General features: G+C 33.2%; 1 protein-coding gene and 1 long non-coding RNA gene across 2 annotated transcripts; both read right to left on the reverse strand.

The window, feature by feature from the left end:
* Positions 1-3,927: 3,927 nt before the first annotated feature.
* On the reverse strand, positions 3,928-118,315 carry LOC128246834 (uncharacterized). The gene is given in 24 exon segments (XM_052965303.1): positions 3,928-7,039; positions 7,855-8,951; positions 9,249-9,361; positions 9,890-10,022; positions 10,236-10,355; positions 11,235-11,372; positions 12,534-12,683; positions 13,258-13,368; positions 14,426-14,575; positions 15,570-15,620; positions 16,137-16,232; positions 19,075-19,233; positions 34,483-34,647; positions 40,073-40,228; positions 42,484-42,590; positions 79,148-79,284; positions 81,671-81,768; positions 83,504-83,668; positions 88,111-88,192; positions 90,297-90,456; positions 96,706-96,841; positions 114,424-114,785; positions 114,788-115,983; positions 118,093-118,315. Coding segments are annotated over 23 exon segments (4,704 nt in total). The 5' UTR covers positions 115,596-115,983; positions 118,093-118,315; the 3' UTR covers positions 3,928-7,029.
* Positions 25,843-28,075, reverse strand: LOC128246835 (uncharacterized). The gene is made up of 2 exons (XR_008263375.1): positions 27,534-28,075; positions 25,843-26,370 (listed from the first exon to the last, which is right to left on the reverse strand). It is a non-coding gene; the product is annotated as an uncharacterized LOC128246835 (long non-coding RNA).
* Positions 118,316-144,179: the final 25,864 nt, after the last annotated feature.

Raw genomic sequence — 144,179 nt, forward strand, 5'->3', positions numbered from 1 at the left:
ATCCCAATGCGTTCGGGATAAGTCTCGCACAGTCTGTCCGTCCGTCCGACCGGAACCATATCCGAGGATAAAAGGAAATGGCAGTTTTTAATGACCACAAATACAATTATGCCGAATACAGCTTTCCATGCACGTTTCACGGTACAATATCTGGTTGCCCCAAATGGGGAGGCAATAGCCACTGCGCGTTCTGCTGTCATTGTCGCCGTCAACAGTAATCCAAGATCGTTATTTCCGCTTCCGTAGAAATTAAAGAACTTGCACATGACATGAGAGGAATCGGTTCTAATGTACACATCCGGCAGGTTTAGATATAACCAATGCGCTGTTAAAGAAATAAGCAGGGCCAGTATATCATTCATTGCTCCTGATTTGAAGTAAACGGAAGTGGAAACTTTCCGGAAGTGCTTAGTGCGCATGGTCATGATGGTCATTGCGTTGCACGTGACACCCACGGTGATCAGCACGGGTGGCACGAGGAGGTTGATAAAGGTGGATGCCGTCTCGGGACTCTCGACTTCCGGAAGCGCACTGGTGTTTCGCGCATGCTCAGATGACGTTGTGAACGCTTCCGGTGAAATTTCGTACGGAATGTTGGTCTCATTCATTTTTCAAACATTTGTTGTTCTGTAAGATCTGAAATTGTATGAAGATCGGAGTCAATTATTTATATTTATTTGTATAATCAAAAAACTAAAACTGCTCGATTATGAAAGAAATTAATAACACATGTATAATTAACATTGTTTGTTAGTCCAGAGTGTAAATAAACAAATCTCGGAAAATCCCACGGCTGTTTTAGTTTGACCATAGTAAGTCGGAAACGCATGTGGTATTTGGTGAATCTTAAAACATTTTGGCCAACAAAATGAAGGGACGATTATTTCAAACATGAATTATAAATGTCAAAAATGTTAAAAAAATGTCTAAAACATGTATAATCCATTGACTAAAAATCTTAATAAGAAAATAAATCACCGTATAATGAAAAAAAAATAGCAAAACAATAAAATATAGAAATATACCTTGTAATGCCGCGAGTTCCAATCCACCAATAACTAATATCGAATATTCCCCCAAAAGTGTCCCTTACTTATAAACAATACGCTTCAAAGTCACCAAGCACTTGAGGGACATGATTGTTTTGATGAAAATCAGATCGAACCAGGGTATGTCCCTAATTAAGTCATTACAAATCCTAATTTGGTTACAATAAATCACAGACAGATAGGTATTTAAGGGTCATTTAAATGAGCCCCCAGGTGTGCCTGTCTTAACAGCTGCCCAAGATAAACATTCCATCAAATACTAGGAAATGCATTGATATTGACTTAAAACATTTTTTTTATTAAAGAACAATCAACGTAAACGAGAGCAATGCAAGAGGACGACAACGCTCGTCTGTATTTTTTAATTTTAGCAAAGAAGGGACATAAGTCACATAACTCTTGAACATTAACAAGTATTTGTTGTTGTTCTTCTCTTACAGGATTGGACATTTAAATCGAGTTACTTATATAATTTATGTAATAGTTAGATGACATGTGAAGTGAATTCTTAATGATTAAGAATGGGCGGAGTGAGCGAAGCTGACATAGAATACGCCAAGCTCATTAGCTGAAACGCAAACTCTGACGCAGGGATTGTGTATCGGATGATTGGCAGTGGGCGGACCTTTAAACACCCGCGAAACTTGAAAATCTTAATGATTAAGTCTAGTACTTAATAATGAATGCCTATCTGCAATTTCATTGGCTTAAAATGTAGGTTGTATTCTAACTAGAGCTGTCACAGAGACAGGGCGCTCGACTATTCCGCCGCTTTTCAGTGTAAGGATTGGAAAGTTTTGGCGAAACATGGATTACTGTAAAATTAGATTAGATTTCAATGCAATACATGATGTATTTGCTGAGATTTTAACATAAATGTGTCGGATGGTTGAGTACCATTGTATAAAGTCTCAATGCAATACATCAAGTAGTTGCTGAGATATTAACCTATGTGTGCTTACATGCAAAACCTTAACCAGAATTTCTAAGTCAAATAATAAAGATCCATTATTTGCATTTTATTCAAAAAAGTGTTATCTAACTTCATTAATTTAGTAGGTTAGATAGTTTGGAATACATATCCAAAGTTTCAATGCAATAACTGATGTATTTACTGAGATAATGACTTAAAGGTGCTTACATGCAAAACCTTATCCACGGTGTGACGCCGACGCTAAAGTGAGTAGTATAGCTCTCCTTATTCTTCGAATACTCGAGTTAAAAACTGATGCAAACGATATTTATTTATATATCATTTAACTGTTATAGTTCTTAGCATGTTATCATAAAACTATCTTATTCCAGTATGAAATCTTCTGTTAAATATTTTTTTTATGAATTCTATTCTGATGTATACTACAATAAGAATAAAATTGATTGCACGCCGATGAATTAGCGCAAACGCTGTAACAAAACTTTCTTCTTCGAAAAAACAAAAGATTATGCATGATGAAGCACACATTTTAGATAGAAAATAAGACATATCTGCGACTGCAGACTCCGTCCTAAGATGTGTTTACTTAGTGCACCGGCAACACGTGCATTTACATGTATAGAGCCGTTAAAATCTGTCCTGTATATGATCAGAGAGTAAACCATACTTCCGTTGGATAAACAAAAAATGTTCTTATTGAGTTTACTTTTCTACTCATAGATCAACTATACATAGTTTGTATTTTTAAATGAAGAAAATTAAATCACTTGTGAAAACATGGCTTTGTGGTCGACGAAGCCCCGAGTGGCGAAGGAGCCTTGTGGAGCATAATCCTTTTGGTTTCCCTTTGTCCGACCCAGACATTTTATCTTTTCAGTAGGTCGGCCTCGGTCGACCGGCTTCATTATCGGACTTCGTGACCATTTTCATCAAGATTTAGCGATGCTAGCGCAATAAGTATTGTTATTATGACTTTCATGATCATACAAACTAAAAATGAATTAAACATTATCACTGCAAGAGGAGATCTCCTCAATCCAACTCGTAGGGTCATAATTCGACAACTGTTTTAGCCAGGGTTGTGGGCCTTGCTCCACGTGCGCGTATTATATCGGTTATTAATTGCACGAAATTCCATTTTTTTCGTGAACAGTTTTAATGTTATGTCCGAAGTTCAATAAGAAATCACGTCAGGTCGAAACTAGGCACTAGGTCAAGAATAATGCAATAATTAAATCGGCATATTTTAACCAAACTTCATAAATACATTGAGATGATTGACTATATAATTAAGGGTCAATACATAGTCATGTTTGGGGTTTGCAGATTAGATCAAGTGACTATGTCTGTTTTCTTCAGAAAAATAAGCGGGATAACTCAAAAAATATTTGAGCCATAGATGTACCAAGTTTTATGAATATGTTTGCAACAACGCGGCCGCAGACTTCTACAAGGCTCAGGCTTACACTTATGTTTCTTAAAAAAACCTTCGCTGGTATTTATGTCCATGGAAAAACAGTAGAGTTCATTGAAACTCAATAAATTGCTATGTTTATAAGGTAACATGACAATGCCAGCAATAAAATTACCCTCTTGATATTGTATTTTTACTATAATTTTCTCGTTTTAGGTAATTAAAACAAGAGAGCTGTAGAGTGAATGTCAATGCTCATCTATTGTTATCAGTCAAACAAAGGCATGACCCAATCCTTATTAAAAACCACAGTTATACATGTAGGCCTTGATACACATGTGTGTTGTGTCTCTGGCAACATGTATACCAAGTTTCATTCAAATATCTTGAATGGCTTTTGAGTAATGGCCAAGGTCGAAGTTCTTGCAATCAATGTTGAAAACCATAAACTGCACCTTACACTTAGTCTGGGACCAATTATCCTACTCCAAGATTCAGTATAAAAATAAACATATATTAACTACAACAAGTGAACATTTTAACGTTTTAATTCTTAAAAAATGCTAATATACACTTTAATAAATACTCATATAATACACAATAATGTTCAACATTAAGATCTAAATTATCATAACAGATAATAATCATATGCATGTGAGGGATCAAGGATCTGATGTAAGAGGTGGCACACTATAGGGGCGAATCTTGGAAGTGCCCACCTCCTTACAGGAATCCCCAAGATAGGCTCTAAACATGACAAAGGGAGTTCCCCCCAGAAACATTGGACTATTTTTAATCTTGAAGCTGCACTCTCAGGGATTGTCAGTTTAGACACTTAATTTTATTTCATTTGTCTCAAAATCGTCTGATTTAGGCATCGATGTCTCCAATTCGGTCATATTAGATCATTCATAATATAACGGATTTCAATAGTTTGGTAAACTGCCCAAAATTTCCTTTTTCTTACAGCGTTGTTAGTAAAGCTTTTAGCCATATAACATCAATTTAAACGTAAATATAATAAACTGTAATCTGATCTATTGGCAGCAGTCTTATATCACTGGTTTCAAGACGTTTAAGGAAAAAATGGCTCTTATAAAGACAAAAATAAAAAAGTTGTTAAAATGATCAATCTGTGAGAGTGCAGCTTTAAATGCTGTATTTTGGTGTAACTATGCATAATTTTTCTACCATTATATTGACTTGATTTTTTTTACATGGATTTTTTTGGGGCGGGAGCCAAAGAGGCTCCCGTCTGGATTTGATAATGCATGTACATATAGTATTTATATTTAAAATTCACCAAGACAACACAAAAAGATTACCACAGTATTTTTTAAACTTACTTGTAAAATATATTTTTAACACATTCATTGAGTACTTAACCAATTATATGAAACTTTATGTTATATTCAACAATATTATTTCAAGGCTAGTATGAAATTTAAGTCATTATATATTTGTACTAAAACACTGAATATTGGCTTCTATGCGATTGGTCACAGGGCGATATCCATTTAAATATGATTCTTTTCCAAAAGGAAAAAAACTTCAGTTTGTTGAAAGACGTTTGCCCTAAGGTCAGAGAATCACTTATTAATTTCTCTCAAGCATTCAAAAAGTTAACTATCATATTTTCTCAAACAAGACAAAATTGAACAATTCAGTTGAAACATAAAATAATAGGCTTTCCATTTGTGTGATATTAAAACACTATTCATATTTGTTAGTTCCTTCAACTTTTATGCAATATCAATTGTTAGTTAATTTATGAGATATCATGATCTTATATGTATGCAGGTATTACAGGGACTTTCTCCCCTTGTACAGTTGAAACCCATTGGCTCGATATCCCAGGGACTGGCCAAAATGCTTAGAGCCTAGTGAATTTCAAGCCAAGAGAGAATGCTTACAAAGTGTTAAACAAAATTTGTCCTTAACATCCAGTTCAAGCCAACAAGGAAATCGAGCCAAGCGATATCGATATCGAGCCAAAGGGTTTCGACTGTATGGAAGTATTAAAGGGACTCTCTCACATTTTAAAGAGTCAGACATCAAAATTTATATGTTTGTGTGAAATGAGGACCAACTGCTCATAACATCAGAAGTTTTTACAATTATTATTGTGTTCCGAAATATTTGAAAATGTAACAGAAATTTTGCTGATAAGCATAAGTTATCCTTTTGAAAATTTGATTCCCTAATTACTGTTTGATGTGAACTTGTGTTATAATTAAATAAAACAACCGAAGCTGTGAAATCTAAGAGAGGGACAATTCCTTTAACGTGATCTTGGGGCTGTTTCAATAAAGCAATTTAAGCCGTAACTTCAATAATCTTAAACCTGCATAAACATAAATGTTACAAATGGCAAGATATTGATTTCCTTTATTTCCTTAACTTCACGTACATTTTTAATACTGGCTAAATCTCTGTACACTCAAATATGAAACAAAATAATGAAACTATGATACTCAGATAATTTTGTTTTATGACTAAGATCTTTATTAACAGTCCCAAGAATACACTGCAGCTGTTATTACTTATTACTTCATTACAACACGTATGACTCTAGAAAAAATATCTATCCTTTCAAATGATTGTTTTTAACCTTTACTTAAAAAATTGCATCAAAGTATAACATAAATACTCTTAAATATTTCAAAACATTTTTTTTCAACAATTAATTGGCAGTCCCCATTTTCTTGAAAGTTCTTACGCCTAAAAACCTAATATAACTCATTTCATTGGTCCATATTCTTTACTTAATCTTTATTTTACCAAATGACAATTAGTTTATTGTGACTATCATAAAGGTCAATTCCAAAGTCCAAAAACTTTTAAGAATATAAATTTTTCACAAATAAATAACCAAAACAAAAAAAGTACGCTTAGCTTAATACTGTAATAAGGGTTAAGATGTTTCGAAAAATTGGCTCCATGGGAGAACTATTGGTAATATTGCGATTCGTTGCTTAATCATAACATATTTAAGTACCCCATATAAATCAAATTAAAGTGATTAATTTTTGGAAAAATTCTAATCTACAGTTTTGCATTAATATCAAGCACTTGTGATTTGTAGACATTAAAATTGAACACACTTAAAGGTAATGCATAAAAAAACCTTTAACTTCAGATCATGATCGTTTTTAAACCAATAAATTCTTCTAACAAATTATAAAATATAATACATATTTATTCAATTTAACTCATTCAATAGTTGATTTCAACATAGCCAATTGTTAAGTGCATATAGCGATAAATTCCACGTATAAACTTTTCTGCTGTAAAAATAGATATGATGTTTAATGTACATTAACATTCATTTTATAACAAAAATGTAACAGTTAGAAATTTTAGTATATAGTAACAATTAATAACTATATATAATATTACCTGCTCAAAAAACAGTACAATAATAAATGCATATAGATATTCAGTTAATTATTTGAGACATTTTCAATGTGTATATAAAGATTCTAGAATATAAGATGTTTATGTGGTTTCCATAGCGATGGTTGACAACGATGAGTCAGTTGTAAGTATAATGGTGAAAGTGGGTGGGGTACAGTATCACAGATGAGATGTCATGACTACCAGCGGGGGGAGGTGATTGGAACAGCCTCGCTCTAAACCTCACTGAAAACATAAAAATAATTATATATAAATAATGTAATAATACACATTAGCTTTTATATTACAAATAATGTAATAATACACATTAGCTTTAATATTACAAAGAATGTAATAATAAACATTAGCTTTTATATTACAAAGAATGTAATAATACACATTAGCTTTTATATTACAAATAATGTAATAATACACATTAGCTTTTATATTACAAATAATGTAAATTAGCTTTTATATTACAATATCGTTAAGGCTTATGCTGTTCTTTAATAATATTAATTAAAAAAACTCATTCACATTTTAAAGTGTCAGACATCATTTTTATTTTATTTTATATGAAATGTGAAAAAAATGATTGTTATACTGACTAAACATTCTCAAAAATTTAAATTAGCGCTCCTAAATAAACATTATTTTAAAATGTGACAGAAAATACTATATTTGCTGAAAAGTGTTAGTTAAACGCTACTGATTTATTTCCGGCCTGGATTTAAACAATTCTGCTAAAATGAATATGATCTGGGACGAAGAAAAAAACTTCATTCTACTCCAAGGTATGCTGCAGCTTTCCTGATTTTTGTTCATAATATGTCGGTAATAAGCTTTAAATAGCTTATGTTTTAAATGTTACACGATATCCAACAATTAACAAATATTGACTTGACTTGAATTTTTTTTAATTATTATCTTGTTTCAAAACCACTTTTGTGGAGCTTAAAGCAAAATAATAATATAGCAATTTCAAAATGTAGGAAAATACATTTTAAAAATCAAGTTTTATAATATACTACATGCATATGAACATGGTATAATTATCTTACCTGGCCTCAACATTTGAGCTCAGTAACAGCTGTTTCTTCATTCTCAACAGCTGAGCGTGCGATAGTCTGATATTCGGGTCCTCACAGTATGGCAAATCGACCGATTTAATGCCATCCTTCATCTCTCCAATTTCCCCCGTATTCAAATCCTGCATAAGACTCACGATATCCGGTGTCGATTTTGACTTTGTGTGTTGTGAGCTATTTGTGTAATAATCGATATCATCTTCGTTCATATCATGAGGTATCTGGTGATCAAAGTCGTTCATTTCGAGGTCACTGTCCACTTCACAAATGTCACCATCAGGGCTTAAGTGGAGAGAGCCCGTCGAAGATACACCACTAGAGCTTGGAATACTGCGAATAGAGTCTGAGCTCATAACCTTAGATTTAAGCACACCCTGTTTATCAGACCCAATGTCCCCGTTTGGAAAATTCCAACTGAGGCGTTTGTGTATACTGTTATCACGATCCTGATTTTTATTCAGCTCCTGCACAGCGTCAGCTGTGTGGTAGCGTTTCTCTGTCCTAGATTGCCGTCGCTGGTATAATTTTGACTTCATGTTCACGTCAACAAACTCTGGCAGACTTGACATGTCACTTTCACTCGTGCCTGCCGACACTGACAAACCGGGCACTTGGAGTTTGTCATCTCCGATATACTGGCTAAACACAGTTGGATCAGATTTCGAATATTGCACTGTTGCATGTCCACCTGTATTTGGAGTCACGTTATTAGACACGCGTTCTAAGTCACTAGCACTGGACACCATCACTACCCCATGGTTACCACTCGTCCCGGTCCCAGCGTCAACATACTGAGGCACATGAGGATTTGTCGATCTCGATTCTGAGCTACTTGATGTCATCTCATTCCACGACCTTGATCGATTAATTGGGGAACTGACACTGTCAGCACGAAGGCTGTCAGGTTCTTCGCTAGCGCAGCGTGTAAGCTGCAAGAGAGGTAGACCGTCGGAGCCTTCGACCATACCGAGTGGGGTGTAGCCGATAACTTCTTCGGTGATAATTTCGGACTGTGGGAACATTGCCTTATCGTGATGGGCTGATGCCACCTTCGCCTCTTGGAACAGGTCCTATAACAAGGGAAATAGTTGTTAATTAGAATAGAGCAATCAATTGGAGTATAGGAATCAACTAAAATATAGCAATCAATTGGAATACATTTATTGCTAAAACTTCGAAATATATGATCTACTGAATTTCAATAATTTAACTATGAGCGAGAATTTAACGAATCACTATCTCTCCTTTGGATTTTTTTCTTGTAAAACATGAACTATGACCTGTAAAATTCTAAAAAGCATCAGGGGAGACAATCAAATGTTTTTCTTTTCTATCCCAAATTATGGCACAAGAGTGATGTCCCTTACCTGAGCCTTTTTGATATGTGTGACCCAGATGTGCACAGCGTTCTGGTCGCCATGGAAGGTGAATGACGACACGGGGACGTGGTACTCATTCACGTAGATCAACAGGAAACTCCCTGCAATTGTAGAAACATGCAGTTGTACTTTGTACATGCACAAGATACCAGAATCAGTTCATACAAATTTGTACTTCATCAATTTGCATATAAATAAGAATAATATTTCAATATTAGGCCACAATCAATAAACAGTTTAGGTGTGGGTAGCTTGGTAGTTTTGTTGTTTCTGTTGTTGTTTTTACTTACTTAATTCTGTAAAGAAAAAAGGGAGAGAGAAGTTTCACCCTTGGCCCAAAGTTGCAGTCAGGTTTACTTTAGTGAGTCGGTTGGGGACCGCCATACAAACTGTTTTATTTCTTGTGGCCTAACTGTGCCTTTTTCTTAATTGTTCCAAAACACAGCTTTCCTTAGTTACAACATGCCGTTCATGATGTTACATTAAAATGTGCCAAGTCGTTCTAAAGGGGCTATACAATTTTGATCAGGATAAAGTGGCATGACACGGTCAAAGTATTTTCCCATCATATTGTTATTTTTGAATAAGGACAAACTTATATCAAAACCCCAGCTCAGACAAGCCCTTACCTTTGTCTTTCAGTTCATGCGTAATTATCCTATCGACCCTCATCGGAGGTTTAACGATCTTGTATTTGTCCATGCGCTTGTTTGCCTTGCAAATCAGAAGCAGGTCTGTAAATAGCAGACATTCAACATCCATCTGAAATATACAATATGATCATATACAATCAATTAGCCACCATGTGCCCTGAACAGCCCTTTCTATTCCGCCCTCAAGCAGCCCTTTTTATCTGGCCCTGAAGTACCATAGCCCTTTCCATCCCACCCTCAAGTACCTAACACATCTGGCAGACTTAACTTTATAGAAGTTGCTTAATTCCAATAGCTTACATAATTTTTCTACAAGTCTTACCCTATTTTGGTATTCCTTCATCTTGAGTGGCGACTGCATCACAAGCCCTCGAGTCTGACCGGCCGTACAGCCCGGCATTGGCGCCGTCAAGTTAAAGTTGCTGTTGTACGGCTGAATGAGCTAAAAATAGACAACAGTTCACTTTAAATGCATTGATAATAAAGTTGTTGCTCTGTATAAACCAGATTACAATTTTTATAATAGGAAATTTTTATCTTCATGTAAGTCATATGCTGGACTAATAAATGTTTTGTGCATACATGATTTTTTTGGTTCTTTTCGTAACGTTACAAAGCAAAGCAACAAAAATTGTTCTAAATTAAAGGAAAACTTGCTCCAAATATTTATTCTCGATACATTGTATGAATTGTTCGGTTAGAAACAGTGCCAAATCCTCTGGAATCGTGTCTAGTACAATATTGTATTGTATCTTCAGGTATGCAACAATTAAGCTTGTCATTGTATGGAGCCTTTGTCAATAATGGTAAAGTTTGATGCCTGCTGACTCAATATAATTTAGTTATCATTTAAAACGGTAACACTTGCTAACAACTAATACATAACATTAATGACTGTAAACATAATAAAGATAATGTTTTTGCATTTTTTTTTTTTTTAAGTTCTAACAACTTTCTTTTAAATGAAATTGGATGTCAAACAACCTATTTTGCAATATTCAAAGATTTCAAAAGGTACAGTCAGACCCCGTTAACTCGAACTCCCAGGGACTGGCGAAAATAACTTGAGCCTCAGAAAATATGAGCCAACTAGTAATGCTTAGCTTCAGTATAAAGTAATCGGTCCTTTACATCCAGTTCCAGCCAACAAGGAATTAGAGCTAAGACTGTTGCAGCCAACAAGGTTTGACTGTACTTCATAACATTATTTCAAGTATAATTTTGAAAAATTCTTTCTCCACATTAAATATTCTTTTACACGATACCAAAATAGTTTGGTGTCATCAAGCAACCAAAATTCCCATCTTTGTTGGTCACATACCTTAAGACATTCATCATTTGGCGCATCTACCGCATCGTACGGCTCTATCTTGTCCACGATTGCCTGTAGTTTCTCCTCCTCGTGTTGCTGATGTAGCGTTGCGTTCACGTGGTGAACAAACCGATCCACACTGGCTATCTATGATAGAGAGGAACAAATCATTAAGCCTCTTGTTGAACTAGATACTGTACAAGTTTCATCGAGATACAATCAAAACTGAAGACTGTATCGTGTTCACAAGCAATTGTTTACAGACGTACGGACGCAAGAACGCACATACTACGTACACATTACCATCGCCTTTGGCCAGTAGAGCTAAAATAGCGTACAAGTTGATGTGAATTCATTTTGTACACTCACAAACAACATTAACTTGATTTATTTTGTCTTGGATTGAACCAATCTTTGAGTAAATATCTGGAAACCTGTGATATAAGACAGGTAACAATATATCAAATCACAGTTTATAAAATTTAAGAAAAAAAGATTTTTTCGGCAAAAAATATCAATTTTTGATCGCTGGGTGAGTACCTAAATCGGAACAGTACCTAAATATGGAACACCCATTATGAAAGTGTTTTTCCGATCGAAATCATTTTATTTACGATTTTAATCAATAACGACGCTTGCTTTAGATACAAGTTTCAAAGAACATGATTCTCCAGTAAGTATTTCAAATAATGCAATCATTTAAAGTTTTTAAGGTTCAAATGTCAATACATGGCACTCGGGGAAAAGACTTCATGCTTGCAATAATCACAGCATATTGGTGCAGCCTGTATTTTTCTGAAATCATCAAATTTTACTGTCAAAAATGACAAACAAAAAAACTGGAAATAACATAAATTATTAATTTGTTTACAAAACATGGAGAAATAATTTTAAAAGAATACATAAAAAAAAATAATGAATTAAAACTGTTCCATATTTAGGTACTCCGAGGACCAAAATGGCAGTCCTTGATTGTGCGGTTAATAAAGTACTTTTCATGCAGATTGGTAGTATCTTGAATAATGCCATTTATATCAATCAATTGGTCTTGAATCCTAGTATGCTGATGGATAATTTTGTAGTTGTGGTGCAAGTCTAACTAAAAATATTTCAAAAATAGTGCAGAAAGTGTTCCGATTTAGGTACTCACCCAGTGTAGAGAAACTGTGATCTGATGCTTTGTTGGTAAGGTAGTCTTATATCACTGGATCTTAGACATTTGCACAAAAAATGTCTCATTCAAGGATATTTTTTTTAAAATGCCAAAACGGTCCATCTGTGAGAGTGCAGCTTTAAGAAAAAACGTACCATTTCAAGTAAATCTCTTCTCTGATGGTCATCTTCTGTTTTTCTCAGTATCGCCTGGAGGAGAAGCGAGTACTTGGTCAGTCTCTGCATTGGCTTGACCAGTAGATCGGTCAGCTTGAGACGGTTACACCGGCTCTGTGCCTCTGCCCACTGCAAAAAACATGGGAACACTTTAAGAAATAGTTTTTGGAATAAAAGATATGAATCATTGTTCTATTAGTCCTACTAGAGCATAGTGCACTTGCTTTTCACTGGGGAGTCTCTAGTTTAGATCTTTCTGAGCTCCAATGAGTCCAGCTTATGGTCATCAGAATGTACGAATGTCATCTGCCTTTTTATATACAGGATAATGGTACAGTTTTGCTTGACAAATAGATTGGTAAGTTGTAGACCACTTCCGATTTCTCTGCCAATTCACATAGGGGACATTAAAGGTGGAATTTTTGATGTTATATGTGAAGTACATGTGTGTATTATCAATAGTTGCACAATTTGCAATAAATGACACAAACTATTCCAATTTTGAAATGCTCAAAAATGGTCAAAGTGAAAAGCACTGCAGGTGTAAATTCTCAAATTAAAATTATTGTTAAGTCTGTATAATCATTGTCTGAAATCTGAGATCTATGAAGATATTGGTGCAGGATATAAAGTTAAAACACTTTCAAATTAACCTATAGTCATCATTCTTCATTGTATATTTGCAAGAACAAGATACACTTACAATGACAAATGTTTTGAAGAGGTCGTTTTCATTATACTGGGATTTCATGTAGTCGGTGCAGACCTTCTGTCTGGCACAGTATTGCACATAGGGTTGGAAAATATCATGGTACTGAAATAGAAAACACAAGTATGGTCAGCCAAGAAATATTGCGGTGGAAGATTCAGTGGTCAGCTTAGAAATATTGCAGTGGAAGATTCAGTGGTAAGCTTAGAAATATTGCGGTGGAAGATTCAGTGGTAAGCTTAGAAATATTGCGGTGGAAGATTCAGTGGTAAGCTTAGAAATATTGCGGTGGAAGATTCAGTGGTAAGCTAAAAATATTGTGGTGGAAGATTCAGTGAGAATGAATGTCTAGAAACCAGATGATGACTACATTAGTAAAATACAATTATTGACCAGCGAGCCATAAAATATGATCTGGTACTCTTTCATAGAAAGTCATATTGACAGAAGCGCAGTTTTTCTGCCAGTAAATATAACATCATTTTATATGGTGCCTTCCATCAACATTTGTTTTATTAAAAAATAAAGTTATTTTTTCATCCAAATTTTTAATGAACTTTGTAGGCAATAACTTTTTAAGACATAAAAATTGAGACTAATATTTGTCCTCTTTTAAGATACCTATAATAATAATAATAATAATAATAATAATAATAATAATAATAATAATAATAATAATAATAATAATAATGATATCAATAATAAAAATAAATTATTCCATTTATATTTATTTGAGTTCAATGTTCTTTAAAAATAAGCGGCATATTCATTGTCCATTATTGGTTGCCTTTACGAAATACCCCAATTGCAACCATGTAGGATAAAGACTGTCACATTTAGAACTTAACAAATATCCATATAGTAGTTACTTCTCACTCACTAGAAATGCCATTGTATGAATAAAAGACGCTTAAACTACTCTTTGATATGACTCTTATAATTCTCATTTCAGGGATTGTTAGCGAAACCCCATTTTGCTAAAGCTATTTAACTAAAAACATTTACAAGTTCCCTTTTATATTGAGACCTCGCTGTATCTGAGAGGCGTTGAGGGACATTTTCATAAAGCTGAACAAAATGGGACCTTTAGGCGATACATAATTATTTCAATGTTATATAATATAATCATTAAATAGTTCCAGACAATTACACATTTTCATACCATATGGAAGCCTTGTTTCATGAGGGAGGGGTTGAGAGGTGTGGCGTTATTCCGCGTCTCCTCCAGGACTTTCCGGAGATGGTTACGCCAGAACTCTGCGTTAGCTGCGGAAATCTCCGATATGTTGTTAAACAACTTGTGAGTCTCAATCTAGGAAAAGAAAATAATCAGTTTTTAGAATGATTATATCATATATATTATTTCATATTAACATTTAATATATCCCTTTAATCAGCTATAAGTGGATATGCATTTAGTGGCACTTCTACTGTCTGGTAATCGTGCTAGATTTTTATGGCGACGACATGGACTGTCTGTATGCAGACTTAGAAGTTGTGGGTTCAATCCCCACCAGAGGCAGACAGCAATTTGCGCAGTTATTAACTGTTAAAATTTCATACAAAATAACAAGGTGATACCTCACAACTCACTTAGTGTTCTACAGAACTTTCCTCTACTCTGGATCAGCATAATAATTTGAAAATACCAATATACGGCGCTACATTTTCATATCTCCATTGAAACATAAAGAATCACAAGTGCGGTAGAGCAATCAACATTGCTTGTCTGGTGTCTTTTCAGTCAAAAGGGCATGTATTTAAATAATATAAAGTTATGATTCTTGCTAAATATGTGCATATTGTGACTTGTAACTTGTATGCCAAGTGGAATTTTTTTTTGAGTATGACAAAGATTTTAGTTTTTACACAATGGTGCAGACAACACCGACACTTAGAGTATGACAACAGCTTTACTTTTTTCTTTGAACAACAGACATATTTAAAGTTTGTGACAATTCATGAATGACAAAGACAACATTTACAGATGGTCTATGCAAAGCATTTAAAAGAGATAGATCATCCCCCATGCTGTAAACCTTTCTTCATTATTTGTAACAAAAACAGGATACATTGTATTTGTTCTTCAATTCAATACCCATTATCGTGATTAATCCCGATTAATCAGTCTGTATCCTAAGCCAGTTAATATATTAAGTATTTTGTGAAATGAATCTTAAACATTACACAATTATAGGTCTGAGGGTCATGGAAAAATATCCGCCCTAACAGATCAAAACAGATTAAATATCCATTGTGATGTTTCATGATTAAATAGAATAATTACTTAATTACGAAGAGCTTACCTCGTTTAATATGAGCTCATTTTGTAGATTAAGGAGGACGCATAAAAATAACTGAAAAAGAAAAGAAATAACATTATAGACACATCATCAAGAAATATAACAATTTATCATTTAACAATCAGACATCTCAAAAACATATGCATGAAATGAACATCTATATCATCACAAAAATGTTTGAAGGCATTATAATGAAATGAGCAAATTTAAGTAAAAACACATCATATTTGTCACCATTAATAAAATTGCTCATATTAAGCGATGCATTTAAAGGTAAAATGCATATTATTTGTTCAACCATGAAAGTATTAACGACTCCTTGTTGACTTACACATCATACAAGACCTACGTTGCAAATGGCCTTCATATTAGACTTTTTAGGTTTTAAACGTAAGTCCAAATATTGCCCTTAATATCAATAAAAACTTTTAAAGTCAGATATTACCTATACTTACATGGGATTTGACCTGTATTGAGCGAAATTATTACACTGAAACTCTGTCCACAATTAAGTTCCCATATTGCAGTAAATATCAAGGAAAACTTGAGTCAGTTATGACGCCTACTTACATCGGATATGACTCGTGTCGAGCGTATATACTGGAGTTCTGTCTGTAAAAGTTCCCATATCGCTTCCTGCTGATCCTGTTGGCGCTTCGTCAAGTCCTGGAAAATATGACAGAACAGTTGGATTATTATGATGTGATACATTCTCCAAATCTGTACACAAACTTACTAACCACGTTTCAGAATGCGTTTTGAGCCTCTTAATCAGTTTGGGCATGTTTTTTTAGGCTAAATGCTTTGACATAATTTTGATGGCATTTTTTTAACATAATCGTCAGGGATGTGGCTAGACTATATCAGGTGTGCACCCGGCGGGCCGAGATTGTACAATTCCTATACTATAGGTGATTTCCTTTGTGGGGTAATTCTTGTCTCCATAAACGCTGACCATTCTTAAGTAAAAATTTGGTCTACTTTTTACTGACTAAAAAACAACACTAAGGAAAACAATGTTTACCAGCTTAAATTTGGATAATGTACTATAGAAAAGAAATATATTAAAGTGCTACATTATCTGAGTCCTATATGTAGTACATGAAATCTATACCCAAAGTATTATTGTTTTCAATTATTACAATCAATTAGGCAAAGTGATCGCTAGACTGATTTAAAATTAAAGAGATGACCTTAACGTTGATCATGCAGACAGATAGTATGCTGACACCCATTTAAGTCATTAAATATTATGATTCTGATGTAACCGTTAACTATTATCAGTATTTAATTATCTGAAAAACAACAAACTTACAAGTTAACAAGTCTAGCTTTCTATTGCTTATAGGAATGACCTTGGGGCATATTACTGTTGTCTGTCACAATAATAACACAGACAACAAATGACTTTTTACACATCTCCAAGCATCTGTTTGTAAACATGTCAACTGTAACCCTTGGGCTGTTTAATGCATTTATGTTGTTCCAATACACAAATACTTAAATATTAATTTCAGTCTATCTATACTTATAATTCATTCAATTTTTACAAAGAATAAATGGGGATCGATTCAATTTATTCTGTAAAGAAACCAGTAATGGTGTCCATTTCAAGTGATTCAGTCTCAGTTCAAACCTGCGACTTCTAAAAGCAATGGGCTGAAATTGGTACACAACCGAACCTATTAAGTCATTATTATCCATAGTCTGATATGAACATTCAGATATCTTCAAAAGCGTTCTTCCTAGTATGCTTCAACATTTAATGTCAACCAAAAAAGATCTTTACCAAATCCTTAGCAAATATTAATCATTCAACCAGCTAAATATCCATCCCAATTTTCTTGAAATGCCTACACCTACATGGTCTTTCAATTTGTTAAACATGGACTGGCACCTTTCTTGACATGCGTGCCGACTATGTAATTACCAACATGCCGGACAATTAGCGATTGTGATGGATATATGTTTTGAGGCATACACATGTTCTTATACAATAACGAGCATTAGAGTTGTCGTCATATGTTGACGATAGTTTATTATTTTCATGAAATGACACATTATGTCAACCATACTCTTGTAAGTGGGACAGTTACACTAATTAAAGGTTACAGAACACTAATTATGGTCTGTTTATTAAGTTATGCAATTAATGTTACGGTCATTTTGCATATTAAATATGTACCTATTTCATATTTTTGACAAGGAGGGAAATGTATACTTAAGAATGACAACAAAGTTAACTACTAATACAATGGAAACTACTGGGACAAGACCAGTTTTGAAACATTATCAAGTACCCTGTTTTTTTTTATCAAGTACTCCGTTTATTTTTACAGCAGGGTCCAAGCTTATTAGTCCGGTTAGGAATAATATGGCACACATTTTCCCATATCTTTTATCCAGAAATACACATATCAGTGCCGTAGCCAGACTTAAAAATACACCGAGGCAGAACGGTGTATGGGGGGTCCGGGGGCATTGTGTACATTGAGTCAAATGAAGTAAGTCGAAAAAAGGGCTATAGAAATTGTTATATGCCAAAAAACACCGAGGCAGGTGCCTCGGTGTGCCTCAGTGTAGCTACGGCACTGCATATAAATATATAAAGGCCAGATGCAATAAGAACACTAAAGCTAAGCTTGCATAATGGCAATAAATGATCCTGTTTCCTCAGGTAGCAGACAAGAAAAAAATGCTCATTTTAGAGGAGGAAATTTTCCGATCAGGAAGCAATGGAATTCCCCTATCTTTCCTTAAATATGTAATGGACAAAAGGTAAGGCAAATGAAAAATGGGTATCTAGTTTTCCTGACCGAGTAATAAATTGACAACAGTTTTTAGTGAAGGAAATTTTCAGATCAGGAAACAAGGGGATTCCACTGAAGTGTTACCAGAACAGTTTCCTTATGCACGGAATATTTACTAAGGTGTATTTTCACATCAGGAGAATGCTCAAGTTGAGTGAGGCGATCACTTAAGATTATGATGCAAAATGGGCACTTTGTTTCCCCGAAAGAGCAATAAATTGACAAAAATTTCCAGCTCAGGAAACACTGGAGGGGGTTCCCCTTGTTTCCGATTGGGCAATTTCCTCCACTGCATTTTATTTTCCTTTATATAATGTTTGCCTCAATATTGAAGAATGTGCTGAAAATGATGGTAAATGACAGAATTGTCCTTTTGCGAATTAGGATGTTCTAATGCACGTTAACCATGGGGGCTTACCTCTGCAGTTATTAAAATAGTTACATAGATTAATTGAATACAAATATGCTACAAATCTGCATATTTTTATTGTCATTGTTAAAATGTACAGCACGAAGAAAATATTAATACCTTTCCAAATAATTAAATTTTAAATTTTAACCAGCAGGAACGTTATTGAATGCTGACGATGTTGCTAAGCACAAGGATAGACAATAGATACCAACGTGTATGACAATACCATGACGTTTTTCCTTTAAAACAAAAGAGCTATTAATATCATCCTTTAAGTCATACTAACCTGTGAATTTCCAACAATTTCCCGCCAGTCATTTTCAATGGAGAAGGTTTCATCGTCGAACTGGATCTGCCCTATTTTCATCAACTCTGGGAAGGGAGGTAATTCATTGGTACTGTAGTTGTTCAGCATCTCGCTTAATTGCTCTTGTTTTTCTTTTTCCTGAAATTTTTTATTCGTTTTTATAAATAAATGGTGATGAAATCATGTAACTTCTATGTTTAGTGTGGTCATAATTATTTTTCTCTCTGATGTTGTTGGGAAATATAATAATAAAGCAGACATTTCATATCTTTGTTTAAAACCCTCAAATCTGTAATCAATACTTTTTCCACTTCTGACAGCCTCAAGCTAAAGCTGAATTATTCATAAAAATAACATAGGTTCACACATTTGCATTCTTAAAAGACATTCCTTTTCATAAAAGTAGACCAGACAATGTCTTTTTACACCAAAGAATAAATTGACTTGTCAAATTATTCAATGAATACAAGAACAATTAAGTTGATAATAATGCTAATTTGAGCCATACTTACTGATGTCAAATATCAGATTTCACACAATCTTTAAACCTTTTGATCATGAATTTGTAATAGTGTCTTTTACAGAAACCTAAATCACTTCTAATGGGCCTCAATTTACAAAAAGAAAGTTCACAAAATCACATCATGTTAAATATAAATGACAGAACATTCCTTTTAATAACAGCAATTTCTCAATAAATCTCCGAAAAGTGTCAAGTCACAGTCTAGTATAATAACCATAAAAATTTGAACTGTTTACATAAACTGTTTTGTTTGATTTGAATGCAAAGTGATTTTAACATCAATTAAAAAGATCAAACCTGCTATTAAAGTCAAGTAAAAAAATCAAAATGACCTACATTAAGGTCAGTAAAAAAACTTGAAATGACCAATACATTTAAGGCTGGTAAAACAAATGATCTACATTTTCCTGAAATCAGTGATTCAGAACATCTGCAGAAAAACAACACCCAACTGACCTACATAATCATAAAATCAATCAACAGTCAATCTCCATTCTTTGTCAATTCATCAAAATTTGCAATCGCCAATCATTTGTAAGCGTCAAGGGGAACGTTCTTACTGGGTGACGAATCATCAGGAATCGGCCTATTTGTCAGCCACGGTTCAAATGGCGGTTTGTTCAAAACTGTTGATACCGATGTTTACTGTTCAGAGATTGTTTTTAAGTGTGACCAGGCTGTGTAAATAAAACCTGCCGTAAGATCAAAAGCATCGTTCACATAAAGTTGACATTTCTTTAACGCCAGGTGTCGTTATTGACAGCCATTGATCAGACAACATACAACATACATTCTATTAATTCAATCTGAACAGACAAACCATGATTTCGTTAATCTGATTAATGTTATAAGCATCCATCAAGGTGTCAAGTTACTGACTTAAGTCATTAATCCAAGGGAATAAACAGTCTTACTGTGAGGTTAGATGTTTCGACTTGTGGAAACAAAAACGTTTTAAACAACATTATTAAAGACGGCGATAAATTCGTATCGCTTTCAATCTGCCAATGATAAAAGTCATGACAATTTAAGTTTTCGCAAAACTAAAGGAAGGAATGTGTTTTATTTTAGTTGAATGGGCCAGTTTGTTTGACTGAAGAAATTGACATGATGTCCCTACCAGGATGTTATAAATATATCCTAACTCTTCAACCAATGGCGAGTTTTTGATAGTCACATGACAGCCCTAATTGGTCAGTTTTTTTGTTACAAACGGATGTAAAGTTGGATTCATAATATTATTTTGTTAAACTAAGAATGTAACTATCAAAGCTGGATGTAATCAATTTAGCTTATGTCATTTGAGGAATGTCTACTAGAAGGGACTGATGCAACCACTGTATACCGTAATCTTGGCCGAAATGTTGCCTGGTACTTTTTGGCATAAACTGGCAAAATGATAGCCTCTAACTTTCTACTCATAAAAACTTCAATACCTTTGATAAAAAAAATGTCAAATAATAATCAAAAAATGTTTTGTTTTCTAAACAAATCCTTCGCAAAAAGGCTTTGGATCTGTGGATCAAAACTCGTGACAAATTTGATAATCATATTTCAAGTCTGGCACAAATTCATTAAGACATTTTTTTTTAATCTAAAAAACTCAGTGATGAAAGTATGGGTCAATGCCAGTCCATGACAAAAAAGATGATCTAGAACAAGCACTTGACAAAAACGATAATTTAGAACAAGTCATAGCGGAAAATGTTGATCTGGAACAAGTGCTTCAAAGAAAAGAGTGGATTTAAAACAATCCTTTGACAAAAAATGGCTGTGAACAACAATGTCCTTGATGACCAAGGTGTGTTGAGAAACAATTATTAACAATTCAAAATTTTCAATTGTAACATGAAACAAAATGTCACTTTTATGGAGTCTTTGAGATTATAATTAGAGTCTTTGAAAAAAAACATTGTCATTTCAACCTGTTTGTTGTTTACATAATGTTCAAACTTATCAGTTTTAAAATCTGTGGTGTATTTAAAATCTCATTTTGGGGGGCTTAGTTAAATTTCCCCTTGTCATGATATTATAATTGTCACAAAAAGGTCTTTCAACTGAGCTAATGAAAGCTCATGAATACCTTGGTTATACAAATCATGTCAATAACAATTATTTTCATATTTGTGGTGTAACAATGATTTGTAAGTATATTGACTCACAGAATACACTCTTTGCCCTAGAAATATTAACAAAGCAATAACTCATAGATTTTTATGATAGCAAAAAAAAATATAGCCTCATTTCAAGTCTTAAGTCGAGTTATTTTACTTGGTTTTATTATTGTAATAAGCATTGTGTTCAAATAACAAACAAAACTAGTTGAAAAAAACAACTAATGTGAACATTTAAAGTTCCAATTAAAGTTATCTTTTCTGATTATGATATTATTTAGAATTTACTTTTGTTCTCTATTATACAGAAAGAGTCATTTTTAGGAATTTTGCTAATTTTTAGGGTAAACAATAGAGTTTATTATTATAACTAGACTATTGAATTGAACATTTTTTAATTACCAAAATATTTATCATAATTGTTCTGAAATGAATAATTATTATAAAGAAATTGATTTATCAAAGCTATTAAATCTTAGAGTTAAATTCTATTTACTATCTATCTATATCTAATGGTACAAAAAGCTCTGTAGAGCGCGGTATTATTAAGTCATTTCCTAAATAAATCGATTTCTGAAATGTTTACAGTGAAATAAAATGATGATTACTATATGAGTGTTTTTAGTTTAACATGAAAGTATGTTTTTCTAATAAGGTCAATGAAAATTATGTTCTTAAGAAATTATGAGATAAATATATCTTAGTATATATGACCCATACTTATATATATATGTATTAGGAATGTGACTAACATGTAAATTAGAAAATGACATTAGTAAATGCTTTATGAATACCAATTTTACCCTGTTCATTATTTACTGACTTAAAATAAAGCTAATCTTACATTCTAGGTATACCTTATTCTGGCCGAAAGCAGTATGCTGATTTGCCAGTAAACTATGATTGTTATTAATGTGTAAATTAATTCTACGGCCTCCGTATATTTCCACTCCATGTCGCTTGATGAACGTTATTCCATGCGGATTATAATGCTCCAATAAACTCTGCAGATTTTCCCGTTTATACATTCCTCCTTTTAAATTAGCTCCTCTGAGAAATTTCATTTAAAAAATAATATTCAATGAAAACACACTTACATTAGGCCACATTACACTAAATTTTAATAAAACTGTGTTGAAACTTTGAATCTATATTAAGGTCCTGTTACCCACTTATAAATAACCATTATGTTGCAGATTTAATTAAATCAAAAAGATAGAAACACCACTGACATTAACAACAATTACATCTCAAATTATCCAAAGCTGTTACAAATTCCTTTACTGATTGATTCTCAAAAAACACGTGTGAAAACTAAAACAATAACTGGAAAAAACATGTGCTAAAAATAAACATAACTGAATGGTGTCATACATTACTATAACTTCTCTGTTTTTTTATTGGCCAACATTTTTTGTTGTGACAGCGTTTAATCAGGGCTTGACTTTGTCTGACGTAGACAGCTATTTTATACCTGTACTAAAACCTAGGCTAGTATGTGAAAAATATACTATATGGATCTAACATCTAAATGGATTCGCATAATTATATCGTAAATAACATTTGTGTACCCCCAGGTTATGCAAGCGTTACGAAGCAAAATATAATAAAATAAGTAATGTGATTATTACTCATGAATTGCTTTAGTGATTTTGGAATACAACGACATTAAAGCCTCCCACACTTGAGTACTCTTCAATAAAGGAGATAGGAAAAGTGCACCTCCATCTGAAGAGCACTTCCTAATATAGTCACACCCTTCTCAGTAGTTTTTGAATTATTTATTGTTACACAAAGTCAATACTTGCATCCTACATACTGTACAGCTTTATTCAGGGTCCTAAACTAAGGACAATCTTACTTTTTATTTCAAAGTTTTAAATAAAAAAAACATTGCCCATCTGTCAAAACAAGATGGATGTCTTTTCATCAAGCTTTAAAAAACATCTAAATTTGTTAATATACATGTAAATAGACTACATGAAATATGAGACGTAATAATTAAGCATTTGTAATAGAAATATGCTGATTCATGGAAAATATTGTTAGTTTTATTTGCTTTTTCTTAGATTTCAATTTCATTTGGAATTTCAAACATTTCCATTTGAACAAATACTGTCCTATTGAGATTGAAATATTTCAATAAGTGTAAACAAGAACAAAATGTGTCCACACACATAAAGGCAAAGATATAAAGCTCAGTAAGAAATATTATCTTAACAAATTTTACCATCAAAAACAGAAATAAAGTTATTCTGTACATGTGGTTGGATTGCCAGCACAATTCTGTGTCTCCACAGACAGATTGATGAGACATAAGGATTTGAAAGTCGCCTTCGACTTATAGCTCAAGTAAAAAATAATTATTATTCAAGATTGGGCAATATCCTTCTATTTTGGTAAAAGAGATAAAGATATTAAAGACTATAGATAATGGGGCTGAGGGCCCAAGATAAAGTACTGTGTCACCATGACCTTGTATGGGTTTTGCATGATTGCGGTCTTTCATAAGTAGAATGTATAACGCATTAATGTCATTTCAGGTATCTGGGGTAATGGACAACTGAATAAATGCCAATTTAAAGCTCAAACCATTGACATAAGGTTGTGACCTTGACCTTGGTTTGACACCTCAATTGTAACCCCCTCCCCCTAGAGTACCATAACCCCCTCCCATTGAGTACTGTAGCCCGCCTCCCCTTTGAATACTGTCTAATTAACCAGTGACTTCCCCTTGAGCCTTAACCAGGATAATTCCCCTTCAGTTCTAGCTGCCTACGTACCCTCCCTCCCACCTCCTAACTTAGGTACTAAATATTCCTTCAATATTTCTACCACTACTTAAATTTATCAAATAATGTGTAAATATCATACAATTTTGAGTGTCTGAGCATGCTTAATTTTGAACCGCAAACCAACACCATTGAGTCTCAAGTACTGCATAAGAACCTGATAAATACAGTGGGGTGGGGGGGGGGGGGGTCGGGATATACATTTCAAAAATGAATTCAATACTCCCACATAGTAGTCAGGTAATATGATCACTTTAAAGGCATATCTTTTCACCTTTTTTGTGATACAAGTTATACAGATCAGTTAAAATCTACTTTGCCGCTGCATATATGAAAGCTTATCAGAAAATCATTGCTGATATTTTCAAAACTGACAGTGATTCACACTTCCAACAACATGAGTTCATTTGAACCAGAAGACACAATCAATATACAAATAAATCAATCTGTTCTTGGATGCCTGCTACAAAAGGCGAAATTCCTCTGGCTATTTACAAGTCTGTATAAATCAAACCATTATATGCTGGAACCGGAACCGTTACACAACAATAGATGAATGTGAAACAAGATGGTTTTCATCTATAATTTATTGGAAAAGAGACCTTTTATTGGGGAAAGACCCTTAAATTGAGGTTTTCTATTGTAAGAATTTGTGTATTTTGCTTTAATTCAACAATTGTAACAAGACCTTTATGTTTCCTGTGTAAAATAGTGTGCATTCGTGCATGGGTGGGTGTGCATGGTTAGAATAGAGGATTGCCAATCCAGTCACCCGGGTTAAAATCCTGGCACATACGATAAAAATGCTTCACTGTGACAAAAAACAAGAATAATGAAAGTTAAGACATCAACATTGATTTCATCCTTATTATAATTGTTTTAAAGGGGTATAACTCTACAATAATTGAAGCTCGAGATGAGGGCTTTGCTACACATAAGCATATTGTCGCTGGCAACTAGAAATATAATGTGGTGACAAGTTTTGTAAGTTAATGGGCCGATTGTTCAGAGCTTTGTTAATTTGAGTTAACAACATGATTAGCAACATCGTTGTTAACTTTTACAAGTGAAATATTTTATCATGTGCTCACATATTTAACTATAAACAAGTACAGCTGAAAAAAAGTTAACAACGATGATTGTTAAGTTGTTAACTTTAACAATGTTATGTACAGTAAGTCCGATGTGATGTAACAAAGTCAACTTATATGGTATCTGATACTATTGTATGTAATAGCTGTAAATTACCAAAAATAAGTCCAAAATTTACTGTCCATTCAACCGCTCCAGTGTGAATGGGGCTTCAAAAACCAGCTGCTTACCTTTAATCTAAGTGGCGAGCTTGGTCCCATGGGCCATGACCGGCGATTAACCGGATTTATGTGTAACTGTCGATGTGGGTGTCGACGTTTAATCTCGCTACGACTGCCTTCCATATGCATCCTGGCTTCAAGTTTAGCGTTCAGCGCATGTATTTACTATATGTATTACTATTATCAATCACTTACGCATCCTTTTCACCACAAAACTGTGTGTATCATAAGTATAGTATATCACTTTTGTTGTTTGAATTATTAATGAACACATTCTATTAAAACACTCATTTTCACCATGTACTGTCGGTTATTATAATTATTCTCCATTAGTTTATAACATTCACACAAATTTGAATAATTTCTGTGTATTGTTCAGAATCGTTCATTAAACTGTCAACTTTGTCGTTTGACTTTATTTATCCGATTTAAAATCCAAAACTGAAAGTCGACATCCAATCAGCTGTCGACTTAAACACAATTGAACACTCATTACAGTCAGAATTTGTGTCTCAATTCAAACAATAATTACCCTAAAGAAAAATAACAAATAAACCATATAACAATCATTTAACTTTACCACAAATCGACCTTCTCAATCATCCATTTAATTTTACCTTAAATGAATTCACTTAATATTTCGATGGAATTTAATCATTACAAAAACATTATATTTTCATTGGCTGTCCCACCTACGACTGGAAAATGAATGACCATGATAGCGATCTATTCGCGTCTTTAACCCATATCCTGTACCCAATAAAGCTCGTAATAATTCTGATCTCGATTAAACCAAACAAACTGAAATGCGCGCCCAAAATGAGTCAGTTAATATTAATCTGGATGAAAAATCATTCCAATTTAGTATGTAAACAGTCGCAAACATTAAAACAAGGTTAAGAATGGATAAAATCACGTATCCACGATTATTAATATTTTAATCAATAATGTTAAACATTACAAATATATTATATCTAAATTGATTTTATAGTCTAATGCAGTGATTAGCTCAAAGAAAAACAGGCATTAAAGGTATTTTATAATTCAATTACTTTAAAACACTTTGAAACATAAACATTTAGTGCTGCCCAGGTATTATACGACATTTCGCATAACACTTAAAAAGAAAATTGCACAAAGAAAAGATTTGAACAAATACGTTATTTTCCACAAAGAAACGTTTAAGAGGTTTAAATGAAAAACATTCTACTATAAAGGTCATATGAACTGTCGAACCATACATAAATGTTTAAACAGACATTTTTGAAATTCAAATTTTAAACATCACTGAGACGACAATTTCTCAAAATCGCTTTTAATCGTGCTTTAGATAAGACGAATTGAAAGTACAAACAAATTTCTTTTCACACTATTAATCGCATAGTCACTATCTATTAAGCACTTTGATATTCAAACGTCGACTATCGCTGAATAAAAGCTTGAACCTTTAACCAAAATATCTGAAGAAATTTTGCAAGGTCACGATGCAGAATTTCGACCATTCTTCCCACATTTGTGCACTGAACTGACTAGAAAAGCTGCTACACGAACAAAAGACCCTTCAGACCAAATTGTAATGAAAGTGGCAGTATTTCCGCTCTCTTTCTTTTGGTTTAAAGTTTCTTTCTTTCGGGCAGAACGAGCACTCGAGTACCTGCCTATAATTGGCAGCCAGACAAAGGGAGTATAAGAGTACCTGTCTATAATTGGCAGCGAGACAAAAGCCTTGATATGCTTGTTTCCATGTTTTTTGTTCACACTTTGTCACTTCCGTTACTTAATTGAAAATATGATTGGCACGTTAAGAAACACTCCAAACGAGATAATTATACCAATTAATCCATGTAATTTCTAATGAAAGTATCCACTTAATAATGATCATTCTGTTTCAATACCCTATATATACATATCTACATAATGTGCTAGTTTAAAATCTTTACATCAAAGCATTTTGAAGACAACTCCTTCACGAATGTTCAATAATCAACAAGTCACATACAATTCAGTTAAATTTCCACTTGTTTATACCTGAAAAGTCTGTAAGTCTTAACTTTATGAAATAAAACTTTGAATATAATTACATCCATGGAGACAGGCAGACATATTTGTATTATAATATTATATGCTTCACAAAACTCCCTTAATGATTCACTCCAGTGAAATTATCATTGAAAAGAAACACCGCGACACAACTTCCATACAATTTATGAAATCTAGATAACAATCGCTATATACCATGGTGACAGTTTGTGTAATATCACATCCAAAATCCAAGAAATAAAGAATTTGCAACAAATTTAGAAAAGTCGTAAAATTTTCAATGTGCAATTTTCACATATTTGTAAAATTTAACTGTCAATTTACACTGGAGTCTCGATACTTAGACGTCACTCTCGGATGAGTGTTATGGCGTTTTAAATATTTAATGACACAATTAAGTCACCTTACGATCAATTTAAGTCCAGTAGAAACAGGAAAATCCATCTGACAACACTTTTGTGTAGAAACGCAAAATTTCAACAACAAAAATTAGAAAACTTCCAGAATATAGACACAAATGAATTTTCTATAAACAAGTCTATACAGTTTATCAATACTATTACGTTAATGAGATATTGTCCATCATCCAAATAGCAATTATTCGCCAGGAAAGGCAGGAACATCAGACTTAATGCTGTCTATATTTAGATCACGCAGCAGCTAATGAATAATTGATTTTCATAGGTCGGTACCAAAAGACCTTGACAGGTATGTAATTCAGAAATGGTTAACAATGGTATGGAAATGAAGTGAAATATTTATCCAATTTTTTTAAGAGATATTATATTTTGAATACAAAAGGTTTAAGCTGTATACCCTCCATTTTAATTTAAGGTGAAACTATTTCTTTATTTGATTGAAACTCTAAAAAATTTGCCCCAAAAAAATATTGAGTTAAATGTTTAGGACATCAATTCTACATAGAATTAAGGCTCAATAAATCAATTATTTCACAAAAAATGCCAACATGAACAACAACTTATAATAAAATAAATAATAAATTATAGCAGACTCTTTAACATGTGTTACCTTAATTCAATAATTTGTGTTTGCTATAAAAGGTATACAGTCTACATTTTTCCTCAGCTTACAGGAAAATCTTGCAGAAAACACAATCAATACGAACACCGATCTATTTTAACCATATGCTGCAAATTGCCTGCCTCAGCTTTTCTATATAATAAAGAATATCATCAGAAATAAAGACTACTTTCCATATAGAGCTTTCCCATGGATTTTATTTCACACAATACGCCAATAGTCAGAAAAATCTCCTTTCATAGTTGATCAGTCACACTATTACACTAAAATAAATATGTCAACACTTTATTTGTAACACTAAAATATATTGTCAGTCGCATCATTACACTAAAATATATTTTTCTGTCGCATCTTCACACTTAAATAATTTTATCACTGGTATCATTACACTAAAATATATATATTTGTCAGTTGCTTCATACCGTAATACATTAAATTTTGTATCATTTATATTAATTTAAATTAATATTAATTTAAGTTAAATATGAATAACTATCCATCTGTTTTCTATTAAGATTAAGAAATCAAATCCACTTCAGAGAATTTTTCTTTATCATATATTTTAAGAAGAACTCTAAAAAAAATCTCCCCCCAATCTTTCATTCAATGCAAACACACTTAAATTGTCAAACTATATGACTCAAGCAAATACAAGTTTCACACAACTTATGAATTAATTCAAAACTTAAAATCTTGAAATATTACTGAGCTGTTTAACAAAACTCCATATATAGTTAAGAATTGAGATCGAAGCTTGCATGAAATATATTTTGCGCCCTTAGCATACTTCAACCCAGTGCACTTAATAATAGATCGAGAATGAAACTTGGCAGAGAACTATTTCAACTTCAAAATTAATAAAACAATACATTTGTTGAAGCCAATTATGCACACACTTGGCCGATTGTTAAGGACTTTTTTAATGTTAACAACATGATTTACAACAGCATTGTTAACTTTTATATGTGAAATATTTGATGATGTGTTTTCCTGTTTAAATATAAACAAGTACAGCTAAAACATTATTGTCTTAAATTTTGTTATAAATACTTCAGATCACAAGTGTATGTATTAAACCTCCAGAACAGTAATGATTTAAAAGTTAACAACCAAGATGTCAACAACATTGTGAACATTTACAAAGTTCTAAATAATCGGCCCGTTGCAAACTTAGATATATATATAATCTAACCATTAATGGTTCAAATTCAATGAAACTTTGCCATATGCCAACACAAACACATGAAATTTGTTGTTATAATGTCTTTAAATGTCTACAGAATATCCAAATTTTATCATCCAAACTTAATAACAAAACCTTATATCCACACTGTGAAACACTTCAAAAATCAAAACTATTTCTCCATGCCACACTGACCACAGCCATCAGCTGTTTAAAGTATTGTCAAACATTTAATTGGCCGGACTGTCAGTAACTGCTAAACCAGCGTACCCTAGCTGTTCTTGATTGTCACAATACCTCGCTCCAACTGTCATAAATGGACAATAGGAGATTTCTTCCCCCATTTCACTCTTCCCTAGGGTAGTCTTTAAAATGAGATATCAATAAAATACTATTTTTATATGAATTGAAGTTAACAAAACCCCAAGTTATAACAAAATTTCTCATAAACTATAAATAACCATTGTTCTTTAGTTCAAGGGGCATAACTGCAGAAAGAATTCACCCAGAATAATGAAACTTACTTCAAACATGCATACTGTTATTTTGGGAAATTGATTCATTTTATGTTATACTTTCATGAAAACATTTTTGGTTGTTGTTTTTTTACATTGAAGATTATGCAAGGTCACAGATGTCAAAATACTGACTTACTCAAAATAACCTTTTTTTATTTAATAATTTAAAAGATTTCTCTTTGAAGATCAGAACAGTTAATTACAAAGAACACACAAGGCGAAAGTACATGTTTTTCTTAGTTTAACAAGGGACATAATTCAACATATTTCAGAAGCAACTTGAAATGATCTTTGTATCAGACATCAGTTAAGTCTGCCCTGGTAAAACTACAAAACATGTATAAAAAGTGTTGTCCCCCAGGGTTAGGAGCATTAACATTCTTAAAACAATAAACCTGTTAGATGTTTGATTGTTACAGTCAGAAGTTGGCCAGTCAGTCACTGGACTGTGAAAATACCAAAGATTACAATCTGTCGTATAAACCATATATGTCTATCATATAAATCATGTATAATAATTGGTACAGCTCAAAAATGAGTCCCCTGAGGTTTTGGCCTTCTTTAAAACAAGAATTTATGATACTGATATTGGTTTCAATATATATACAGGTAAGTTAGTTAGTTTTATTTCAATAAGTCTAGCTGAAATATGTGGAATCATGTCCCTTGATTAACTAAGAAAAACATGTACAAGATTTGAGACAACTGTTTCAGCTGAACTTGTTTCATGTAAATATGTGCGCACATCCTGAAATAGTTAACTTTTTAAAGTTAACAATGATTAAGTTAACAACTATGCAGTTAACAATGATTAAGTTAACAACTATGCAGTTAACAATGATTAAGTTAACAAATATGCAGTTAACAACATTGTTAACATTAACAAAATTCTGAACAACTTGACTATTGTCTCCAATATGAAATCTGTGATAGAGTTCGTTTAACAGTTCCTTTCATGAATAGATCTGGTTTTATGACAAATATACTTAAATTAGCTTCCAAGAAAATGAAAATATGTTCGTACATAATTTAACTTCAAAGTCAAACCCAGATAAACTGGCCTTTTAATGCAGTCAGGGTCATAAATGCTACTTTTTCATTCTTAATTAATGCACAAATGCACCCATTCCCATAAGTATTATGTTACATACATTTTTAAAGCTTTAATTTAATTATAATGTACTTGGGTATCTGTTTATCGAAATTGCAAAAATAGATTTTCTAGGAATGACTTTATAAGTGTATGCATTCCATAATGACAAATATGACCTTGACAATGAAACCTCAGTACTGACAATTTAACTTAATAAGGGCAAATTTCGAGGTTTATCAATTCATGCGCGTTCTTTAAATTTATTCCATTAAATTTTACTCCTTAAATTAGTCCTTTAAAGCGGTCAATAAAACATTTAATAGCGACATACTTGACCAAGGGACATTACTGAACAGTTTTTTAATACAAAATAATGTCCCCTGTAATACCTAGAAAATCAAAAACATGTGTATCAAGTTTCGTGATCATTGTTTATGTCTCAGCTGAGTTTAGGCAAACACTAAAAGCTTTTTAATAATACAGGCTACAACAACATCAAAGGTGATGACACAAACTCTTCGACAATAACAGATATTTTTGCTTTGTAATACAAATTAAGTGAGGACTTTTAAGCTAAGGCACACATTGAGGACATTTTGTGAGTTCGCAACAACATCGATGATGATGATGACACCAATACTTTGATGATGGAAAACTTTTACACTTTATATTACAAATCAAGTGAGGACTTTCAATTAAGGTAAACAATAAACATATATTCCGAGCTGGCAACAACATCGATGATGAAGACACCATGACTTTAATGATACCAAACTTCTTTGAGGACTTGCAATTTAAGGTTAATGATTAACATATTTTGTGAGTTGGCAACAACATCGATGATGAAGATACCAAACTTCTTTGAGGACTTTCAATTTATTAGGTTAACATTAAACATATTTTTCGAGATGGCAACAACGTCCATGACAAAGACACCATGACTTTAATGCTACCAAACTTCTTTACCTTAATGTAATACCAAAACATTGTTCGGGACTTTTTCCCAATCCCTTCAACCACAAGTAACCATTTGATGACAAGCCTTAAAGTTGTGTCAGGGGTACCGAGCGCAGTCGAAATCATGTGCATTCACTGCAGTATTTATTAGAGACCTCGTGAGTTAATTACAGAGAAGTTTCTGTAAGCGGTTTTAAGGACATTGAACATGTTTTACAAAGATGCGTGTATTAAAATGTAATATAAGACTGTTGCTGTTATATCCATTTTGATTGCTATTTGTAAACATGTTTGTTTGTTTGTAATGTCGACTGCACTTCAGTAAGGAATCATATTGCACATTAGATAGAAGACATGCTTTGAAACATGCATATTCATCCATTGATGTGCACATTTATTCTAAAACATCAAAAAAATAAAAAAATAACCGATTTGAAACCGATCAATTAAATTGAAGGTGGGGGCGTAATTCAGCCGACAGGTTTTTCATTTTACCAGACCAATTAATTTTACCCCAACAATTAATTAGGTACATCCATAAATCAATTAAAACTTAACACAAAAACCAAGTTATTACAAAAATAAACCATATTGTTTCATAATTCTGTGGGAGGAATGCAATAAATGTCAGTACGGTTTGAATCAACTTTCGGTTTCATTTTTTTCATTGTGTCTAATATTTCATCGATTTGTTTATATCAATTTCATGGAATGTTAAGTGTTCAAATTGAGAAATACCATTCAGTCATCGCATGAAACTCTTGTTTTTAGCCTTGAACTGTAATTATGGATAAAAATATAGTATAATATAATATATTTATAGAAAAATTATGTCGTAGATATTGCGGTCAAAATGTCGGGGAAAAAAATATAATCATTAATGATCTCCATAAATAACCCCTTTATGTCATTTAATTGTCAGATGGCTCTTGTTTGGATAATTTCAGATTGAATTTCGATCACAAACATACAAGAAAAAGAAATATGTCACTTTTTATAAAGTGATTTTTTGGCCCAAGGTGAACTTGAACAAAACAAAAGCGGTGTGATTTGACACAATTCTTTTTTATTTAATATGTCTGTTCAACTTAGTCATTTTTTTTGCTAGCTTATAGACAACATTTTAACATTGCCAATCAAAATTAAATAACAGTTACTTTATAATTTATATTCATAAAAAGAAAATACTGCTTTTAAAGAAAAGTGTTTTATTTCAAGTGTTAGCCCTATTATGTCTTTGTTTATATTATTAGCATTTATAACTTAAAATGCCAATGAAAAAGCATTCACAATACTAATATTTCCGATTGCAAATTCAAAACCGAAAATAGCCAATAAATGTCGGTCCACTAAATGGCCAACCCTTGACCGAACGCTCAAGCACCATAAAATGTGAAATATGACCAATTTAAGCAATTTCAGTTTTCTATTTAATTAGAAATTCACACATTTTCCATAAGATAAGTGATTTGCACTCTCTTTTAGTGGACCTTGACCTAAATTACAAACAATATGGCTATCATAATTGAAGGATTTATTTTAGCAGAATGATATTAAATTTATTTCTTTTCTGGTTCATTTGTAAGAAAGTGGAACAAAATAATCAGAATTGCCTCGGCAAAGCAAAAAGTCAAGAATATTTTAATGTTATTCAGTAACAGATAACTGAATTTGCAAGGCTGTCAGAAGTTATACCAAATAATCACAACTCTAAACTTGGCATAATAAGACAATTACACCACTTAACTCTTATCGTCCAATTATAAGAAAATTAAACTCCACCTTTAAAATGTTTCTGTTCTTAATTTCTTACCTTATTCATCGGACTGAAGAGTGTGGTCAGTTTACTCGGCTGCTTCTGTTTTCGCGTATCATTTTCACGAAGCGTTCCCTGCGGACTTATCGAAGCTTTGAGCTCCATCGGAAAAGATGTGTCGTCGATAGAAAGGTTTATTCCCCGCCGACTTCGTAAACTTCCCTAAAAAACAATGTAAAATGAAGATATAATTCTTCAACAATAAAAGCCTTATATAACATTAAAATGACACCGCCAGGTGCAAATCTATCAAAATCAAGTTCAAAATCAAGATCTCAAGTTTAAACATATAAATTTTCACAAGATGTTTAATAATGCTTATAACATAGTAACATACCTCTATGACAGACTCTTATCTTGAATTTTAATTTATTACTGCAAAACCATGCCTATTCCTGTCCACTTACAAGAAATACTAAAAAAGAATGTCTTTTTTACTTCCTCTTTCGTTAAAGTGTCTGTGACATGCTTATTAAGGAAAACTCTGGCAATGAAGTGTATTAAATGTGTCTACAAAAGAAAGACAACTCTTGCAAAGTCAGTACATGCACAACTATAGTTACCTCCCCTGAGAGATACTAAAAAAGCTCATGCTTGTTGCGAACTAGCCGTAATATTGCTAATAATTCAAAGCTGTACATTGTTTAATGAACGAGCAACTAATGGTAACGCTGCTTTCTAATTTAAATATAAAAGCATGTACATAAATGATCATTTTTTTTCTTCACTAAACCAATGAATCAGCATAACCTTCAGCACTATATTAGTGCTGCCGCCGACTGTCTCTATACTAAGCCAGATCACACGTGCGTTCTGCTAAATAACATATTTCATAAAACCAACTAAAGATTATATGAAACTTTTGCCAACATCTTCCTCAGAAGCTTTCTAAATGATCATTGGAAATCAGAATCCATTCGGTGATCCCACTAAAGGAAACATGAGAATAAACACCAAGCAAATACAGAATATGTCAATTTTCATCTATTAGAGTCTTAACCCATATTATTGATGCACGACATGAGATAAATCGATGACAATTGTCAAGTTATTTTCGATCTCAGAAATGCTGAGGTTAACGTAATAATCAACTTTTCTGCCCTTTTTTTACAGTTATTCATTTTCATGCTCCAATCTCAGAATGAATGTTTCTTTGTGACACATACTTTTCGTGAATGCTTTATTGAATACGTTAAAGCCCTTGACCTTGTCCCAATCTTCGGAAAAAAAATCTCAACCTAACTATAATGATGTACTTTGACTAAAATAAGCGCAAGTAGGCCAACAATTGAGCTACTTTGTCTTGTTTCTTCATTTTTTTACTTTCCTCAGCTAATTTTAAGTTTTGTGGTAACACAATTCTGCCAACGTTCGGGTAAAACAATGATGAATCACGACAATTTCCTTTCCAGGTCATCACAGGAGACAAATAACGTCTCGTTATGTCAGCAAAGTCGCAAACATTATGACCTTGCAGTCCAGGAGTTGAGCTTATTAAAATTGCTTCTCTTTTTGCTATCAAAATACGATACGGATTTGTCCCTCTTACACTGGAATTTGTTAAGACAAGGCTGCCTGGAGATTGCACAATTTCTTGGCCAATCACGGTTAAGGATTTTTAAAGAATTGATCCTGTTTTTATTACACACTTTCCTCCATCATTTTCTGCAGAATGTCAAAATGAACTATCATAATTATATAACTGACACAAAAAATCATATTGAATTATGCCAAAAATGGGTCGACAGCTTTAGGACTGTGTCATTTTTTCAAATTTTAAATGCATAAATGGCTTATTTCTTTATATAAAAATAGTTTTTTTAAATTTAAAAAATCTGAAACTAACTCCACATTTTTCATTAAAATTGTGCCTAAGAACCGAAGATTATTTTTCATGGCCTTATTTCTGTAATCTGTGAAAACAATTAAGCTGGCTTAAAATGCAAAGTCAGTAGGTTGTTTTTCTACTATTTTTTCTACTTTGAAAGTTTTTCCTGACTTTTGTTATTCTCAAACAGAAGGCTGGGTGCTAATTCGGATTCTTTTAAGTCAGCATTTTGTTACCGTTTTTTACAAGAATGTCAGAACTGTTATTGTTGCATGCTATATATTACTGTTTTTTCTAAAACAGTAATTATGTTGGTGTTACATAACACTATATATATAATTCCAGAAATACTTATTGATGTCATAAATTAATTTTATCTTTAGGCTTTCTCAGTAATTATAACAGTCTGTTACCATGACGTAATCCGCCAAATAAATTTAAATAAATCAAAAAGAACATCTACAGCATGGGGGTTAATGTCAGAAGATATCTTTACTTTCCATATTTTTATGTTGCTTGCTACCTTCTGCCATTAAAGGGACTAGACACCAGATGGTCCTAAAATTGGCCAAAACATTAGTTCCTCAAAACAAGCCTAGAATTGTCAATAGTTAGTATGAGGCCGATAATAAATCATTTTACATGATTAAAGGAATATTTTATCTCCGTCTAAGCTGAGTTTACCCGTTTAAATTTAGCGCATATTGGTTTCCAAGTTTAAAGTGTGTATATTTAGCTTGTGAAAGTCATGTGATTAGTACAGATACACATACTTTTGATATTTTAAAATTACTGGGATTTACCCGGTATATTTCGCAATGGAAAAATATGCAATAACTGCGAAAGATACATTTGTCGTTCGTGCTGTAATACATCAGTAGGTCATATTTAATGTGTTGTACACAACGTTATCAATAAGTATTTGGCAATTTTCTTTTTCTTTCTTTACTTACAAAGTTATCATCTGGTGTCGAGTCCCTTTAACCCCATGTGCAGGATGTTAAAAATTTAAAAGTACAATTGCTTTGAAAATATTCTTTTTTTTTATTTTGTATGTAATACTTATTTTTGACCTACATAATATGCTAGCTGTTAGCTTGTACTTCAGTTTTTAGCATTCATTAGTAATTGCTATAACATAATAAATACACAAATATGTGAGTTATGATACCAATCAGTACTACATTGCATACATAATTTATATAAAATGTGTGAATAATTTATTCAATAACCAAGCCATTTTGACCTGTTGGGATATATATTGGAGCCATAATGACTTTTAATGTTTCTTTAAGGAAATATTTATAGCTCAGAACAGGGCTTCTAAAATTTTGGAACCTCAATCAGTCCGGACCCAGCCACAATCGGTCTCGACCCAGCGACAACCCCCCCCCCCCCCAAAAAAAAGAAAGGCCTGTTCAAAAGTCCGTTTATTTGGAAATGTCACACATTTTCGCGATGTCTTTTCTGTCAATATTTTTTTCAACGATTTTTTCATTACTGCGAATAAAAATGACGTAAGCGCACTCAGCTCCAGACTAAGTAGTTAATCAAGGGTGTCGCTGTTGATATCCTATATATGACTAGGTTCGGATTAACAATGACATAATATGCAATTTAAAAGAACAATTTAAATTTAACAGTTTGGTAATCAACAAACGGATAAATCATGTAATGATCGACGACAACATAGCATATTCATATTGCCATGTGCAAATATGGACCGATTTTAACACTTAATCAGGATAGCTGCAAGCACACAATTAACACATAGTTTGTTTAATTGTGTCTTCTGCGAACTACCAATACACGTCATTGGACCGATTGCAAGCGTCTGCTAATTAACAGATAGGCTATACTAGAGTGCTCAGTGTAGCGGAAAAAGCAGCTGGTCGCATTAGTCACATGGTAACTAAGATACTTTTATGACCTATTGGGGGTAGTTTTGAATGTGTGAATGACCCATGAATATTTGTGTATTACAATCAGGGCTTCTAAAAACCGGCAATTTGCCGGTCTGGACCGATTTTGACCAAGCCAGACCGGTTTCAGTTTCAAAAAGTATTAAAAAAAAATCGGTTCAAAATTTTCTATTTTTTTTTTGTAATTTCGGTCCGAAACAACTAAGTAAGTTAAAGATGTAGAAATTGTAATACACAAACATTCATGGGTCATTCACACATTCAGAACTACATCCAATAGGCCATAAAAGTGTCTTGGTTACCATGAGACCAGCTGCTTTTTCCGCTACGCTGATCACTCGATAGCCTATCTGTTAATTAGCAGACGCTTGCAATTGGTCCAATCAGGTGTTTTGGTATAAGCAGAAGACACAATTAAACAAACTGTGTGTTAATTATCTGCTTGCAGCTTTCCTGATTAAGTGTTAAAATCGGTCCATATTTTCACATGGCAATATGCTATGTCGTCGTTGATCATTACATGATATCTGTTTGGTGATTACAAAACGGCTAAATTTAAATTGTTATAAAGAACCATTGCTGGTTAAAAACGGCTTTAAAGATAAATGCATGTCATTGTTAATCCGTAAAAGCATTAAAATACCGAATTAATTAACGTTATAATATATAGGATATCAACAGCGATACGCTTGATTAACTACATAGTCTGACAGCTGAGTCCGCCGCTTACGTCATATTTATTCGCAGCAATGAAAAAAATGTTGTCGATATCACACTTTAAGCTTGTTGCCCCGATTATAAATCTAGATATATAATATTATCCAAGATTATCAGTTGAATGTTGACCCACAAAAGAAGCATTAAGCAATCATAGTACTGTTTCACTTTTTGTCGTCTGACCGCCTCCTGACAGCCACAGTTAATTACATCGCAGTCTTTTTTGTCAGAAACGCCGCTGAACTCGATGAGAATCTCATTTGAATTAAACTTGTATTAATGACTATCCAAATCGGCTATGCTGGCTCTAGAGCCCTCTTACGAATTGCCACATCGCAAACAATATTGACAGAAAAGACGTCGCGAAAATGTATGACATTTCTATAAAATCGGACTTTTGAACAGATTTTTCTTTTTTGAGTGTGGGGGGGATTTTTTTTTGGGGGGGGGGGTCGTCGCCGGGTTTGGACTGATTGAGGTTCCAAAGTGTTAGAAGCCCTGATTACAATTGCTGCAACTTTTACTGGCCTTGTCGTTTTGGACCGAAATTATAAAAAAAAGAGAAAATTTCGGACCAATTTTTTTTACACTTTTTGAAACTTAAATCAGTCTGGCTTGGTCAAAATCAGTCCAGACCGGCAAATTGCCGGTTTTTAGAAGCCCTGGCATGAACATTATTATGCTCAGTTATAACAATATGAAAAATTCAAATCATTATATGATTTCATTTTTAGTAAATTACATAAGTGTATTGTAAAGTCAAATTTAAAATGTTCCCATGTTCCCAAAATCTAATCCCCCCGACAGATCAAACTTACAAGGTATTATTGTAACCAATTCATTAACATTGAATTAGTTTGCTTCTAACATATAAAGCAGTTGCAAGAATAAACAAACTACAATGGGAAATACAAGACAAAGGGGGGTAAGTCACTATGTCAGTTTTCTAACTAAGGGAGACTACTACATAATAATAACTTTCCTCAACACAAAGTGGGGATGTGAGAGAGTGCGCATACATGAATAATAAGCGAGACCAGTACAGAAAATACGGTTGGTAGGGGGAATATGTAACAATATAAATATTGTAACTGACTTCCTCCATCTTCCCAGAACTTACGGACGACTCATCATGGTTTGCTCGGGAGTTTTCGCCGAGCTTAGGCGAGGGAAAAAAGGCTTGAAACGGAAGTTGTAGGGAACTCCGACGTTGCTTAGACATCGGAGCTTCGAGCATGGACTGAGCCCTACCAATCACTGATTCTCGCCTCGACATCTGATTAAGCGACGTTTAAAAGAACAAGCAACAAGTTTCAGCTTAAAAAAATCATATTAACGTAAACAAAAGTGTCGCAAGGAGATGCCGATGCTCGTCCGTTTATTCTTTGAAACAATGGACATAATTTAACAATTTCAATTTCGGAGTCATGTGGCTTGCTACATATGGAGTCATTGTCACTGGTTTACATTGGTGTGAAGTTTCATGTAAATAGTTTGAATTTTTTTTTTAGCTATGTCCGAGGTTAAATTTGTTGCATGCCACTGACAAAGACAACAACAGCAATGCAAGCGCCGATGACAACGATGCAAGTGATGCCAAGGCTGTGACAATTAATTGTCTATCCCAAAAAAAAACCCCAAAAAACAGAAAATATTATTATATATTAAGACTTTTGGAAAGTTTGGATATATATACTGCAGGTCATGATGTTAGTCTCTACAACATGTCAACAGATTCATAGGACAAATATTTACGAGTGATATTAAAGAAAAGAGACACAGAAACCAATTTCTTTATGACAATAAAATTTCAAATAATAATGATGATGAGATGACATTGGTACATGCTTACAAATCTAAAAACCCTTTAAAATGTTCAAAAATGTAACACTTAATTTTCAGATAGTCACCCTGCAGTTATACATGACTTTTTTGTGCTCGGCCTGCACACATGAACGCTTTCATGATGTTATTATGATTCTGTGTAGTAATCATTATGCAAAAGTTACAGCGTTATCAAAATTATACACAAGCAATTCAGCATGAATGTATTATTTCAATGATGACGGAAGTCGGTGACGTACATATTTTGTACCACATTGTCAAGGACAACGTTTAATAACATCCAAAAACATTCAGTAACGTTCAATAGCGTTCAATAGCGTTCAATAACTAGCATGGGGTATAAGTGAATAGCACTGCAATTTATCCGCATGCTAGGTACTGAATGGTTAAGCTCCGCCTATCTGTTTAACCATTCCGATATAGGACAAAATGTATAGCCGATAATAAAGGAAACACACTTAACATAGTACAAGCAACAAATAAGCCCCCTATTCACCATTGATTTTTACTAGTTCATTACAATATGTGAAAGTTATCCACCAGGCTAAGTCATAGCAAACCAAGTCAGCAAAATTATCCATTCATGTAACGAATCCACCCACATTATCCTGATGGTTTAAGTTGGATTACCAACAGCAGCAATGCTAATAAGAAGCGGACACAACAAGGGCTGCTCGCAAGAATGTCTTAACTTACAGAATTGATGTAAGGGTAAACACAGTCTGGCAGGCAACTCTTAGCTATTGTCTAGTGATCTGACCTTTGAATCGGCTGATATGTAAATCAACCACCCACAACAACAGAGACAAATCCACTGCATGATATTCGTTGCGTTCAGGCGTAAGTATCTTTTAGACTGACCCTAAACAAATCTTATAATTGAATGAACCTGCATATTCCTTTTAAACATTGATATATAAAAATATATTTAAAAAAAAAATCATCGAAGAGTTATTGCACTTTGTGATAGTTCACACAAAAAACCATCAGGTCAATATGGAGGTGGATTACAATGAACAGGAGAGTATATAATGGCATTAACAAGCCTTCGAGCCAAATCGCACACACGTGACATAGTCAGCCATTCATGTTATATTGCGATCGTTATTCCACCAAGCCACACTGCACATGTATATTAAAGCCAAAACAGTATCATGTAGATGTTGCATCGTTGCACATTGGGCCAACTGTCCAGAACTTTGTTAAAGTAAACAACGTTGTTAACGTCATCGTTGTTAACTTTTAAATCGTAACAGTTCTGGAAGTTTAATCGATCCAATTGTGATATGATAAATTTATCAAATGATTTGAGACAATTGTTTCAGCTGTACTTGTTTATATTTAAATACGTGAGCAAATCATCTTAAAACTCATGATTTAAAAATTAACAACAAAGTCGTTAATCACATTGTTAACTTTAAAAAAGTTCTAAAGAATCAGCCCTATTATAGATCAAACAATTCCCTGGATGCATCACTTACAGCATATTTATAAAATTAATGCATACTTCTTCAACTTAAATCCCCTAAACAAGGGATCTCATTATAAAAATCTAGAGAATAAATTAAAATCAAACTCCAACGGATTGATGGTCATGAAAATTGGTTTCTATTTTGGCTTTCATAATAAATCTCTAACCCTCGCACCCTCTACAAAATAAAGCTTTAAGCTACAAGAGTTACTCACCCCTGATTTTGACTTGGTGCTCTGACTCTTTCCACCAGAGAGCTTGGAACCAGTTGCCTTACTCAGAGACTGGGAACCAGACGGTAGACTGGGCTCTCCATCCTTCTCTGAAAATAGACATTTTAAAACCAAATTATTGAAACAGTCAATGGAGTAAGTGTAATGGGACTTGCTAGACATTTGAAAATTTTCTTAATTGAACATGTGTACCAAGTCTCATGTTGAAGTCTTTTAACAGTTTTTAAGCCATAGCCTTTATTAAATTGTGTGCACATTGACAATGCCATCAATGTTATGATGATACATTTTGAGAAAATAACCCAGACAAGCTGAACAATGTCACAAATTTGTTTTGTCAGATAGACCAAATAAAAGAATAGGTTTGTTTTTGATAACAGCCTGAAAAAATATAGGGGTTGGTGGGTAGGTATTGTATAACAATTGTTTTTATATGCATAATTTGGCATGGAAAACAGTACCTTCCAATGATACAAATTCTTTTAATTTCAGGTCAGATTAAGATTCATATTATGTTTAGGGGCTGCGAATCCCAGAAACTTTTGGTTCATGTTTTTGTCTTCAAAAATGGACCCATAAACAAACATAATTTTATATCTTCTTAGAGCCTTATATAAAGCTGAAAGGTGGAAATCTGTGTAATTCTAGTAGGACTATTTCTGTCACAGAATGTCTGCGCTTAGAGATTTAAATTTAATCAGGCAGAAGTCAATTACATTTCCCACATTCAGGAAACTAGCTGGGCAAAGAAGTTTGAAGGTAATCTTATTTAAGAAATTGTTTTCCAAGAAAAAAGCCTCTCATACAATTATTTTTTGAAATGGCCAAAAAATTGATGCTTTCCATGATGATGATGATGATGATGATGATGATGATGTTTGTTTTCATGATGAAGATGATGACGACGACGACGATGACGATGATGATGATGACAGTGATGATGATGATGATGATGATGATATTGTTGTTGTTGTTTATGATGATGCTGACTACAACAACAACGATGATAGTGATGACAAAGAAGATGATGATGATGCTGATGATGATGATGATGATAAAGATGACGATAACGACAATGATGACGATGACAATGATGATAATGATGATGACAGCAATGATGTAGGAGGTGGTGGTGATGATGAAGCTTTAATTATCATGTTATTACTGAAAGTAAGCATGGCAAGATTGATGACATGGTAATTGTGAATTCAGCATAGAAGCAAACTAATTGCCAACAAGAGTAGCAAATTTGTCAGTTCTAATTATACATTTCATAGACAATCAAGATTTCCAAAATCTTACCCAGGGTTTTATCATCATTGTCTTTATCATAATCCTCAATTCGCAGTTCAATTCTCATCTTTTTTCTAACCTTTTGCCACTTTTTGGACATTTAGACTCGATTTTCAACAAATCGTTCTCATTGAATTAGCTTATATATTCAATTAAACCGATTATTCACCATCATGTCCACACTTCCTAGAAATTATCGATTATTTAATCGGACCATCTTATCAACAAGCATGTCTTTCAATCGATTTTTTCAAATATTTTGTTCTTGGTTGTTATAAATTATATTTTAATCAAATTGATTGGCTGAAAATTAGTTGTTTTTTTCTTTCAATTTTCAAAAATTCACTCTGCATACTTCTAAATTTCTTGAAATTTATGAAATTTTGTTCAATGCATGTCGATTAGGTGGCCACAGTGACCGTAACATTTCTGGTTTAAGTTAGTGCTGAAAACGTGATTTTATTCCATGTCTGTATCCAATATTCCACAAATTACAATGATAATTCCAGAAATTCTTATTCGCTAGACTGTAACCTTCACCATGGAATTAATATGCTTCTAAGATGCCAAATTACAATTTCGAACCATAATTCCCCAAATCATAGTATTACCCATCGATCACCACCGAAATCACTCTCCATGCATCAAGGTTACAGGCCACCATATTCCAATTTCTAAAGCAGATGTCTGCAATTCCAATCAGTTATCCTTCCAAGTAAATTAAGAAACAGAACCCGATTGTATGCAGTCACTATATAATAATAACGATCAGGTTTTTTACTTTCATGTAAAGGTTATTCCAAAGGCCGTCTTATCATCAAACAGAACTATTTTCTTTCACGGAGACCCTGTTAGACATCATCAGCAGTGTTATTTGACTTTAAGCTGCAATTTACAAAAATAATTAAACCGTATTATTCATAATAAACATTAAGCCTACACCATTTCAAACAATCATTTCTCGGCACACATAAAAGCACCAGTTCTGTCTTGTGATCATATCATATTTTTCTGTCGTAACCTGGCAACACATTGACATTTTCACTTCTGAGCAGATATTTTGAATAGAATTATGGTTGTAACTAATAGTTTCTTTATGCTATTCATGTTTTATGATCCACTAAACCTGTGAACATACCTACTGCATGGAGAGTCTCAAAATTGGATGAAGGAATATTTAATAATAATGATGTGTGGCATAATGAGAAGTTAATCACTTCATCACTTCATTATGCAAGCACCTGCTACCCCAAGACCCCCCTCCCCCCCCCCCATTTTTTTTTTGTCTTGGTGAACATTTTATGTCAATATGTGTAAATAAATAATGCATAAATTACACCAAATTACACTTTTTTAGATTAGACATTAGTCAAAAGAGGCCCCTTATAGAATTCTTTATAGTATTCTTTTTCTCTCTGTGTGTGTGGTGTGTGTTTGTGTGTGTGTTTGTGTTTAAATTGATCTTTTTAAATATATGATTAATGGGAAACAGGCCTCAGCGCATTCTACCCTAAAAAAAAAGTTTGGGAGCAATAATATTATTGCTCGCAAACTGCCCTAGTTCATTGTGCCCGCAATTATGGTGTAGCTACACCTCAGAAGTTTAGACACCTCTGACTTGCAAGTGTGTATAATAATATTTTTGCAATTACCAGGTAAATGCATTAAAATGTCATAAAATGTTCTATCGCTATATAATCCCATCAACTCTTTCATAATAAAGATATTAAGTTATCATAACGCTACACATCGGTATTACTAAACATTATTCCACGTACAAGTTTGCGACTCTTTGCAGTAGGTATGTTCACATATTCTTTATATTATGACTTCGCTGTCAGAATGCATCATGGTATTTTCCAGGCTTGTAAAACGTAATGAATTGCACCAATTTCTACAATAGGAAAAAATCTTACAGACCTGCAATAGTTATTACACAACGAGAGTTCCGATGTCTTATCACTCAGGTTTCATATAGACGACCTTGGATGCTAATTTTTTTTTTAACTTTTTTTCCGCAAAATGCATTTCTTGGTACAGACTTTGGCCGCAATTCATAAAGAGTGCAGTATGAGTACAACAAAACTTACATTGACGTCTTCGCTGCCATCTAATCAATAATCGTAGGATATAATTGGTTATTCGAACAGATAAATCTGTGTAGTAGAAAAAGATCTAATTCCAAAGTTATAGCTGTATTCGTCAGTTCAAACATATTTTAATTGTTTTTGCATGCAAAACATTCAATTTTATTAGTAATAGTGACATAATATTAATTGAAATTCCTCATTTTACGACCTTTTGTATTACTGGCACCATTAAGCTTGCCTTTTCTAGTTGTTTTTTCCCATTATCCATTTTCATGGAATTTAATGGAAAGACTTTAAAAAAAAAATCTTTATAATTAAAGTTGAACTCATCGTGTTGTTCTGATAAAGTTTTCAGATCTTGCAATCTATAATGCACTTACAGCCCCCCCCCCCCCCCATTCTTTTACCTTCCAGGTGACCCTGCAGATTCCGGTGAATGCGGTGGTTTTGTCTTCCTGCCAAAAATAGCAGGGAATGGGCCTTACCTAGGGTCCCTGTGGTGCGGGGGATTTTTCCAGCAGTCTGTCCCCGCAGGGCAGAGATATTACCCAGGATTTGCTGGACCAAAAGTCAAATGCCCCATTACAATCGACTGTTGCATAAGAAACTAAATCTTATTGGGGAGGGATAATAGTGGCTGGTCCAGTCTTCAGAGGTCAAACATATCAGGTGACCAATAATTTGATTATATTTGAACTAAACAAAAGCACCTCATTGCATTAACTGAAGACCTTGGGCAGTATTCATAAAACTTCTTACGTCATTTCTTAACTTAAGTCACTTTCCTATTTTGAGTATCTCTTTAGTCATATGAAATAAAATAAAAAAATACTTTAATGTTAAAAACACTTATACATTACTTTTCATTTGACTTTGAGATTTTCTCAGAAATTGACTTCAAGTTAGGAAATGAGTTGAGAAGTTTTATGAATACCGCCCCTGGTGATTGGTCAATTTACTAATCTTATATCCATGTCAGCTGGATTTAACTACAAAATGTATGTCGGTTTAAGTAAACTAATAGTAAAGAACTAAACAATTCAACTGAACGGAAAACCAGGTGGTGTTTGCAGATCAAGATAATTTTCCTAATGTTCCTTTCAAATTGATTTATAACTGATAGAAGCACAGTTGCTAGAATATTCTAAACTAATCAGTGATATCGGTACATTACAAAATAGGCATTCTTTGCCATGAACCAAAACAAAAACAAAAAAAAACTGTGTAAATAAACTCAGGAAAAAAAACAAAAAAACTGTGTAAATAAACTCAGGAAAAAAAACAAAAAAACTGTGTAAATAAACTCAGGTTCCAATATTGGTATCGAAGTTTGTCTTTAATTAACTTAACATTGCGTTAGATGCTTATGTAACGAAAAAAACTAGAAAATACTTGGCCCCCCTTCAAGAGCTATGATGCAATATGAATTATGATCCCTAAGGCTCACAGAATCTAAACTGCCTTTTTTACGAGGCTATAAATTAGTCTGGTAATACTAGGCCAAGAAAAAAATGGAGCCAAGAAAAACACTGTAAATATGCTTTCCCTTGAACTGCATCGAAAAGCAATTATTGGTTATAGCTTCTTGCACAAAATCAACCTGATCAAATGTCAGCCCATCACAGAAGAGGTTGATGGTTCTTTAAGCCCGGCACCAGAGAATTTTAGCATTCCCATAGTCTTCTCTCGAAAAAGACATTAATGTAATTATACCGACACAAACGATTTTTTTTTTATATGATCTGTATTTATCTGTCTGTATTTTAACTTTTCTGAAAAATATTCTCCACTTTTTTTCAGTATAAATGAAGGAGAATTGAGCCTTAGTATTTTACAAATATTACAAAGCAGTCGTGAAAAAAATATCCATCTATTAATAATGCTTCTAAATTGTTTTGAACTGAACCAGACTTTTAATTATTTATTTTTTGAACATTTTTAGCATTAAAAAATTATAGTAAGTCATTTTCCAAAGTTCATTTTGCTGTTTATTTGACCTGCTTAGGTATCCTGTATTTCATGCAGGACTTTGTATAGTTTTCTGATAAAGTTTGTTAAGTTTATATTCTCTAGTTTTCGCCCTCTTACCTTGGATCGTTGGAAGGTTGACAAGATTTTCTAATTCTTCCCAGTTGTTGTGAATTTTCATCTTGATTAATGCCTCTATTGCACTATTTTCCATCTCAGTTTAAAATCACTTACAAGTGTTTAATCATTTATTTGCAATATGAAAGTCATTGAAACCATGACATTATTGATACATGAAAATTCAAAAAAATAATTTACTACCTAATCACTTAATTTTTTTCATCACTTTTATTTTCTGTATAATTTTTGGCTAAACAATTTTTCTTTATTTCCATTCTCAAACTTCCTTAAAATCAGATTAAATCCACCCAAAAAAGCAAGTTCTAAATTGAATATTATGTAACACAAAACCAGCATTTAAAAATTTGACACCAAAATATTAATACCACGCCTTCCCAATATAATTTTTCATTCAGCCGAAAGTTTACTGATACACATTATAATAAGGCTTTGTAAATCGTAGAGTACATCCCAAATTTCTCCTCTATCATTATGAGTTGAAAAATCGTGGCTGCAAACTTTCAGTTTAATCCTAAACATCCTGTACCTGACAATTTTAGATTTTCACATCATTTATTGCCAATTAATTTACAATACTGTTGACTGTGACCTCACCATACAGCTACCAAAATACCCAAACTACCATAAATGTTACAAGGGTCCAGGATTGTGATCAAACTATCATGTACCTTGAACCATTTCATCCAAATTTCTTTATTTTGTATACAAAAGTATATCATATACGACGATGATGATGATGATAATGATGATGGCGATAATGAGAATGAGGATGATGACAATGATGATAATGATGATAATGATGATGATGATGATGATGATGATGATGATGATGATGATGATGATGATGATGATGATGATGATAATGATGGTGATGATGATGATGATACCAATGATGATAACGATGAGGATGATCACAGTAACATTAACTGCAACTTTTAAACTGTAGCAAATGGGAAAACAGTTGGGAAATCTTAACTGTGACTCTGCCACTTCTAACATACGTAGCTGGTAAAATATTTACTGCCACCATTCAATAACGGTGACTATAAATTGTCAAAAGGCCTCAGAGATAAGAACTCAAGACCCAAAGTCCTTCAAACTAGTTATCGACAGTCCTTTGACTATTTCAACAAATGTTTATTACCACATTTTAATATCAGCTTAATGTGAAACATTTCTTTGAAAGTCTGTATGATGTCGGATTTCATAGTTATTAGACAAATACCTTGGTCTATTTTTGTGGAACTTGACATTTTGTTAGTTGATAAAGTTTAAACATTAATGACTGACCTCAAAGTACAATTATGCCTAAATATACCTGAAAATGAGTAATTAATATGTATATCTCTCAACTAGTTTTTTATACTTCTTTAAAACCACAAAAAATGGCTATGATCCTTCATTGGTGACTGTAACAAAGTTTAAACATCAATGCCAAATATTTTAACAAGGGAAGTAACTGACTATTTATCTTACAGAGCGATTTAGTTCTGCAACTTATTGTTTCAGACTGCATATGTTGGGATAATAAAAGGTCTGCAGAATGATGAATGGGAGGAAAATGGACACTAATAGCAACTATATCAGGTCTGTCTAAGCACTTTCTCGGACATGACATTTTCCTATAGGTCATCTGGTTTTGTTTTTACTTCACCAACATGCAATGCTTCGATCAACCCAAATAATTGATTTTTTGTAATATATCAAGGATCATTAAACTCTTTAACCTTACACGTTCAGATTAAAAAATATCAGCCTATATTAATTTATTTGTTTTCAATAATTAATTTTGTGGCCCCAAATTCCCTATTTAAAAAAGTGTTTAAATATTGCAAATATTTTTTATCTGTGCTTAAATCATATGCATTTTTTTCATCATTTAAGCTGCACTCGCACAGATATACCATTTTTACTACTTTTTTTATTTTTTGTTTTGGTAAGAGCAATGTTTTTATGGCTTAAACCGTTACAACCTATATTGTGCGCCTTTCATGTCTAAATAGATAACAAGAGCACCATGGAGCGAACCTCAATGCTCTTCTGTTTTTAGTGATGTAATTTCATTGAAACAAAGAGCATTACTGGGCAATTATTAAAGCCAGAGTTTAAAGGCCTGGTTTCAGGAATGTTTGGCATGACAAGCCCCTGCTGTGCGTCTCCTGCTCATTGTACTGTTGTCACAGTAGGGGCCAATTTTCCGTGTATTTGTTTATTGGTTTAGGGCCATTTTAGGTCCATTTCTATAATAAAAACCTCCAAAACTGTACAGCAGGATACTCTGATCAGAGATCTAATAAGAGAAATAGGCAGTTAGTTAGTTTTTTTTTTTTTTTTTTTTTTTTTTTTTTTTTTTTTTGGGGGGGGGGGGGGGGTCAATTAAAGAAGGATTAAACTAGGTCTTTAAGACCTTGTTGTACTTGGCATTGAGTCTGGGGATATCTTAAAAAGTTTAAAGTTATGGCCAAGTTTAATGCCCACGACACTGAAAATGACCCCATAGGCTATCATGTTACCTGACTTCTTTTCTTCGACAAACAGGCAAGGGAAAAGACATATCAGAACCGCCACATGAAACTCCCATTTAATACATCAGTGAGATGCTTATTAAGTCTTTTAGTGCGGAAATTATTCAGGAAGTTCAATGACTTCAAAGATAGCAGGGAGAAAAGCTATTAAAATGCTTATAATGTCTTTGCCCTTCGTCATTGTATGAATCTACTTTCCTGACCTATCTGCACTTCTATTCCAGCCTTACGTTTTGTTTCCTTTTTAATGCTGTCAACATCTTGACCTTTCCTGTTCTTCACTTATAGGCTCTCTTTTTATTTCTACATATCGTGAACTTAGTCTTATGTTGCATTTATATGACATGAAATATCCACAGGGTAAATTTACTCCACCTCAAGTCTTTGGAAAATTTGCCCCATGGGTGAATTTAACCCCATGGGACGAACTTGAGTTTATATACACATATTTGCCTCTGGGGATTAACATTTTCAAGAAATGAAATCACCTATCGGTTGATATTCAGCCAAAGTATAAAAACACACAAACTCGGTTTAACTTAAGAGTTATTTAGTGTTTATGCTTATGACCCCCTCCCCCCAAGATATCACTAGCAGACCGATTTACATGGAATTTTTTAGGATAAGTCTTTCATGAAAACAACTGCAAATCTCAAATAAGTCATTATGTGGTTTTATTTAGAACCTAATGCGCATTAGCTCTCCAGCTAGCATTGATGCGTTCACTGACACAATATAGAAATTATTTATTTATTATTTGCAATACTTAACTATTACCATGGCAGATCATATGTTGATTCAATGATTTAGAAAAGCAAAAACATAAACCATAACTACTTAACCCTTTACTTCATAGATACGCAATTTTACTTATCTATCCATAGCTTCATAGATACGGATCTTAACGTTTTATCCATAGCTTCATAGATACGTAATCCTACGTATTCGTAATGTAGGGGCATTTATTTTCATACCTGATGCTTGTTTATGCGCTATAAATTCATATTCATGAAGTATAAACATCGATAAATACAATGCACTAAAAAAAACACTATGTTACTATTTAAAGAATTTCGGAAAATCGCAAAATAAGGTCACTGGTATCAAAGATGCGTAAAACGTTGACTGCGCAGGTTTGTGGGCATTCCTGTCTCGTTTTCCTCGTGGAAATTTACACAATACTGCAAGTTATAATTAACTACCAATAATACAACTATATTTTATTGATCACGCGCCTGACGTCACAGGTCATGGTTCGAAAACGTGTCAAAATGTCGGCCATGTTGGATAAACAAAAAATCATCTGGCTTGTATAAACAAAAGGCCATAAATCATTATATGGGACATATGTGTCACTTCTGTTTCGCTAATCCGGTCATAAAAATGCGCATCTGCTTCTACAAATTGAAAGTAAGTACAAATGTGTTATAAAATAATGACTATCCCTATTGTTAAACTTTGACATGACCCAATTTAACATCGATCAGCTGTTGAAACACGTGTTTTCGAATACACAAGAATGCAATGTAGAGCTAATTTCTGCCCTTGTTAACTTCAGTTTAAAACAACATTCCTGAATAATGTCATTTATATTTCAGTGTTTGTCTGATGAATCGGAACATTCTGGCTTCAATTAAAATGAGTTTGAGACATTGAGTACGACGTCGAGAATTCAGACCTCGCCGTCACGCACACAAGGATACGAGCAATGAGGATTTTTAAAATCAAACCCAAATGACAATACATGGACATGCAATAAACGATATAAATTTAGTAAACAATAGCATGCAGGCCTCATTTAGTAGTTGAATAATAACTTTATTTGTTCATTGTAGTGTTAAATAACCGAAAATTATATGTACTGTGACTGTTGATCAACTTTTTTTTTCTTCTGTGTCATATATATAAATATACCGTGCTTCTTTGTTGTGAACTATTTTTTAATTCTGTCCATCTTTGTTTCAATTCAGGTTGCATTAAATGAATTATAAAAATATGTTGTTTATATAATATTTCGTGTTATGTTTGATAAATAAAAGTGTAATAAAAATTAATTTTCATCAAATTTGACATATTTTTCTGTTTGTTTATGAATATCATGCGGAAATAATTTAGATAACAAAATAAAATTTATATGACTGGATTGGAAATTTAATTCTCTATAAACTTTACATTGATGACTTATTGATTAAACCAAAAGAAATACTAAGAAAATAGGTTTGTAATACATTAGGGTTAAAATTCCAATAATATCAATAATCTCCTATGAAGTAGGGGTACTGATATGAACTGATAAGCCATGAACTGGCAGCCTGAAATGGCTTAGGTTTACATGAAGTAAAGGGTTAATGGGATACTGGGTGCCATTACCCTTTTAGCACTGGCTTAGCGGTTTTCCATATTTCCAGTAATCGCCATAATTATGTCATATTCAATTTGCAGAAAGTACCAAAAAATAAATAACTACAGAAAGGGAGATATCTTTCAACTGTCAATGTCAATAAACAAGGTCATTGTAAGTTAACGATGTAGATATACCAGTCAGCTCAAATATATTCATACCTTCCCTCTTCTTAGCTTCATATGCTAACTTTACGACTCTACAGTACATCAATTTTTAATGAACTTCGGGGATAAATATTGATATTAACTATACCTAAAAGGGAATGGTAGACTTTTTATATTCAAGTGAAACTCAGCATTTTCCTTTCTAGCAATATTTAGCTGCCTTATCAAATTCAACTGGTAAGTTCATTGATAAGTCAATATAATTTTTTATATATATAAAAAAAAACTTGAACAAGAAATACATGAAAAATGGGCACTCATATAAAAAAAGCTCATTCATGGTTTTACCACTATCTTTAAAATAAATGATAGATTATTTACAAACCAGCAGCAGTATATGAAAATCCATTTAAAGCATAAAAATACTTTTAACTTTTAAAGAAACTGAGAACATGTGTCCTCAAAAACTGTAGAAATGTCTGGGTCCAAAAGGTGGCAACAAATTACAACCAAAGAGAGCAAAATTATTTTTCTTATGTCTGAGTTTTCCTCCAAATCATGTGCTCCATCATCTGGGTCAACTAATTGGCACTGATAGTTGATGCTGAGAGGTTCAATTATGATGTATTAGCCCACATGGTGAGGAATAATGGCCCTTGTGTCATGATTCTCTAGGGCAAGAGGCAAAACTGACAGTTGTTTCCTCCCTGGACAATCTTGATACATTGTTCAACAATAACCTCCCTTGTTTATCTAGAAAAAGGGTTACAAAATTATCTCCCTTGATGATATGGACAAAATGGTTGAACATTTACCTCCCTGGATGATATTGACAAATTGGTTTAACAATTACCTCCCTTGATAATATGGATAAAATGGTTGAACAATTACCTCCCTTGGTGTTCTTGACAAAATGGTTGAACAATTACCTCCCTTGATGATCTTGATGAAATGGTTGAACAATTACCTCCCTTGATGATCTTGACAAAATGGTTGAACAATTACCTCCCTTGATGTTCTTAAGAATAGTTTTGCAACCAACACTGACTGCACCTATTTACACTTCCTAGATGCAGACAGCAGGTTTTACACTTAATACATGTATGATTTTGGACTTCAAGGAAAGTTTGAAGTTTAAATTTCCAGAGTATTTTCTATTCTTCATCAGAATTGAATCTCTCTGATAATCATTGTGTCCTGAATTGTAACAATGTACCTTAACAATTTGGACTGAAAATTAAGTGCAAAATAACTTATCTGAATCACTATAATGAGGCTATAATTCTTCTGTAATCTACATAATTAAATCTTGTCAATTTAATGGAACAGACTTAATAATTTTCAGCTCCATGTATTAAAAATATTCAAGGTCTGATAACATTTGTAATTTTGCTACTTGAATATCTTGAAATTATTTACTTTAAAATAGTTCGAAAAAAAGAAGAAATTATTACCATTGATATCATATCCCGAATCTAGGGAAAATCCACGCATCTGGCATATAGTTGTATGTCGCCGCGTCTTCACACCCATTCTAGGCATTATGGGTAATACTTCGCAAGTGTTCACAAAAAAAGTTCACAACTGTTCACAATATTATTCACAAATATCAAATTTTCACTCCCTACTGTTTCGTTTTTTCTGTTTAATTATCCAACTCCTAACATATTTGTTATTTCCAAAAAAATCACCAAATATGTATCCAAAGTGTTTATCATTAATCACATATCCAAATATCCACAGAGATTTTATATATTTCACAAAATATTGTGCCTCTTTTACAGTCAAAAGCTCTTAGTGCATATGATCGGGTATTTTCACCTAAAAGTGGCAAAACAAAAATAAAACAATTAGACAAGGATCTGTCTACAAAGATAACACTTTCCCCACAGAAATGTCTTCGAAACAATCTTATTGACAATATAAAGTGAATTTCTTCACGGATAAAACACATACTTAGCTGAAACATGTTGAATAATAAATGGCCAGCTAAGCCCAAAGCTTCACCAAACTAGAATCCCCAGACTTCTAAGGAGAATAATTACAACTGTTGGACTAAATGCAATCCAAGAAAATACTTTTCAATGCAAAACATTTCCTTTATTGACGAAACTGACACATTTGAGCAGAACATGACACATATGATTGGAAACTGACACATATGATCAAAAATAACACATTTTATCAGAAACTGACACTTAGGATCGGAAACTTACACATATGATCAGCACTTACACATATGATCGGCACTTACACATATGATCGGCACTTACACATATGATCAGAGCTGACAAATTTAAACGGAAACTTTCACATATGATCAGAGCTGACAAATTTAAACGGAAACTTACACATATGATCAGAGCTGACAAATTTAAACGGAAACTTACACATATGATCAGAGCTGACAAATTTAAACGGAAACTTTCACATATGATCAGAGCTGGCTCAATTAATCAGAAACTTACACATATGATCAGAGCTGACACATTTGATCAGAAAACACATATAAATAGAAACTGACAAATATGATCGGAACTGACACAATATTGATTGTGAAACACTGAAAGATATGATCAAAAACAATGTTTATTATAAGTAGAAATTAACACATTATCATATGATCAGAATTTGACACATATGAAATAAAACTGACATAAATATAAATCATAAAGAGCAGTCTGGAAATTTAACACTTTCTTCAATACCCACTTCAAATCGAAACACATTCCTGCAATGAGGAATCTGATATTATAGTAATTCCATGGTTTCTACTTATATAAGTAGCAGGCTCAGACAATGTTCCAGATCAGAAAAAGACGTATATCCCATAACTGGTGTCTGGTTGTCAGCTATAGCCATCAACAAGCGCTAGTTGACAAATTCCTCAGGACGGAAGATCAAGGCCACATCCCCTGACTACTCCCACATTATATAGTCTGGAATAACAGAAATTGCCCTGACGACTATTTAAATATTACAATTGTGACATCCACACTTTTAAGCCCACTGATCGACTATTTTTAAATTATTATTATCATAATAACAATAAACAAACATTGGCTTCATATCAATAAACACATTCTTCAATAAAATGTTATAATTCATAAAATTCACATCAATAATTCAAATATTGAATACCGCTTTTTGCTACAGTACACTCAACGAGTTAGACCCACTTTCCGTTTCCCTCCGCGGATTTTTGCTATCGCGGCCAACACAATGATTTTATCAACTGTCTGCTTTCCTCGGAGTTTGAATTTAAGGCCCTCCGAGGGTGATCAGTCGACCGAAGAATAACGAACTCGGCGTTCCTCGGAGGGGTTAACTCTGCGGACACTAGATAAGAATCTACGCTAAAGTTATATTTATTTTATTAAAATTTTCAACCGATTACGACGGCTGCAGTAAATTGCTTTTTATTATTTTTTCTCTGCCCGTTTTGCATGAAGTTAGCTTACCACAAGAATGCAGTCGTATTTCACTAGTTGCACATGTATCTTATAAACGTGTTTTTGCTAATGACTGATAAACACATTTCTTCCAAGAAATTCTAGGTTACACATTTTTGGAAAATCAGGAGGTCAAACACGTGTTCAAAGCGCATGGTTTTGAAGGCCTTCTTGCCTCGTTTTCTGTGGAAAATTCCATGAAACGTCATAGCTATTTTTAACCACCAATAATAAATAGTATATTCTACATTGTATTGATCACGCGCTTGACGTCAGAGGTCATGGTTCAGAATCATGTAAATAGTCGGCTGCTTTATGATGCAGTAACTTAGTGGATATACTTAAATGATTCAATGTTTATAATTCAAGACAATATTCAATTGGCGTTTACGGACATAAATACAAATTAAACGTTGGTACATATAAGAATCTTTTACACTTAACAATGTGGATAAGCATAAAAACTTTTAAACAAGAACGATTTCTTGCTTATCTGATTAGACTCGGAGTTCCGCCGCGGGATCATAAAATCGGACGATTCTCAATGCTATCGTTCATATTAAACTCGGCGGTAAGCCAGCCACTCGGAGGAACTCAGGGGGATTTTAGCGAGGGCAACAGTTTTACCCTCGGAGGAAACCCGCCATCATCGACTTTATCCCTTGGAGTGAGTGAGGAAAGTGGGTCCAACTCGTTAAGTGTACTGTATGAATATCTCAAAATCTTTCTAATTTTAAACAGAGTTAAAAATACAAAAGGATTCACTAGAAATGATCTTTATAAGCTTTTAGCTTCCAACAAAATTATTAAAATAAATATTTAAAATGAAATATATGTTGTCACTCATAAATTTTCATGAAGTAACTATGTTTAAACTAAAGAATTCACTTTTTAATACTTATAATTGGCATTCAATTTTTTAAAATATCCAAAACTCATGGATGTTTATACTCAGTTAATGAACTTAGTTCTCGGATGGTACCGTAATATACCAGAATAGTCATACCATGACATTTACTTCTTAAATTGCTCCACGGAGAATTAGTTCGCATACAGCCTTTCTAAACTGTATATATTTATTGCCGTAGTAGTTTTATTAAGGAAGAAAAGTACAATTTCCAACCTACATGATTTTATTTTGGGACTAAATGGTATCACAACCCTGTAATAGTAACATAATGACAGAAATAGCACCATCGTGACATTATTATCCACAATTGCTCGTCTTGTGTATCAGTCAAACTCTGTCTCCCGCCATGCAATGGCCGTAAAAACCTGGGACAATAATTTCTCCAACTGCATGCTCTCAGACAGGATTTGCATAATTTCATTTTCTCATCTTGCACTGAAGAAAGGTGCTTTGGAAATGCCAGCCACTGGAAATCTGTTGACACATATTTTTTCCCCGCAGGACCGACAAGAAATGCAGAAACTCCGCGCAGAAATATAAAGTACACCAAATGTTATCTGAAGATCTGGCCATATAATATGACCAAAGAGACTAAAAATTCCAAACAGTTTCTGTATAAATGGTTAAAATAAATCCTCCTCCCCCCCCCCCCCCCCCCCCCCCCCGTTCCCCTCCAACACACAGACAAATTCCCCACTTACAACAAAACTCTATTCAGTAACCAAGTTGTGTTGCTCACTAGTAATTAGAGTTCCTGCACATGTTCAATTCCCAGTTCGGTCATATTAACTCTCTGTTTCACTTTTTTTAACTGCTCTCTCAAACAACATGTCAAATGTTGAAAAAAAAAATGGCAATTTGAGAAACAGCCAGTTGAACCAAGAAAAGGAAAAATCCTTATTTGAAAACTGGGACCAATAATATCCTACTCCCCTATGATAACCGTTGTCAATTTATCAAAAATTCTTATTAAAAGTTCATCAAATTTCCAAACGCTTAGTTCCTAGTAACATGGAATTAAATGAAAACTAAAAGGCTTTGCAAAAAGCAGAGCATATAAGCACATGTACCAGTTAGTTTTTGCAGATGATCCGACTGTTTGAATTCTTGACAACACCACAAAGTATACAGCAGCAATATCCAACATAAATTTTTAATATCACCAATAACAAAAACACCATAAAATACTGTTTTACTGACTACACATTCCTGAATGGTCTATTGAGAACAATGATCTATTGAAAAACAGTTGTGAAAATGACCTATACCTTATTTCTTCTATTGACCTGCAAAATTCCCTTAGGGCCTTTACAATTGAAATCAGGGCAATAATGCTGTAGGTGTAGAAATTAATTGCACAATTTAGTCCCTTTTTGTGTGGTGTCAAAACAATGACCATTGTGAAGCATAAACCATATTTATCACATTATTTGCACTCTGTCAAGTACAGAAATCAGCCATAGTCCTTCAGTATTTGTTGTCTTGAAAGGTTATCTGCTGTTTTATCAAGTTAACTACAAGAATGGCTTAATTACCCTTGCTTTCATAACAAACATAATGTAATCAATGCATTAATGACCGCAAATTGATTATGCATTATTTTATTGAAATACACATTAAAAAATTACTGACTTCGTCTATTAATTAAGTGTCATTAAAATATGCATCACAAAAAACCTAACCGAACCTTCCTCTTCACTTTTTTTTTTTGACACCAGAATTAAAAAAAAAATCTGTCAATTTTTTCCATCCTTTTGGGCAATATATATTTCTTTTCCGCAGTCTCTTGTGATAGCGAGACACATAATTGTACTATTTTTTTATTTAGACAAAATGAAGATGGTTCTAAGTGAGACGAAGCTGAACTTCAAAAAAAGGAAAAAAGGTACCAAAAATCTCTTACAAAACAACAGTTTGGGTATGGCATAAGTGAGAAAATGCCTCTCCATGAACCCTACAGAAATCAATTGGTGTTTCAAATGTGAAAAATTAAAATTCATGTATATATGAAGAAACTTAAAGAATTCAAAAAGGAATGATTTAATCTTTGACGATCTCACCCAAGAGTTCATGGGTTAGATCTGCTGTATGCTGGGGATGCATTCTTGTTGCAATTAACCCAAAGTGGACTCCTGGTTTAAATGCTTACAAACCCTTTATGGTTCTTTATGCTAACATATATTCTTGATAACAAGGGCTCCCCACTTGCTTTCTGAATACAGTACATCTTCATTTTCCGTTCCAAAATCATGCCTATCAAATAATATTGATCTTTCATGCAGTATGCTTACCAAAATAATGCCAACTTTGCGTTTCTGCGTATCACTTACACTCTTCAATTTGAAATTCTTCTTTAAAAGCTCCTGAATAACACATAACAAAAAAAGGGGTCTAAGATTTATATAGAAATTAATAGTTGTTGGTTAACAGAGAGACTACGGTAAAGCATAATCCACTTGTTAAAGGATTATATTAGGTGGCCTTTTAAGAAATGACAAAAACTAATTGAAATTATGCACAACAATGGGAAACAGCTGTGTTGTTTTTACAAGGTAATCATGGGGATTTGAGAAAATCTTACTGAAAAAAACCTTGTCTTCAAACAAATTGACAACATAGCATTGTTACTTCTATCAATTATCCTGCACCTTTGTTAATTTACCCTACTTTTCATTGGTATGCATTAACTAAAGATATATATTAAGTATGGATTTAAGATATAAAATATGTCATCAGGATGAACTCTTAAATAAACCAATAAACAGTTATTTGAAAAAGCTTATGTATGATAAAAAAAACAGAACCATTGAATTTGTCTGTGTTACACAATCAGAACTTATCACACAGTTGACAAACAGCCAAAGCTAGCAGTGGAAGCCAAACCCAGCACCCTCTGATATGGACACCAATGACCTTACTACTGCCAAGACAATTTACTATGGCTTATCACCAAAATGAATGCATGCAACTTACTGAATAATTTAATGAAACCGTATGCAACCAAGAAAGCGACAGAGCCAACACCAATGCTTGTCTTTTGTTGTTTTTACCACTCAAACAAGGGTTGTTGTTTTTACCACTCAGACAAGGGTTGTTGTTTTTACCACTCAAACAAGGGTTGTTGTTTTTACCACTCAAACAAGGGTTGTTGTTTTTACCACTCAGACAAGGGTTGTTGTTTTTACCACTCAGACAAGGGTTGTTGTTTTTACCACTCAAACAAGGGTTGTTGTTTTACCCACTCAAACAAGGGTTGTTGTTTTTACCACTCAAACAAGGGTTGTTGTTTTTACCACTCAGACAAGGGTTGTTGTTTTTACCACTCAAACAAGGGTTGTTGTTTTTACCACTCAAACAAGGGTTGTTGTTTTTACCACTCAAACAAGGGTTGTTGTTTTTACCACTCAAACAAGAGTTGTTGTTTTTACCACTCAGACAAGGGTTGTTGTTTTTACCACTCAGACAAGGGTTGTTGTTTTTACCACTCAACCAAGGGTTGTTGTTTTACCCACTCAAACAAGGGTTGTTGTTTTTACCACTAAACAAGGGTTGTTGTTTTTACCACTCAAACAAGGGTTGTTGTTTTTACCACTCAAACAAGGGTTGTTTTTACCACTCAAACAAGGGTTGTTTTTACCACTCAAACAAGGGTTGTTTTTACCACTCAAACAAGGGATAAACAACTCAATTGTTATTAAAGGGACTAGACACAAGATGATTCAATTGCAAGAAATAGAAAAATGTCAAAACTTACTTACTGATGTATCAGAAATTGCTAACAACACTTGCACCTTTCACATTTTTTGCGCGTTTTTTTTAAGTCAAAATTTACTGGGAATGTCTACCACGTAAATCCCAGTCAGTTTAAAAGTAGAGTTGGTATATTTATCTGTACCCATAAACAAATATGATTTAAACTGGGAAAACATTATGCCCTATTTTTAAATGGGGAAACACTGAGAATTTTATTGAAACAACGACATGATTGTTGCTTTTATTATTTTAATCATATACAATGATGTATGTGTATTATTGGCACCCAAGTCTTGCTCACATTGAGAATTCTATGCTTGTTTGAGGAAATACTGTTTTTTCCGAATTTAGGACTATCTAGTGCCTAGTCCCTGTAATGCCATCTGCCTTGTAGTACAATGTGCACATATGTTGTCTCTGGCAACATGAACTCTAAAGTTGGTTGAAGTAACCTTGAATGTTTTCTGAGTTATGCATGGTTTAAGATTTTGCATAAGGGCAATGACAAATAAAATAATTGAGCTTAAACAAGTGTACAAACATAAAGATGCAGGAAACTGGCCTTGAACCTGATGAATAAAATCACAAAATGGAAACACAAGCATCCTGATGACCTTGAGAAAGGTCCCTTATCAATTACAAGGTCAAAGCTCAGCAAATTGTAAAAAGCTCAGAAACAATAGCTTAAGGCTTCTTAAAGCATGGTAATGAAAATGCAATGTAAAATAAACCATTTATGAATTACAAATTTCCACCTCAAATTTAGAAATTGTTGATTACCAAAATTTCTTAAATGACTCACTGATTGGTAATTTCCATCAGAACCACACCGCAACTGTAACTGCATGAGTATAATGTAATTTGTGCTGAGCTTTTTGTTGTCTTTAATTTATGGATATTAAATAGTTAAGTTTAATAACAAACAAATAAATTTAACCCAGACAACAGTCGTGAATATAATTGTAATATCCATGTGATTATTAGCTTCATGTTGATCTTTGATAATTGAGAAAAGGCCTAAGGTGTTTTAGCGTGTACATTTTTACAAAATATCATAAATATTTACAAATAAGTTAGTTAATTAAGTATTAAAAATAGATAACAACCATGTACAAATTAACGTGTCTTATCAACTGTAGACTGTGTAATTGCAAACTGTAAATCATCGAAGTAAAGAATTTTGTCATACACCGATACACGAAAACCGCAATAATTTAACTTGCAAGGAAATGTAAACATTACAAATTTATTTTTCAAATAAGATTGCGCAAGGTTAGAAAAAAAACCTAATAATCCATTCAAAGACACAAATAAAGAACAATTTCACTTCAATTTCCAAAGTATCACGATGCATTTATATATTTTTTTTCTTTTTTACTTAAAAAATGCCAATCCAAGAAGCCCACAAGATTATACAAATTCACTGCTCAATTTTCCATATATGAGCAAATCTTCCTCTGCGCACTTTAATCCAAATCCCCTGTATGTGATCCACTGGCCGTATATCAAAGAGCAGTCTACGATTTTGAAAAATGTTTCTTTTCGCTCCAATACATGAAACCGCCTCGTTTATATTCCTTATATTCCCCGAGTCCCGCGCAATGATAACCTTTAACAAAACATCGATCAAAGAGACGAGAAAGATTGGGAGAAATTCAACAACTATCTCGTCACTCAAAAGAAGCTGATTCAATCTTTAAGACTACAAGATTCCCTGTCTTTTACGACAGTCAAAAGCAATTTGGCTGTTGCCCGAGATGCAAATAGCTAAATCTCAGTTATTAGCTGTATAAAGTCGCTCAGTACGAATAACAGTAATCTCATTTCTTCTTATCTGTGTTTTGCCTTGTTAGCATGAACAAGTCTAAAAATTAATTGCACATATATGATTCCTTTTCAGGATGCAAAGAACTTATAAGGTCAAGGAAGACATGATATATCCATTTTTGCGCTTATTTAAGAGATGAAGTACAATTTTAAGGACTGTTGCAAGATCGTCCTATCTGTTTCCGAAAAAAAAAACAGTTAAATTATTCTTGCCACTAGTCATCAAAAATATTCATTATCAGCACAGAAGCCCTGATATCAAATTATAAAAATCTCTTATCTTTTCCTGTTGCAAATTTGACGGAAAAGACTATCTCCTAAGTCTCTGATGATCACGACCATATCATTTCTGATGAAATGACAAGAAATGGACACTTCAAAAGGTCGTAAGGTTAATAAAGGAAGCCTAGTAAGAGTCTGCAGAACTTGCAAAAATATAACTGTCTAGCCAGAATTTAATTTATTTGGATGTTTAAAGAGACTCACTCATGGTTTATAAAATGCACTTTTCACGAAAAAAAATGTGTTGCAAATCTAAAGATTAGAAGTGTTAAATTTAAGAAACTGACAGCTGGACCCATATATGCATCAACAAATGCTGACATTTGCTAAAAATTGTCATTGAAAGACAACAAATTTGAAACAAATGTTAGCAATGTGATTTGCCAATGTGTTGTTGTTGAATGATTGGTTGATCACATTATCATGTGATGTTACCAATGCTGTGATAAAATGTTAAAATATCCAACTAATGTAAGGTATCGGTTTGCTATTTTTTACCTGACAATATACCAGCGTGTGTTCGCTCCACATTAAAACCGAAATATTTGTTAATACTTTATTTTTTTTTTTTTTTTTGTAATTTTGGTTATTATAAAATTAAGTGTTTTCAGATGCATTTTTGGAAAAAATAATTTTTGGTCCAAAAAGATAGGCCACTTAGAATGTGCCTTTAAACTCAATGTTCTTTAAAGTCCCAATAAGCCATACAATCCCGAAAAAAAACCCCATATTTCTAGCAAAAAAGGAATTAATTTCTAAAGTAATGACATAAATTAGGTTATTGGATTGAGTTTAAGGTACACACAATTTATCAAGGTATTATACATAATGTAGCTTCATAAATAACTTTGGGTCATGAATATATGGCCAAAGTTGGTTAAAAAGTAGGGGAAGGGAACAGAATGTGATCATATCAATAATCCTTTGACTTGATTCAATTGGCAATTGGCTCAGTGTAATCTCCATAGACATGGATTACTTAGAAAAAGTGGAACATTTCTTGATGTAAAGAGCACATTCATTCAGGAATCTGTGCCATCATCTGAAATCACTGGAATATCAATATCCTGGAATATCAATATATGACACAAAGAAATATTTCTTCAGAATGATTGGTAGCCATTATAATCTTGCAGAAATGTAAGGATCTTGTCTCTGTTAAGGAAATATAATTGGAAAATTCCCATGATTTGCTTTGCTATCAAAAATTCCCTTGATTTGTTTTGGTGTTCGAAATTCACTTTATTTGTTTTGGCATTAGAAATTCCCTTGATTAGTTTTGGTACCAGAAATTCCCTTGATTTGATATCAGAAATTCCCCTGATATGTTTTGGTATTGGAAATTCCCTTGATTTGATTTACTAATGGAAATCCCCCTGATTTGTTTTGGTATCAAAAATTCCCTTGATTAGTTTTGGTATTGTAAATTCCCTTGATTTTATTTACTATTGGAAATCGCCCTGATTTGTTTTGGTATAAGTAATTCCCTTGATTTGTTTTGGTATTGGAAAATCTCTTGGTTAATTTTGGTATTGGTAATTCCCTTGATTTGTTTTGGTATTGGTAATTCCCTTGATTTGTTTTGGTATTGGAAAATTTCTTGGTTTGTTTTGGTATTGGTAATTCCCTTGATTTGTTTTGGCATTGGAAAATTTCTTGGTTTGTTTTTGTATTGGTAATTCCCTTGATTTGTTTTTGGTATTGGAAATTCCCTTGATTTGTTTTTGGTATTGGAAATTCCCTTCATGATTTGTTTTGGTATTGGTAATTCCCTTGATTTGTTTTGTTATTGGTAATTCCTTGATTTGTTTTGTTATTGGAAATTCCTTTGATTAAATTTATTATTGCAAAATCCCTTAATTGTTTTGGTATGTGATATTCCCTTCATTTGTCTTGATATCTGAAGTTCCATTGATTTGTCCTTGTGTATGAAATTCCCTTGATTTGTCCTAGTGTATGAAATTCCATTGATTTGTCCTAGTGTATGAAACTCCCTTGATTTGTCCTAGTGTATGAAACTCCCTTGATTTGTCCTAGTGTATGAAACTCCCTTGATTTGTCCTAATGTATGAAATTCTCTGGATTTGTCCTAGTGTATGAAACTCCCTTGATTTGTCCTAATGTATGAAATTCTCTGGATTTGTCCTAATGTATGAAATTCTCTGGATTTGTCCTAGTGTATGAAACTCCCTGGATTTGTCCTAGTGTATGAAACTCCCTTGATTTGTCCTAGTGTATGAAACTCCCTGGATTTGTCCTAGTGTATGGAATTCCCTGGATTTGTCCTAGTGTATGAAACTCCCTTGATTTGTCCTAGTGTATGAAACTCCCTTGATTTGTCCTAGTGTATGAAACTCCCTTGATTTGTCCTAATGTATGAAATTCTCTGGATTTGTCCTAGTGTATGAAACTCCCTTGATTTGTCCTAATGTATGAAATTCTCTGGATTTGTCCTAGTGTATGAAACTCCCTTGATTTGTCCTAGTGTATGGAATTCCCTGGATTTGTCCTAGTGTATGAAACTCCCTTGATTTGTCCTAGTGTATGGAATTCCCTGGATTTGTCCTAGTGTATGAAATTCCCTTGATTTGTCCTAGTGTATGAAATTCCCTTGATTTGTCCTAGTGTATGAAACTCCCTTGATTTGTCCTAGTGTATGAAACTCCATTGACTTGTCCTAGTGTATGAAACTCCCTTGATTTGTCCTAGTGTATGAAATTCTCTGGATTTGTCCTAGTGTATGAAATTCCCTTGATTTGTTCTAGTGTATGAAACTCCCTTGATTTGTCCTAGTGTATGAAACTCCCTTGATTTGTCCTAGTGTATGAAACTCCCTTGATTTGTCCTAGTGTATGAAATCCCCGGATTTGTCCTAGTGTATGAAAGTCGCTTGATTTGTCCTAATGTATGAAAAAAATCCCTTGAGTTGGCCCACTGCATAAAACTCCCTTGATTTGTCCTTATGTGTAAAATTCCCTTGATTTGTCCTTATGTATGAAATTCCCTTGATTAATATCCTAAGTGTATGAAATTCCCTTGATTAATATCCTAAGTGTATGAAATTCCCTTGAATTGTCCTAAGTAAATGAAAATCCTTTGATTTGCCTTAGTGTATGAAATTCCCTTGAATTGTCTTGGTATCAAATATTCCCTCAATTTAATCAAATATTGTGTTGATATTAATCAAAAACATGAAAAATGACTTTTCGTTTTGAACCAGATTGTTGGACAAATTTATCAACTTACCACTTAAAACAACATACTCCCGCTGAATTAAATAGTCAGTATCCAATAAATGTGTATATTCATCCATTATGGAACGATTTTCTTCAAGATATTTGTCTTAAATATCTTACAACAATAATCACACTATGAAATACAAGATATAATTTAATGTCATCATAAATCATTCATTATGAGTCACCTGGTATTCAGTTTCTTGGAAACAATTTCATCCCATAAAAGATGCAAATATCATCAAGGATTAGAATCAATAAGCCGCCGCGCCATTTGGTCGAGTGTTAACAGTTTTATAATTAATAATATGTGAATGTATGGCGAATATCATGACAAAAAAAGGCAGCAAAAATAATAAAGCAAAGATATTGACAATTTATAAACGTAGCTATAGACTTAAGTATCACTTATTTATATTTGTAAAAAATACATCCTGTCCATAGCATAGCAGAGATATTTTTTAAATCGGTCAAAAACTTCCTTTTTTTCTCACCTGAGGAAGAGGGCTGGAGCCTTTTTGATTGGCCTGGAAATTAGTGTCTTTGAGGAAAATTGAGAATTCTAAGTTAAATTGGCTTTGAAATTAACAAAAATGCTTAAAAAAAGACAAAAAAAAATTGTTGAAGTTTGTTTCTTGAAAAATTGCCCAATTCTTCCAAACAAAAATAACTTGAGGTCTAAAACTCACAAAAATTGGGAATTTTATTTTCATGTTTTGAGCATTAAACAGAACAAAACCCACTGTCTTCCGAGGCAACACATTTTATAAAGTCAAACATTTATTGTGTCTTTAATTAATATGAAAAAAATGCTTCCACCTTAAACCTTAAATTCTGAAATAATTAATCTAATCTTGAGAGTTCACGTTAAATCAAAAGTACACAGCCATACAAAAGAAGAAGTTTGATACAGTTCAAACATAAACAATGGCGACATGGGTGGAATTGTTTGACAGAAGGATTTGGTTTTGTTTACAAGTTTAAAAGCTCCACGATCACACTGACCGGTTACTGGACACTATATTGACATGCCTGTCCTTATACAAAGACATAGTTTTCTATTATTAATTTCGTCCATGGGTTCACAGCAATTCATACACTGGGCTTGGCTGTTACCTATCAAGTTATAAAATATTCAGTACATTTGGTAACATATTATCAAACACATGAAGAGGTCTGACTTATTGATGAGGATTATCCGAGATAAAACTATGTCTTATTACCCAAACATGTAGAGATCAGACTTATTGATCAGAATGATCTGCTATAAAACTTATCTTCAAGTAAAAATCACAGTTAATGCTCTTTTCTTAGTATTACAAACAGCAATTCTGATTTTTTTTTCTCATGTTTTTTTTCACATGTTCTTTTTATCCCATGGAGTAAAAATTGTCAAAACTCAATTCTTCATTACAATTTGAAGTGAGAGCGAGAAGGCTCCGTGTTTTGCTTCTGTTTCAAATGTCAGTTAGAACTTTTTTTCTATCATCTTCTCAAAAAATCTTACAGACTCTTACATAGGACAGTCATATATGCATGCATGTGCAGCTATTACTCAGTCCCCCCTCCCCTTCCCCCTCCCCCCTTCTTCTTCCTTCTATTAAAGTTGCAAATGGAGTAATATTATTATAATAATTTATATATCTATACGCTTAAAGTTGTATCATTTTTGTAAGTATACGCAATATAAATATGGGTACGATCTATGCCAAAATCAAGGGACTAAACTGACATAATACTTGATTAATATAACCAACCTGATATGAATATTCATAACTGTTTAACCAATGGAGACATTAACTGCGGTCACATGATATCCTTGGATAAACAAATAAACGTTTACTTCAGGATTCAATTTAGGTAATTATCGAGAAATGGTCTTAAATCTGATTAAGCGTCATGTCAGTTCCAGGTGATCAGAGTACGAAGACCTCATAATATTAGTCAGTTGTTTTTCTTGACTGATAAAGTACAATTACTAATAACAATCATGCTGATGCTGTTCATAAATATGCTTATATAGTCAATATTTAGTCATTTTTTTTGTTAATTGTTTATTTTTGTAATAAATATGCATTGAATCACTTAAAAACACAATATTGTAAATGCATATCGACATGGGCCATGGCCTTTTTGAGTTTTTGTAAATAATTCCTGAATCTTGATTCTTGAATCTTTAAACTTATTTGGGAAAGGGGCCGTAACTGATGCTGGTATCACTCGTGGTTCCATCCCTTCACATGTTTTATAATTAATTATTTGTCTCAAATACTATATAAACCTGTTCATGTTGTTTTTTATATTTTCAGTGTATTTTAACATTCATGCAATAAAATATTATCAATTAAAAAAAACAAAAACTAATCAGTTTATGGGCCCATGCAGATTGAAATAAAAAGGAAACTTAAACTATTTTAGAGGGGGCGCATGCCGGGTGTGCCCCCTCTAAATCCACTAGTGTAATGTAAACCCATTTATATAATAGTGTCTGTCAAAACATATGCAAAGAATAAATCAAACAACAAGTTTCATATCTTTCAAATTTAAAACTGTAAATACAATTACCCTTTTTCCGGTGCCTTGAATGAACAAAACTTGGTCCAGAAAAGTCCACAAACATTTTCTTTACTTCTTCGTATTTAGTCTTCACAGATTGTCATAAATATTCCACTTTATATATAACACTTTATCTTTTGAATAAATACCATTGCATAAATAAACATGAATATATATTTACATAGAAGGATTGAAATGATATACTGTTTTATAAGTTTAAATAAACTGTCTGGTCTGTTCATCATAAATTATGAAATTTTATTTTAATATCATTGGTAGTCTACATTGTGAAATGACACATAATAATACTTCCATTCAGGCCAAAAATAGACAATACTTGTTTCCTCTCTCTCGACTTACCCTAAAAACACCTGACTCATAAATATCATTGTTAAATGATTGCAGAAATATTTTTTTATTTAGTACAAGCCAGCTTAGAAAGGAAAAAATTGTTTCAACAGCACTACCCTTCTCAAAAGCAGAACATATGCACATATGACAAAGAAAAATTCTAGCCACATTTATAAGCGCAAAGTAATAGTTTAAGCCCGGAATTATAGATATTCTGTTTTTTCCAACCTAATCCTCCAGTACAAACAAAATTAAACTGTTGTAATATACACACGTTACTTTGGAAACAATAGAGTCATTGGACTGTTACATGAATTTCAATAGCTCGAAATTCAAATTTTATTTGTACCGGCATGGGAAAACCCAGTTACGGTAATTCCGGGCTATATATATTATAGCAGTATGTTTTCTTTTGTGCATCAGACCAAGTTAAAAAAATAAATAAAAAAAATATGGACCTATTAATGCCTACATGTACATAAGTTTGTTCTCTATTCTAGAAAATATTATAAATGAAACAACTTATCAACTATTATAGATATCAATTTATAATCAACCGATACAAAATCTACTTTCGTCGTGAAAAGGAAACTAAGAATGTTTTTAGTTTGGCCTAATTTGAATTATTTACAGTAGGTTACAAAGTTTAATGATTGTTCTGTCTTAGTCTGGCTGTATGATGGATTTATGACTTAAGTTGTTAGCTTGAGGGTATATTATTTAGTTAACTCACTCATTATATAATGGGCTGGTTTAAAATAAATAAATATAAATTACCTCCCTTTAGAAATGATGTTACCTCCCTTTGTTTCATTTTCAAACTATTTAATAAAATTGTAGATGAATAACTTACATACAAGTTTTCCAATTTAATAATAAAACTTACAAGTTCACTATTTTATTTCCTTTACCAGTACTGTTACACCTAAACTAAATTACCTCCCTTTAGAAATGATAATATTACCTCCCTTTGTTTCATTATTAAACTATTTAATAAAATTATAGATTAATAATTTACATACAAGTTTTCCAATTCATTAATAAAACATTCAAGTTTTCTTTCTAATTTTATTTGGCGATACTGTTACACCTAAACCAGGATTGCTGTTAAAACACAACAAAACTGGAATTTATATCGAATTCTAAATTTTGAACCACATAATAAACACCTCAATTTTCTCAGGTGTGGCTCCATTTGTCCAAGTATCCCTTTTTTTTGGTTTATCACAATTTAACAGGTGTGTAATTGATTTGAGCAAAACTGACAAATAAAAGCTGAAATTTTAATTTAATTTTAGTTCTCGCTTTAAAATGAACGTTTTCGTTTTTGTTAAAAAGTTAAAAGTCAATAATTAAAAGCTGTTGATAAACCTTCCTCGTTGCGCAATAAAGTTCCGACGTCAATTATAGGAATGCAAGGATATGTAAGTGCATTTCAGATATCAACGTCAAGATAATTTCTATGTGTAATTAATATTGATTTATATAACCATTTTATTATTTGTTCATTGATTACATCTTGAATATAAACATAATGACTCTACTGTTACGATACGATATACAAAAGGGAGGTAATAAAATCAAATTTAACCATGATTATATAGCAGTTTTATTAATTTGTTTCTAAAATAATATTCTGTCTATAAATATCTATAAAAATGCTGTTGATGAAAACTTTAAACACATTTTAACTTTACATTTTGTAAATTTAAATTGAGGCAGAATTCCAGTGGCAACTGCTTGTCTTAATGAAGGATTGAAAAATGTGTAAATTCAAATTATTCATAGAAAATTAAATCCAGTCCAGATGTGGTAACAATTCTATCCACCTGTTTTCAACTTCATAATACATAATGATTCCTACTTAGAAATCTTAAAATTTCATTGCTATAAAAATTATCATGATCAGGGCATTTAAATGTTTGAAATCTCAATCAGTCTGGGCCTCTCAAAAAATAATAGTCAGATTTTAGATATGTCTGAAGGATTCCGTCATACATTTTCGCGGCCTGTGTAATATTTTGTCAATGTTTTTTTCCGATGTGGCAAGTTGTTAGCGTTGCTTTCGTATCATCATAGCCAATTTTCGTTGTTATTTTACAAAATTAATTTTGAATGAGATTCTTATCGAGTTTCTGCGGCGTTTCTTACAAAGAATGCTGCAATTATTATTCTTCAGCTGATTGATACCCAAACAAGCAGCCATCAGATGATAAATTCATCGTTTCGGTCATAAAAAGTGGGTCTTACACTATGAGTGTACTGTACACGAGTAAGGGTTCCCGCTGGCGATCACCATTTTCGCCGTTTACATAATTTTCCAACTAATTTTTAAGCCATTCACTGCTTTTGGTCTGGCAGGGTCAACATCGGTCCAGACCTGTAAATTATCGGTTTTAGAAGCCCTGATCATGGTAATAAATATAATAAAAATGTGCAAGCTAAAGGCTGAATAATATTCAACTGGTAATCATTAATATGCATGAATGTGGCTGGAGTCTTTGAAATATAATAATGGAATTGTCTAGACATAGTCCAAATGACAGTAAAATTTTCTGAAAGATTGAAAACATTTTTGGCATTTTTTTATGTATTATGTCCTAAAGTTAAAAACTGTGTTAATTTTTAGTATGGTAAATAGCCAGTGTGAATTCAAAAATATTTCATTTACAAATTAAACTATACCAAATATAAAGGAGATATAAGTGAATTAAATAACGGCACTTACTTTGTATTATTTATGCAATAGTTTTATTACAATAAAAGATGATAGAGTGTAATTACTATCGAAACCATCCTTTTTTTAAATTTCACTGTTAAAAATACCTCAATTTTCCATTTTATTTTCACAATATTTTCACTAAATGCTCACCTCCATTAAATGTAGAGCTACTGATTTCGACTTTGCGGTAAAAATAGTTTATCAAAATTTCTTCCCCCTGATATCCATGTAAAAGAATTCAATTCAAATCAGTAAGATTAAATATTTGTGCAAAAATGATCAAACAGATGACAAAAATATTTCAAAATAGAGCTATTTAAGCCATTGTCACTCCGTACAAGGCATTTTAAAGAAGAGCAAATATTATCATAACGTCTTTTCGCAATTTCCGCCCTTTCTCTTGCATTGAATTAAGCTAAGTGTTGGTTTAAATAGCAAAGTCATGACATAAAAAGCTCATCCTTGAAGAAAAACACTCTATAAAGCTAACCACATGGGACTTTGCCAACAGTATTTTTTATTTTATCTTTGTTTGTTAATTCTGGAGGTGTTTTCCTCTTCTTTTTTTCCCCAGGGAACATAACTCAAAAAAGTTTTATCCTACTAATATCTGTCATGTGTTCCCGTTCCAGATAGAAAAATCTGACCCGAGGGCACCTGCGTTGCCTGGTAACGAGGCTTGCCGAGTTACCGGCTACGCAGCAAGCCCGAGGGTCGGATTTTTCTATCCGGAACGGATACACATGATAAGATATTTTTTCTAGCATACCTTAATTATTTTTTTTGTGAAGAAACTGCATAAAAAAGCTCATTTTTGTACATTTCACCAAAAAACGCGTGCGATAATGTTTACTGACGTCATGACGCGCAGTAGTTTTTATTCACTGTCAACGTCAATAAGTTTTTTCGATATCAAGTCTTTGAAGGGTTATTTCATTTTGTTGTGAAGATATATTTTTGCAAAGTTAATGTTTATGAAACTCATCTATTGAAATATCATAATTATGGTTACTTAAAGTATATGATAAAAGAAATAAAAAGTATTGCGTCACAGCCCGTGACTCATCTGGCAGGGGGGGATGCCAGATGGGATTTTCCAGCACGGCTGACGTCACCGGAAATGCCTATCCGGTGTGCTAGAAAGAGTTATCCTTGATAGACACTGTGCTGTACAGAAGCTTATTGTATAAAACTTTGACAAGTTATCCAAAGGTCAATTTCTTCAGGCTAGTTGACTCGATCATCAACACAATTTGATTGGTTAAGAGTTATTATTAAATAAAAAAAAATCTATCATAATTACATACATTATACGGCTGTTAATTGCTTTTACTATTTGCGACAACGGAGAGCGACATTTGGATTGTAATAATTGTTATTTTATGTACTGTACTATTTAATAACCTAAAATGCAAATTTCATGATTCAATAAAACTTGACAAATAAAATATGGTGGCTGCTGATTTTGAACTTTTTTCACTGCATCCTATATATGGTATAAAAAAATTATACCCGATTTTTTTTTTTGCCTGCGTCCAATCTATGCTAGTGTTCTATACACAGTATAATACGGTAGATGGGACCAAAAAATTAATAATTTGGATAAATTTGACTTAAACAAAACGGAAGAAGTTTTAAACCACTGGCTGCAGAAGATTTTGGACATAGTCACATTAAAATGAGTATCTCTGTTCGTTTAAGTATTGAAATTCATTTTGATCTTGAATGCCCCGCTCAAAATAGCAATTCCCATGATCGTGACAATGAAATAACCTCCTTTAAGCTTGTTATGTTAAAGAACTTTCCAGTAATTACGGCCAGGGCCACACAAAATGCACTGCAACGATGATCATGGTCCTTGTGCATGTTAAAGTGTAATCCAGGTATAACCAGCTTTCATTAGACACAGAAGGACATTACCCCCAGGGATATATGCCTTTAAAGGCACACACCATAGGCGGATGCAAAAATAGTTTTGTTTCATTTAAATGCACTATCATCTTTATAACTATTTTGACTTTAATCTTCAAAACACACAAATACACATGATTGAGATACAGATAAAAACGATATTAGCGATTTTCTGGTGTGTTTTTAACTGAGGAATTTGAGGTCACGTTACTAAGATTCGTTTATTGGAAAAACCCATTTATTCTACATGAACATTTTTTTTGTATCAACCTTTCTTGTGCGCCTTTAAATGTCATGGCCTGCTTTCCGGCCAACCCTATTACAGCGTTAGATGTTGTTTTTTTGAAATCTCTAATTAGTTCTTGTCTTACTTCTACACAGTACTTGATCTTCATCCACATAATTGAATTAGGAGAAACTACTCAGTAAATTTATACTAATCTATTTTAGCTTGATTGTGCCGACAGCTCAAAGTGGACATGTGAATCACGCTAGCTCAGTGTCAGGGCAGAAATTAGTACTGTGTCCTTTGAGAGGCCATGAGGAACTACCCCTGTTGCAGAACGATCCCCACCCTCCCTCCCCCTGACCACTTGGAGGAGAGGCAAACACCTTTGAATAAACCACCATAAAAACTTCCACTGTTTTAATGTTCTATTATGGGCCGATAGCTTTAAAGGGACTTGACACAAGATGGTTCCCAAAATTGGCAAATACAGTCATTCCTCAAAACAAGCCTAGAATTGTCAATACGAGCTGCGAAAGATACATGTTTTGTATGCGATGTGATACATTAGTTAATCACATTCAATGCATTGTTCAGATGGATATCAATTTAATGTAAGTTTTCGACAAATCTCTTTTCTTTTTTTCTTGCAATGGTATCATTTGGTGTCTAGTCCCTTTAATAAAAATGGCAATGAATGCTTGAGGAAAAAGCATTTACCACTACCATTACAAATGATGGTGTGATGCTTTGAAAAATTAATATTCTTTCTTGAATTTACGATAATGGACACCTTTAATATTCGACCACTTTAGCATTAGAAGAGCATGTTTCTATAATCTGGACTGTTTATCACAAGACCTCTTTACCACTAGACCAATGGCCACTTGAGCCTGTCTATCATTCATTTTGGAAATAAACCTACCGTCTATCCTCTTCATAGTAAAAGAAAACTTCCGTCTGATCCAGCCATTGAGGTCCCCGTCCCCCTTACCGAAACTGCTTCTTCTCGCCGCTTTGCGCACATTGTGGTTACTGACAACATGGAAACAGTTGCTATGCTTGGCCGGAAACGTGTTAGACCGGCTACGATGAGGCGAATCTACATCCAAACTTGCTAACCCTTCAATATCTACACTTTTTGATTTAACCAATTCTTTCATGACTTTAAGTTCTGAAGTCTTCTTTTCCAGCTTAGCCTCATCAGTATCACTGTTATCTGTTTGTATTGTTATAAATCTAGTCGCCTTCTTTCCAGACTTAACAACCCTTTCATCCTCATTTTCATCCGTCTCCGCCGTTTTAACAATTTCGAAACGTTCATCGTTTCCGTCAGTTCCCACTTTTATCACACACAACTGTAACTTTGTTAAAACCACTTCTGGCTGATGAAGTTCGTTTTCAAACATTTTGTAATTTCTATTTAGCATTATCCGAAATAATCGAAATAAAGTCTCACAACACATAAGGTCAGAAGCTAACTAATTAAGTCGCATTAAAGGTGCTTAGACCATCACTCTAGCGCCAGGGTTTCCTAGAATTTATTAAGCTCCTCCTGTTAATACTATTATATCAATCAATAACACTACTTGCACAAATATGTGAATTTCGTAGTGAAATTCTTGGGAGTTTTCCGACCACATTGTTATACTAATATTATAATAGCCCTTGGATAGACACTTTTACAAATGAAATGGCAAATACTTGCAAACATAATTCACGATGGAATAAAATCTAATGAGTTTATTCTTGTGAAGATTATAAGTAGCTCCAAAGAATAAACTTCCTGCCAATATCTATAAAAATCATTCATGAAGATATTAAAATAATTACACAAGCACTTCCAATCGACTTTCTCAGCATTCTTATTACAATCACTCTGAAAAGCAGTTGTGTGTTGTTGTTTTTCTCATCCGTAAAACCGCATTTGTACGACCAAGAAAAGATATAATCTGCATATGGCAGTCAAATCAAAGGAGATAACTTCAGGATAAAACTACGACATTGAGCAGCAATATAAGTTTTCCGAGGAAACTGCGATCTATAATTCCATAATTCAAACACCAAAATAATCCAACAGAGCAGTAAAATCTCAATTCCAGGGAACCAAACAAAACTGACATATGTTTTCTTGTCCCCCGCTTGGACTTATTAGAGGACAATAATTATAAGGTCGAAAACTGCCCAGTCGGTAATTGGCTAATTGTTTATATCTAATAAGTAACCAAGTTTTATCACCATATTGAGACAAAATCTTAAATTATTCAACATCTGAGACCTTGCTTAATCTACAAAGTCAGCAATGTGTGGGTTTGTTTTTTTGTACTAATACGTAATATAATATTCAGGTAAAGACAGGTCATTCGACCAGTTCTTCTCCAAGGTTAATACGTAACAGACCATAACTGTTAGTAGTTTGTTATGCCTTACTCAAACCAAATTTTTAGGTGTGACTTAGGTAAAGAGGTTTCTTTGGAAAAAAAAAATTGGGGGGGGGGGGGGGGGGGTACTTTCTTAATTTTATTTGAACCTGTAAGGGACTTGCTCATTTTTTAATACCAAAAATTAGTTTACCCCAAAATGTATCTGAAAAACACATATTTTATAACTTATTTACTTGCTGATACCGAAATTGGAGAAAAATAAAGGTATAAGAATTATTCTGGTTTAAGTGCCGGAGCGAACATACGACAGTACAGTCACAAAAATATTAAAAAACCAAACTCTGAACCACTTGGCCCAAGACTCATACAACATTTGATGGATATTTTAACCTTTATCGAACACATTGGTCACAACATGTGATAACGTGATTAACCAGTTACACAACAATTGGGTTTGTTTTTCTGTACTTCTACGTAATATAATTTTCAGGTATAGATAGGTGACACGGCCAGTTCTTCTTCAGGGTTAATACATAAAATCACAATTAATTAATAGTTTGTTTCACGGTAGTTTGATGGGAATGATCTCATGCTTTGGTGCCATATGACCTGTAAAAAATTTAGTGACATTAACCTAAAATATTTATTTCTTCAGATGTATTAAAGGGGTCACTCCTAACAACTATTTAGCATAAAATAATTATGAATTACTGCAGTTTAACAATGTCAGAAAATCGCGAAATGCCTAAATATCTGAAAGTTAAACTACTTAAATTTGTTCGAAAGTTTTGAGTACTAAAAACATGCCATGAAAAGTACCCTAACGAAAAGTTGCATCAAAAACATGAAGCCTAAATGCACATTACCCTCATATCTTTCAATACCAACCAGAATTCTCACCTGAACATGCATCTAGTTGGAGAAATTTGTTCAAGTTTCCAAAGGTATCCTAAAAACATCTCATCACAGCGATTCGGTTCACTGACCAACACTACAGTCATTTGAAGGAACTGTACTCCCAGTCAGGAGTACAGTCCCCTTTAAATAAACATCGTGTTGATCATTGGGCCCCATCTTTGGGTAATAAAAAGCTGTATTAATATATAATTCAATAAAATATCACCTTACCCTGGCAGATATTACCACCAACTTTTTGGACATGATGCTCTTAGAAAAATAAATTCTCAGCAGCAAAATATAATATACTGGTAGCCTCCCTTTAAAGATGCACTCATATTCATAAGCAAGCAGTACCACAATTAAAACAGCTAGTAAAATGTTTTAATTTACCAAAAAGGATGAATGAATATCGAAAACAATGGTTCTTATGAAGGATACTGTGTTTAATGCAGATTACACAGTACTTCCCCATTATGAGATGATAGTAAATATCTAAATCTTTTAGGACGCACCAGTCATTTAATATTTGTTCGTTTTCAGCTATTAAATACACGGTTACAATCTTAAAGTAATTAATATTTTCCGCAAATGCATTATTTAGTAAGTTGTTAAAGTTTTATCACTCAAAATTTATGTTTGCTATAGTTACATTTTTATGTATTGATTACGAGTATCATCTTAAACACTAGTGCATTACAATTTGGCATGAAACTTAGCAAACCATTTTCCTTACTCATAATACAGACAGCTTATAAAATTTCTGGAATTTAAAGGAAAATATGACCTTGCAAGTTTACATAAAACAACAGGGGAATGGTATAAAAAGTATAAAAAAATACTTTATAATATGATTTCTGGTAATTCTGAGAAAATAAAATCTGATATGTTCAGTGGAAAACGAAATAAACTTGGGCAAAAGATATCCAACGGCCCACTCCGTGCCTACTTGAAAAACCAAATTGAAGGGGTATTTTTTGCATTTTCAAGTGACTGATATTCAAACTATTGTTGGATAATAGCATTTTCACTATAATAATTAGAGATGTTTTTGTTTTCTATAAACAACAAGACGCTTATGCAGCAACGTCGGAGTAAAGCCGGATTTTTGTTTATGCATACCTTAGATTTGAGCTAGTAACCTGTTATGTCTTTACCAAAAAGACCCATATTTATAGTTATCAGAGATATTGTTTCTGATGATGATGATGATGATGATGATGATGATGATGATGATGATGATGATGGTGATGGTGATGATGATGGTGATGGTGATGATGACGATGCTGTTGTTGTTGTTGTTGTGGTGACAATTGTGACTGTAATTATGTTGACAATAACAAAAGCAGCAATGATGATAATGATTATGGTAGTGGTGGTGTTGGTAATTTCTCTTTTCCAAAACTGACTGATAAAAAAATATCTCAATTACAAAAACAAAAATCCATAATTTACCTTAAATCTAAAAAAGGCTGCCCCAAAAGATGTTATAGAAACTACATACATAAATAATTCATTGATAACCTTAAAAGAAGCACCTATACACAAGATAGTTCTGCACATCAAGGGATACAACTCTTTGTAAGAAATTAGCTACATCTACAAATGACTTACGTTTGATGAACATAGTTGTCCCCCCTAGCAGGAAAGTTTCACAGTTCATTGGGAGGGGTGTTTTCGAAGCCTCAACGAATATGTTGATCTCGTCAATGTCCATTCTTCTTCGCTCCAGAATGGGCTGTATGGATTCTCTGTTGAGATGATGGAATGAGAGTTTAATGTTAAAACAAGATAAAGCATTAAAGGGACTTGACACCATTTTGTCCCAAATCTTCAAATACAGTATTTCCTCATAACAAGCCTTGAATTATCAATACAAACTAGTATGAGGCCAATAATAATAATTTTTTATGATTTAAATAATATTTTGATGCTGTCTCAGCTAAGTTTAAAAATAGCGCCTAATGGTTTCCCAGTTTTATAATGTGTATATTTAACATGTGAAAGTCAAGTGATTAGTTCAGAGAAATATACAGAAGGTTTTTTCAAATTAACTAGGATTATGTGTTAGACATAAACCCAGTAAATCTTAAAAATGGAAAAAGAAGCAATAACCTCGATGTTGCATTTTAAACAAAGCCAACAGTCGTCTGTAGTTTTTCGGTTGAGAAAGGGGAATAATTCAACAATAATTATAGCCAGAGTTATGTATGCCTGCCTAGCTATACATGTGAATATTGTCTTTGGCAGCATATGTACCAAGTTTTATTTGAATATCTTAAACAGTTTTTGAGTCAAGGCCAAGGTTGAAGTTTTTGCAAGCCGGTTATGACGCCTGATCAAGGACATTTAGGCTACGATAATACATCAACATTTTTTTTAAGGTGCACAATACAGATTGATGGAACAAAAAAGAATAACAGATTTAAAGATAATAGCCTATATAAATGGTGTTGTTTTTTTTCATTTAATAACTACATGGCCACAAATTTACCAGTTAAAAAAAAGAGCCAAAATATCACTAGTATTATTATAATCTGTAGCTAAATCATATGCCTCTTTTTATTTGATCATTAAAGCAACTGTGCACCAGATGATCAAATTGCAAGAAAAAAAGAAAATTGTCGAAAACTGTCATAAACTTGGTATTTATATGTACAATGCATTGAAACTTACTCACTGAAGTACCACATAGTTTACAATTTATCTTTACAAGTTTAGCAGTTATTTCGTATTTTTCCATTAAAAAAGATTACTGGGTATGTCTACCTAGTAGAATTCATTCCTTATGCGTGATTGGCTAGTCAATGTTATCACGTGATATTACCAAGTTAGGTATAAAGCTTAAATATACCACTCGTTTAGAGTAAGCCTTCGTAGCTCAGTCGATAAAGTACTGGATTGCTATTTTGGCGACACAGGTTCGAACCCGGTCTCCAACACAATTTTTTTTTGGTACTTTTTTTACAATTATGATATCAAAGTGTAACACATTCTATTAAATAATTGTCCTGAGATTCGTTACAGAAAAAAACTTTTTTTGGTGCTAATCTGGTGTACAGTCCCTTTAAAGTCAAATAAGTTTATCATGATAATGCATTGAACAAAAAAAAATATTAAAAAATGGCATCAACCAATATTGTGCACCTTGAATCTTTGTCTTGATCAAAACACTTCCCCGTCTTTATCAGAAACGTTCATCATACAAAAGCAGGTATACTTCAGACATTACCCTTAGCCAATGTTTACATCACTGTACAAACAAAACAATTCAGAGCCTGAATAAATCAGTTTAAAACAATGGTAAAATGCATGTTCAAGCGTAAATCAAACTAATAAACAGTAATATTCTCAGTGCATTATTATCAAGTAATATTGTTATTGATCTACCTCAGGGAGACATTTTTTGGCAGCGATAATTTCAATGCATTCGGAGCTCCTCGGCCATTTTTATTGAAAACAACCTTGGATGTATTTGGAAGGTTAACATACTCAAAATATATATACACACATTCAAACAGTGGTACTTTTAAGTCCGCTGCAAGTAGATCGCGTAGTAATTTTATTAAGCAGTTAAACTTTATGACTTAACTCTAGGGAATCTTAATTATGTTTTGCAATAATACACTTCACTGGCAACAATTTAAACTGAGATCAATAAAAACACTATGTTAAGTTTATGATAATTAAAAAATTTACGAACTACTTCAACTGAAGTACCGGCATACATCCAAGGTTTCGATAAAAATGGCCGAGGGGTTCCTAATTAATTTCAATGTCCTCCTCTCCGCAAGGGAGATAAATCTTAAAGTGAGCAATACTCTCAGCAAGGGAGATAAATCTTAAAGTGAGCAATACTCTCCGCAAGGGAGATAAATCTTAAAGTGAGCAATACTCTCAGCAAGGGAGATAAATCTTAAAGTGAGCAATACTCTCAGCAAGGGAGATAAATCTTAAAGTGAGCAATACTCTCAGCAAGGGAGATAAATCTTAAAGTGAAAGTCTATTACCAGTAATTTTGATTTACCCGAGGGAGACATATTTTCGGCAGTGATTATTTTAATGTCCTCATTTCCGCAAGGGAGTTAAATCTTTAAAGTTGACATCTAGTACCAAGTAATATTGTAAATGATTTACCTGAGGGAGACATTTTTTTCAGCAGCGATTATTTCAATGTCCTCGTCTCCGCAAGGGAGTAAAATCTTCAAGGTGAATGTCTCATGGTTTATTGTCCCCTGGAAAATGGTAAATCACATTTTTGTCATTATTCATGATTATAGAGCTTTCAGTAAAGATTTACAGATAATTGTGTTATTTGTGTTAATTAAATTGTTAGTATTATTTCACTCTTACGAACCAACAATTTTTTTTGGCTATAATAAAATCTTGATGTGAAACATTCTGAAAAAAAGAAGCTAAAAAAAGTAATATTTATCAGTGTGTTTTAAAGATACATAAAGTTAATAAAAACATCTTTTGAATTTGATCTACACTATATTACAATAATATTTGGGTTTATTTTTTCATACAATATAAAGTGATGTGAACATCGGGTAGGTTGTTCAGAAAAATAATTAAAGTTAACAAAATTGTTAACATTACCGATTATCGTCGTTAACTATTCAATCTTTACTGCTCTGGAAGTTTTATAAATACACTCTTGATTTGCAGGACTTCTTACAAGATTAAGTTAAGACAACTGCTTCCGCTTTGAAATTTTATTTAAGCATATTGGCAGATCGTGATATAGTGAACTTTTATAATTTAATGATTCTGTTACCTGCTTTGTTATCTTTAAGTTCTGAACAATCTGCCTATTGTTTAAAATCTACATTCTTATCTCATAATGTTATTAAACATAGAAAATAATATTTTTCATACACATTTTAAGAGCAAAATTGAGCATGCTTAAACAATTAAAATTGACGATACTAAATTAATAAAAAAAAATGTTCTTATCCCATTTACCCAACCATTCTGTCTAAAATTTGCAATGATGAAAACTTAAAAATTATGGAGAGTAAAAACCATGCATAGAGTACACTTTCTTTTTAAAAAGACCAAAAAAAGAAAGAAATAGATGATGATAGTTTGTTTCAGTGAAAAATAGAAATATAATTCACGGAGGAGTAAGCACGAAAAGTTATATTTCATGAGGTAGGTTTGTCACCAACATATTTACTTTTGGTGCTCAGGGGATTTTAAACATGTCTAAATAATGCATCATTATTTCGTACATGCCCTATATCTGGAAGGCTTTTCAGGGGATAGTGGCTCAGAAAACCAGTGCACATTGGCAACAAGGGGATATCATCATTTATTGCTTTGGCGCTGGCATTTGATTTAAACTAGCATTTCATTTTAACTGAAAAGCACTGTGTTTAGTATATGTAACAAAATTTCTTGTACAAGGCAATCTAGTCTATAAACTTTTCCTAATGTATTTTTTTTAAATTCTACTTCTAGACCAAGCCTTGGATCAAAATTCCACGGGTTTCCGTAAAGCCATCATTAATAAATGGCTTGTTTAGCGTTTCCCTACCTTCATTTTGAGGTGTGGGTAGGTATGCAAATTTTATGTGATTTTTTCTGCTCCATACCCTTTTAATTCCGTAATGAAAAACAACAACCAACAAAATTATGACCATATAATAAAACATTTGAGTCGTGGGTATTTTTGAGGGTCATTCAGGAAACTCCAAACAAACAAGTTATTAATTATGGCCTTCTGGCAGAACCATTACATCAGTGGTTTCCAATGTTTTTAAGTGAATTACGATATGAATCCTGGAACAAACACAACTGCTAAAGTCTAAATGTGTAACATGCGTCTATATATGCAACAAAACACAAAATACAACCAATGTGTAATAATGACATAACGTACATTTCACAAAACCCAAATTAACGAAAACATATTAATGCCCACTACCAAGCCTCTAGGTACACAGACTAACAATAATGAGACACCTTTCCGACTCGCTGGAGAGCTTGGTTTGGTGATCGTCCAGACGAGGCCATTAGAGTGTTTTCGTCAATACTACCATGGTAACTATAGCGATGCTCATGTGACCCTTCATCATCCGAGTTAACAGGGTGACCAAATATGTCACTGGCGCTATGACTTCGAAATCCCTGTTTTGAAAAGCCATTATATACATTACAAGAAGCATAATAATTGGGAGTATACATCAAAAACCCTTACACAAGCATATTATTTTTTAGACTTAAAATATACAGCAAACCAAGATATTACAAGACTTGAACAAACACAAAGCAATTAATGTATGATATATTTGTTATATACCAGACAAGATTATTTTAATACATCGATTATCAGATATATGATTTCTTAACAAAAATATGCCCTCAGAACTTCTCAAGGCTGTGTTATAACCATAGAGTCAAGAACAGTAACTCTTACAGTATATTAAACAGTTCTATCCTAATTGTCCCCCTTCAATTTTCTTATTTGATTCAAAAAAATATTCATAGAAACGTTTGTAAAACCTCTGCATTTTCCATCAAAAACAACCTGGAATGTATGCCGGTACATCAGTAGAAGTAGTTCGGAAAGTTTTAAATAATAGTATTTATTAATTCTAGTGTTTTAACATATATTTTGTATTACTAAGTTTACTAAATGGATAGCAAATGAAGCACATGATCGCATAAATAATTTAGATTCCAAAGAGTAAAGTCATTAAGTTAACCAGCTTAATTTTGAAATAACTACAGGATCTACTTGTAGCTTGGTTGAATGTAAAGATTTCTGACATTATAAACCGTCCATATACATCCAAGGTTGTTTTCGATGGAAAATGGCCAAGGTGTTCCAAATGATACAAAAAATATATGCAGGGCTCGACATTAACGGTGGTCCGATGGTCCGGGACCACCAGATTCATGGTCCGGACCAGTAGAAACCAGTTCTGGCTAGTCCGACTGGACCAGTGAAATTTCCAAGAAGAAATAATTTAATCAGAAATGTTAAGCACGATCCCTGACTAAATCTGACAATATGTATAATCCAACAAATAAATGCAGTGCAAGCAGCGTTCGTTGTTTTTATTACCATTCCCTTGCGCATGCGTTACATCTGCGACCGGAAGTAAACAGCACAGAACAGTTTACGATAGCTGTGAAATCATCGGAATTAGGTCAATCTTTATTACGATGTAAAATTCCAATAACTTATTTTAGCAAATCATTTCGTCCATATTTATAGCATTGAATTTGGTTTTTAAGTATTTATCGTATGCATAGTAAATTAAAGCCATTTGCTAATGTGATTGACAAATTTTAATGTACATTCAAGTCAGATATGTACTATATATCTTTTATTGCTGCCTGATAATCCAACGTATATTCTAGTCAATCCTCATACTATTGTTTCATTGTTGTAATGTTAACCAGTTAAAGTTTTATATTAAAATTAAAAGCTCACTATTATTTTCATCATGTGTGTATATAATAAACCTTCACAGGCAAAGAATTGAAATCATATCATCAAAAAGTATCAATTTGGTCAGGACCAGTGGATATTAGGTCAGGACCAGTAGAAAATATATCTACTAGTCCGAATGGACCAGTGGATTTAAAAGTTAACGTCGAGCCCTGATATGAATTCTAAAATTAAACCTTATTTTTATTTCAATAAGTCTTGAAACTATCAACAACAAGATGAAAAAAGAAAAGCTGGAAATTCATAGCCATAAATATTGGGTAAACGATATGAAACATTGAGAAAATATTACTAAGACAGAAATTTCCGGCCACAAAGGTTACAGACAGCATTATCGGATGTAGTTTTTAGCCCAAATGACAAGAAGCTTCTAACACGAGCCAAAAAATGGCAATTTTCTATAATTTGATCCCAAGATGTTTCATTGGCGTTCTAAGAAATAAAGAGTGATCATGTCTGAGAATTGACATAAGGATAAAGGTTACTGTTCGGGATATCTGCTTTCATAATAAATTTGTTCTTGAAGCATGAGGGCGGTGAATGATATCAGAAGATCATGAAGATTTGAATAACTGGAGTTTTAAATTTATAACATTATTTTTACATAAAAAAGGCAATAAATTTCCTATTTTTTTCTGTTCAGTTTCAAATCTTAAAAGCTCTTCTTAAATGCATTAAAATACCAACAACCGAGTGCTGTGGATGGGTCTTTCATCTTTTTCAGTCAAACAAGGCAATAAGTCAACAATTATCCAAACCAGAGTTATAGTCCTTGCTATACAAGTGTGTGTTGTCTCTGGAAACATGTACATCAAGTTTCGTTTGAATATTTTGAATCAATTTTGAGTTATGGTTATTAACACTCTGCGCAACAACGGTGACACCCTCTCTCCGAGGACATCAAAGCTATTACAATACCCAGACATCATTTCCTTAAAATCAGACATATTAAAAACATTTGTTTGAGTTTTTGTAATTATTTACAAACACATTTCTACAAAATCGACCGAAGCCTCTTCAATATGTAAGTACTTAAAGTCTTTATCTATTTTTCCCTAAAACAAAGCAATTTGCATATTTTCTGAGGAATACTATTTCGTTATGCAAATCAAAATACAAAATACAACAAAAACGTTGAGTATCCATAATTGGCACAGCAGGACAATCAATTTTCAATCAGATCTCGGGCACACTGAAGTAAATCAACTCTGCAAAGACTCATTTTAATGTAGCAGCAAGAAGAATGATGGGGCAATTAAATCAAATATAAAGTGCTCAGACTTTTTCCTTTTAGGAAACAGCATTTAGTTGCCAGGAATATTAACCTAATACAAAGTTATGTTTGAATATCTTTAACAGGTTTTGGGTAATGGCCAAGTTTGATGGTTTTGCATGTCATACTACACCAGCAGCTGATGATACACCAACAATGCGTCAATGGCTTTCACCAACGACGCTTTCAAAATACCTCAATTTGTTCTTTGAAAAACAGACCAGCAGCCAATTGTTAAAAAATAGTTATATTCTTCGGTTTAGTCAAAGTTAGACGATAAGTCTACTGATTGGTCATAATTAAACCAATAATTACTATTGAACAATTAAATAAATGTGCAAACTAACCAAAAGATAACCTCTGAACAACTTACTGTAACCAAGTTTAATATAATTGGCTGCTGCTTAACGCTCCCTTAAAGGTACTTGACAACAGATGGTTCCAAAATCCGCAAAAGCAGTATTTCCTCAAAACAGGACTAGAATTGTCAATACAAGCTAGTAGGAGACCGATAATACATCACTTTACATGATTAGAGAATATATTTTCACTGTTACAGCTGAGTTCACCCGTTTAAAAATAGCACATAATGGTTTTCCAGCTTAAAGTGGGTGTATTTAGCTGGTGAAAGTCACTTGTACAAATACATAAATAATGCTATTTTTAGATTTACCCGGATTTACCTGGTAGACACCCCAGTAAATTTTCAAATTGGAAAAAAGTCAAAAGATACATGACTGTGCTGTAAGCTTTGTGATACATCAGAAATTAAAATTCAATGTGTTGCACACAACGATATAAATCTTATGTTAGCTTCAACAATTATCTTTTTTCTTGTGGTTTACATTTGGTGTCTTGTCCCTTTAATACATTCCAGTTAGAAAAAAACCTATCAAGAGGGCACAAAAGTCAATGCTCATCAAGATTCAGTGAACACATATTCTACAGCGGCTCATTTTTGTTATTATATAAGTGTGTCCTGTGTGTCAGTTCAGTTCTAATTATGGAGCTTCATGAAGCCCTAGTAATATGCCCATATAAGTCTTCGGCAATCTGCATGAAGCCTGATTTTCATTTCCTGAATGGCCGGTATATGTTGACCAGAATATCAGACATTAGTCAGCAATTTGGTCCAAGGATGGATGAGGCATAATTAATACGTGACAAATGGTTTGACCTAATATTTAGACCGATGAGAAACTAAACTAATTCTAGTTGTTCTAACAAAGAAAGTTGATATGAAAATTGGGACAAGACATGGTAGATACTATACTTCCATGGTAATCAGTGTGTGTATACCACCTGATAAATTACCTCATAAATGCTACATGGAAAGCAACATTTTGCTTCAAATGAAGACTTAAAACAAAGATAACTTTTCTCTTTCTTCACCGAATATTTCAGATGATATGGCTGAAAACACTAAAAACAAAGATCTCTAACTGAACTTGTATCTGACAACACTAGTACTGATGAAAGTTGTAGGAATATCTCCATATTGAGAGCCAATTTTACAAAAAGGTACTGTAAACAGTCAAAACTAAGGAAAAAGGTCTTGTTTGGGCTGTTATTTCGAAAGTATGTAATTGATTACAAAATGGTACTGTAAACAGTCAAAACTAGAAAAAATAAAATATTCAAATCAGTGCCAAACTTTCAAAATCATACAGCCAAAGCAAGACCTGAAAGTATCAAAACTTCTACAGCACACTGGAACTGACACCATCAATTTGTTGTCATGGTTACCAAAAAAAGCCTAATTGCACCAAAACACTGCAAACAAACAAACAGAAATTTATTCCACAATGTACGGTAATACAGCAATTGATCAAAGCTTACCGTAGTGTGACGTCGTTTGGCTTTCACAACTTTTTTACGTTTCAGTTTTTTCTCCGCTTCAGACCCGTCTACAATGTCTTTACTGGAATAAAAAAATAGTTTTGGTAAATAAAACGGCATGTGTAAATCTAGTCAGACAGACGAAATCCCCTCTACCAATTTTTTCATAAGTGAATAAAATCCCTGAATAAACTATCTAACTCATCTTGCCCATTTTGGAGGTATTCTACCGTATATATTACAGGGGGGGCTCCAGGATTTGATGTTAGAAGGTGCGTAACCTTTCAAGTTTTGCCCCTCACTCATAACCAAAATTTATTAAGTATATAGTGTTTGTAGGAGGTTTTGAGAAAAAGAAAATTTAACAATTTCTAGTCTGAAATGGTGCATCTTGGTTGTATTTTGTTACTTTTTTCTCCTCAACTAAAATAAATGTAAACTTTGAGTTACAGTTAAAAAAGTTAATAGACTTTCTCAACAAACTGTCACAAGAATAAAGATAATAAATGAATGTTATTAGTGGTATTTGTATAACATTGGTACATTTAAACTCCATAAAGTCTAATAGAATATTTATTATTGGTGTTAATTCGAAATGCCCTTTTTGGGGGACAACTTCCTCTCTTTAAAGGGCCCGGCCCATTTCCTTGCAAACCTTAGAGACGGCCCTGACATGCAACGTTGCGTTTCAAAAAATGTGAAAGCACTTTAAGAGTGTTTTATTATCAACTCCAAGTATCAAAACGATGTCAAATTTCATGATAGGAGTCAAACTCGGACAATAAAATGATATTCTCTCTTAAGGGGAAGTAATAAAGCTATATGATTTTACGACCGATCGCTTGTACCTAAAATCTTTATACTGTAACGCACTGTAAAACACTCACATTCGATAAATATTGATATGAATATTTGCTTATGTTATTTTTTTATTATCATCAACAAGTTCAGATAAGACCTAATTTGATATTTGAAGATAGATGATAAATGGTTTTCAAGTTTCAAATAAATATGTTAAGATGTCAACTGACTGATCCTGGATAAACTGGTTCTGGATTTATGTATGTGCATTTTCCTCCTTTAAAATTAATGAGTTATCTCAAATAGCCATACAACTGCTGTTTGACATAAAAATGTCAATTCTCAGCAAGTGTTCTTATTTTAATTTCATGTCTGAATTATTTTCCATCAAAACTGGTGAAAGGCTCCTTACACTAAACATAACAGCATAAATTTATAAAGGCAGCTCTGTATAATAAATTACACTAATATTTTGAGTAATAATTTGATAGGGCCAAAGTAACAATTTCTAAGGAATTATTTTATTAGGTAACACTAAGCTTTGTCTGCATTTCATTTTCACACAATAGCCTTTTTAGCTGGGTCATTGCTGACTTATTGCTCTACAAAAAACAGGACATTCACAAAAAAAGAAATAGCTAAAATACTCAAAATGGTCGGAATAAGTTTGTCCAGTGGCAATTCGAATTAGAACCGGGTGTTAAAAATAAGACACTAGGTTGTGAAACCATTATTTCTTTTGGTAACGCCTAAGTAAATTGGACACATGTTTACCAAGTTTCATAACAACATCTTCAATGGTTTCTGAGTTATGGCCAACATTTAAATTCACCCATAACAACACAGCTATAACAATCGATACACCCAACTTTGTTTCCTTGCTTTAAGAGTGCAAAAAGTGTTACATAGCAGTTCAAATGAGCCTTTGCAAATCTAATAAAATCTGATTAAAGAGCACTTTTCTTTGGAGATACCAGTTTGAACAATGGAAAGGCTACAACATTTATACATTGAGCTTTTTGATTGTATTTTAAGATGGCTGCAATAAAAGTCAAATATTGCGTCATACTGAGAATGCCTGGGACCGAATGCCAATAAACATCAGATGATTTTTTTTTTACAGTCCAACAGGGAGAAATTTTTAAATTGTCATAAAAGGCAGAGTTATGAGCCTTGCTGTATATGTGCATATTGTCTTTGGCAACATGTGTACCAAGTTTCATATGAATATCTTGAAATAACTTTTTAAAGTATGATGCCGGCAATAAAGACAAAAGGGCTATGGCAAATTTTCAACCTATTCAATTCAAAGGGCAAGCTAAATATAGAATCAGAAAAAAACATTTGTTTTACAGACTAAATAAAAACATGTTTTTTAGTGATACCTGACAGAATTCTTCCTGTCCGTCTCCATGGCAACCACCAGTTCCCCGTCATCATCCCCCTCTCCTGGCTCAATCTCCTCTATATCCATACTTGTCAGTGATTGGTTGATGAAGTTTGGGGTGGAGTTTGTGTGCATGAACCGCGCCGTCTTCTCATTGACTGAAACATAAAATGCAGCAGCTTAGTGATTGGTTCATGAAATTCAGATTGAATTGGTGTTCATCAATTATGCAGTCTTTTTATTGGTTGAAATACAACATTCTGCTCAGTGATTGGCCCATAAAAGTTGGGGTGGAGTATGTGCATGTACCTTTGCCATCTTATTATTGGCTGAAATATAACATACTGTTCATTGATTGGTCCCTTAAAATTGAGGATGTAGTTGGTGTGCATGCAATTGTGCAGTCTTTGATCTAGCTGAAATAACAAACTGCTCAGTGATTGGTCCGTAAGAGTTGGGATAAAGTTGGTATGCATGAAACCGTGCCGTCTTCGAACTGGCTGAAATAACAAACTGCTCAGTGATTGGTCAATTAGAGTTGGGATGAAGTTGGTGTGCAAGAAACTGGCCATCTTCGAACTGGCTAAAATAACAAACTGCTCAGTGATTGGTCAATAAGAGTTGGATTGGAGTTGGTGTGCATGAAACCATGCCGTCTTAGAACTGGCTGAAATAACAAACTGCTCAGTGATTGGTCAATTAGAGTTGGGATGAAGTTGGTGTGCAAGAAACTGGCCATCTTCGAACTGGCTTAAATAACAAACTGCTCAGTGATTGGTCAATAAGAGTTGGACTGGAGTTGGTGTGCATGAAACCATGCCGTCTTCGAACTGGCTGAAATAACAAACTGCTCAGTGATTGGTCAATAAGAGTTGCAACTGGCTGAAATATCACATACTGTTCTGAATGTGATTGATTGATATTGTGGGTGTACACGGGCTGCTATCTTCTCTCTAGTTAGAAATATACTGACAAACAATGAAATCATACAAAATACCATTGGAAATTATTGTTAAAAGCATTGCCTTGCAAAACCCCGTATAAAATTCCAATCCTTATGAAATTATAAAGTCTGACGTTGAGATGAACGTCATTTAGACGTAAGCACAGAAAACATCCTCTTATAGAGACAAAAACTGGCATTTACAAAGCACCGCTTAATCACTTCAGACACAAATTTGCAGACTGATCAAATGACTGATGTATTTTCCAAGCCTCAACACATGTTTGTGACTTGTTTCTTACTGTGTTTGATTCCAAGGCCTTCATAACTGCCATTTGAGCTGTCAAAACCTTATACAGAAATCTTGATTAAGAATATGCCAAGAATAGTTCTAGTTCATTTATACATACAGTAATCATAAAAATGAGCCATAACATAAAAATTACGTTTTTATATTTTGTAAGTTTGGCAATTTTAATGACTGTAAGTGACTGTAATGCACCAGTTCATTGTAACAACGCCCCCTCCCCCCCCCCCCCCCCGGAACGGGGGTATACCGAGGAAATGGGCTGTATTTTTACATTCCTGGTGGCCCCGTAGTGCCGCGGTGGTTTTGTCTTCGCACCAAAATAGCGGGGAATGAGTCTTACCTAAGGTCCCTGGGGTGCGGGGGCATTTGGCAGGGATTTAATCAACAGTTCATCCCCACATGACAGGGATTTTACCCGGTCTTGGCTGGACTGCAAGTCAAAGTCACTGCTATTCCCCGGACCTGGGGGGGGGGGGGGGGGGGGGTTCACAGGGTACAATTGACTGGTGTATAAGTTTATGTAGAAGTTTTAAGAACACTCAACGTTTATAATGTAAAGTTTAAACTTGTCATTTTCATCTTCCACTATGGATATAGTATTTATTTTTCATCAATGCTGACCCTATATCATTTTGGTTCCATTTTAAAGAGAATTGATTGCTGAGGACTTATATATGGTGGCAGATCGGAGCACTAGTGGTAATTAACACACTTGACTGTCAATCCAGGGCTTGCTGGATCGATTCCCAGCTGCACCACAAAAAAATACTTATTGTCTTCTGGGAGGGACGTTTAATGGGGGTCCTGTGTGACAGTGCTATACACTAGTCCTAAAGAACCAGTTTAGCTCTAACCAGGGTAACATTCTGTCTGTGCACTTTGCTCCAAAAACATTATGATGACTTAATTATCTTGTCGGAGTAATCACTGAATGGGCCTTTTTTTTAAAGCGTTATAAGTTACGCTTTTAGCCATAAAAAACATCTTTCGATTGTAAATATGAAAAACAGTGATCTGATTTTTGTTTAAGCAGTCTTATCTTACTGGCTTCCACACATTTACGCAAAAAAAAGAATCATATCAAACCAAAAAATAAAAGAGTTGTCACGACGGTCAATCTGTAAGAGTGCAGCTTTAGAGGCCCAAAAAAAAATATTATAATATGTTTTCACAAAACCCTTTCAATTGATTTCTAAAATAATTTGCCTTGCACCTTGCAATTTACTCCTATTTCTATCGATCAATATTGAATAATTGATAATCATCGGGCGGATTGTTCAGAACTTTGTTAATGTTCACAACATGATTAATAACATTGTTGTTCACTTCTAGGCGTAAAATGTTAAATAATGTACGTGATTACATATATTTTAACAAGTACAGCTGAAACATTTGTCTAAAATTGTGTTAGAAATACAGCAGATGAAAGTGAATCCATTAATTTTCCAGAAAAGTAACATTTTGAAAGTTAACAACGATGACGTTAACAACATTGTTAACTTGAACAGTGTTCTGAACGATCAGCCAAATTTTTCTTGATCATATAAACGGTGTTAAATATAATAAAGCACTTAATTATTTTATCAAATTCTGCTCATTTTGCAAACTACTTTAATTTACTCTTAAGTCAGGGTGAGGAATGACGTGACCTGGTGGTGGTGGTGTTAGTAGTTTATACTCCGGGTCCCGGCGTGAGCACATTAAAAGGTCCCAGAGTGACAGTTCAACCACTGCACACCTTACCGTGGCAGACTATCAGGCGGTTAACCAGTACTAAGTGCCTTCACCTCTGCAAGGAACTGACAACTTCTGTACATGCCAAGCACGGCAGTGGTACAGTGTGAATGGTCATAGAAAGGATTTCATAACCAATCACAACAGAAGTGACCTGGTCCGCCCGGGAATCGAAACCGGGTTGTCAAATTCACAGTCCAACGCACTACCTATTGAGCTAATCGGGCGGACTGATGTGACCTGAGGAATCACATGACCTAAAAGGCATTCTTAACAAGGGTCACAATCGATGTTAACAAACAAGTGTGGTTAAATTCTAAAAAAACTTTTATGACAGAAAAGATATAAAAATATTTCTAAGCCTTAATTAAAAAACTGCTTTTTTTCTGCTTCTGCTTATTTTAATGATGAAATCCTTGGCCACAATTACAGCATTGCATAATGTTCGACAACATCCAGTTGAGTTGAAAATTTAGCCTAGGATTGCATAATTAAAATACAGCAAATCTAAAATATTTCACATGTGCATATAAGCAGAAAATATAGCCTTTTATAGGCTTAGAAATATTTTTATGTCTTTTCTGTCATAAAAGTTATTTAGAAATTAACGTCACTTCATTGTTTGTTTACATCTGTTGTGACCCCTGGTGACCAGTGTGAGAACCCTTTTGAAGTCACATGATTTCTCACCCTGTACATGTTGACCATGACAGATGGTCTATGGTAATATTGGAAAAGATTAAAGATGCACTAACTCCCAAAACAGATTTTCCACAGTTAATACAATTGTTTTAATTAATACCAAAAAGGATGAATAAATGTCGAAAATAATGGTTTTTATGAAGGAAACTGTGGGTTTTTTTAAAGAAAGATCCACCTGGAAACGCTGCATTTCTACCGAATGAGATGATAGTAGATCACAGTAAATCTTTTAGCACTCACCAATCAAGTAATATTTTTGTGTTTTCAGCTATTAAATACATGGTTACAATCTTGTTAACAGTGATTATTTTTTTCCATAAATGCATTAAATAATAAGTAGTTTAAGGTATATCACTTAAAATTTATGTTTGTTATACATGTGTTGAATTTGAATAAGAGTGTCACTGTAACAAAAAAAAATACCTTTCATATCTTTTTAGGGAAGTACTCCAAATATCCAAATATTTCCAAAAGCAAGAACATAATCTTCTACCTAAATCAATCACAGTAGCACAATTTGACCCCAGTAGTCTGTGGCTAAAATTTTGCCATTATTATTATTTTTCGGGGTCAGATCAATATAATTTATCTGAAAGTTAATTAACAAGCAGGTGTCCAGTTGGAATGTCCAATACCTCATGATAATAAACCAAACAAGCGAATAATGACATAAAATTTTCATGGCGCAAAGAATTGGTGCAAATAATAATGTTTGAATATTAAGCTAATATTTGTTAAAGACTCTATAGAGGAACAAATATTTGTATTTGATGAGAACGACTCAATCTTCTGAGGGTTACCTTAACTGAAAATTTAATGTCCCCAAAACTGGGTTATCAAAAAATATATATTTCATTCTTTTAAAGAGAAATATCTTTGAGGCCCTTCACTGATTCAAATATTCGAGGCCCTCATCATTGATTTAGCCAGATATACCTTTATTCATTATTGCTCAGGACTTTCAAACAAGTTTATGTATAAAAATGAGGATATCAGGGCCTCATTTTTAGGGTTTCACAAAGTGTGCCATAATTGTAAGCAAGGAATTTGTACATCTAATTACGAAAACTATATATATATATATAATTACATATCCAACAACAAGGCCCGCTAATCCATCTTTAAGTTAAATAAAAAAAAACTTATTTTTTAATACATCTGAGTTACATGAAAGTTAAAATTAAGATAAATTAGGGTAATTAAATGATGAAAGATATAACTGCACTGAAATTGGCTTTTATGCCATTTATATAGTGTTTGATAAATAATCGCACACTCTGACTGAGGCCCTAACAAAACTTCTATTAAAAACAAACTATTGATTACATTTATCAATTTATAAATAAACGAAAATCTGAACAAAACAACTTATAGGGCCTAAAAAAATAAAGTCAGTGAATGGAAAAATGTAGCTCATCCACGGAGGACATCCTAGTTTCTTGTAACAGTATTGCAGTTTGGCGTAAAGTAATACTGCAACAGAAGTCCAACCAATGATTTACATGTCCAACTTAGATAATAATACCATATGGTCAAACAAGCCTTGACCAATGTTTCATCCTCAGAAGGTGAGCTTCTACATAGCTTTTTACAACTTTCCAGGCTTGTTCAACATCTTTGTAAAACTGACCTCTGGCATAAATCACACAAGCAATTTCAGCTGACAAAATTTATGACAAACATTCCGAGCTTGTTCAAGACTGCGAAATAATAATGACCATCTGCTATGTTTAAATGCCTGTGCCTTGCGTGTTATGCCCACATCATCAAGCCAAAAACAAACTTACTATGGCAACAGCATGGTATGGTCACAGTTAATGTTCTCACATGTGCAAAAATTGTGATGGTTACTTATTTCTTGGAGAAAGTCTACTTAAAGGTATCCGCTAGACTTTGTCTACTGGTAAAGGATAGAGTTACACACTTAAAAAAAAACACCAGTATATTCATGTTCTTTAGCCTTCATTAATCGGTTCCATCACACTTTGTTCGCTCAGGACTTGTGTACTGTAAGAATATTTTCATTCACACACTTTCCATAGCATCCAGGTCCGCTTTTAGTGTGAAAAGTGTGATACATGCAAGCAATTATATTTGTCAGTTGAGGAAAAGACTGCTGATACACACTTGGCAGGTCATATAGACAGAAAGGTGTAAAGAGTCTACATGTTTCTAAAATGTGAAATGTGTAATACTTACAAGTGTGATACATACTGAATTATCTTCTGGACATTTCAAGAAAAAGATGGCCACTAGATTTGAGTTGTGCATGCAGCATGGAATCACACTCTTTACACAACATGTGCCCTATGTTAAGTGTGAAAAGTGTGATACTAAAAGGATGATACATACAGGCTTTTCTTTTGGGCAGGGCCTGAACGAGATGGCCACTAGATTCAACGAGCAATATCTCTTTACACAACAACATGTGCCCTATCTTAAGTGTGAAAAGTGTGATACATACCAGCCTTTCTCTTTAGCAGATCCAGTACAAGATGGCCGCTAGACTCGGGTCGCGAGTGTAGCGTCGAGTCATACCCTTTACACAACAACATGTGCCCTATCTTAAGTGTGAAAAGTGTGATACATACCAGCCTTTCTCTTTAGCAGATCCAGTACAAGATGGCCGCTAGACTTGGGTCGCAAGTGTAGCGTCGAGTCATACCCTTTACACAACAACATATGCCCTATCTAAAGAGTGAAAAGTGTGATACATACCAGCCTTTCTCTTGGGCAGATCCAGTACAAGATGGCCGCTAGACTCGGGTCGCGAGTGTAGCGTCGAGTCACACTCTTTACACAACAACATGGGTCGATTCTCATTGTTCTTTGTACATGCCGGGTGGTGACAGATCTGAAATAGAAAAAGTTGAAAACATTTTTAAATTTTGTGCTTCACATTCACCATACACCAAGGTCAATAGACTGGAAAATTAACCACCGGTACAAAATTATGGTAAATGGTGAGAACTGGATGTCTTGGAGATTGAAACTAGAGATCGCTTTTTTTTAAAAAGCCCTTATCTCCCCCATTGTGTGGTCGTAGCTGAGAAATAATTAATGATGGACATGATATTTATACTTTTAGACTGGAGACAAATGACCAGTGACCTTGAATATGGCCTTTTCAAACATATTAAAGCTGCACTCTCACAGATTGAACGTTTTGACAACTTTTTTTTAAATGTTTGTCTTGGAACGAGCCAATTTTTGCGAAAATCCATGGAAACAAGTTAAATAAGACTGCTGAAAAAAAAAAAAGATCGCAGATATTTGTATTAAAGTTAAAAAAATGATGTTTTATGCATTTTTCTTAAACCGTTCAGGCCATTAAAAAAATAAATTCGAACGGAAATATGAAAATCTACGATCTGATTTTTTGTTAGCAATCTTATATTATTGGTTTGAAGATATTTACACAAAAATTTGCTCTTTCCAAGACAAGAAATAAAAAAGTTGTAAAAATGGTAAATCTGTGAGAGTGCAGCTTTAATATGTAAACATCTACTGTATATGAATAGTCATCTCAAAGTCAATCGGGGTCATCTACTTATCATGACCAACTTGCTTGCATACCAAGTGTGAAGTTCCTTGGCTCAAGCAATCTTACATTAATCAGTCAACACTGTTTTTTCACCTCAAGGTCACTGTGACCTTGACCTTTGACCTACTGATCTCAAAATCAATAGAGGGACTTCTGGTGATGACCAACTGCATACCATGAATGAAGTTTCAGGGTCCAAGCGTTCTGTAGTAATTGATTGGAAACAATGTGTGACGTACAGACTTACTGACAGACGGACTGACAGACAGGGCAAAAAACATGTCTCCCTATCAATTGGGCAGACATCATGACCCGGAACATGGGCGTTGTAAGTCAGCCAAGAAGTCTACAAGAGAACTCATGAAATACAATAGACAAACTTTTGTTTGAACCATCAAACTAAACATGACTTATTGCATGATAATTCTCGAACATATTTTATCATATAAAGTTTACAATGGTTTAAATAAGGCTATTTTTTAACTAATTTACATAAAACTGCAAAGACAAACCTGCGAAAAAATCATTTGAGCATCAAATCTTAAAATTTACAATCCAAATTTTTTTACAAGCATAAGACGAACAGATTTATTATGTTTTCACAACAAAGTACACAAAAAAGACTTGAACATTTCAAAATCTTGTTAACAATAATTCTGCACCTTAACAACATCTTCAAATTGAGCATGACTGATTATTATTAAACCACATTGGTTAAACATACCATCGCATTGTTGAGTTTGCGCCTTTTTTGGAAAATAAACATGTTCGTCAACACCTCATGCAAACATTTACAATACCGAAGATCCACTCCCCCGCAATATATCCATTTGCGATACAAATATGTGGTTTTATCATTTAAATGTTCACAAGAATTTCTGGATCGATATTTTCAAATTTTGTGAAAATTCTTTGCACCGTACACATAAGTTTTTCATTTATTAATCTTTTAAACTCCTTGTTTACAAACTTTGAAATGAAACATCAGTGTATTCAGTTTAATCCGCAATTTTAAATCAATGTAAATATAGTATTTTTGCAGGCTTAACATGCTTGATTAAACTTAAGCGGATGATACTATTTTAGCATCTTCTTTCTAAGTATTCTTATTATCTCCAGCCATTATAATAACTGCGATGAAACGCTGGACATAATTGTCCAGGTTTTAGACCATCATAACATGGTTTTGAACTTTTCTGCACTCCAAAATCCTTCGCTTAAATCCTTCTAATTCATGTATGCCCATTCAACACAAGTTTAGCAAAGATTTTAAAATGGTTCTCCATTTATTTTATTTGAATGTTTTTCTGTAACTTTCACATTTCATATATCATTTCACATTAAGTAAATTTACTGTATGTAATACCTAATACATGCAATTTTGGTCCATAAATATTCTATACATGAATTACTCTTAATTATTTATAAAAAATGATAGATAATGAACCAAACATAAAATCCACAACATTATTCCCAATAATACAACACTTCATCCGAATTATTTAACAACTAAATTGCCAGGCCGAATTTAAGTAGCCAAGGGCAGACTTTGAATAATTAGCCTAATGAAAGAACAGATAAACAGATGATTTGAACGCTGATAGAAACATTTCCCAGCCGACAAAAGTATGCATGTATCAATGATACATCTTTCATAAATATTTTTGGATGGGATTCAAATTGTCCGACTACTTTGTTTACCTAATACATAAAAATCATATACAATTTAAACACCATCCTGTCCTTTCAGTTCTTCATTAAAGTCACACCAATGTGTTATTTATCCATTTGTGTAAATCCACATAAATAACGAACACACAACACCATGATTGACACTATAACTTTTTTCGTCAAATATCAATTTAATGTAGAACTCAACACACACAGTCATATAAGGAAATTAACGAACATATTGTGATCGTAAATTTCTTTCCAAAAGTATGTTTTTTCGTAATAGATCTCCAGTTACACTATCTGACTCAAATACCAAGTCAACTTTAATGTTTCAATTTTCTGAAGGCGGTAAATAAATTATTTATGTTACTAGGCAATGAATTTCAAAGCTACACGCTGGGACAAATAATTTAGTGGGTTTATTTGAGTCCCATGCACTGCGTCTTACTTCAATCTTACGTTTATACGATAAATCAAATTTGAATAAATTATAATCATAAAGAGAAATTGAATCACTGATAAATCTTTTCAAAAAGTAAATGTGACATGATTTTTGTGTGACAGTTTCGTTAGCGAATTCAGTGATGAGAAAATTTTGCTATCCCCCAGAAAATAGAAGAAATATCTGAGATCACTTCATTTTACGAAGGGCCAATAACTGTAAAATGAAAGCCAAAGTATCTACCTCAAATACTCTAAGTGGGGCCAGCAAAAAATTACGTGTTCTCGTGTGACAGTTTCGTTAGCGAATTCAGTGATGAGAAAATTTTGCTATCCCCCAGAAAATAGAAGAAAGAGATTCAAGACTGAGATCAATTTATTTTTTGAAGGGCTAATAACTCTGAAAATGAAGGCAAGAGTATCTGCCCTCTTAAAACCTCTCAAATGAGCCAGCTAAAAATGTTTATATTTTGTGCAACACTTTTGTTAGCAAATTCAGTGATGAGAGAATTTTGCTATCCCCCAGAATATAGAAAAAAGATCTGAGATCAATTTATTTAATGAAGGGCCAACAACTCTGGAAATGAATCAAAAGTATCTGCCATCATACTTTTCAATTGGGCCAGCTTATCAGCATATAAGCTATCAACACAGGACAAAATATTGGAATAATGTAAGATCAAGAATTTCACTTAAAAATTATTAAATGAATGTCAAAATTTAATTGAAAATTTAACTTGCAAAATCAAAAAAGTTTGTTTAAACTAACATAAGCTTTTATGTTTATACAGATTATAACTACTCAGAGATCTTGAATCTTAATAGCGATTGAAAGAAAAGTGCACATCGAATCATTAATGAGATGGTTCCTGAAATGAAGATACATTTGTAATGCTTCATAACTTAAATTCTACCAAAAAAATGAATATCTCGTAAACCTTTTCAGCTTCATCATAAATTCATAATTCTAAGAACATGTCAAACATAATAACTTTTATGTTAATATACCATGTCTAACCAATTGTCAAATTTTATACTGCAACAGCTGGGTTTCAAACTTAAGAACTCTTCGAAATCAATTTAATACTTGCCTCACAAGATCCATCAAAGACAGTGGTCGGCAAACTATAGCTCCGACTTTTTGGTTCGTATCGATTCTCGGGAAGACTATAACTCCGATTTCGTCGATAAGGCAGGGAGGCCTTTTTCCCCTTGTTAAAACCTAATACTCCAAGTACATCCATTTTTCACATTTGGATTTATTCCACAACTTGAATTCTCGCATCAATATATATAATACAAGCAAAAATTGTTACTATCCATTCACAAATTAGTTATATATTCAAGTTGTCAGTTTTGTCATACATGTATAATAATTTTAGTAAGATAATCCATTTTCCATCAGTAAAACCACCCTGTTTTAATTGCCTTAATGAGGTCAAAATAAAAAGTAGCTCCAAAGCATCAAGAATTAACTGACCGACACTCACTCAGCTGCATCAAATGTCAGAACAAATATGCAGACACATAACCAATAATATCCAAATAAAATTACATATTCCGCTGATCGTTTGTAGCAAGAACAGCAATGTCTTGTCATAATCAAATATTGTTCCGCTTGATGCAAAATAACATTTTTTTTCTCCCTGGCCGCACCATCCTCTTCCACGAGATTGTCATAAAAATTAATTGTCCATTATAAGAAGACGGTTTTTTTTGTCATACTGTTCACTTGCACAATGTTTTATCTTGTGACAATTCTGATATATTCCATGTTGCTTCTGACAGTGCTTAAAATGGCTGGAAGCCTAAAATAGCAATTAAAATTTGAGTTGAGTTGAGTTGTATTAACACAGAATATGGTTCCAGCTACAAGCTAGACCAACTGACCACAACACTGACCAGCTAAGTTAATCTCCTGTCCGAAAATATCAGCGGATGACCTAAGAAGACAAACAATCCCAGAAATAGTTTAACGCAATCTGAGAACTAGTTAAACGCATAAGAAAAATGGTTCAACAAATTCCGCTGACATTAACATAACTATTTAAGTCAGCACTAGGTTAATTATTGTATGCAGAATGCTTCGCAGATATTTTTCTGCATAATACTAAATAAATATTTATGATTCCGAAGGAGATAGACGCTGTTATAAGCAAAGAAAGATTTTCACAAAAATTCTCTTTTAAATGTTTTCCAACACTAATGTAATATTAATGGTAATTATCACCACACTGTTTAATGATCAAAATTAACATCAAACGAATCTCAGTGAATCATATTCATCCTTTTATTGAAAGAGAAATCTCTCTCAAATTTAATATGAATATTGCTCATATACAATTTTTATTTCATAACTATTCAACCTCCTTTCAATATATGAACATCAAAATGAAATATTCAAGTTTTTTTCACCTATGAATAGTCCAACTGAATATTGAAATAGCAAATTTGAAGTGCATTATGTCATTGAATAAATAAATATTTTAAATATGTTTTTATTTTATTAAGCGCTTTGACACTTAGCATGAATTTGACCCAGTAATAATCGTCCACCAATTCACCTTCAAGTGTTAAAAATTAAAATTTCTTTATTAAACTTGTTGAAAATGATTTGACATATTTCAAAATAACATAATCCATTTAAATTTAAACGGATTAACCACACTTCAAATGAAAATAGATAAAACTTCAAAGCCCTCAGACATCAGCTGTTATACGTAAGTCCAAGGAATTACGTGTATTTAAATTGCAATTTACATGGCATATATCAAAGTTTTCATCATGTATAACACAAAAATGAACGGCACACATTTTAAATCCAATAGCACACTTGTTTCAAGGAGTTGTACAGATCCTGTTTAAAGAATCTCAAAAAAAAATAGTGATTGTAATAATTTTGAAAATTAAAACTTAGAAGTCGCACAATATGTTTTAATCCATAAATAAGGTTTAGTGATAAATTAATAATTTGTTGTTTTCCAGACTGTTTGAATGAGAATTAAACAAACACTGCGCGCCGTAATGATTAATGTTTACTTGTATTGCATAATTTCAAACTCTTTCAATGGTTTATTTTTAATTCTTAGATTTTATGTAATCTTTTCTTTCCTATTAAGAAATACTTTCAAAGGTCAAACCGTTGCTTAAGACAGCTTTCTATTAAGGAGATGAGAATATTCTCTGCTTGATTAGATTTGAAAAGTGGAACATGCAAGGTCTTTCAAATCTGCGGACTTCATTTACAGTATATATCCGCACATGATTGTAACCACTGATTTTGATCATTAGAAAAATCATTTGATACATTTTTCATCATCATTGGCTCGATTGTTCAGATGTTTTTGCTAAATTTAAAAACAGGATTAACGACATCATTGTTAAAGGAACTGTACACCAGGTTCGCACCAAAAAAAGTTTTTTTCTGTAACGAATCTCAGGACAATTATTTAATAAAATGTTTTACTATTTTATATCATATTGATATCATTGTAAAAATAAAATACAGAAATGTAAAAAAAAATAGAGTCAGGGAGCGACTTCGAACCATTGTCGCCAAAATTGCAGTCCAGTATCATATCCACTGTGCTACGAAGGCTTACTCTAACCGGTTGAGTATTAAAGCACTTGGTAATATATATTACTTGGTAATATCACGTGATAAAATCGACTAGCCAATCACGTATAAGGAATGAATTCCACTAGGTAGACATACCTAGTTATCTTTTATAATGGAAAAATACAAAAAAACTGCAAAAAAAAACCTATTTGTAAACTATGTGGTACTTCAGTTAGTTAAGTTTTAATGCATTGTACACATAGATACAAAGTTTATGTCAGTTTTTGACAATTTTCTTTTTTTTTTGCTATTTCATCATACGGAGTACAGCCCCTTTAACTTTTAGATGTGAACTATTTGATGATGGGCTCATGTATTTAAATAAAAACATGTGCAGCTGAAACAGTTGTCTCAACTCTTGTTAAAAATACTGCAGATCATAAGTGTATCTGTGAACCTAATACAGAGGCATATCGATTTGAAAGTTAACAACGATGACGTTAACAACTTTGTTAACTTTAACAAAGTTCTGAACAATCGGCCCAATAATTGGTCTCAAATGACTAATGAAAAATTAATTTTAAGACTTTGTTAAAATTTGTTAACTGAGTTTTATTCTTATAATTTACTGCTGAGTTAGTATTAAAATCATAATATTAATATATTTTTCAAGTGATATAAATAATGATGTGATATCTCATTTTAAAGCTAACATCATTAAAATCTCAAATATGCATATTTTTTTAAAAACATCTATCAATTTGTTGACAGAGTTACGGTCCTTTTATCTGCCGGAATAAAAAGCTACCAACAAAAAAATTAGAAACCTTTAAACTAAAATGAAATAAAAATATATATAAGACATCACTTTTTTCTTTAAATGAAATATACATTAAGTAAAAAAAAAAAGTGTTATTGACAGCTCTACCTTAATTTTTATGATAAGCCCTTTTTGCAATCAAGGGAAAATACATAATCTGTAATAGTGTCCTGTCACAGCTAGTCATAATAGATTACATGCGCTTAAAATAGATTAATAAAGTTGACTTTATAAGCTATTTCGTCTAGTTTTATGAAACTAATTTAAATTTTTGCTTATTTCTATGTTAATCATCAGAGCAGTGATTATGATATTTCTTATGCACGATCATCAGCAACCAAAGTACGTAATTCCGTTATACCTCATAAATACTGTGGAACAATTGACTGACAAAATCTCATTTTAAACATTTTGCATGAGACAGGGGAGACAACTCTTCCTGTAATTAAATTTTCTTCAACAATCCGGTAATGTCCGAAACCTCCATGGCCGAGTGGTTTGGCTGCTGACAAAACTCATTGTACTGAACTTGCGGACCTGGTTCAGTTCCGGTTTTCATTAGAATATTTTTTCAGCAAAAGCATCAGGTATCTTGCCTAACCTCAGCTTCATTAATTATTCATGATTATGAGATTTTCCTAGACAAATCGTCCCACAGTCCACAACTTAGCATATAGAGTATCGGAGTATCCAATTATGACAATGCACCTGCATTCTGAAATCCTTTAAATAAATCTATACCTATTTATAGAACTAATTTAAGGTTAAAAAACACCAACATTATTCAAAATATATTTTTAATTTGAACAAGTTATTCACAATGAGCAGGAATCATATAAGAAACCCACCCAGCACATTTATATGAATATATATGGTAATACAATAAAGTCCAGTTATTGAACTAGCTGCAACATAAAAAGCACATTAATCCAATTCACATTTAAAAACACTTAAGACTGATAGATAATTTGAATTCATATGTTATTTTTTGCTAAAATGAAATATATTTAATGCAGAAAAATCAAACTGGAAATTCCTTTAATGATTTAACAAAACCTAACCATGGTATTAATATTTCAAAATACATGCAACTTCATAAAATCCAAACAAGCTATCATATATTTTGCATTTCACTCGAACAAAACTCACAAATCGTCATAAATAACCCCACAAATATTTGAATAAAAACATTTAATGTTTGTTTTCGTTTGAATGTTTAACAAGCACTCGTACCATAACTGATATTTTTAACAGCGTAATGGTTTAATTTTCTAGTTAGGATTTGGGCCTAAGACATTCTATTCACAAAATATATTCTTTTTTTTCCAACATTAAAACCTCGCAGCTTGAAATGTATACAATCACTATGTCTATAAGGCATCTTTAAAAATCCAGCTCTCTCACAACAAAATTAACCCCAGGACACTTTTGAAACTGTCATCGTTAAAATATACGACCTATTCCCCAATCTTTTCAGGACTTTTTTATATTGTTCGGACATAAATTTCTTTTATGAATCTTAATATTTAACTACCAAGTCACATTAATATATCCCAAAACTGATTGAACTTGATCGAGAATGTCCATTTTTATGGAATAATGAGAGAATAGGGCATTAAATCAAACATCGAACTGTTCTCCTATTAACACATCAAAAGCTTCTTTGGGCAAAAATAGACTAAACACCCGACAATAGGGTAAACAAATGGGGAGGAAACATCGAATGACCTTATCTAAGTAAAAATCTGCTGAGTGTTAAACAATAAATCTTTTTTAATAACTTACAAGGGAGTCAAGAGTTCACTAAGGGTGATGAAGGGAGGTAATTCATTACATAACCACCAAAATGAGCTATAGAAGTTACTTCCCCTGGTATATATGAAATGTTGATTTTTTTTTACAATAACAATAAAAACAATCAATACCCATTTAAGTAAACATTTGAAATAATGATACTATATTTCAAGGACATTTATCAGTGTTGATTTATTCATTGAAACCCCGTCTTTAAAATAAAAACATGAAATTGTGAATAACAGCTGTACACAAATTCACAAATTATAATTACGCTGTTAAATTGAAATACTTGGTTAATAAATAAACTAGATATGGCTTCTTGTTCAAAACTCTATATAAATAAAACTGTTTTTTTTTCCTTTTACGACAGTGCATGATTTTTCATGGCAATTGACAACCATTGAAAGACTGTCATGACAAACTTACTCATTCTAATATTGACATACCATCAATAGTTTGGTTATCACAGTTACTCAAGCAAATATTAATAATTATTATGTTGATGGACCATTAGTATAATATCTGAAGTCATTCATTATTAATGACAGTAACAATCTGATTGATAATTTAACTTTGAACATCCTCACTTAAAAATTTTTTATCAACCATCATACTGTCAGGCTGGATATGTGGGTAACATGGTTGAGGTTTTCTATTTAAAAAAGCAGCTTTACATCGAAAAAACATTCAAAACGCATTATTATGTAATAATGTATGTATTTATTGAATGTGTATTTTGTATTTGTGCAATGTGACAATGAGCTGTTTATGCTTAAGTCGAAGTAAATTTTCGGTTCTGGTTTGTTTAACAACAACTAGAGCTGTCACAGGAGTGACGAATACCCCCAAATGCCGCCTGGACACAGGAATGGCAAACCATTCCTTTTAAAAGAGGCCATAACTCCAAGGTTACTGCACACTGCATCTTCTTTTATCATGCATGTATTGTTTTATTTAAATTTGTTGAGTAATTTAAAAGTTACACTGCTGACAAGAAAAACTAGCCTTTCATGAGTTATCGTCCGGAAACCGTTTTTCTATTTTTAGTAACAGTGACCTTGATCTTGGCCCCACCAGCCCCAATATTGAACTTGACCTGTATCTTCTGATGTTACACCTGTGTACCATAAAATTTTCAAATCTGTCAAGCCTTTCATGAGTTATCGTCCGGAAACCGTTTTTTCTATTTTTAGCAACATGACCTTGACCTTGACCCCACCAGCCCCAATATCGAACTTGACCAGTATCTTCTGATGTTACACCTGTGTACCAAAATTTTTTCAAATCCGTCCAGCCTTTCATGAGTTATCTTCCGGAAACCATGAAAACTGACAGACCGACCGACCGACAGACAGACCGACCGACAAGCTCACTCCTATATACCCCCTCAAACTTCGTTTGTGGGGGTATAAAAACTGCACTTAAGGTATTTAACCATGATACATAAGCAAAAGCTCTCTGGAAGCTCCATCAACCTTAATGCTAAGGATGCACTCTTACTACCGAATAAGATGTACCACAATTAAAACAATTGTTTCAAATTACCCAAAAGGATGAATAAATATCAAAGCAATGGTTCTTATAAAGCATTATCCGTACTTAATTTAGAAGAAAGGTGCAGAAAACAAGGTACTTCTTCCATATAAGACAATATTTGATCACTGTAAATCATTTAGGACTCACCAGTCATTTAATATTTGTGCGTTTTCAGCTTTTAAATGCATGGTAACAATCTTGTTCTCAGTTTAGTAAGTAGTTAAAGGTTTACTACTTAAAAGATATTTTTGTTATACGTGTATACCTTAAAACAAATTATAACTAATGATAAACATCTAACATTCTTATTAGGGTACTTGTATTACATAGATGCACAATCTCTATGCTTCATTGCTTTAAGAATCATTTTCATTTTGCTATTCATTTATTCAAGTACTTTACCCCATCCACTTTAATTGACATTGATTCTTCTTTTCATAAAAAATCGATTAAACATAGCTTATTTGACTTATGGGAAACAAATGGTAAAGATAATTGGAATGCAATAAAGCATTTATTTAGCGGATTGATTTGAACATAGATGTTAAAGTTATCAAAGTTTCATGGATGCACTTGTGATCCAGAGTGTTTCAGCTGTACTTGTTCCATTTAAAGATACGAGATTATCATAAGATATTTTATCTTAAAAAGTTTCCAACGATGCCGTCAACAACTAAGTCAATGTTACAAAGTTCAGAACAATCAGCCCATTATATGTGGTGTTGCAGCAAGGAGGTTCCAAGTGACATCCGATAAAGATATAGATAGAAACAATATTGTTCTCCCTCTCTAGTTAAAAACCATCATTAATCAATCTCACTATAGCTACCAATCAAGGTGCGCCCATTTTGATACTTGTTGGGGGCGGGGCTGACAATTTAAAGGGCTCATAATTTCATATCACCACCCCAGATAAATCACCCAATATTCCTATGCTTTACATCATCACAGACAATAGATCTAAAAATATACCCTAAAATGGTAGAAAATCCTATTCAATATATTTGATTTATTGGTTGAATTTGTTTAAATCTATGAACACAAATTGGCCCCAAATCATAATTATGTATCTTAACTCCATCACAAAATTGTTTGTTACCATAATAAGATTGCAAATAAAAATCACTTTTAACACAATTTTTGCAAATAAAAAGAATATTTCAAAGTTTTGTTCACTTTCTTCACTTCAAACACAATTTTTGCAAACTTATAAACAATTTAATTCCAAGTATTGTAAACACATGGTTTTATTCCAATTACTTTCAATTACAGAACGCAAAAGAAATCATCCAAATTAAACCGTCTTTAGATATAATTGTAACACAATAAACATATTTTTCCCCATCAACAAACAGCCAACCAGTGGTTACAATTCAATTAATAACGACTATAAAATATGAGTTTAATTGTCTTTAAATCCGTTTCAAATCTCAAATATCTTCATATCCCAGATATGAAAACATTCCATTTCAATTTTTGTCAGATTATTTAAACTTCCTGGCCAACGAAATAACAAATTGAGCTTTTATCCATCTTGAAATCTCTATATTAAATAAAAACTTGCACAAAATCACCTTTGTAATAAAATTATCCTTTATTAACTATTTGTTTAACCCTTTAACGAAAGTATCTTTGATGTAACTACAAGGTTCATCCTATCAGATTCATCCTTTTTACGAAACTACCCCATCCTATACTAACTATAAGTTTCACCCTTTTTACGAAACTACCCCATCCTATACTAACTACAAGATTCACCCTTTTTACGAAACTACCCCATCCTATACTAACTACAAGTTTCACCCTTTTTGCGAAACTACCCCATCCTATACTAACTACAAGATTCACCCTTTTTGCGAAACTACCCCATCCTATACTAACTACAAGTTTCACCCTTTTTACGAAACTACCCCATCCTATACTAACTACAAGTTTCACCCTTTTTACAAAACTACCCCATCCTATACTAACTACAAGTTTCACCCTTTTTACAAAACTACCCCATCCTATACTAACTACAAGTTTCACCCTTTTTGCGAAACTACCCCATCCTATACTAACTACAAGATTCACCCTTTTTGCGAAACTACCCCATCCTATACTAACTACAAGATTCACCCTTTTTGCGAAACTACCCCATCCTATACTAACTACAAGTTTCACCCTTTTTGCGAAACTACCCCATCCTATACTAACTACAAGATTCACCCTTTTTACGAAACTACTCCATCCTATACTAACTACAAGTTTCACCCTTTTTACGAAACTACCCCATCCTATACTAACTACAAGTTTCACCCTTTTTGCGAAACTACCCCATCCTATACTAACTACAAGTTTCACCCTTTTTGCGAAACTACCCCATCCTATACTAATTATAAGTTTCACCCTTTTTACGAAACTACCCCATCCTATACTAACTACAAGTTTCACCCTTTTTACAAAACTACCCCATCCTATACTAACTATAAGTTTCACCCTTTTTACGAAACTACCCCATCCTATACTAACTACAAGTTTCACCCTTTTTACGAAACTACTCCATCCTATACTAACTATAAGTTTCACCCTTTTTGCGAAACTACCCCATCCTATACTAACTATAAGTTTCACCCTTTTTACGAAACTACCCCATCCTATACTAACTACAAGTTTCACCCTTTTTACGAAACTACCCCATCCTATACTAACTATAAGTTTCACCCTTTTTACGAAACTACCCCATCCTATACTAACTACAAGTTTCACCCTTTTTACGAAACTACCCCATCCTATACTAACTACAAGTTTCACCCTTTTTACGAAACTACCCCATCCTATACTAACTACAAGTTTCACCCTTTTTACGAAACTACCCCATCCTATACTAACTACAAGTTTCACCCTTTTTACAAAACTACCCCATCCTATACTAACTACAAGTTTCACCCTTTTTGCGAAACTACCCCATCCTATACTAACTACAAGTTTCACCCTTTTTACGAAACTACCCCATCCTATACTAACTATAAGTTTCACCCTTTTTACGAAACTACCCCATCCTATACTAACTACAAGTTTCAGCCTTTTATGGGAACTGTCCTTTACTAACTAATATCTGATCCAAAACGAACAATAAGATTTAGTACCCTTTTTATAAAAAAATCCAATCCTATACTAACTATAAGTTTCAACCTTATATAACAATTAAAACTATTTTTAATTTTGTAAATATTCATTTGCGGAGAAGTTCTATGATACTTGGTTTACAACATTTAATAGATAGTTTGTTTGGACCATATGCAACTAAAAAAAAATTTTGCAACCCAAAATATTTTTAAACTTCTCCGGTTATTTTTTTCTATTACAAAATGATGAGGTTAGAAAGTAAATAAATCATACCTGTAACCTACCCACACCTTAAAATGTTGGTCGAGTAACGCCAAACAAACCATTTATTACTTGTTGCCTTACTCTTTGATTTATACAAGCGTTATAATTATTACATAGTCAGATAAGCTCGTTGCACAGTATGTTTTTATCAATCCCAAATTCCATGATAAATTGGTGCACCTTTCATCGTCATCAAAGACAGGAATTCAAACTCTACACACCGACACAACAATGCCAGAAATGCCAACCGTCTTGCACTGTAATACACATTTTTGTATTTGATTTAGTGTGATGTAACCTTAGTACATCTTATCCTCATTTACCAACTGACCAATAACAGAGGGACACCATATCAACTGTTGCTAGGCAACCCTGGAATCAGATGCTGAAGATAAATCACTCCTACCCTGATTTCAGTTAACGCTTACTTTTTAAAAGGTGTTTCTGATCTACATTTGCAATTTGGTTCCCAGCTTCAGACAACGCGAAAACTTTTTTTCTTCACAGGACATTGCGACAGGTAAACACCTTAAGTTTACCTGTCGCAACAAATTTTTACCTGTCGCAATGTTACAAACAGTATTCGGTTACATCAGCCGGAACCTTGATTTTAAGCATCTTTTTTTTAAATAAGTTTTGCAAATCCCCATTATAACAGGTTTAGATCTATTTGGATAGATTTGTCTTACAGTTCTATAATAAATTACAAAAAAAGCTAAATATCATGTAAAAAAATCAATATTCGGATCTTATGTCATAATTTTTTTCTTCCCTTGCCTCCCAAAAAAACTCATATATGGTTCGTCTACCCATGGAACAGATAGATCTTACTCTTTTAATTCATCTTTAAATTAAAGATACAGTACGGTTATAAAATGTAACGAATTGTACTACAAGTCTGCACAACATTTATGCAAAAACAAAAGTAGATTTCTTGTTATTGGCAAAGTTAAACAGAGCGGAAAGAAAGTCAGCTCGGTATATTAATCATCATATCTAAATTAAAACGATTGCCGGGAACCACTTCGCCGAAAATAAATACATACGGAATTTTGTAATTTCCGAACATTTCCGTAAAATAAAAGTATTAAATTACGAGCTGAAATCGGACCCTTACGCGTTTTATCGGCTTTTACGGAAACATGTCGAAACGGGGTTTACAAATAGTGATACACGGATTAACACGCTGAATAATCATGATATAATAGTTAAAAATAACTCTGAACATTTATTTAGAAACTGAAAGTAAATTTTCCGAAAATTAAACGGTGCTGACTGTAATTTTTCACCGGACATTGTGACCGACCAAAACAAAAGTTTCGTCGGTCAAAATGGAAATATACCGGACATGTCCGACTGTCCGACGGACATTCGCATTGTCTGCAGCTTGCAAAGAATGCACTGTGATGCAACATGGACACAATATAAAACAGCTAGAAGTTTACATGTCAGTGACTGAGTTAGCATTAACTGAATTCAGGGCTGATGTATTTTGTTATTACAATATTAATATGATTAATAGACACACATATACATGTCCCTGCAGGGTCGAATTTAGATTAAACTATTTAGAATGAAATAAGCAGAAATAATACTATGGTAAATCAAATATGTTCAAAACATTTTATTTATTTAAGTTTTAATCCCACTTTAAAGCTGCATTCTCACAGATTGAACGTTTTGTCAACTTTTTCATTTTTTGTCTTGGAAAGAGCAAATTTTTGCATAAATATCTACAAACCAATGATAGAAGACTGGTGACAAAAAATTAGATCACAGATTTTTATATTTAAGTTCAAAAAATGATGTTTTATGCCTTTTTCTGAAACTGCTAGTAACAGTTTAAGCCATAAAACATTAATTTTCGAACGGAAGTATCAAAATCTGCGATCTGATCTTAAAAATTGTCAGCAATTTTATACCATTAGTTTGCAGATATTTACGCAAAAATTTGCTCTTTCCAAGACAAAAATTAAAAAAGTTGTAAAAATGGTTAATCTGTGAGAGTGCAGCTTTAAATAGGCAAAACCCCCACAGTCTCGCTTCGCACTGCAAAAACAGAATTTAGTAAAAATTGCACCACAAAGGTGACGGACCATCACAGTTTTAACATTGAAGCTTTTCATCATTCATGTACTTAAAGATTTACCTAACTAACGATGATGTCATACTAATGATTATTTTATTTAAAATACAAAAAATCTTAATGAGTCAGTTACACACTGTCAAATTTCATTGTCTCATTATATACTTCGGTTCAAAGAGTTTTATTTCAATTTATGACTGTTAATTGATTACTGTTAAACCAACACATCAGTATATGTCTTTGTTTTAAAGAGAACAGTGTGTCTAACAGCTGATAATTGTCAATCATGAAAAAAAGCCGTGGAGGGGGGGGGGGTGATGGGGGGAGGGGGGTTGACCTCACCCCTTTTGAAATTCTTTCTTTTGCACTTTATATTTGTTTTAAGGTACAGTCTTTACAACTGTAGTCTTATGTTTAAATCTTTCAATCCTGATTTTGGAGTGAGGTCTATAATCCTGAACTAAAGAACCACTGTATGAAACAAACAATTTAAGTACTAAAAAAATTAATTCCTACTCAACCAATTATTATCAGTTCATCACTAATCAAACAAGCCAACCAGAGCCAAGAATTTCTTGCCCTCTATTCTGTTTTTTAGCCAATGTTACTGAATTGATCCAAATTGGGAATCAAGTCATACTCAATGATCTACTTACCTGATTTTTCATGATAAGCTATAAGATGGTTTAATTTCATGTTTACAAATTAAATTTATTCCTACAGTCACTGTTGCTCCTCCTGAATAAATTTGTTAAATTGACATATATGAAATACATGTACACCTGAATATTACTGCAACACTGATAAAAAATGTTTATCTTTATTAATCCATCAAATTAATAATATACTTACAGAGAAAACTATTCGATGACCTAAAGAAACGGCCATCACAGCCCTCGAGACATTGTCTTATCAGTTAACAAGGTCAATTATGAAATGACCACAACTAATTATTGTCAATCACTGTTTGACCAGCCAATAAACAATGAACTACCACAAGGGACCCACTGAACAAGAAACAATGCTCCTCTGTTATTTTTTCAGACAAACAAGGGAGATAAGTCAATAGTTATGAAAGTCAGAGTTAAGGGCTAAGAAGTAGTGACTGTATGTACAATATCATCATTTCATTTTAATTTTTCTCAACTTTTTGTTGACATTCCATCATGTTATCAAGGGCTCTTAAGTCACACAACAACTTAATCTTAAAGCAAATTTACAAACTCATAATTTGTGCAGAAAAGATGACATTAGACGCAACCACATTTGTTTAATCAATATTTTCTGCACCATGATTGTAAAACATGTCCCATCAAGTTGGTAATGTTGCTCACACTGAATTAATGTCCATTTAGAAATTAAAAATAATATTTAGAAAAAAATCTTTAAAAAAAATAATTCTCAAGATAATATTTCAAACAAGAATCTTGAGAGATAATTGAAGCACAATAGATAATCCTTTTATCAATCAAGTACAAATAATGTGATAATAAGTTGAGAATATTGTTTCATAAGTAATATTTTTTTTATCAACTTTAACTAAAATTATAACATGTAAATTGCAGCAAGAAAACAAACATCCCATTACCATAAGAAATTACACTTACCAAAATATTAAAGCTATCTATCACAGTGCATGTATCCATGGCAACCTCATTTTCCTCATTCTCTTCCTGACCTTCAACCTTTGACCTTGGCTGAATATCCACAACCTTGACCTCTACCTCAAACTCACATATCGATTCACAACCACATTCCTTCCCGTCATCCTCGATTTCCGATTTTTCTATCACCGATTTTTCTTCTATTTCCAATATTTCATTTTCCATTTCCTCCTCTGAACTGTCTGTATCATGTAAGGGAATTTGTTCGCAAGACTGGCTGCGTGTCAGAAAGTCAAAATGAATACTTGAATTTGAACACGGTTTGGCATAAATATCTTCGAAAGAAACACTTTTTTGAAGGACTGGTTACACTCGTCTTTCTGTCTTTTCAAGTTTTCAACATCGCCAAATGAAACATTTTGCCTAATTGGCATAAGCTCATCAAACAGGTCATTATCTGAAGAATCACTGAGAAAGTTCTTAACTTCAGCGATATCACCAAATGAGACAGACTTCTTAACATTCTTTCTGGTATTTTCCTCATCAATAATATCATCAAGGAATCCAAGAGCATTTTCGATACTCTCCATTCCAATAGGTGACATTGCGCGATCAATTGGGGATATCGCACGACTACGATCAAATGGTGACTTGGCACGTTCGCAGTTAATTGGAGACATAGCTCGAATCGGGTCTGGCGTTGCACGGCCATTTTGTAACTGCACAAAGTTCACTGTCGGTGAGTCACATCTCACCTCGGGGGAAACGCTTGTCTTTTTCAGAATTCCTTTAGCGGGGGCAGTCCCTACCCCCGGGGAAAGAAGTTCACTTTGACACGGTGGTGACATGTAACCACTATCGCCGCTGAAACATTTCTCCCTCCCTTCTGAAATCTTTATGCAAAGTGGTGACTTATCGAAATGTAAAAACGACTCCAGTTCCATCTCTGATGATAAATACACTGTGTCTTCTGCATGTTTATGACTGTCTGGTAAAAACATATCATCGTAACCACTAAAAAGTCTTAACTCATCCTTCTCCTCTGACGTCGACTTTTTATTCTTCTTGTTGGAAGTCAAGAAAGGCTGAGATAATTGTTTAATCAACCCTGGTCTTTTCTTCGGCTTAACTTTAAGGGAGCTTGTCCCAAGAACTTTGTTTTTGTTTTTCGGCATAACTGACGTCGTTTTATGTCCAGAAAACGTGTGGAAATTTGGCAAGTACTAAATGCCAACATAAACACAAGAACTTATCAACAATATCTTAAAACATAGTCATATTAAATCCTCCAACTTGAGTCACTTTTTTTATTGAGTCACTTAAACATTTTTCCATTGATTATTGTTTTCAATGTTAAATGTCTGGTGTTTTTTTGCACAAATTAAAAAGTTAATCCGGAATTAATAGATGTAACATACTATTGTTACACTCTGTAAATAGCTAGCTGTTCCATAGTATTAATCCAGTCAATCCTTATAAATCCATATTCTGATTATCTGACATTAATCTTTCAAAATGACACTTTTATGTCCTTCTAAACAGATAATTTTAAATGTTTATATTCTGAAATTCAAATAGTTTAAGCCCGGAATTATAGTTATTCGGGTTTTCCCAGCCTAATCCTCCGGTACAAACAAAATTAAACCGTTGTTATATACACACGTTACTTCGGAGACAATAGAGTCATTGGACTGTTACATGAATTTCGGCATGGGAAAACCCAGTTAAGTCAATTCCGGGCTATATATATTCACTGCTTATCAAACTTGTCTGTTGACAAATAATGAACTCGAAATAAGTGTGTAAGCTGACCGGAATATTGATTAATTCTAACCTCAAAACCTTTTTTCACTTTAAATTTCACACATTTGTTAAAATAGGCGTGTAAATCCAGATGTATTCAAATAATTTAAATTGACAAAATTTTAAAAGACCAGCGCCCCTCGTTTTCTTTTCAATTAAAATATAACGACTCAGTTGCGATACAAAGTCTGTTCATTGTCGAAGATGACAAAACCGAATAGCGTAAATGATCAGTTTTCATTTTCAAGAGCCGTATTCATTATTTTTAAATGCGTCAAATGCAAACATTGTTCACAGTGGTAGTGAAAATCTACCGCAGTTGTTTATAGTGTCGACAATTGTAGAAAAGCAAATAAAACATCAAAATTGATTTCCACAAAATTTATGCCTCTTAGGTTGCAAATCAAAGGAAGATTTGTATCTGGTGGAGCTAAATTCATGAAGATATGAAAACACAATAAATAAAATTCAATCTCTTATATAAAAGGACAATTGTTTATTTCAGTGTAAGATCATAATATGTTTCACCTAGTGAGCACCAAAATTAATATTTCACAAGAAAAAACAATTTTTTTCTTTTTATTATATATGCATCAAATTATGCTAAAATTCAATCACACTTTATTAGAAAAACATGCCAATTTATTTGCACACTTAATGTCATTTAGGAAATGATGTCGTTGAAATTCACAGTGTTCCAGCCCTGTGCGCAATGACTTTTAAAAACAGTGTAAAATATCAAACTGATATTTTCACTGTTTGAAACAGTGAAATATTAATTTTATTTCACTGACAAATCTATATAAACCACTGGAAAGCATAAAATTCATTGAGTTAATAGATTTGATGAGCCTTAGCTAGCTGCTTCATCATAAATTCTAAGTACCGTATTGTTACATTATGTAAATTAGAAGCACGTGCTTTAATTGATAATAGGGGAAAAAACTTCAAACAGCAAAATAAATCCCAAACAATTTCATAGAAAATCATGCATAAAATTGTGAGATGTGATTATTACTATTTTGCTAAAAATCTCGTTAAAAATCAAGAATTATAACGCATGAATTATTTCAAACATGATCATCTAGTGTGTGTATAATATAATGTTTCAAGGATGCATTATTACATGCAGGTGAAAATGTGGTTTTGTTATTTATCAGTAAATACATCAGTGTATAAATTCAACCAAATGATTATATAAGGCGATCAATTTAAACTGAAGTAATTATACCATTAGTACAATTAAGTAAGGATGGTAAAACAAGTTTGAACATTTCAATTTAAAGTTTAATATATGAATATTATACAGGGTTCTCAATAAGTTTTGTTTGAACCGTCTCAAATAGTAAACGACCAGCTTCTGCTTATTCTACTGAAAATTCATTTAGTTTTCCAAATTTGAACCGGCCCTATTGCCATTTGGACCGTCCATTTTGGCCGGCAGCCGGTTCTCATTGAGAACATGGATTATAACATTTACTCTTCAAGATTCTTGATCAAGCTAGTAATGTTATCATTCTATTATTTAAGAAATTAAAGTTTAATATATAAGTATTATAACATTTACTCTTCAAGATTTTTTATCAAGCTGTTTAAATGTTATTATTCCAATTTCCAATGGCATTGTTACATGTTATATTAAAAGTAAAAAAAACATAACAGCTTTAGAAAATGTCAAGGTCATACGATTAAAATATATAACATATAATTCAGCCCTTAATTTTCTATCTTTGAGGTTTAACAATTATATTGGAAATTTTCATTAATCATTGCAATTTAACATTATATAGAAAACAATTGTGTATTAATTAAGGAAATGAAAAATGACGCATTCAAATGGCAGATATTTAAATTTGAATCACAATATACCCCCATAAAAAATTTATATTGATGATGCTTTTTCATCCAAGTCTGTCCAAAATCCATATAAAATTGCATTTTTTCAATTCACAAAAACATCCACAAATCACTTTCTATTCAAATCGGTCACAATATTTAACACAAAAATATCATTTATCCAGTCAGCTAAACCAATGACACAGTCCATTTGATTTTGATTTTAATTCCTTGTCACAGGAGTAAGTCTGACGTCTCGACTAACCTTTCCTGTATAACACCTATCAAATCTGTCGATAATTGGAAAACCAAAATGATGAATGAAAAGCAAGCATGAACCGTACACTCATCTGAACATAAGACCAGTACGCCTCAATGAATTACCTTATACTATAAACCATTTAATACTTCACTTGTGTCATCTTTGCAAAACGCTCTTCATGAACTATCATTTTACAATTATTATTATTTTTCTGAAACTTTTGAATGAACTACGTTAAATATTCATTAATTCCATTTTGAGCGCTTTTTTCGCAATCAAAGTGTTTTTCCATATGATCATCATTCTATACTTTATTTAATGAGTGAGACATGATTTCAAGAACTAGTTTATGTGTTCATTGTTAAATAAAACCTAAATTAGTAATGACTCATTTTGAAACTTAAAGCTGCACTGTCACAGATTTACAGTTTTGACATTTTTTTTATTTTTTCTCGTGGAATCAGACAAATTTGGCATAAATGTCAGTGGAAACCAGTAATATAAGACTGCTGACAAAAGATCAGATCGAAGTTTTCAATATTTACGGCTGAAACCGATACTAACGCTTAAAGAAAAATGTGTTTTTCCGCAGTTTTCCAAACAATTTATATGACTGAATTGAAGTCATCGATGCCAAAATCAGCTGATTCTAATAAAAAAATTAAAATATAAGTCAAATAAAATATAAGTCAAAACTGTCAATCTTTGAGAGTGCAGCTTTAAATGGCATTTGTTCACAATTATGTTAAATAGACAGTTTTTTGATGACTCTTGTAATTGTTTTAAAGTAATGTAAATGCCTTGGTCGCTAATTAACCTGAAGCAAGCGCGTGAAAATGCAGAATTTTCATTTTCGTCAACATCTGATATGCTTTTCAGATATAAAATGCATCTTAATGCCTTTGTTTATAGTCAAACAATCTTTTCTTGCAGCTTTTAATTTGAAAGTTTAAAAACAAGAAATGTAAATCGAAATACTTCAATTTTTCAGTATCTCGCTTTTACTGAAAGATTTTTCAGAGTTTGAATTATTTATTAAAGATGATCGTTTATCTGAGGTAAATTCAAACCAAATAGGTAAACCTTGTTATCACTTTTTATACCGATGTCACAGCCAATTAAAATGTTGTAATCTGCCATTTGCTTCATGTTTTACATACATTTACATGTTTTTAAAAAAAAAAATTAAAAAAATACAAGGTAAAAGGTGAAAATTATCACAGTTATGCTTGCAGTAAATATTCAATTTAATTTCACAATCAATCAAAATGTTTTTATTTCTTATTCAATAACATGTGCCCATGGGCAAAGATGATATAAAATCAAGCAAGTTGTCACTTAAACATGTCAATTTCTCATCTTATAATTAAGATAGGTATCTCAAAGTATTTACATAAAAACTGGTAATGATACATCCTTTAAAGGGACTGTACACCAGATTGGCACCAAAAATAGTTGGGTTTTTTCTGTAATGAATCTCAGGACAATTATTTATTAAATGTTTTATTCTTTGATATCAAAATTGTAAAAAAAATACCAAAATGTAAAAAAATCGAGTCTGAGACCGGGTTCGAACTGTTGTCGCCAAAATTGCAGTCCAGCGTTGTATCCACTGTGCTACGAAGGCTCAGTCTAAACGTTTGGAATATTTAAACTATATACCTAACTTGATAATATCACGTGATAACATCGACCAGCCAATCACGCATAAGGAATGAATTCTACTAGGTAGACATACCTAGTAATCTAGAAAAAAAACAAAAAACTGCGAAAATAAATTAATTCTAAACTATGTGGTACTTCAGTTAGTAAGTATCAATGCATTATACACATCAAACCAAGTTTATGTCAGTTTTCGACAATTTTCTTCTTTTTTTTCGCTATTTCATCATACGGAGTACAACCCCTTTAAAACAAGATTACAAGATTTTTCACATGTCAGCTCAATTTAATTTAATGTCAAAGTTTTAAGTCAGAGGATAAATCTCATCGTTCTCTCAATAAACAGTTTAACAAAGACACATATTAAAACAGACTAAACCCTAAGACAGCAAAGTCCCAATTAATCTAAAACAATGAAATTCACATACAATTAATCTTCATTACATCTTAATGACAAACTTCTAAGAAAACCATTATACAGATTTAAATATTTATTAATTAGTCTGAGTTGTTGAAATCATGCAACAACATTTAGCAAAAAAACATTAAACATAAAACAATAATTACATTGCCCTTCTCTTCATGAACTACCGAGCTGCAACGCATTATGTCATCATTGTTTATTTCAGTGCTTAGCTAGCTAGATTCTTATTGGACAAGTGCCACATCATTAATCCAATGGTAAACAACGTTTCAAATGTCTTACTGTTCTTTTTAACCGACATAAAATGCAGATGCAATTTCAAATTTCTTTCCATTATTTTACTTAAATTATGTTCTTATTTACATTCAAAGCAATAAGAATGAGCAGAGAAAAATTTAAATATAACAATTGATCATTGAAATTAATCTTTTGGATGAACAAGCCCAAATTCATATACCATTGCTTGGCATAATATTTTTGCACAAGCCCTACTGTATAAAACCCAGAAATTGAGCAAGCCCAGGAAGCATTTTACCAGTGCAGGCCTTGCGGGCTTGAGCATATTTCGTTCATGCATCATGAACACTGTAGCCGGGTGTGATCTTGCAAATTTCCCAAGAAGCACTACGGAATTTCATGGATTTACAATATCACAGCCGAGCCTTCATAATGCATAATCAAACAAATGTTTTAAAATCAACCCTTAATTTAATTGTGAAATGTAACTTGTGGCCCCCCAGTGCGTCCTGAGACAAAATGTCTACAGTATTACACTAGTTGGATAATATTTTCAACACCAGAAGTAGAGAAATGAAACAGCCATACACTGGTTGCAACAAAAGGCATCATTTGCAAATTGACATGAAACACAAACAAGCCAGACAGCTGATGACACAGCAAGCAATTACTGGGAATAACAACCAATATCCTCTTTTCTTGGTCAATAACATAATGCCTGCTAAGCTGATGGGCATCATGCCATAGGCTCTATCTCAGCTGGGTTCCAGGGTTAAATCTAGTGAGGATGTTAATTATTTAAATGTGTTATAACCACTGAATTGTTTTGAAAACTATACTGGACATAGCCACCCTATTCTTTTAAAGATAGTAAAACTTGATAGAGATCTCTTGCTCCATAAGCAAACAGCCTATAAAGTCTTACACAGCAGAGTGAGAACCAACTTGGTAGAGGACCACTTGACAGTATCTTGCTCCTTGAACAATAGTCTACAGTCTTACACAGCAGAGTGAGGACCAACTTGGTAGAGGACCACTTGACTGTATCTTGCTCCTTGAAAAAAAGTCTACAGTCTTACAGAGCAGAGTGAGAACCAACTTGGTAGAGAACCACTTGACAGTATCTTGCTCCTAATGAACAATAGTCTACAGTCTTACACAGCAAAGTGTGAACCAACTTGGTAGAGGACCACATGATTGTATCTTGCTCCTTGAACAATAGTCTACAGTATTACACAGCAGAGTGTGAACCAACTTGGTAGGGGACCACTTGACAGTATCTTGCTCCTTGAACAAAAGTCTACAGTCTTACACAGCAGAGTTAGAGAACCAACTTGGTAGAGGACCACTTGACAGTATCTTGCTCCTTAAACAATAGTCTACAGTCTTACACAGCGGAGTGAGAACCAACTTGGTAGAGGACCACTTGACAGTATCTTGCTCCTTGAACAATAGTCTACAGTCTTAAACAGCAGAGTGAGAACCAACTTGGTAGAGGACCACTTGACAGTATCTTGCTCCTTGAACAATAGTCTACAGTCTTACACAGCAGAGTGAGAACCAACTTGGTAGAGGACCACTTGACTGTATCTTGCTCCTTGAACAATAGTCTACAGTCTTACACAGCAGAGTGTGAACCAACTTGGTAGAGGACCACTTGACTGTATCTTGCTCCTTAAACAATAGTCTACAGTCTTACACAGCAGAGTGAGAACCAACTTGGTAGAGGACCACTTGACAGTATCTTGCTCCTTAAACAATAGTCTACAGTCTTACACAGCAGAGTGTGAACCAACTTGGTAGAGGACCACTTGACAGTATCTTGCTCCTTGAACAATAGTCTACAGTCTTACACAGCAGAGTGAGAACCAACTTGGTAGGGGACAACTTGACAGTATCTTGCTCCTTAACAATAGTCTACAGTCTTACACAGCAGAGTGTGAACCAACTTGGTAGAGGACCACTTGACTGTATCTTGCTCCTTAACAATAGTCTACAGTCTTACACAGCAGAGTGTGAACCAACTTGGTTGAGGACCACTTGACAGTATCTTGCTCCTTGAACAATAGTCTACAGTCTTACACAGCAGAGTGAGAACCAACTTGGTAGAGGACCACTTGACTGTATCTTGCTCCTTGAACAATAGTCTACAGTCTTACACAGCAGAGTGAGAACCAACTTGGTAGAGGATCACTTGACTGTATCTTGCTCCTTGAACAATAGTCTACAGTCTTACACAGCAGAGTGAGAACCAACTTGGTAGAGGACCACTTGACTGTATCTTGCTCCTTGAACAATAGTCTACAGTCTTACACAGCAGAGTGTGAACCAACTTGGTAGAGGACTACTTGACTGTATCTTGCTCCTTGAACAATAGTCTACAGTCTTACACAGCAGAGTGTGAACCAACTTGGTAGAGGACCACTTGACTGTATCTTGCTCCTTAAACAATAGTCTACAGTCTTACACAGCAGAGTGTGAACCAACTTGGTAGAGGACCACTTGACTGTATCTTGCTCCTTGAACAATAGTCTACAGTCTTACACAGCAGAGTGAGAACCAACTTGGTAGAGGACCACTTGACTGTATCTTGCTCCTTGAACAATAGTCTACAGTCTTACACAGCAGAGTGTGAACCAACTTGGTAGAGGACCACTTGACTGTATCTTGCTCCTAATGAACAATAGTCTACAGTCTTACACAGCTGAGTGAGGACCAACTTGGTAGAGGATCACTTGACAGTATCTTGCTCCTTGAACAATAGTCTACAGTCTTGACATTGTCTTGCATCATGCAAAGAAGCCAAGGGTTTAAATAAACTAGGAAGTTAATTTCTAAAACATTGGATAACTCAGTGTAAGACAATAATTTATGAACATGATATCTGCTTCACAGACAACTTATGTACTCATCCTTCTATAAATTGTTAAGGGTCTTTTGATACTTGCCAATGAAAAACATGAACATTCTAAATAAAGAAAATACCTAATTTTCAGGCCAATTTAACAGTCACGCTTAATTATGGGCATTTACTCAACTTTAACTCAACTCTTCTGAATTTGTTCAGTTCAAAAATAGCCTACTGTAACCATGATTGAGTTTTGATCCTATCTTAAATCATCCAGAAAAATACCATAAAATTAAAAAATGTCAGTTTCGGCAGGAAAAAATCAATTGAAAATCTAGATATGAAAGGTTTACATGCCCATATGATCAAGGGTCGCCCATTTTCAATGGGCTATTAAAGACAAGCCACACTCATTATAATGTTCGGGCATTTAAAAAGGTGTAACAAAAATGTATCAGTATCTTTCATCAAATTCAAGGTAATAAACTTGTATTCTGATTAGAAAATGACTTTTCTTATCTTGAATCATGTAAAATACAAACTTAAAGGAGGTTCAGTGAATGATTTGACTATCTCACAGGAAAAATGGATTTATGCTCTTATTTGCTGAGTTAAGAAAATTTCATCTTCATCAATAGAGCACCACAAGCAGGGTCAATGCTCCTCTGTGTTCTCAATCAAGGGGCGTAACTCTAATAGTATTAAAGACACCAATGATCATTTCTGCACATACCTGATATGTGTAATTTTCTTACAAACATGTACAGTTATAATATGTACCTATGTTTCCTAAAGTTGTGTTGTTTATAAAACTGTGAACAATCCATAATGCTTCCTATTAAATAGTCATGTGGTATGTACAGCTTCTATGGACACTTTTAAGCTCAATTTTAAATTCTTTAGCCTACAATTGTCTTCATTGCCCTATGATAAAAACTTTCATCAAAACAATTTAAAATGAAGAGCACCACAGAGTGAGCAAAAAACATGCCTCTTGTTTTTTATTAGTCAAACAAGGGAAACAACTCAATATTGTTAAAGCCAGAGTTATGGGCCTTTAACTATACATGTGTATTTTTAAAGTGTCTCTAGCAAAAAAAAATTACCAAGTTTGTTTGAACACCTGTCTGTTGTTATTTCATAAGTCAAATAAGGGACACAACTCAATATTGTTAAAGACACAGTTATGGGCCTTTAACTATAAATGAGTATTTTGTCTCTGGCAAGCATTGTGTACCAAGTCTGTTTCAACATTTTTCTCATTTTTTGTATTATCGCCAAGGTCAAAGGCTTTTGGGTGGAGATATTGTCTACGAAGAGGACAAAGACACCTTGATTGCAAAAATATCTTGACTTTTTTTCATCGATAACAGACAAGATAAAATAGCATGTTATTACAATAGAACAAAAAATACAACCCTTGAAATGTTCATATCAGATATGTTTGAAGTATGAATTTAGGAATTATGCACATTTTGAATTAACTGTACACAAGTCTTCCATCAAAACATCTTGTACAAACTTAATTTAACAGAAACTTTAAGAACGTAATGGGTGAATTTGATACGTATTAAGATGTCTTAATGAAACATTGACCTTGCGCCTCTCTACGTTTAAGACTTTGATGTTTTTATTATCTAGGACACACAGTTTTATACAATTTCACATATAAGATTGACGATGGATAATGTAATAAAACCTTTTACTATTACACTTGTCCCATTACGAAATGAATTAAGATTTCGAACGCTGATAATGTCATCATAATTTGTATTCCTTGAACGAGGCTCTCAACATTAAAATGTTAATTTAAGAAGTCATTTACCTCAAAGATAGACGCGAGTTTTCAATTAAGCTTATTTTATAGCATCTTATCAATAAATGAATGACCACTGTATGGTTTCTTGGTTTACTACAATCATGTACTAAAATGTATCACCATTTTGAAGAATATTCCTGCCAGCTACACACCAATTTTATTTTCACAGTATTCCATACAAAACATCATGTTTTTCATCAACATTTTCATCTTGAATGTCTTCTACTGTTTCTTTCACTGTTTCACATTCTTATATCATTTCCAGCAGGATTCAAATCTTTGGAGCCATATTGACTCATAGCCACTAAATCTACCTCCATTTGAAGAGCAAGTGACCATTTCTGCCTCCATATGTGAAGATTTCCTGATAGACTTAATCCTCCTCCATTGTGAAGATCTGCTATTAGTAAACAATTAGCGCCACAAGCTTTAAAGGGGATACTGAGGTAGACAATATGACAAAAGGCCTCCCGCAGATAACGCAGATTACGATATAAAGCATCTGAGCTTACAGTTTGTCACCTTGTTATGGGAGGGATTGAATTTGTTACAAGCGATAAAACGAAACATAATCAGTATTATTATAGTGCTTAATGCCCTATTTTGTTAGGTATTTGAGTCAGTTTTATGAAATGTTTAAGTTTGATAATACAATAATATTTCCATTGACTGGTACTTAATATTGAATAGAAAACTTCAATGTTACTAGGTATAATTTACATTTACATCACACAGGAAAAATGATCATGATTAATGGTCAATATGATCTATCAATATTTCATCAAAATCTGTACAAAAAGTTGTTTAACAAGATGGTTTATCTGCTGAAGCAATATAAGATACACGGGACTTTTAATGACCATTAAATTCAGCCATCCTTGCCGATTTCTTTCAAATCTTTAACCCTATCACCTATCAACAGTTTAGTTAAATACGATACTTGCTATAAATCAGCAGGCTATTTAATAATATAACACAAGATTGTCTCATTTCAAAGGCTAGTTTTAATGCATGTCTTATACACACTGTGGTCATTTATAAAGCTAAGATATATAAACTTCTTTTGAAAATCAGCTGAGGGTAAATAACCAAAACTCAAATATACATCAATGACTTAAAAGGCTACTTTATTGGAACTCATAAAACATTCCCTCAAATACCCATAGAGCTATAACAAATATAAAGCTATTGGAAGCCTGGCTCGACCTGGTCACTTTTCAGGGTTAGTTAAAATAATGCTTTGGAATATATACAATCATGTTCTGTTATTTTAATATTGATGAAATATAACCACTTAATTGATCAAATGAATGGTCAAATGTCCATCAGCGTTGTGTTATGTGTTTAATTCTTAATGACTTCAGCTATAAATGTGTTCTTTTCCCACCAGCATGTTGATGTATTTTACTGCATAGCCTTTGCCTTGATAGCTCCGCTACTGATTCAAAACAATGAAATGCTGATTACAACTTTCTGGAAATGGATCGTCTTTTAACGATTTCTGTGAAAAATCCTGCTAAAAGTGATGATACCCACAAAAAGGCTAAATTACCTTTACCTTTTTTGATATAGTGGTATTAATAAAGGTCCCAACTTTCATCCAAGACATCCATGTCCAGGGTTTGAGCCCAACCTGAGCCTTCTAAAAAATGGACACCAGTCATACTGGTTTGTGTGCCAAATATGGCCTCTATTAAGATAATTATAATTAAGATTTGTATTAGCTTTTGAGATGAAATGGAATTGTTTAAACTGAAATATAACAAAGACTGCATAAAAAAAAATTCATCACTACTGCCTCTATTTCAAATTCTAAACTTTAGAAAGCATATAGTACTAAATTTACATGAGACATGCATCAGTAAAAATACTAATTAATGCTACCATTTAAATGCTAGCGGCTATTTTTCTGCCCATTTCTAAACAGCACTTGAACTTTTCGATGATCATTCAAGTGGGTTACTAATACCTCTCCTTCAAACATTATAATGTATAATTCTCCAATGTGTCTGAGTTTCAAGTGAAAAAACATCTCTAAGTTTGAAGTATGTTTGTGGTTAAAAAACATGGCTTCTGTAGAGTATGTATTTTTGGAAACCTAATATGCTGGCCTTGATTATTAATAAGAACTTTTAGTGTTTGCAGTCATGTCTCCACCAATGAGGTTGCTTGGCAAATTAATAGTGATTAAGAAAGACTATACAAGTACTAAACACTTATAATAAAGTTTGAAAGTAATTTGCTCCTCAAAACCTTTTATTCACAGATGGAGTGGAAAAACAAGAACTGGCCAATGCTCTTAAAAACAAAACTGATGCAAAATGTGTTAAGCTGACTTGAACACTTCAGGATGACCAATTGTACCAAGTTTCAGAACAATACGGCGAAGTTTGAGCAAACACAAAGCCCCATTAAGATACAGTGAAAATACAGTTAAAGAGCCATAAATCTAACAAATTTGCTGCAACTGAAGAAATATGTATGGTAAACACCAGTTTGCTTCTTGAATAACCAATACTCCCCCTTTCAAACTTTTTTTGGGTGGGGGTTAGGGGACAGGGTGGGGCAGGGTGTAATACATCTTTAGTCCTTGATTGAATATTAAGGCTATGACTTACATTCAACATTACAATAATTTATACACAACATTTTCATGTTGCAAAAAAAAATCAAAAATATATAAATCCATCAATTCCAGCTAATTAAACCATTTCATGAAATGAAATCTGCGTATTAAAATTCAGTTACCTCTCAGAACACACACAAGCTATGATGACTCATGCTACACAAACAACAGATGTTTTATAAAGTGATGGATTCTCTGTCATCCATTTTAAAATTGCAAATTAGGCAAAATAAATCTGCTTCAAAGAGAGCTATGATTCATAGTTAAGTTTGTATTAAGAACAGCTTAAAGGTCTAATAAAGGAGATATATATGGTACTACAATTTAAAATTTTATGTTGTAAAACCGCAAAATATAAACATATTAAGTGATACAAATTATCATTATCTCATTAATCAACAAAATGACAAACAATAAAACTTATATAATTGCAATCAAGAAAGTTTTTCAAGTAAACAAAAACAGATGCCACTGTCTTTGTTACAAAAAAAAAAATCCATTTCCAAGGGAAGTAACTAGTGACAGCATACTATACCACAAACTCTGGTAGATCAACCACATCATTGATTATCTCCCTTCATAACTAATCAATTCTCATTTTTTGTTGACAAAGGAAGGTGAAACTTGATTAAGAGCTGAGGTATTATATTCCTTATTTGAAAGATAAAACTCTGACATTGAGATTCTGTTAGATATGTTATCTTATCTACTATTAACAGAATGATGAAATGTGTGAACACAGCTAGGGAATGCAAAATGCTCAAACTTTTTTTTCAGTTAAACAAACTGGCCTTCCTCGGCATTTTTTAAAATAAAACATATTATTCTCAATACAGTAATTGTTAAAAGTAATTATAAAGCCTAAAATAGCTTAAAACTAACCATTTTTTACTAATATTAATATAAGTATTTTGGGACCCTTTTTAAGATAGCGAAGGACAAGTAATAGAGTTGAGGCATTAGGCCATTTTTATCGAAAACAACCTCGGATATATTTGGGCGGTTTACATACTCAAAAAATGGTACGTTTTAGTCCACTGCAAGTAGAACGCGTATTAATTTTATTTAGCTGTTAACTTTATGACTTAACTCTTGGGAATCTTAATTATGTTTGCAATAATATACTTCACTGGCAATCAATTTAAACTAAGATCAATTATTACTCTTAAACACTACATTTAATTAATGATATAATTAAAAAATTTACGAACTACTTCAACTGATGTACCAGCATACATCCGAGGTTGTTTTCGATAAATATGGCCAAGGTGCTCCGAATGACATTCTACTTATTTTTCAAATTTCTGCAAGGGACATTACTCCTCAAATTCTGTCAGGATGATATGACAGCCTGTAAGCAATGTTTTGTCTACCATATAAGTATATGTGAAATTTCATTCAATTATATTGTCTTTATATTATTTAAATATTGTAAATAAATACAACTTAAAAACTATTTTGTTTTTTTCCAAGGGGTTTAACTCAATCATAGGTTCAGCCACAGTGATGGTGCTGTATGCCAGCAATAAACTGCCTGACATGAACCTACGTGTGATGTTTGATAAACTCGCGCTAACCTTCTAGATGATATTCAATGAATAAGATGGGAGCTTTTTTTTCAAATCTCAACAAGGGAGAAAACTCCTTAAATTCAGTTAGAATAGTGTGATAGCATGTAAGCCATGTTTGGTCTGCCTTGAACTTATGTATAAAGTTTCATAAGCTTCCAACATTCCTTCTTTATAGTGAAACTCGTATTCATAATCAATGTAACAAACATAAATTTTAAGTGAAAAACATTTAACTACTAACTAAATAATGCATAAATGGAAAATATCAATCACTGATATTAAGATTGTAAACGTGTATTTAATAGCTGAAAACGCACAAATATTAAATGACTGGTGAGTCCAAAAAGATTTACAGTGATCAACTATCATCTCATAAGGTAGAAATACAATATTTTCTGCACCTTTCTTTCAAATAAAACATGATATCCTTCATAAGAACCATTGCTTTTGATATTAATTTATCCTTAATTTTCGAAAAAAATGAAGGTGTGACGTGAAGTGACATGACAGATAGTCATAAGAACCATAATGTAATAACATCACGGGAACACTGCAATCACTTCATCAAAGTTCAAAGATAATTCGTAATGAGAAAATATATTGTTCTCCATTCATACAAGACTTTAAAAGAATCGTTCGATGAAAAAAGCAATGTCAGGAGAGCAATAACAATATCTTGCTTCACTCATCTAGAAATAGCTTTGCGCATCTGCGTTTTCTTGTTTCATCTTTGAGTAATATGATTAACTTCTCAAACTGCATACTTCTTAGCAGAACTAAAAGTCCTTTTTTAAGTAAGAATTTTTTTATATCCAATTCCATCTGCTGCAGAGGTTGAACAAAATTTGCAGTCGTAAATATTGGACTTTTGGATGCCCAAATTCTTACACAATAACTTGCATTCAATATTATTCAACAATCACAGTTATATAATAATCCTTAGAGTAAAACCAACAATTTCAGCCAATGGTATTGCAGATAGGCAACCATTAAGTAGTAGACTTAATCATTAAGAATTTCAACTTTCCCGTGTGTATAAAGGTCCGCCTCCTGCCACTCCTCAGATACGCAATCCCTGCGTAAGATTTTGTGTTGACAATGTATCAGCCAATGAGGTTGTATTCTAAGTCAGTTAGATGACTTAAAATAATATCTTAATGATTAAGAATGACTCATTTGCTACCCTCACTCTGCCAATTCTTAATCATTAATAATTTACTTCAAGTCATCTAACCATTACAGCTTGAGCAAGGCTGGTAAGCCTTATAACAGCGCAGGGCTTGCAGGCTCGTGCTTATTTTCACAACTGCAATGTCTCAGATATAAGGCTTTATTGCATGACACTGACAAATACATTGAGTTGAGAATCTGATTCAGAATTCAGTTTTTATTATTTAATAAAAGTAGTCTATGAGTGTTAAGCACTCACTTGATATGTAAAAAGGAAGCTCTATGTCCACACAATACAGCTTTCAAAGTAGCTAACTTCATTTAAAACAGGCAGGTCATAAAATATTTAATTGGTTTACAGAGAACAGTCGGAAGATCACAAGTGTTATTGGTAAACAGTGTAAACAGCATCATCACACATTAATACTGATAGGATGGATAGTTGCACACAGCTGTTTGGAAATATAATCCATCAGTTTTAAAGTAAAACTGAAAGTGCAGCATCTTAAAATAATCGAGTTGCATTATTCATTGTTTGTTTTTAATCGATTTAATGCGGAATTGTGCTCATTTAAGGGACTCCATCATGTTTTGACAAAAAAAATCTTCCCGATAATGATTCTGAAAACACTTCTAACTATTTAACTCTTTAATAACAAAAAAGCTGAAAAAAATACGCTCAAAGTTAAGTATAAAGTAATAATCTGGTATTTAAGTTGGGTGCATACCTAGTCTAAAATAATAGACGTGTTATACGGGATTCTTCCAATCCCTAACGTCTAAACGGGAATGTGCAAAAAACGGGGGTGTTTTAAAAATATTGAAATTGTTTTAAGTGAAGTATTTTATGGTTGAAATTGATCATAAAGAGTTATATTCATATTTTGCCATGTAAGTGAAATGTTATTTTGCACTAAACAAGCATTTAATGCATTAAAACAAGTTGTTTACCTTTCCAATAAAACGAAAGTTGACTGACACAGATAACAATTATGGGAAGGGGAACAACTTGATACAATCGTAATAACTCGGCCTCTTCCGACAAAGCTTCGAGATAGACCTCGTTGTACAATCGTAACAACTCGGCCATGGCCGAAATGTTCCGAGCGATTTAAAACTGTGCCCTAAAGCCTTGCAGGTGCCTTTCATGTATATATCGTTATGTTTTGACAGAATGAAATGAAGAAAAGCCGTCAAATTCATAATTATAAGTTGGATAAAAATAAATTGTGTACGGGACTAATATAAAATAACATTATCTGGTAATATTTCTTGTTTTTATGATATTTTATAGACGCTATATGCTTTAACCCGGAATTCTGATCGGAACAACTACCCACTTTTGATACTAAACAATTTGTCCGTGAAGGATTTGCCATATCAAAAATCTAAAAAAAATCCGTCAACGTACAATTATTTGGACTAGGTGCATACCCATATTGGAACAGTCAAGGAAAATTGACTACAAAAGTTACGCCCACAAGGATTCATACACAGACACCAGGATAACTTTACCTTTAAGCCTTTGTTGAATGGCATTTCTAAAGCTATTCATAATCAGGGATTTCAAAGGCAATATTTGAGTATATATCAACATTTGTTAAACTTGTTCCAGCCGTCAGTATCTTAGATTCGACACTGTTTATGGTTTTTCACACTATTTCGTCATACAAAAAAATGCTTTTACAAAAACATGAACAAGTCCCTTTCAGCCAATATCTACTTAAAAATCAGGTTAAGAATTAAGAATAATGTTTGAATTAATTTATGGTTACTTTGAATTCAAAATAAAATTATACAGTCGAACTCTGTTATCTCGATGTTCTGGGTATGTAGAACTTTTTTTCATTTTTTTTTTTTTTGGGGGGGGGGGGGGGGTGGTGAGTTTTATTTTGGTTATATCAAGTATTCGTTATCTCAAAGTATTTCCTAAGGTTCGAACAACTTTGACATAGGGAATTCAGTTTGTAATTTTAAATATAAACAACGACACCAACAAAGATCTGCTGTTGGTGAAGCTTCCTTGGAATGGGACAAACTTACGAAATAATTTCATGGCCTAAACGAAACCAAAAGCATTATACGCTAAAGTGCACCTACCCTGACTGCTTCCGGAAGGGAACTATCGCATCCCGGGTAGTGGCACGTGAGAGGGGAATCCATACTCGCTGCACGTGCTCCATCTGCAAATAGAAAAGAATATGATTAGGTTAGATTATACCGATTTCTATAGCTTAACTGTCAGGAAAGCTGAAAGCTAAAAGTACCACCCTTGGGTCAGTTTCCTAGAATTCGAAACCTAAGAATCCAAATATTTGCAATGGTCATGCTGGAAATCCTGCCAAGACAAAGATAAAAAAGTACCTGTAAGTAAAAAATAAAATAAACTACATTTTTACTAAATTTTGTTTAACTGAGATGGGAGAAAAAGCACCTACCATGGCCGCTTGTTTAAGACAGTTTCATTCCACCAACTCGTGCATGGTGTTCTGCAGAAACTTGGCAAACCTTGTTTCCGCAAACACCCTACGCTCCTGTTGGGATAAACCTATCTTACATTCTCTATCATAGAAAATACCTATATTAATATTGCCTTTATATGCAAATACTTGCACTAGAATGGAAATCTCATAAAATAAACAAGGTAATTGTTTGCCTTTTCAGACAGACAAGTGCCCTTTCCATTAATCTAATGATTATATGGTCTGACAAATTGAAAACCAAGGCAGAAAGAGAGATTTTCAAAGCGTAACAAGGCTTACAACAGTTTGCTCGGGCAAACAAATTCATTTTCCATATCCTGAAATAACAAGTTTTAAAATCCGGAAAAGTTGAAGATTTAGAAGTTGTATATAGTTTAAACTTTATTTTGCAACGATTGTGAAACTTCTGCGACTTATATTAATCACTCTCGTTGGCACGATGTTACGCGAGAGTGTGGTCTTGTGTTGTGGGAAAGACCGGAGTACTAATGGAGGAAACCCACTGGTTCCGCTTGGTGACCACAAACCACCTGGTTGTATAATATACCGCAATTGTAACTGGTCAAAGTTTGTTGTAATTTTCAAGAATGTTGGACTGTTCATTAGAATGTTTGAAAATACAACCCTCCAGTCCAACCTCAAATAACAAACTGAAACAACAACAAACATTACACAGAACAATCTTGAGGACAATGTTCACCAACCATTCTGTACCAACCTCTGAAGAAGAACCCAGCTCCTGCAAATGTAGGGGGTGGAGTAGTAATCTCCCGTGCCCCACCCCTAAACCACAGCACTAGGGGGTCAGAGAAAAACATGGCCCCCTTCTGACCCAGTGGACAGAGCAATCACTGGTCAGAGCAGTCACTTTTTGGTTCAACCTGGCTAGCTTCTTTCATGTTTTATAACAAATCCACACATAGGACATAACCATGCTTTTTAAATGTCACTGCACTTTTATTTGAATCACACTTAGTACTTTCCTAGTAATCACACTTAGTACTTTGTAGGTTAAATCACACTTTGTACTTCTATGAAAATCAGTTGATTTGTTGAAGAAATATAAGACTTATTTATTAAATTAATTTTTAAAAAAAAATCACATTTTTATTCAAACCACACGAATTATCCAGTTGCAAATGAAATAACTTTATCCAGTTGCGCAGACGAAAAAGAGACCTATATACACAAATGAAATCACTTTATCCAGTAACTGACAAAATAGAGACCTATAAATACACACAAATGAAATAACTTTATCCTGTTGCTGACGAAAAAGAGACCTATATACACAAACAAAATAACTTTATCCTGCTGCTGACGAAAAAGACACCCAATAAAAACACTTTATCCATTTGCTGATGAAAAAAAACTATAACATAAAAATGAATCTCTTCTAATATCTGTTTAATGGATCTAGAGAATGTTAAAATGAAAATACCTATTTTAGATTTTTCTACAGGAGTATTATTACATTATTGCCACTTTTGCTACAAGTCAACACAGTGAAACGGTTTAATGAAGTTTTCAAGTGTAATGTTGCAGATTGCATGACATATATCAATTTAATATTCCACTGAAAAAAGTATAAAGTTCTAATCTGTTGGAAATGTTATTTTACCACAATAGCATTGAGGGTGTACGCCTGACCCCAATGCATCCCCCCCCCACCCCCTTTAAATTTCCACTAGCGTGCGAATACATTTTCATTTTCTACACAAATATTGCATAAGAACAAAACTTATCTTACCGAACCGTAACTCTCAAGAATACCCCCCCCCCCCCCCCCCTCAAAGTCTTATATAATATAATTCAACATTGTGACCACCAAAAGCACATATTTCACTTGTGGTTTAAAGCTTTAAAAATGTAGCTTTAAATTATGTTGCTTACTCTATGAAATATATTCCAATCTTAAACTGCAACAAACATTTATCTTCTTTTTTATTTAATTTTGGCATCGTTAACAAATCACATTGAACAATTTAGAGTCTGCATAACTGAATAATGCCAAACTTCAAGTTTCGCATAACATTACCCTTAAACTCCTTCAAAAAACTAAGTACTGTATACAAAAAAGAGGAAGAGGAGGATGTCAAAGGTAACAGTTCCTAAACATAAATCCATATATAAGTATGTGCTTATAATTAAGTATGCAGGAAAAATATAAGTTTTTACTTTATTTATTTTCCGATACCCATCTCTCCAAATGGCTTCCCTTAAGTATAATTGCAGCAATTAATTAAAGTACTTGTTTTCGAAATTAAATAGGCTTTTGTAAAATAAGTTATGTCTTTCAATTAATAAAATAATAAATTGTCACAAAAAACGAAATAAAAATTCCATATGTGAATATCTTCTTGATGTACATATACAAAGTAGCCTAAATATTCCTTTTTATAGACTTTTTTTTTATTTCCTGCAAAACTACATTAATCCATTATATCCCATTTCTCATAATCTACCACTTGAAATAAATCCTGATGGCTTAAAAATTATTCTAAACCATCAATACACATTACATTTAATTTCCTTGACTTGAACAAGCAGTGCCTAGATTCCTTTAAAACCTGTTATCTAATTTCATGTAAAGATATTGATTATCATTTGACAGGCAATAACAAAGGACAATGAAGAATTGCTCTTCCTTAAGAAAATCTGTGAAAAGTGTTGCCTTATTTATTATTAAAATGGATAAACAGGTATTTCAATCAGTTTACTTATCATATTTGATTGGCCAATAAAGAACCTGTGAATACTGTCAAAAATTGCACTGCATCTGACATGTGTATGACAAATTTCCCCCCTGCTGACAAAATTTCCCAAATCAAATTTCACAAAGATTGACAAAATTCCCACCTTTAATAAGCAGCCACCTGTAGTAAGCAGCCACTTTGACCTTTTCCCAAAGGTGGTCACTTAATACAGGTTTGACAGTAATTGCAAAACACTATATGAGGCCCTAATATAATGAAATTCCTTTGTTGATTATAATTTATTTTAAAATAAAACTATTGGTTATGTTTGTCCATTGACTTAAAAAAAAACATCTGAACGAAACAATTCATAGAGCCTTAATATGGGAGTCAGTGAATGGAAAAATGCAGCTATATTCCATTAGGACGTTCTTATGTCTTGCAAAACACATGTGCTTTCCCTTTAAAAAATCTCAGAGGCCCTGAATCACTATAAAAATAAATGAAATGCTTTCGTATTCCTTCTGAACTCAGTTAACCCACCTTGACTTAATTGGTTAACTATATCAAAGCTAAAATAGTAAATGTCAACTCTGCCACAACACTCATTTGCCTCGAGTGTTGCTGGCAAAATGGATAGAAAATAAAAGAAATAGATCAGGAAAGTCTCGTGCAAAGGTCTTCAATACTTCTTAGTTAATGCTATGATTTGTCTCCATGGAAAGGTCTCCAATACCCCTTGGTAAATAATGCTTCAATTTGTCTTATGTAAAGGTCAAGATACGATGAGAAATTACAGATAAAGTAATAAGGTTAAGATGTAATTCCTCTCGAGAATATGGCAAAGTAATGGCCTACTTCGTGGATACCATTTAAGTCAAATTTTGCACTAAAGTCGCTGCCAGACTATCATTTTCTGCATACTTATAATTTGAATTATGAACTTTTTGTATTGAATCGCGAGCACAGAAAAACACACAGACTAAAAGTCATTTTGACATTTTGATTTTTATGTTTATAATATAAGTAGAGAAGAAGTTTTAGTACTCTAGTGACTTTGACAGCTGGATCTGTATTCACTAATGACTTAAAGGGACTAGACACCAGATGGTCTCAAAATTGCCAAATACAGTAATTGACTTCAAAACAAGCCTAAGCTTATCAATATAAACTAGTATGAGGCCGATAATACATCATTTTACACGATTCAAAGAATATTTTGTTGCTGTCTCAGCTGCATTTACCCGTTTAAAAATAGCCCATAATGATTTCCCAGTTTATAGTGTTTATGTTTAAGGCATGCGAAAGTCACATGATTAGCACAGACACATATAATGACGCTATTTTTTAATTTACCGCAATTTGCTTGGTAGACAGACCCAGTAAATCTCTAATTGGAAAAAAACACTCAAAAACTGCATTTGATACATGATACATCAGTCAGTAAGATTCAATGCGTAGTACACAACGATTTCAATTTTATGTAAGTTTTTAACGATTTTTTTTATCTTGCAATGGTATAATCTGGTGTTATTAAGTCACTTTAAATCGCAGTTCGAGACTCAAACCCAGAAAATTGAATTTTGAAATGTCATGAATACTGTCAGCACTGACCTTAAATATTGTTAAGTCCTGTTGGAAAGGGTCAAGCTAAACACACTATTTCTGATTTAGTATAACCTGTTAATTTCTCATTTTGAAGAGTTCCAAGTCTTTAAAAGAAAATCATCGCAATGACATTCACAATAAACCAATTTTTGTTTTATAAAATCAAGTTTAATGGCACAGTCACAATATTAATTATAGCAGTAATTTATGCCCATGTATGTGTATATGAATTTTCACCAACAGGCTGGTGTACGTTGACATAAATCATTGGTTTGATGCAAGTTCAATATATGTTAAAGAATACTGGTGTAAACTGGCATACGTTTTTGGATGCAGGGTCCGAAATAACTTGTTTTGCCTGCACAAAATTTTGGGCATATGCCGACGTCAAAGATTAGGCTTACGTTAGGCATACTCTAGACATACATTATGCGTTAGAGGCAATTTTGATGATTATGGTCCCGCCGCGCCGATAATGACTATTCTGACAACGTTAAAATGTTACTATATATAGTAACATGTGTATTAAATATCTGTAATGCATACATACATGTTCAGACATTCTAGATGTATGTTTGATGATGGTGTCACTTATTGAACATGTTTCCATTGTACAACTAGCGTATTATTGGTGTTTTGCCAGCAATTTGCGTTCCCTTTATATAAGGGGTCGTGTGGGTAGCCCACAATCACTTCTCCACCTGTTCGGGGCACGGCAGGGAAATAATGAGCTGGTAAACTGGCAGCTTTGGGCAATAATGGTGTAGAACAGTTTTTTGTTTGCCCTAACTTGGCTCCTGGTAGACTTCTCGGTTGCTGTCTTCTTAATTTACCTTTGGTACCATGTTGATGTTGATAGCTGGCCGCCTACTTTATGGATGTGGTACTGTAGAGATTGGTGTCGTATTAAGGCAGAATGTCACTTGAACGTTGACAACACGCCAAACATACTGCTTTCAGGTTTCAACACATACCTTGGGCAAATTAAGTCGAGAATCCTGACCGTGACTGGCCATACACTGTGATACACGGTCATAAGTTATCGTTATAAGTTAGTGATAGGTTACTTTTAAGTTAGACATAAGATGATGTTTACATTCAATATGTTATGAATGTGCTTAACTTATTCATGCTGTAGAATTGTTTATGCTTTTTTGGGGAGCATGCCGACGCATTGACATTATTTATTCAATCCCTAGACATAAGTTTCACTTAAACGTCATCATGTGACTGTACCATAAGTATGTAATTTTGCAAGATGAAATAGGATACATAAGCATGGAAATTAGGGCCACATGTCATCATTGTTCATTAATTCTCAATTATTCACATTCTCATTTTTCCAAATGATGAAAAACATTTTGTTTTAAATAGAAGAAACGAGAAATAAGCGAATCATAATTTTATTACCTTAAACAGTTAAGAAGAGGTATCATTTCAGATCTGATAGTGCACATCATTTTGGACGTTTATGGTTATTAAACTTAATTACTAATATAATGATTATCTATCCTCCAGACTCAAAAATCTTGATTATTTTCAGTAGCAAGCAAGTTTAGATTTAATACCACCAATCAAATCAGCGTGCAAGTATTGGATGAAAGTCGTAGTACATTTTCCTGAATTATTTTCTCGTAACTCAATAATGATAAGTTTAATCTAATACATGTAATTCCATTACAAGGATGTTCCGGCCAATATTGTTTTCATCAGTAACTGTTGTGCATTGCAAAAATTCTGAGATGGAAAAAAAATTTGGAAGCTTAGACACACATACAAGCAGGGTGACAAAATTCACCATTTAAATACCCAAGCTATCTATTTCACTGACGCAAGGAACGCATTCATTAGTTATTGTGTTAATTACTCGCAGACACAGGGGGGAGGGCCTGGCGCACACACCCCCTAAAATTGGCCGAGTGAACTTTTTATGACAATAGTAATAACACAATAGAATGTACACTAAAATTCACCACTTTAGACTATTATAAGCCATTTTTTCTGAGAGGAAGAGCCCCAAACCATCAATACTATATGTAAAGTCTATATTTTCCAGTTCCAGGGGTGGGGTGGGGGGGTGTGCGGGGGGGGGGGGGGGGCTCCAAATTGCTCCCCAATCCATACACATACACCCAATGTCAAATCCTCCATCCATTTTTGATAATTATATTTCAGCCTACAGTACAGGCCAGGAAACAACTAGAATACTTTTATTTCAACTTGAGTAAACTTTATATTATTTATATTAATATATTTCATTCCCCAACATCGATAATATAAACTTTGTTTATCACTGGTGTTTGAAGCTTTAAATTTCTTCATCTGGCATGCTTTTCTAATGCAAATTTCGAAGAAAAACATCTTGTAATTCTTATGCTATTTGAATAATGGTTACATAATTAATGATTTGTTTTATATTTTTCTGTCATGAAAAAAGGGGGGAGAAACTCAGACCCCTCCAGACACCCCCCCCCCCAAAAAAAAGCTTGAATAATTTTAACTGAAATTAACATTATGATTAAACTTTATATTAATAAACTTCATACCACAACATTGATAATAAAAGCTTAAATTGTTTATCACTGTAATTTGAAGCTTTAAAGTTCTGAATTTTCCATACTTTTCTAATTGCTAATTTCAAAGAAAAATGTCTTTTAATTTTTATTGGTATGTTATTTTGATTAATGGTAACAATAATTATGAGATTTATTATATTTGTTTGTCATGAAAACTGCAGTTATTATTAAACAAGAGCATTGCAAGTAGATGCAATTGCTGGTCAGTTTTTCTCTGAATCAAACAAGAGAAAGAATTCAGTAAAAATATTTGTACCAAGTTTCATGCTATCTTTTATTTTTTTCCTTGAAAACTTATTCTGATATGTAACAAGAACACAATGAAAAATATGCCAAGGCTCACCTGTAGTTTTGTTTTTCATTCAAAAAGACACACAACTCCACAATTATTAGTTACCAGCCTTGCTACCATACATGCCATATCCCCCGGCGGGAGCAAAAATCCCCCGGAATATTGATCCATCCCCCGGTATCCTGGCGGGAGATAAAAATCCCCCGGAATTATAAAAAATAAAAAATAAATAAAAAATATTTTTTTTTTTTTTTTTTTTTAGAAATTTTACATCAGGCAATAATGACAAAGTAAGTGAAACCACAGAATGTGAGTGAAACTGAATGGTAAAGAAACAACTCCACAAGGGTGAAATTCCAAAATGAAACTTTTACAACAAGTGATCAATTAATTTGTAGTAATTATCAAAGGCAAAGAAATATTACTATTTTGGAAGGAAGAAATTAATAATATTTATTCTATTCTCTTATTGTCTGAAAGTCATCAAGCTGATAGAATTAAGCACAATTTTTTAAAAGACTTTGGAGGAAGGTAAATTTAATTTATTTGTCTCGAAAACATATTTTTCCAATGACATATTTTGTTCTGCAAGTGCATTACAGTATGACATGACAGTGTATCATAAGAATATGATAAATCATGATATAAAATAATTCTGTATAATGAAAAAGTTATGAGGTTTTCAAAGCAAACTATATGTGAATACATTTTTTCGTACTTGCGTCTAAAAATACTTTAAAATTTCGCCAACTTAGACCTGCTAAAAAAATCCCCCTGAATACAACCAAAATCCCCCTGAATTTTCAGCCTTTTGAACAAATCCCCCTGAATGGTCTCCAGAAAATATGGCATGTATGCTTGCTACAAATGTGTTTATTGGTGCTGGCAACATGGTTACCAAGTTTTATTTGCATATCTTGAAAAAAAATTGAGTTATGACCAATATGTGTAAAGGTTGTGGTTTTTTTTTCAATTTGATGATGACAAGGACACCAACGCTACCACAAAACCTAAATTTCTTTTCTTCAAAAAAAAAAGATCAGCTGAAAACACAATTTTTTTAACTGAAAACATATAAACCAGATAAAACCTTTTATCCTCATTTTACTACAATAATTAAAATTAGAAATTGTCTTAGTTAATTTAAATATCTCCATTGCTATAGAAACCAATTTAATCCATATTCACTCTCATGAATATAAGCCACAGAGCACTATAAATTTCCGCTACAGTTTTTATTATATAATATTCAATCACTTTTGCAATAAACTCAAATAAAAAATTAGTACAATAATTTAAGTTTCACTACATCTCAAAACTTCTCATGAGTAATTTTTAGCACAATTTCAGAGCTTTCTCCATCGGCACGGATCTATAGGAAATGCAAGAGAAGAAAAGCACTAAATATCAGTTCACGCCAATTACTTAAGTCGGCACATTTCTCCTCCAAAAAAACATGATAGTCACAAAATGAATCAATAGTCTTAATTACTTTCATAATATCCACAATCGAAGCACCTATCACCGAGGGCTCGTCCAATAAAGGCCACTCTCAGAATCTGAAAGCTGGCTTTTCATGCCTTTACGGAAATTGATTAGCTTTATCCGGTGCTGGCGTAATCGAAGCATTGTCCACAGGAATACTAACGTGTGTTACAACCCACTATCTGAGTGGTACTAAATATAAGCAAGGTGAGAATAATGACAAAGAACCGTTCTACTGACCATTTCCAGGGAAAAATAGATCCGTTATTGCTAAGCAAAAAGTGTGTGAAAAACTAAATAAGAGCCCACTCAAGTTTTATTTGCGTTCCATTTAAGGTTATTTCCTAACTAGAGCTGTCACAGGAGTGACGAATACCCCCAAATGCCGCCTGGACACAGGAATGGCAAACCATTCCTTTGAAAAGAGGCCGTAACTCCAAGGTTAATGCACACTGCATCTTCTTTTATCATGCATGTATTGTTTGTCCGGAAACCGTTTTTCTATTTTCGTAACAGTGCACAAAAACCTTTACTCCACTGGCCCCATTTTCAATCACAAGCATTGTCTTCACCGAGGCTGCCTATACAGCAAGTTCCATCACAATATCTCATGCCCAATTAAAGTTATGAAGCAGAAACCATTTTTCTATTTTTAGTAACAGTGACCTTGACCTTGGCCCCACCAGCCCCAATATCGAACTTGACCTGTATCTTCTGATGTTTCACCTGTGTACCAAAAAATGTTCAAATCTGTCAAGCCTTTCATGAGTTATCGTCCGGAAACCATTTTTCTATTTTTAGTAACAGTGACCTTGACCCCACCAGCCCCAATATCGAACTTGATCTGTATCTTCTGATGTTACACCGGTGTACCAAAATTTTTTCAAATCTGTCAAGCCTTTCATGAGTTATCATCCGGAAACTGTTTTTCTATTTTTAGTAACAGTGACCTTGACCTTGGCCCCACCAGCCCCAATATCGAACTTGACCTGTATCTTCTGATGTTACACCTGTGTACCAAAAATTTTTCAAATCTGTCAAGCCTTTCATGAGTTATCGTCCGGAAACCGTTTTTCTATTTTTAGTAACAGTGACCTTGACCTTGGCCCCACCAGCCCCAATATCGAACTTGACCTGTATCTTCTGATGTTACACCTGTGTACCAAAAAAAATTTCAAATCTGTCAAGCCTTTCATGAGTTATCGTCCGGAAACCATTTTTCTATTTTTAGTAACAGTGACCTTGACCTTGGCCCCACCAGCCCCAATATCGAACTTGACCTGTATCTTCTGATGTTACACCTGTGTACCAAAAATTTTTCAAATCTGTCAAGCCTTTCATGAGTTATCGTCCGGAAACCGTTTTTCTATTTTTAGTAACAGTGACCTTGACCTTGGCCCCACCAGCCCCAATATCGAACTTGACCTGTATCTTCTGATGTTACACCTGTGTACAAAAAAAAATTCAAATCTGTCTAGCCTTTCATGAGTTATCGTCCGGAAACCATGAAAACCAACAGACCCACCGACCGACCAACAGACAGACAGACCGACCGACCGACCGACAGACAGACCGACAGACAGACCGACAGACCGACCGACCGACCGACAGACCGACCGACAAGCTCACTCCTATATACCCCCTCAAACTTCGTTTGTGGGGGTATAATAAACAAGCACTATTAAACCTCATATTACTGGGACAATGCGGCCATAAAATTAATACTTGTCTTTTGCATAAAAGTGTAAATTAGAAGGTAATGAAAGTGATATTTCAATGGTTCGATTTTCAATGCTTAATGGCTCATTAATTGTAAAAATCAGCCCATCCACTAAAAATTAAATTTACAATTTATATTATTAATTGACTCAATAAAAGTGACAATATATTGCCACCCATTATGCACAAATATTTTACTCAACATTTTGTTTCTTTTGTTCTCCTCAACCATTATTTTGTAGTATCATTCTAATAAAGTATATATAGATGTTGACAATTTGTCAATAAATAAGTTTGCGATTTTTATGATTTAGTCCATATTATTAATCATGTCTTATATAATTACCAGGGGCTAAGCTAGACCTGAATTTTGTTGTGCAGTCATCAAACTATTGGGTCCAGGGACATCCCCATTTGTCTTTTTTATTAGTATGTAGTTTTGCTAATGGCACATTTTGACATCTAATGGGGAAATTATCATAAAAGTTCACAATAGGTCTAATTTATGGGAAGTTTTAGTTCTTTCTTTACAAAAAAAGAAGATGTGAAGGCCCGTGCCTTTAAGCCTAGTGTAAACTTAGCCCACCCAATATTATTGTCAATGTTCATTGCTGACAGTATCATTGTCAATTTTATTGATCG

Source organism: Mya arenaria, chromosome 9, assembly GCF_026914265.1.
Source record: "Mya arenaria isolate MELC-2E11 chromosome 9, ASM2691426v1".
Classification (NCBI taxonomy): Eukaryota; Metazoa; Mollusca; class Bivalvia; order Myida; family Myidae; genus Mya; species Mya arenaria.